Source organism: Chrysemys picta, chromosome 4, assembly GCF_011386835.1.
Source record: "Chrysemys picta bellii isolate R12L10 chromosome 4, ASM1138683v2, whole genome shotgun sequence".
NCBI lineage: Eukaryota > Metazoa > Chordata > Testudines > Emydidae > Chrysemys > Chrysemys picta.
In genome coordinates, this window is record NC_088794.1 from 153,727,952 (window position 1) to 153,872,130 (window position 144,179).

The following is a 144,179-nucleotide window of genomic DNA, read 5'->3' on the forward strand; positions in this document are numbered from 1 at the left end:
CCCCTCCCCGAGGAACCCCCAACCCCCTATCCCCACCTTGCCTCAGTCTTGGGCTACTGCCAGTCGCCATCTAGCCCCTGCTCACTGGGGCAGACTGCAGTCTGTAATGGTCACTCATCATTGGCAAGGAGGGTTTGGACCCGCTGCCTCTGCCTACCCTTGGGCTGCCCCATTGCAACCCCAGGACCTTCTCAGCCTTTCACAAGGCCTGCAGCCTGGGGGTTTTCCAGGCCAGAGCTCCCCAGCTCCTCTGGCCTTTCCCCAGCCCTGCTCCAATCTAGGTACCCTCTCAGCTCCCAGGCAGCCAAGTCCTTCTCTCTCCACCACTAGAGAGAGACTGTCTCTGTTTAGCTTCTGGCCCCAGCCCTCTTATAAGGGCCAGCTGGGCCCTGATTAAGCTGGCCACAGCTGTAGTCAGCGACTCACTTGGCTTCTCACAGCTGTTCTCACTCCCTTTCTCTGCTGCAGCCCTCTCCAGGGCTGCTTTTAACCCCTTCAGGGCCGGAACGGGGTGACTACCCCGCTACACCTCTCTTTCTGGAAGGATCTCCAAAAGTACGGTACTGCAGAACAGTTGATGGCAACTCCTGGTGATTCTTCTGATAGTGGTGTTTTAAGAGGATTGATACCAATTAGCTCCCTCTTGATGTCCATGTGGTCTGTTTCCAATTAGGTTGAAGTTGCTTCAGAGTAGCAGTTTTTTGATCATCAGGATTGGCGGCAGCAGGGGCACCAGCACAGCTACCTAGTGGGGGGCACATCCTGCCCTCCATGGCATGCATATAGCTCTGAGGGTGCAACTGTTGAGTAGCAGGCCATGTGCACACTACAAACTCATGTCCACCTAAGTTACCTTGGCATACCGCGGCCGCAGTTAGTACATCACTCGTCTGCGTGCATGCGTGGCTCCGTGCGTCAGTGGTGCGCATACGCACCAGGAGTGCTTGTATCGATACAGAGTGCGGTGCACCCTGAGTAGTATCCCACTGCACAATTCGCCACCATCCAGTGCACCGCCGTTTGGGAAGTTTTGGGAATGCATGATGGGGCAAAATGAGTCATGCAAGGATGACTGGGTCCATGGGGTCAACTTCCCAGTTTGCAACTGTCTCCATCCCATAATGTTAATTATATATTTTGTTTGCCAGAAGCTGGGAAATGAGTGACGGGGATGGAGCAGTTGATGGTTACCTGTTCTGCTCATTCCCTCTGAAGCGGTATGGCTGTTCTTATGTTCTCATCCCATCATTTTGGTGACATTTTTCAAAATCCCACAAGCCTGTGCAGCCCTCCTCACTGTCTGCCGTTTCTGACCGAAGGCTGTGCACAGCTCTGCACTATTGTCACGAGTGTTGCAAGCACAGGGCGCATGATCCTGGCGTGTTTCCAGAGCCGCAAGAAAAAACGAATGAGTGGGGAACATCCAATGTCTACTGAACCCTGGTGGCCTTAGGAGCTACTAGCACTACAGCCCCAGGCAAAGCTCACCCTCGGGAGCTCTGATGGGAGGGTCATCCGGCTCCACCAATTGGTCCTACTTGGCTATTTAAGCCAGAAGGAGGCACAGGAAATTTTTCTGAGCAACAAGTGTGGTTGCATTGAACCCTGCTTGTGCTGCTTTCTGTACCCAACCTTTACCTGCTCTGCTCCTGGTTCCTGCCTTACCTACACCTTCCTTCCTATTCCCAGTGTGGTCCTGCTCTGGGCTGGACTCTGGTTTGCGAATGACTCTATGGCCTTGTCTACACTACGAGAGTAGTTCGATTTTACTTGCATCGAATTTTTGTAATCGATATTGCAAAGTCGAACGTGTGTGTCCACACTAAGGACAGTAATTCGACTTTGTGCGTCCACACTAACGGTGAAAGCGTCGACATTCGAAGCGGTGCACTGTGGTCAGCTATCCCACAGTTCCCGCAGTCCCCTCTGCCCATTGGAATTCTGGGTGTAGCCGGCAATGCCTTCTGGGTAACAAAATGAGTCGAGGGTGCTTTTGGGAAACTGTCGTCATCCGTCCATCACTCCCGCCCTCCCTCCCTGAAAGCGCCGGCGGGAAAACAGTTCGCGCGCTTTTCCAGTCATTGACAGCGCGGACGCCACTGTACTCCGAGCATGGAGCCCGCTGCGACCATCGCTGCAGTTGTGGCCGCTCTCAACGTCTCGCAGCTTATCATAAAGGTTTCCCTGAGGCAGATGCAGAAAAGTCAGGCGAGGAGGCTACGGCACCGCGGTGATGTCCTGAAGTCTGAGAGTAGCACAGACCTGTCAGAAAGCAGGCGACCCAGCGCCGAGGACATCACAGTGGCAATGGGTCATGTTGATGCCGTGGAACGGCGATTCTGGGCACGGGAAACAAGCACTGAGTGGTGGGACCGCATAGTGCTGCAGGTCTGGGATGAATCCCAGTGGCTGCGAAACTTTCGCATGCGGAAGGGAACTTTCCTGGAACTTTGTGAGTTGCTGTCCCCTGCCCTGAAGCGCAGTGACACCCGGTTGCGAGCTGCACTGAGTGTACAGAAGCGAGTGGCCATAGCCCTCTGGAAGCTTGCAACGCCAGACAGCTACCGGTCAGTCGCGAACCAGTTTGGGGTGGGCAAATCTACCGTGGGGGTTGTTGTGATGCAAGTAGCGAAGGCAATCGTTGATGTACTGCTGCCAAAGGTAGTGACCCTGGGAAACGTGGAGGCGATCATAGATGGTTTCGCAGCGATGGGATTCCCAAACTGCGGTGGGGCCATAGATGGAACTCACATCCCTATCCTGGCACCGGACCACCAGGCCACCCAGTACATTAACCGAAAGGGCTACTTTTCCATGGTGCTGCAAGCACTGGTGGACCACAGGGGACGTTTTACCAACATCTACGTGGGATGGCCAGGCAAGGTTCATGACGCTCGTGTTTTCAGGAACTCTGGTCTGTTTAGACGGCTGCAACAAGGTATTTACTTCCCGGACCACAAAATAACTGTTGGGGATGTGGAGATGCCTATAGTCATCCTCGGGGACCCAGCCTACCCGCTAATGCCCTGGCTCATGAAGCCCTATACTGGCGCCCTGGACACTGAAAAAGAACTCTTCAACTACCGGCTGAGCAAGTGCAGAATGGTGGTGGAGTGTGCTTTTGGCCGTCTCAAGGGGAGATGGAGAAGCTTACTGACTCGCTCTGATCTCAGCGAAACCAATATCCCCATTGTTATTGCAGCTTGCTGTGTGCTCCACAATCTCTGTGAGAGCAAGGGGGAGACCTTTATGGCGGGGTGGGAGGTTGAGGAAAATAGCCTGGCTGGTGATTACTCACAGCCAGACAGCCGGGCGATTAGAAGAGACCAGCGGGAAGCGCTGTGCATCCGGGAGGCTTTGAAAGCAAAGTTCCTGAGTGAGCAGGGTAACCTGTGACTTTATAGTTTGTGTACTGAGAAGCTAAACCTGCCCCCGTTTCTTTACCCAGGTAATGTTGACTATCCTATCCAGTCACATACCCCCTTCACCCCCCCTCCAACACACCTGTCGAAATAAAAATAGTTCTACTTTGTTAAAGCACACCGTTTTCTTTAATACTGTTTTCGCGGGAATTTTTTAAAACTGGGACGCAGACTGTGGTGCGGAGCGGGTGTAGTGTTGTGACGCGAATGCAGCTTCTAAACTCAAGGATTGACAGGCTCCGCTGCGGTGGGATGCTTGTTTCAACGGAGCCTGTCAACCCTCCTGATCGGGACTGTGTGTATGGGGGGTCTATTTGACTTTCTGGCAGGGGGAGGACGGTTACAGATCCCCTGCTGTGTGGCTCTGTGATCCTGCCTAAGGACCGGCGCTTAAGATCTGTAACTGCCCTCCCCCGCCACAAAGTCACAGAGCAACCCACCCCCCCCCAACATTACATCAAAACAACCTCCCAGACTAACCGGGGTAACTAGTCACTGCATCACTGCACTGTGTATGTGCCCTGCTGCTGTGCCTGCCCCCGACTATGTACCCTGCCAAAGGAGACTGTCCTGTCCAATTACCAACCCCCTTTCCCCTCCTCCTCCAAAAGAACATGATTGAAACAGTAGTTAACAGAAACGAATTTTTTATTAACAACTACACATGGCATTGGGAGGTGAAACTTGGACGTGGGCTTCTGTCAGGCGGGAAGGAAAGAACTTTTCAAATTTTGGGAAATGAGAGCCTTCTGCTACTAGAGCTCTCTGCAGGGGTGGAGTGAGACTTAGCAGGGACTCTGCCGCCTCTCCTTCTTTGCACTTTGGGTGAGGTGGGTATGGGACTTGGTGGCGGGGGAGGGCGGTTAGAGATGGACTGCAGCGGGGCTCTGTCCTCCTGCCTCCGTTCCTGCAGAACATCCACAAGGCGCCGGAGCGTGTCCGTTTGCTCCCTCAGTAGTCCAAGCAGCGTTTGAGTCGCCTGCTGGTCTTCCTGCCGCCACCTCTCCTCCCGATCCATGTTGGCTTGGTGCATTCGGGTCAAGTTCTCCCGCCACTGGGTCTGCTGTGCTGCCTGGGCTTGGGAACAGGCCATAAGCTCAGAGAACATGTCCTCCCGTGTCCTCTTCTTCCTACGCCTAATCCGCACTAGCCTCTGGGAGTGTGATTCCAGGCTAGGTTGTGAGACAGTCGCAGACGGGGCTGTGGAAATGGGAAAAAGGGAGTGAATTCCTAAGAAAGATAAATGTAGTTGTGAACAAAGAACATAGTCTTTCTCTGTGAACAAGACCATGCACAGCACCTTTCACATGCGCACTCAGCACAAGGTCGAATTCTCGGCCTTCGCATTCAGTGCCTGGGGTCTTGAACAGCACATTTGAGAAGCGAGGCAGCACAACGGAATTTCTGTTGCAGGCAGACATGGTAAGCCGTACACTTGTGGCAGTTTAAAACTTTTATATTACCACTGGCCTCATTTCACATGTAAATCAATGTCAGTCCCTGCTGCCAGCAATCCGGCAAGCGGGAACTCTGCCCCTGTCCCACCCCCTCGCGGCTGTCCCCGGGAACGATCCCTTTCGGCTGCCCCTCTCCCGCCTCCACCGCGTGGCTGCAAACCAGCGGTTACAGTTCTGTCAAGGAACGGGAAAGCAGTCCCAACACTAACATTCCCCTACCTAATTAAAAGCAGGTCACCATGGCCGACATCACCCTGATGAGGATCTCCGAGAGCGACAAAGAGAGAATGCTCCGGGAAAGCCTCCAAAGACCAGGGCCGTATGCCGCCCTGCTGTGCAGAGCAATGATCCCGGAGTACTTGATAATCTCGTGGCGCGGCAACGTGTCGTACTTCGGAGGACCCAATAAGGCCGCTCTCCCCAAGAACCTCATGCAACGGCTTTCAAGTTACCTCCAGGAGAGCTTCATCGAGATGTCCCAGGAGGATTACTGCTCTATCCCCGGACACATAGACCGCATTTTACTGTAGCTGCAGTAGCAGGGACTAAACAGTAGAGCGGCTTGTGCAGGACAATCACTGAAAACCGGACATTGCTAGATTTCTTTTCAAAACTTGCACTGCCCCTTACTAAACCGTTAAGCGCCTAGGGCACACTAATCATGAACAACCCATTCTTTTAATTGTTAATATTCCTGTTTTGTTAAAAATAAATGTTTAGAAGTTTACAACACTTACTGGCTGATCCTTCACCAGATTCTGTGTCCGGGGTAACGGCTGGGGACGCTTCGTAGGGGATCTCTGTAAGGGTGATGAAGAGATCCTGGCTGTCGGGGAAATCAGCGTTGTGAGAGCTGCCGACTGCCTCGCCCTCCTCATCTCCTTCCTCATCTTCCCCGTCCCCTAACATGTCCGAGGAACCGGCCGTGGACAGTATCCCATCCTCAGAGTCCACGGTCACTGGTGGGGTAGTGGTGGCGGCCGCACCGAGGATGGAATGCAGTGCCTCGTAGAAACGGGATGTCTGGGGATGGGATCCGGAGCGTCCGTTTGCCTCTTTGGTCTTCTGGTAGCCTTGTCTCAGCTCCTTGATTTTCACGCGGCACTGCGTTGCATCCCGGCTGTATCCTCTCTCTGCCATGTCTTTAGAGATCTTCTCGTAGATCTTTGCATTCCTTCTTTTGGATCGCAGCTCGGAAAGCACGGACTCATCGCCCCACACAGCGATGAGATCCAAGACTTCACGATCAGTCCATGCTGGGGCTCTCTTTCTATTCACAGACTGCACGGCCATCACTGCTGGAGAGCTCTGCATCGTTGCCAGTGCTGCTGTGCTCGCCACGATGTCCAGACAGGAAATGAGATTCAAACTGGCCAGACAGGAAAAGGAATTCAAATTCAAATTTTCCCGGGGCTTTTCCTGTGTGGCTGGTCAGAGCATCCGAGCTCGCACTGCTGTCCAGAGCGTCAACAGAGTGGTGCACTGTGGGATAGCTCCCGGAGCTATTAGCGTCGATTTCCATCCACACCTAGCCTAATTCGACATGGCCATGTCGAATTTAGCGCTACTCCCCTCGTCGGGGAGGAGTACAGAAGTCGAATTAAAGAGACCTCTATGTCGAACTAAATAGCATCGCAGTGTGGACGGGTGCAGGGTTAATTCGATGTAACGGCGCTAACTTCGACATAAACGCCTAGTGTAGACCAGGCCTATGACTTGTGCGACACTGTGCAGTAACAAGTAACTGGTTGCTTGCAAAACTGCTGAGCCCTCAGCAGCATATATTGTGAACTAATAGAGACAAGTTATGCTCCAAGTAATTGATTTTGTTACAGAATAAAATTGTGTGGAAAAAAACCCATGCAATTTTAAAACAAATACATTACAAACTTAATACATTAAGAGCACAGAACTTATGAAGTGGAGAGAACATTAATGTCCATTTCAGCTACTCATCCACCAACCGTGGCTTGCACAGGTGAGTGTATGTGAAGCTGCGGTTGTCTTTAATGTTCCCCGGGGGAGAGTGGCAGGGGTAGCGCAGGGACCCTTGATGCCATGTGGAATGTGGTGGGGGAGGGCATAGGGAGAGTCTGATATTCAGTTCTCCAGGGGCTGCTGAGGGAGCCCGGCCCAGAATTGTTGAACCTGCAGGTCCAGCACAGTCTGCGGCATTGCAGCCTGGGAAGCCCCATTATGTCCTGGTGCATCTCTCCCTCCTTTTCCGGCTGGGATCCTGGGCCTGTCTCCTCTCCAGGCTGTCCCCAGTATACATCCCTCAGGCCCAGTGCTGGTTCTCTGATGCCGCACCAGCTTGCAGGATCTCATTGAACCTGTCATCCTGAGTTCTCTTCTTGCTCCTCGTCCTCTGGCTCAGGCGTTCCGCGGGTGTGGAGGGGGAGTCCCCGAGGGCCACAGTGGCAGCAGCTGCAGATAAAACACAGCGGGACCATTGTCAGTGTATTCACTCCAGAAAGTGAAACTTGAGATGCTGAACTCACCCCCCTGGCTCCCCTACAGTTTGAAGCACTGCATTCTCCTTTCTGCTTGTGCTGGCACCAGTCACAGTGCCAGCCCTGGTGAGCATGGCCTGCCCCGTGGGGGCTGGGGAAATGAGGAAGGAATTGGTTGGTTGTGTGATTCTCATAGCATACGGCACTCACATCGTTTTCCACAGGCAGGGGTGATTTTAGCTGATAACTCGTTCCTAAGGGAAACAAAGGCAGAGAGCGCACAGTTGCTGCTGGCGTTCCGAAGCCGCCAGGGCCCATATGCTCCTACGTACTGCAATGGGGCCTGCTGAAGTAATGGCTGAGTGGTCATAGAATCATAGAATATCAGGGTGGAAGGGACCTCAGGAGGTATCTAGTCCAACCCCCTGCTCAAAGCAGGACCAATCCCCAACTAAATCATCCCAGCCAGGGCTTTGTGGTGTGGGAAAGTGTCCTACTGCAGAGGAAGAAATAAGGCAGCCCCTGCAGAAACCTTTGGGAGAGGATTGCAGAGTATCTCCATGGATGTCTCAGCGAGATCTCTCAGGAGGATTCAAGGGACATCCATGTGCACATAAACCAACTGCTCTCTAGAGAAGACTGAAAAGCAGATAACAACTCCACCTCTCTTGCTGGTACCACTGCCTCTTCTAGCATGAGTAAATTAATGAAAAGTCAAAAGCTGCCTCCTGCTACTTTGGGGGCCCATCCCTGTAATTGAAAATTTTTCTATGCACTTACACGAGGCTCCTGCATCGGGCTCACCTATGCTCGACTGGTGGGACTGGATGGTTCCCATTCCCCACAGCCTGCAGAGCGGTGGGATCAAACCATAAAACAACTCCCTAGCCTGGCAGAATTGGGGATTTGGAGGCTCTCTCCTTAGCAAGCTCAACACAACATCAGGATCAGACATTTTTAATTCTTTCTGCCAATGGCTTGTCTATTTCTCCCCTCCTAGGGGAAAGCTGATCCTTGTCCCTGCCTTGTTCATTAAGAGCTGCGTGGGCTGGGCCCATTAGATGTGTCCCAGGCTGTTTGCCAGCCAGCCAGAGGAGCAGTGGGCACTTCTGCCTCTGCTTACCCTGTGCAGTCCTTGTTTGTACGTATTGCTCGGTCGTACCAGGCACCCCAGAGCTCTCATTGTCCCTGTTATGCAGCTGCGCTAAGTCTGTCTGCTTCCACGGAAGTCAATGGAGCTCTGCTGACTTACCCCAGCTCAGGCTTTGACCCATTGCCTTTACCAACCCCGGTGATGGCAATTTGTTTATTGCCTGTTTAGCCGGCTGCTTTGTGTGCGTTAGCTCTGTGGGATGCCGTGCAGGAGCAGCACTGGATGCGCGTTATGTTTTGTTGTATTTTAATTAAGACAACTGGATGATCAAACAACAGGTACATTCTTTCCTCTAAAACGTCCAGTAACTATGGAGTGACTGAATCAGGGAAATTGAGAAAAGATCTAGGAAAAAGTCTGGTTTAATTGTTTCACAAATTAATCTTTGGAACTCCTGGCCACATGAGATAAGAGCGCAGCAGGAGTAAAAAATGAAAGTCAGGCTGTTGAATGGATAACAATATCCAATTGATAATAGTAAATATTTAAATATGAACTAGAGCTCTGGAAGGCATAAAAGCCCTCATGCTTAGAACATAAGCCACTCTCGAATTATTAAAGGTAGGAGCAAACTTTCCCTGGAGGCAGATTTGTTTCCATAAGAGCCTGCGGCAGGATTCCTGCCTCTGAAGCATGCAGGGTTGGTCGCTGCCGGGCTACTGGGCTGAACCACTCCTCTGGTCCACTATTCCCTGGGCTGGGGTGACTCCACGATTCCAAAGCTAGAAGGGGCCTGGTGATCTAGGCTGACCACCTGTGCTGTGGCTTTATTTTATGAAAATGAACAACAGCTGGCTGAAAAGGTTCTAAAAAGAAAGTAAACTTGTTGGGGGTGGGGCAATGCCCCTACCAGAGTGGGAGACAGATCACAGGAGAGAGAGAGAGATCTGGTGAGATCTGGCACCTTAGGCTTCTCTGATGGACATCATGTTTAGGGCTGGTGAGGCAAAAAATGAAAATTCAGATTTTCACCAACATACAAGAACCTTAAATGTGGGGCCAAAGGCCATGATTTTTCCTGGGCCTCTGAGCCAGTTCTAGAGAAATCTCTGGCACAGGGCTGCTGCAGGCTTCCCCATCAGAGAAAGTATCCAGATTGTGACCTGAGTTTCAAAAGTTTGAAAAAGCCTGTCCTAGGAAAACGAACTAACTGAACAAAGCCCTACATGGGCATGGAACTAGGTGAGCTTGCAAAGCCTTGCAGAGCTTTTCCCTGGAGAGAGCTGGCACTGGCAGCCATTAGCAATGGGGGGATGGAAAGCAGTCAAATGTGTCCTCCCTGCTCTGAAGGGGAGGCAGTTCCAGTGAGGCTGGGCTCACCTAAGATGGAGGGAAAGATGTGAGCGACTTCATGGGAGACAAAAGGGAAACGGTTGAGAACAGGCATTTGCCACTTTTTTTTTTTTTTTTGCAAACAATGTCTGTGTGCATCCTTTGGGGGTTTATAATAGCTGACGCCCAGAAGAATCCCCTTTAAAATGCATTCCTCTCTCAGGTAAGGGCACAGTTCTCCTGGGTGCTCAGGTGTGTCATTTGACGATATAAATTAAGTCCCATAAACCCACTAAGCAGGTATGCATATGAGCGAAAGCAGACAGAAAGAATGAATTATATTATATCAAGGGCCATCACTCCTCCGGTTTATTACATTAGAACATTCTCCTGATTGAATTACAGCTCTGCAATCACTCTGTCCATATCGTATATATTTAATGTATGTGGTACATCTGTTCAAGTTAAAATGAGAACCTTTCCCTAATCTATTTCTGTAACCACGGCTTATCATTACTTAGTCACCCCTTTTAGCGCCTATGCTATGGCCAACAAACCCATGCTGTGGAAAGGCACAGCTGGCTTCCTCTCTTCACTGCTAGGCAGGCTGAGCTCAGCAAGCCAGGGCCCTCTTCTAAACAGGAATATTAGTGCCTACAACAATCAGTGTGTGAGCGGCTGTTGGGTACGATTCCCCACCTGTCTCTGCCAAAGAACCGTATGCCTGAGCTGTATCACACACCTCTCCTTGAACTGTGATTTGCTTAAGTATCGAATATGTTGGTGTGGCAGGATTTCTATTGAGGCACTGGATTTAAGCCACCAAATGGAGCAGTGCCCTGCTGGGCTCATTCCCATGTGCAATGGACAGATACCCACATTGCAAAGAGCAGCCAGCTCTAACGAGCTCCCTTGCTGGCCGTCTCAAATGCAAAGCAGAGGCCCGGGCAGGGAGCACGGGGATGGGACTATCTGCTTTTCTCTGGCAGTGGCCACTCAGGATGGGGAGATGGATAAGTAGTCTAGGGGAAATAACTACTGGCAGTTCCCACACGCTGTCTCTTCAATGCCGATCTGCCCTAACAATATAGTACCTTCTGTTAACCAGGAAACATCTCTACTTACATCTTGTCGGTGGTTAACTGGATGTGCCCTGGGTTCTACACCTTAAAGCCCCACCCAGTAGATTCGTTTCCCCAACCCGCATCTGTCATCGGCGAGAAACTACAGACATGCTTAACCATCAAACAGATTGATTTATTTAGCAATGACTTAAACAGTAACTAATAGGATCCCGAAAACAAAACGGTATACAAAGTGTATTCGGGTACAGGTTGGTTTAACAAACTGACATGAAGGTCCCAAACCCACAGGACAAGAGAGTTCACCACAGGTAAGGTACAGACATACTACATCAGGTTCAGAGGAATGGACCCACGACAATGGATTTCATGGACCAGGTACAACAGGATTCTTGAACACAGGTAAGACAGGAACTAATCGGGAACAGGGAACTGGAACAGGAATTTGGATCTTCCTCTGTGATCCTCTGTAGATCCCTTGAAGTCTTGGCTAGGACATGCGCTGCGCTGCCACCAGGAAGGAGAGCCCCTTCTCTCAGGTGGAGTCATCTTTTATGTTCTCTTGTTACTAGGCAGAACATGTATCATGGGATCCTTGCTCGTCTCCCATCTCAGAGGGAAAAAGGTGCCAGTAGTCTCAAGAAGAAGGGCACCAACAGGTGGACAAATGTAAGCCGAGTCAGGATGAGCTCTACCCTGACATGTGGTGGTGAATTGTGGCGAGTTGTGGAAAAGAACTTCAGGGACTGATCTTGTTTGCATGGGCACACCCACCCCGCCTAGCATGAGCCCACAGCAGCCCAAATGGTCACTTTGGCTGCTGTGGGATCCGCAGTTTCTCTGTTATTGGGGCAGGAAGAATAAAGTGTTGTTACCCTGATTATGTGAATCAAGGACAGTGGAACTGTTTTATGACAGAGGGACTCACCATCAACTAAGTAGCACTCGTTAGACAAGGGATATGGGTTCCACAACCCAGTGAATTGAGAGAGGTTGGGGACAGGTATTTGTACCTGGTGGTATGGGCCCCTTTTGAGGGTCTGAAACACCAATTGCACCACCTCCTCTCTCCACTGTGGAATATCAGAGCTACTTTTGATTCCATTAGGAGTTTAGTTACAGGCTGCTGAGCTGAATTCACTTTGAGCCAATGGTTGCACCAGCACTGAGGCTCCCCTACTGCAAGCTGAAATCACTAAAGAGCTAAAATTGCTAAGAGCTGAAACCACTGAGTGCTGTAGGGGGGCCTGAAGATATATTGCTGAGTGGCTGGCAGAGCGGAGCGGTTTGTGGGATGGCTGGAGCGGCTCACGGGATGGCTGGTGGAGCGGAGCAGTTCACGGGACGGTTGGAGCGGCTCGCGGGATGGCTGGTAGAGTGGAGCAGCTGGTGGAGCAGAGCAGTTCACGGAATGGCTGGAGCGGCTCACGGGACGGCTGGTGGAGTGGAGCGGCTGGCGGAGTGGCTCACGGTGAAGACGGCAGCAGAACCCCATGTAGGGGCGAGGCAATCGGCCTCAGACAACGTAAAGTGCCCCTTAACCCCCTGCGCCTGCCTACCCTCCCCCCCCCCCCCCAGGCAGGGAGGTAAAACTCTGCAGATAGACTTTTGAACTCTGGGGCTCAGGGACAGAGACTTTTGGGTTGTTGGACTTTTGGGTGATTTTGGGGTTGCTGGACTCGAGACTTTTGGGGTATTGGACTTTTGGGACTTCGGGTGATTTTTTGCGTTGCTGGACTTAAGACCCTGAGGGGAAAAGGACACTGCCAAACTTACTTGGAGGTGAATCTTTTGCTCATGCTTTGTGTCATGAATCCTATTTGTGGTGTTTCCCCAATATAATGCTGCATTGTTTCCCTCCTTTATTAAAAGGATTTTGCTACACTCAGACTCCGTGCTTGCGAGAGGGGAAGTATTGCATCTTAGAGGCGCCCGGGGGGTGGTGTGTAATTGTCCCAGGTCACTCGGTGGGGGCTCGAGCTGGTTTTGCGTTGCGTTATTGAAACGGAACCCCTAGGTACAGAACCCGGCCCTTGTTGCTGCCAACTCAGACGGGCAGAAGGGTTACACAAACAACAACTATTTAGAAAAAGATGGTGAAGTGCCTAAAGAAAATGAAAGCTGAAAATTTTACTCTACACTTCCTGGTAGCTCAACTTATGGACAAGAGACTCACAAGTCCATTTCATGTCTGATTCCAATTGTGTTTTGAAGACACAGGTTTGCATGCTTGCTGCTTATCTCCAGTTACCTGGAGCTTTTAATGCTAAAGTGACAGTGATTGTTACTCAGCAAAGGAAAACATTATTCTGACGCTGAGGAGTTTGGTGCAGTACCAGACAAGCTGCTCTCTGCTAATACCTGTGTGCTATGGACTCCCATCCTTGTCTGGAGTGTGACACAGTCTGGGGTCTGGTTCAGTTCTGCCATATACTCTGCACAGAGATGGTACCCTGCCATTCCAAAGGGTGGAGGGAGCAATGGTAGCAAAAGAGCCCCCACGTCCTTCAGCCCAACTAAAGGACAGAAGTGACCAAGTCTAGCAGATTCCAAATTCTCTGTGTGACATTCTATACCTTGGGGGAGTGTCCTGTAACCCCCATATTCCGCATTTATATAGAATTGTGACATTGCATATAAAACTGGCCATGTGAGATATCAGGGGAAAGGTTATGATCTGTTGAAAGTCACCGTTCTATGTAAATATGGATATCAGTAATGCATATGAAGTTACGAGAAGCTGTTGTATGGTTTCCACTAAAATATGCTGTGGGTTTGGGAAGTGCCCAGATACTAGCTCTCCAGAGACAATGCCAAGGAAAGTAACCAATGCCCGGGCGGGTGACAAACAATCATTAAGAGCCATTGTCCAGCAAGGGAGCTACAGTGCAATGACTCATGTGCATGAGGCCACTCCAGAGGAATTGCCAGACATGCCTGGACTTGTGTTCGCCAAGCACACGGACTGAGGGTATAAAACAGAACACAGGGGCCCCAGGCTTGGCCTTTCTCCTGCCCCCACCTATGCTGCAAGCAACAAAGACACTCAGACTACTGAAAAAAGAACAGGAGTACTTGTGGCACCTTAGAGACTAACAAATTTATTAGAGCATAAGCTTTGTAGTCCACGAAAGCTTATGCTCTAATAAATTTGTTAGTCTCTAAGGTGCCACAAGTACTCCTGTTCTTTTTGCGGATACAGACTAACACGGCTGCTACTCTGAAATCAGACTACTGAAGACTCCAACAGAAGAAATTGACCCAGGTTTAAGGGACAAACCTGTATATTAAGGACTGCAATATCCAGTGGGGTGAGAAGAACTGTTTAATCTAGATGTTGCCCAGTCTAATGGGGTTGAGAGTTTAGACTGCGTGCTGATATTTTATTTTATTTTGGTAACTAACTCTTCCCTCCCCTGACTGCCTTTGATTAACTTCTGTGCTGCTACCTGGCATGCTGCCTTCCAACTGTACAAGATACAGCGTGGGTGTATGCTGCCCCAGTGAAACACCGAGGCTGTACATTGCCCTGGGGTATTCCTCTCATGCAGGAGTAGCACAGGGCCAGCATAGAGAACCATACGGTATCCTAGTTATTCCCAGTGTAGGGATGTGTCAGGAGTTATATGGGAGCAGCTGTGTGTTTCAGCCCATCTGTTCTGGGCTGTGGAGAAGCCCATAGACAACCATGGGAGAGGCCGGTCTGGCCCCAAAGCAGCCCCAAATCTGGGTGGTGTAGAATCTGCAGAAATGGTCCACTTGTCCCAAAAGAATGTGAACTATTGTGTATAGTGCATACAAGAAATAACTAGTTCTAATGTCTCACTTGTGTCATGCCACCAAATGTGGAGCAAAGAGGATCTGTCTGAAGAGACCATGCTCCCGTGAGCCAATACTATGGAGTATAACAAAACACTGAGGAATGTCTATATAATGTCTGTGTGGGTGCCTGTTAATATGCAAGTAACTTTGGAATCATTTATACTGCACAGGCAGTGGCCTGCTTTCCTTTCAATTTTAAGGCATGTTATGCAAATAAGAATGTTTGTCATTCTAATTTACATGGTCAAAAACACTAGTCATTGCCAGATTGGATCAGACCTCTGGTCCATCTAGTCCGACATATTGTCTCTGACTGGGGCCAAAACCAGATGCTGCAGGAGAAGGTGCAAGAACTTGGCAACATGCAGTGATGGGATAATCTGTCCCTGGGGGAAGATTCCTCCTCATGCCCTCAGTTTTAGTTGACAGGCTGATAATCATTTTAATCTATGACATTCATCCACAACAGATTAAAAGATGATAAAGTTTTTTAACTAGCACTGAATGAAAATTGGTGTTCTCGGGAACACCACAGGTGTCCACAGGAAGTTCTCATGCTTGGGCCTTTATTTTCATCCTGAATTGGGAGCAAACGTCGAAATACTGAGACGTGTTACAGAACAAAACATTCTGAAAAACTTGGCTTTAGAAATGTGGAAAAGTTTTGGGTTGCTTTACCTGAATCTGTATCCACCTGAAGTGTCTCATATTAGTGATTGGGTTCCTCGTGCCCATGTTCTTCAGAATTGGCTCGGTTTACCAGATAGTCACGGGGTCTCTGATGATGCACCAGGGCAGATCTGCCAGAGGGGACATTGTGGTGCATCATGGGAGATGTAGTGTGACCAGGAAGCCCAGCCCATAGGGACTAGTGGGGGCAAGAGGCATCTGAACTCCAACTCTCTGGGGTACCGTGCAGCTCAGTTGGTGGAATATTACAGTTCAACCACTTGGAAATGCAATGTTGCAATTCTGTCTGACCATCCGAAATATTTCAATTTGATTTTCCTGATGGAAGATTGAAAACTTTAGCAAAATCAACACTTTCCTGTGGAAAATCTTGATTTTATGCAAACCACATTTTCTGTCAAATAAACATTTTAATAGAGCATTCCCAACCAGCTCTGCTTACCCCAGTGGGGCATTAATATTCCTGTTCTTGGTCTGATAGCGCCTTTTGATTAGATTTCAGAATGATTTACAAGCATTGATTATCGTCAACCCTCCTGTGATGTGGGTGAATGTTTATAAATGGTGAAACTGAGAAATGATGGAATTTTCCCAGTGTCTCAGAGGAAGGCTACATCAGAGCTGGATCTAGGTTTTTCCATTTTCCAGTCCCTCAGCTTTATCCATAAGATGATCCATTTGTCCAACTCTAAAACATTGTTTTTCTTTAAAGTCTCAGTGCTATTTAAATAGTAGCTTAAGGAATGAAGGCAGCTTAGCCTGGAATATTTGTGTGGATAACAAAAATAGACATCAGTCCATAATCGGGAAAACAATTGATAGTGCATTAAGGAAGCTGTGATGAGAAAACATTCCCAGTTCATTCTGTCTTCCTCTCATAGAATATGTTGTTATGTTTTGCCATCAGCAGATTACACTAAATCATCCTGAAGATGCTAATTGTATTGGGGGAGCCCAAAGTATTGACCGAGAAAAGACTCTGCTCACCAATGATGAGCCCACAGCACAAGCAGCTGTTAGAGCAGGCTATAAATCTGTGACTAATTGGTGAATGTAATAGTACTGTAACTTTAATCTAACAAGAAATCTCAGCGGGAAGATTTTAATGAAACAATTATTCTCTCCAATAAAACAACAAGACGTGAGTTTTGGTATTGAACTAATTGTTCTTAACCTAGAGCACTGAAAACACTAAAACTGCCATATCATACTTCTTCAGAAGGTTGTCTCTTTCCAGCATAGCACATAATACTTGATACATGGTGCTTCCCTTGCTAATTACTATTGCTTTGGGAAGCTCAGTAAATAGTTATGGAGTATCTCATTGTGTCTCTTCCATTTTGACAGTGTTTTCTCTGACTTTACAATCTGCCCAGGCGGCAGGCTTGAAGTACATTTCCCCTCTTTATCAGTTATTTTTTAAGAATTGCTCACCCCAGATAGCCACCTGCTGGGCTGAGTGAAGCACAAGGGAAAAGGCCACTTTTCAAAAAATAACGTATTACAGAAAATGTAAATTTCCCACTGCCCCATATAGGTCATTTCTGTGGTCTGTGGCAGGGATTACACACCTTACTGGCCTGCAAAACCTTCTGTTATATTCTGTATGTATTTATGTGTGTTATAGTGGTGCCTAGGATCCCACTGTGCTAGGTTCTGTGCAGACACAGAACAAAGAGGCAAGCCCTACCCCCAAAGCATTTACAGTTGAAGTATATGCTTGGATTGGATTCACCCCCTTCCATGTTTGCTTTCAGTGAATGTTCCTCTGAAGAAAGTTTACTCTCCTGAACACCTGTGTGACACAGTGAACTAGGTCCAGAGGCCCACTGCTGGAGGCCTTGCGGCCCTGCAGCTGTCCCAGAAAGGAGCAGAGGAGAAGTCCTCCAGGCTGCTTAGAGTGGCTGCAGGAGAAGCAGCCAATCAGAGGGGCTGCTGGAGTGGCCAATCAGGGGCCAGGAGGGCCATATATAAAGAAGCAGCAGAAACAGAGTTGTCAGTTGCTGCCTGGAACTGGAAGAGACAACATTGGGTCCCTGCTGGTTGGAAGTGCAGCAGGACCATGGAGAGCTCAGTGTTGGTCAGGCTGAGCCCAGGGAAGGCTGCCGAAGTCAGGGGAACTAAGAAGGAGCCCCTGGTTGGCTGCTGGGATTGAGCAAGGACTGAGCCCAGAACCTAGCCAGGTCAAGAGAGGTACCATGATGGGCCCTGCTGGGCTGTTAGAGACTAAGTCCAGGGAGGGCTGCCAAAAAGGACACACAACTGAGGGTACACTGACAGGTTTCTGTTGGACTGTTATGGAAGGCAGCATCTCTGGGAAGGAAGTATTGGTAGTTCGGCCCCATACTAGGGCTGTGAAAAAGAAGGGAGAGACTGTATTGTTTGTTTGTTCCACCTACAGCCAGTGTGTGTGACTTGGCTGGAGGGATGAGTCACTGAAGACCTGCTGAAGAAACCACTGGGCAGCAGGGCATTTGCAAGAGGTGGGTGCCGACCCCGTTACAACCTGCAACCCCTAATATTAACTTATAATGTCCAGCCATTGCTCTGGAATGTTTTAAGGAACAATCATTACTAGACAGAGCAGGAGTTACCATTCTCTTGCACAGAGTATTAGAGTCATGACTTCTTTTAGTATTGGTCTGGGATGGAGACAACTCCTACCTCCTCTGTTAGGAGATTCCTGGGCTCTTGGGAACCCAGGGGAAAGTCCTGGGAACTTTGAAAATACAGGGGGATTTTCCCCTCTAGTTGCAGAGAAGGGTGGAGCCCTGTGCTGGAAGAAGATGGAGGAGGAAATCCTGGTGGAGGAGGCAAATTGCACATAGGGAGATGGTGATGGTTCATCAGCAGGTTGTTGGTTTATCGTTGGCTTTTGTCAGTATCACCTGGTTTATTTTGGTATATCCGTGTTCACCTGTGTGTCCTCCAAACCCTCCATGTGGCTGCTGGGAGAATAAATATGCCAGGCCGGGCATGGTTCTCCGTGTGAGAATAGCAGTGACGCGTCTCACTGGCTGTCCCAGACAGTGCTGAGGGCGATATCTTGGTGACATGCTAGTCAGCATCAGTCAGGTTAAAGAATTACTAAGAACTTCATTTCCGAATTGGGAAGCTTGAACACCCAAATTACATAAATTCAGCTCTAGATATTGGCTACATACACTGATCACATGTTCTAGAGTCAGGTCAGGTTATTTCTATTGATTTATTTTGAAGACAGATGAAGATGGAGTCAGACTGATAGCTGCTGCCCCCTTGCATTCAGTGAGTCACAAGCCAATTCACAGATCTGCCCAGGCATCTCCACGTGGGATAACTGAGCCATAAGAGTGAAAAAGAATTTTCTCAAAGCGTTTTCTGTATCAGGAAACAGCTTGCAAGAGGTGAACTGTCCCATGCCGTCCGCAATGTAACTTGGGTTAATCTTCATGATGTGGCACATAAGGAATTATTAAAATTGCTTCTGTGTGTGGAACTCTGCAGTAATAAGTGTCCAAATAACATATTGACTCAGGAATGTTTGTGGCACTGAGTGATTTCCTCTAGACATGCCTTTTTAGAGCCAAAGCCCATGACGTCCCCAGAGAATTCATTGTGCCAAGACTGATTTTGTTGTTAAATGCGATAGCTTTTAATAAAGAACATTATACCTCTTATCTCCCACTTCCTCCCTGCCCCAACTCATTGCTCATTTTGAAGAGATTGATTAGCACTCCTGCTGTATCTGGCATACTCAGTGAAATACTGCATGGCACAAATGAAGTATCGAGATAATTTACTTCACGCCTTCAGATGACGTGTGACCACATTTCAATCCTAAACCGTGTCTAATTGACAAAGGTCACAGGGATTACCAGCATTTGACAGCAAATAGGATAAGGATGAACCCTAGACTGTATGATACTGGACTGGCCTATTTTAAATGTCTTGTTATTTAACTCCTTGGCTCCACTGGCTTAAAGCTTCCCCTCTAAGCTGGGCTCAGGATTCATTTCTTGGAGATTCATAAGGAAAAAAGATCGGAAACAACATGGAGGAAGACCAAAGACAGGGTAGGCCCACTGCTCAGTGAAGAGGGAGAAACAGTAACAGGAAACTTGGAAATGGCAGAGATGCTTAATGACTTCTTTGTTTCGGTCTTCACTGAGAAGTCTGAAGGAATGCCTAACATAGTGAATGCTAATGGGAAGCGGGTAGGTTTAGAAGAGAAAATAAAAAAAGAACAAGTTAAAAATCACTTAGAAAAGTTAGATGCCTGCAAGTCACTCGGGCCTGATGAAATGCATCCTAGAATACTCAAGGAGCTAATAGAGGAGGTATCTGAGCCTCTAGCTATTATCTTTGGAAAATCATGGGGGACGGGAGAGATTCCAGAAGACTGGAAAAGGGCAAATATAGTGCCCATCTATAAAAAGGGAAATAAAAACAACCCAGGAAACTACAGACCAGTTAGTTTAACTTCTGTGCCAGGGAAGATAATGGAGCAAGTAATTAAGGAAATCATCTGCAAACACTTGGAAGGTGGTAAGGTGATAGGGAATAGCCAGCATTGATTTGTAAAGAACAAATTGTGTCAAACCAATCTGATAGCTTTCTTTGATAGGATAATGAGTCTTGTGGATAAGGGAGAAGCTGTGGATGGTATACCTAGACTTTAGTAAGGCATTTGATACGGTCTCGCATGATATTCTTATCGATAAACTAGGCAAATACAATTTAGATGGGGCTACTCTAAGGTGGGTGCGTAACTGGCTGGATAACCATACTCAGAGAGTTGTTATTAATGGTTCCCAATCCTGCTGGAAAGGCATAACAAATGGGGTTCCGTAGGGGTCTGTTTTGGGACCGGCTCTGTTCAATATCTTCATTAACGACTTAGATATTGGCATGGAAAGTACGCTTATTAAGTTTGCGGATGATACCAAACTGGGAGGGATTGCAACTGCTTTGGAGGACAGGGTCATAATTCAAAATGATCTGGACAAATTGGAGAAATGGTCTGAGGTAAACAAGATGAAGTTTAACAAATGCAAAGTGCTCCACTTAGGAAGGAAAAATCAGTTTCACGCATACAGAATGGGAAGAGACTGTCTAGGAAGGAGTACGGCAGAAAGGGATCTAGGGGTTATAGTGGACCACAAGCTAAATATGAGTCAAGAGTGTGATGCTGTTGCAAAAAAAGCAAACATGATTCTGGGATGTATTAACAGGTGTGTTGTGAGCAAGACACGAGAAGTCATTCTTCCGCTCTACTCTGCGCTGGTTAGGCCTCAGCTGGAGTATTGTGTCCAGTTCTGGGCACCACATTTCAAGAAAGATGTGGAGAAATTGGAGAGGGTCCAGAGAAGAGCAACAAGAATGATTAAAGGTCTTGAGAACATGACCTATGAAGGAAGGCTGAAATACTTGAGCAGTAGCCTGAGGGACTTCCTTGTACTGCATGTGCCACAGCAACTGAAAAGCTTCATGTTCCCCAAAGACAATGAAAATAGAAGTTTCCATCCAACACATTACTGGCGTGCAATCCCCAACGGTGACAAAGTGGAGAGGCCATGGCTTATGTACTCAAAAACTCAGAATGCTGCATACTGTTTTTGTTGCAAATTCTTCCAGTCTAATGTTCCAGCCACATTGGGTTCTACAGGAACAAAGGACCTGAAAAATCTGGCTAGAAATCTGGCATGCTATGAGAAGGCAGCAAATCACCAGAGAGCATTCCATAGGTGGAAAGAGCTTGAGATGAGACTAAAGTTAAATATCAGAGGGGTAGCCGTGTTAGTCTGAATCTGTAAAAAGCAACAGAGGGTCCTGTGGCACCTTTGAGACTAACAGAAGTACTGGGAGCATAAGCTTTCGTGGGTAAGAACCTCACTTCTTCAGATGCAAGGAAACTTCTATTTACTTGCATCTGAAGAAGTGAGGTTCTTACCCACGAAAGCTTATGCTCCCAATACTTCTGTTAGTCTCAAAGGTGCCACAGGACCCTCTGTTGCTTTTTACTAAAGTTAAAGGCCACCATAGATGATCAGCATCAAGAGAAGATTGCATCAGAGTCTCTTTACTAGCAAAATGTTCTGAAAAGGCACATTGCCATTGTGAGAATGTCTGCTACCCAAAACTGCATGACACTTCAGATCAGCTGTATGTGCCAAACAGTGGAAACTTCCTTAAAATTGTGGAGCTGATGGCTGAGTTTGATGCTGTACTCCAGGAGCATCTAAGAAGAGTCACCACCCAAGAAATGTACACACACCACTACCTTGGAAAAACAATTCAAAATGAGATCATACAGTTACTGGCAACAAAAGTCAAACAGAAGATTGTGCAGATCTGAAGTCAGCAAGATATTACTCTGTTATTCTGGACTGCACACCTGACATCAGCCATACAGAACAAATGACTTTAATGGTGCATTTTGTAACAACAACAGAACCTAGTGAAAATGTCCCTGCAGTGGTGACTGTCAGAGAGCATTTTCTAGAATTTATTGACATTGATGGTACTACAGGAGCTGGTATGACAAATGTGCTTCTTAAAAAGCTGGAAGATACGGGAATTGCAATAGCTGACATGAGAGATCAGGGCTATGATAATGCTGCAAACATGAGAGGAAAGAACAGAGGAGTGCAGACAAAGATCCGAGAGCTAAACCCTCGAGCTTTTTTTGTCCCATGCAGTTCTCATTCATTGAACTTGGTGGTCAGTGATGCAGCATCAGCTTCTAGTGAGGCTGCTGAATTTTTTAATGTCATTCAAAGCATCTATGTATTTCTCTCTGCATCAACTCATCACTGGCAAATTTTGAAGCAACATCTGGGAACATCCTCTGACACTGAAACCACTGAGTCTCACACGATGGGAACGTCGAGTGGAGGCGATAAAGCCGATCAAACACCAAATTGGGAAGATAGATGATGCCATAGTTGCCACTCTGGAGGATAATGCTATGACAGGAACTGTTCGTTCGAGAACAGTGGCAGAGGGAAATGGAATCACCAGAAACATACATAACTTCAAATTTCTGTGTGTCTCAGTGTTGTGGCATGACCTACTGTTTGAAATAAATATTGTAAGCAACAAACTCCAAGCTGTTGACCTTGATATATCTGGAGCAATGGAACAACTGGAAAAAGCAAAGTCCTACCTACAGTCTTACCGGTCAGATGAGGGATTTCAAAACGTTCTGAAGAGTGCACAGAATTTGGCAGAGGAACTTCACTCTGAAGCTATTTTCCCACCCATTCCAGAATACAAGAGTCACCGAAGAAGAAGACATTTTGATTACGAGGCATGGGATAATCCCATAAGAGACCCCAAACAACAATTCAAAGTTGAATTCTTTAACCAGATGCTAGATTGTGCAATACAGTCAGTTGAAGAACGTTTCATGCAGCTCAAGGAACACAGCAGTATATTTGGGATGTTGTAGGATATTCCAAAACCCCTCACTATACCTGAAGACCTATACCAGCAATGCAGGGCACTAGAGACAGTGTTGACACATGATGGCATGCGCCATATTGATGCGAGTGATTTTGGTGATGAACTGAAAGCCCTTTCAAGATACATTTCAGCAGGATTAACTCCAAAGGCTGGTCCAGAATATATGTGCCCAGATAAGATGACCACCCTTTTTCCAAATGCTTTTGTTGCTCTGCACATACTTCTAACGCTTCCTGTAACAGTTGCCAGTGGAGAGCGCAGCTTCTCCAAGCTGAAGTTCATAAAAACACATCTACGCTCCACAATGACACAGGAGAGGCTAGTCGGCCTTGCAACCATCTCAATAGAGCATGAGCTGGCCCAGACTGTGGACCTTCAGCAGGAAGCAGTTCAAATCTTTGCAACCAGGAAGGCACGGAAAGCACCACTTTGATTATTCAAACAGATAAAAATGCCAGTGTTTACTATGCAGACAAGAAAAGTTACATTTGCTGTTCAGGTGTTTCAAAGTTAAGTGTTACTTAAAATTTTTGAACAAGGCATTTTAAGTTGTTAGTTCTCCTTTATTGGGGTAGGTAGCAGAGCAGTACCATGAGAGGAGTAGAACAGGAAAAAGGCAGAATTGAGACCTTTCAAAGTTTTGGCCCAAGCGTGGGGGCATGGGGGTGTCATTTGAGCTCCCTGCCTCAGGTGCCAAAATGTTGTGGGCCAGCCCTGACCCTGGAATATGTTGCTGGGACCTGGGTTGGGTTTCCTATTGGCTTAGCTTTCTTCACCACGGGGCTAGATTTGTCGGCATTAGTGGGAACAGTATTGGCTGGTCCCAGTGCTGATCCATGGTGGGGATCTTTTCTCTAACTGAGCTTCCACAGCACCCTCTTTAGAAATAAGTAGGGTGGGGCAGTCTGTCCTCTGAGGCCTGCAGAGAAGAGGAAGTCTCTTGTCGTGGGAATGGCATCTTTACCTGCTTGCTCTGAATGAATAGAAGGGAAGCTAGAGGATCTTTACGTGTCACCTGTCTATCAGAGGCCAGGTCAGCCCCTCTCCAGCCGCCCCCTCCCCTCCCCAGAGAAGAAGGTGCCATGCCAGAGATTTGTCAATTAGTTTGAAAAGCTCACAAGGCCCTGAGTCCAAGAGCTTTGCCCTCCCCCTATCCTCCAGTTCAATTTCCTTTAGGTCAAATTCTTCCCTCTCGGCTTATTAACTTCGGTCACCCGGTCAGAACATGAAGAGTGTTTCCAAAGGAACCATCTAGCTAAGTGAAAAAGAATGTTTGGGTGGGGTGATCACGGGGAATTGGGGAGACAATGGCCTCTTGGAGCACCGAGAAAGTGCCAGCCTTCTCTGTCTTCATTTTAGCATCTTGCATTTTTTAAATGTCCCACGGTTCTATCTTACACACACACACAGAACGGGGGGACCCATAGATCACACACAGTCTGAGAGAGAGACTGATAACAGACCTGTGAGGGAAGAATGTGTCTGACGTGCCTATCCGATCTTCTGTGAACCTCTAGCTACCTCTTTGTGTCAGTCTTTGCCACATTCATTAAGAGATTCTAGGAGAGAGGACAACAGAAGGAAAGAAATGCTTGGAGACCATTTTCCTCCCAATTGCAAACATTCAACTACGGTTAAAAAATGCTTCTCGGGCACTCTCCCCATGGAAAGTAAGTGATATCCAAAGGGTGCAAAACTCAACTGATTTCGTGCCAGAGCTTGCTAATCAGCCAGAATCTGGTGAGGTCCATGACCTCAAGGAACAGTCACCATTACTGCAGGAAGTGGTGCTAGTTAGTGTGACAAATTGCTAGGTATGAAACCCTAAGTCAGCAGATTGGAGCTGACAAAGCAGACCTGTGCCTAATTTGTGGGTGGGATAGGGCAGAAAGGCTAATTAAACCATTAGCCAGAACCCACAAATAGGCACAGAAAGAAAGTAAAAAGGAGGAAAGCGGAGAGGGAGAGAGAGAGACCGGCACAAGGGTCTCTGCATGTTTGTAGACCGAGACAGAAGCAGGACCGAGGAGGCCCTGTTACAGTGAGTCCGTAGGTAGTGTGGATCCCTCTGACTTGAATCAGTGCCTCAGTGTGGTACCAAGGGGGCGGTGCCATTGGATGGGTGTTCTCTTGGATGAGCTCTAAACTCTGAAATCCTGCATACCTCAAAATGAATGCTCCAAAGGCACTTCTCACAATCTAGATACACAATACAGATCCCTCCTTCAGCCTCCGCCTGTTACATTTGAGTAGCTATATAATCACTGCTGTGATGTCATCTGGCTATGTATTTGTGACAGGATCCCTGGGGTGCAGCCTGGGACTGTGGGGCGCTGTACCCCTTTAACTCTCCACTGTGGGTTGTCTCTCACAATGCTTCGCTAGTAACAAGCAGCAAACCCCTCCAGGCGCTGTGATCACTCAGCACAAGAGCATGTGGAGCCCCACACAGCTAGATTGCATGAATGCTCCCAGAGCCACTCATGAATCACAAGGAGAAAGGCACCGACGGATTCCTCCCAGCTCCCAGCCTTGTACCTTAGGAATATACCATCTTGCACTGCTCAAGATGAACAGTGCAAATTTATTAATTGGTTCCCCACTTCATCAATGGAAAGTGGATATACATCAGCCTTTGCAAACCTGAGCAGATTCACCAGATGCTTCAGGCAAACTCACTGGTAAAGATAAAACAGTTAAACAAATGTATTGATTACAGACGATAGATTTTACGTGATTATAAGTGATAAGCAAAAAGTCAGAGTTAGTTACCAAACTAAAATAAAATATAAGCACACAGTGTAAACTCTCAACCCTATTAGATTGGGCAACATCTAGATTAAGCAGTTTTTCTCACCCCACTGGATATTGCAGTTCATAGTTCACAGATTTCACCCTTGAAACCTGGGCCAGTCTCCTCTGTTGGAGTCTTCAGTCTTCTCAGTGCCCTTGTTACTGGCAGTATAGGTGGGGGCAGGAGAAAGGCCAGGCATGGCCCCCTGTGTTCTGTTTTATACCCTTAGTCCATGTTCTTGGAGAACACAAGTCCAGGCATGTCTGGGGGCATTGCTGAGTCTCTCCAAGCAAGGGTGAGTAATTCCCCAGGTGTGGTCTCATGCAGCTGAGACATTGCATTGTAGCTCCCTTGGTGGACAATGGCTGTTGATGGTTGTCTGACACCTACCTGGGCGTTGGTTACTTTCCTTGCTGTTATCTCTGGGGAGCTAATATCTGGCTGATTGCCCAATTTATAGCATGTTCTGGTAACAACCATGCAACATAATCTTATAACTTCTTATGCACTAAAGATATACATATATTTAGATAGAATTGTTATTTGGTGAAAAAAAGTGAAAAATCAGTATCGGTCTGTCACGGAGCTCTACCTCAGTAGAACTGGAGTCCTGACCGAGGATTCCAGGGGAACATCACTGCTCTCCTCCCAGCCCCTTGTTATTTTCAGCCGATCATAACCTTTTCCCTGGTATCTCACATGGCATGCTTTTACGCAATATCACAATTATATAGAGATGAGTAATGTGGGGGTTACAGGATGCTCCCTCAAGGTATATGTCACTGTATTCACTTCCTGTCCTAAACTGTTGGGTAAAGTTGATGCAAGCTGTCAGAGCTGTGGTGTCTCACTCCATAAGTGGCAATAGTGGATAAGTAATTCCTGTGTGTGTGTGTGTGTTTTCTCTCTCTCAGACACATACTCAGCAGGTCTCCTTCCCTCCAGCAGGGATGCCCCCACCTCTCTCCATCCTCCCCCCCCCCACACACACATGTAGTAGTGTTCCAGTTCCCAAAGTACCTAGGGGCACTTTCCATGGGAAGATATCTGTAACATGCTACTCTGAACACAGAGGAAGAGAGAGCTGTCATTTACTGTACTCTAACAGGGAGGAAGAGGAGGTACCAAGGAGGGGAGATGGATGGCCCCAATTAAAGAGGAAGAAATGGGTTGGATGTAAATGGAGGGAGAAACACTGGGAGGAAGATAGAGGGGAGAAGAGCTAATTGGAGAGATGTCAGAACATTTAGTCCTGGTGTGAAGCCTGGTTCTGTATGTCCCCCCTTGATCCTGTCAGTGAGGGCTGATGATCTCATTTTAATGCGGTTGCATGGGAATGGAGAATTCAGTTCCTAATGTTCATTAGTCATACACTATATAGAGAGGCTTGTCTAAATCACACAGAGCTCCCCTTGGTGAATTCTGTGACACGGGGACCTTATATTGCCTAGGTTGTTCCAAACGCCTAGTTTTTCTCATGCAGTGAGGACTGTTGGTTCCTTCCAGCACACCTGTCTGCTCTCCTCAGAGCGAACCATCTAGCCATGCAATCTCCCCCTGTTGTGAGGGAAATGCTTTGTAATCGTGCCAGTCAGCTCCTGGGATGTGTGGGGCCATTGTGAGAGCGCATGACTTCACCAAGCCCAGGAGGAACCTAGCAGGCAAAACGAGAGACTAGTCCAGTTTGTTCAGTGGCTTGAGAAGTTCCGTGGATACCCTGGTCACCATTCGAACTGGCTGCACCATTTGCTGCATCTCTTCAGAGTGCAGAGCCCTTGCAAAGCAAGCTGGAAATAGGCACTTAAATTACTGCTGTCACGTTTTCCCAACATCAAAGCCATCATCACACCAACCAGTCACATCTTAACAGAGGCAACGGTCTGGAGCTGGTTCAATCCTCTCTAGTTTTCCCTTCCCAGGCAGCGCTTTTGAAACACAGCTTGCATACTGTAGCTTAGCGATGTTGTTTATCACGGTCAATGCTTTTGATCCTTCAAAAATGCAGTGCCCTAGGATACACCACCTAATCCTGGACTGCAGACACATTACCCTCCTGCATTTAAACCATATCCAATTTCACAGGGATTCGGAGGGTCCTTTGATCACCTGAAAGTTTTGTTTGTATACTTATTTCATTCCAAAGATGTATTACATGCTCACATTGTGACATGGACAATTTGCCATTATCCAAGGCAATGAGATGTGATTTAATCTACGGTGCCTCTATTTCCTTGAATAGCCACATCTGTAAATGTATGAAATGGGGTGTAGTCATAGACTTGTAAATCCTTCTTCCTGGCAGCCAAATTCTTCTCTGCTCATCCAGAAGGGTTGTAGCTCTGCCCACTTCTTTTTTCAAATGTCCTCTCTTCTTGATAGCCAATAGATTACTTGTAACGTGTCGTGTCTGACAGTGGGAGAGTATGCAAAACAGTTAATTGGATGCTGCACAAATTTTAAATATCAAAATGGGTTCATAAAATTCTATTTTTAAAAGGAAAAAATGTGAAAGGGCAGTCATTCATTAGCAAAAGCCAGCTGAGCTGAGCTCTGAATATAGATCTCTCATTAGGATAGTTTCTGTGGGTTCTGTCAAGTGGAAAAGAATTTGATCACTTACCTAGAAACCCAGGCTGAAACAAAGGATATCGAACTAGATCTGTGAGCCTTGCTAATTAACCATCACTTTCATGTACTGATGCGAGCTGATTAGTAAGAACCTTCTGGTTTCAGAAAGCAGGAGTTAAAGAATGGCAGGTAGGCTGTTTCCTGTTTTGGGGGTTATGGGGAAGCAACTAAATAAACTCTATGACCATAGGCTGAGGTATTTATAGCAAACACATACCTGTGTAGCTAGCGGCCAAGCGGGGATCCGCAGCCAATGAGAATGGCAGAAGTGTCAGGTGAGGATACGGGATGGAGGAACCCTGTGCACCTGCCCTTCAGCATCAAGCCGGCATGTCTGAGACAACTGCATTTCCGTTAACAGTGGGAGGTACATGTGTGTGATGTTTACATTCAAACAAGGATGCTGTTTTGTCTTCCATGTAACAAACTAAGCCCCAGATCCTACAGACTTCGTGTTATACTACTAATGCATATGGCAGGGTCCCATGGTGCTAGGCCCTGTAAAAACACACAGAACAGAGACCCGACAGGCCTGTGGTTTAAGGCCTGGTCCACACTGACCCCCCACTTCGAACTAAGATACACAACTTCAGCTACGTGAATAATGTAGCTGAAGTCAAAGTACCTTAGTTCGAACTTACCGCAGGTCCAGATGCGGCAGGCAGGCTCCCCCGTTGACTCCGCGTACTCCTCTCGCGGAGCAGGAGTACCGGCGTTGACGGCGAGCACTTCCGGGATCGATTTATCGCATCTAGACAAGACACGATAAATCGATCCCAGAAGATCGATTGCTTACCGCCGGACCCGGAGGTAAGTATAGACCTACCCTAAATATAAGAAGAGAAACAATAAGTGGCCGCAACAACAAGTGTGAGCACAAAGAAACAGTGCTTAAGATTATGAAGCCAGAGGGCCCAATTCTCACTTACATCCAGGCCTTTTTGCACAGCCAGAGTGGTGTACAGGAGCCATACTCTAACTGAGAATCAAGCCCAACGGTCCATTAGGTTAAACCAAAGCATAAGCCTAAGGCCCTGATCCTGCGATGAACAATACTTGGTCAGAGCCCATCACTACATGGAGCACCGCTGACTGCCACGGGGCTCTGCATTGATACAGGGTCTGCTCACTGCAAGACCAGCCTTCCCGTAGCAGAACTGAGGACAAACAACCTAACTAGCTTCAATACGAAGCTTGATAAATAGATGAACGGGATTGTGATGCAGTTGCCTATTATAGCAGGGACTGGGCTGATGCCCCAGAAGGCCCCTTTCCAGTCCTCTGTCCTATGTTCCTATGATAAGGTCCCTAGTGTGGTAATGAGCGGAGTGACAAATCCTTGTTATGCAAATATCTCAGCTGCTGACTTTCTCCTTTGGAGAGGGCTCAGAGAAGAGCCACAAGAATGAAAAAAGGATCAGAAAACCTGCCTCCTAGTGATAGGCTCAATGAGATCAATCTATTTAGCTTAACCAAGAGAAGGTTAAGGGGTGACTTGATGAGTCTGTAAGTACCTCCACGAGGAACAAATGTTTGGCAACGGCTCTTCAGTCTAGCAGACATAGGTAGTAACACGATCCAGTGGCTGGAAGTTGAAGCTGGAGAAATTCAGACTGGAAATAAGGTGTACATTTTTAACTACGAGAGTAATTAACCATTGGAACAATTGACAAGGGACCGTAGTGGATTCTCCATGCCTGGCAACTTTGAAATCAAGACTGTATTTTTTTTTTAAAAAGATAAACTCTAGAAATGATTTTAGGGAAGTTCTATAGCCTGTGCTATACAGGAGGTCAGACAAGATGATCACAATGTTCCTTTCTGGCCTTGGAATCAATGAATCATTTCCCGTAGAGGTAGTTTAAATAGAAACTATCCACTTTCCACAGTCCTCGATGGCAATCCATGACACCATTACTCAGAGAGTCTAAGATCTGTTCAGTTGGGTTTTCACACCCTCCAGCTCTCTTGTCACATTTGCTCTATTTCTCTCTTCAAATTTTTATCTTTATACCATTAAAATTTAACGCGTTCAAAGAAAAATATTGAGGCCACAATTGAGTTTTGCTTAATTAAGTTTTTGTGATACAGGAAAGTTTAAATACTTTATGTAGCGAGGGATGGATTCATGCATTAACAAATGCAGCACCAATTGTCTAGGCCTTCGAACAAACGACTAGGGGTCTTAAATCCCAATGTGCCTGTGCTACCGTTGTTCTAGTGGGAATGTTCCCAGCAGAACTCTGAGTGGTCTGACAAGGGTGCATCCGAAGAAGTGGGATGTAGCCCATGAAAGCTTATGCTCAAATAAATTTGTTAGTCTCTAAGGTGCCACAAGTACTCCTGTTCATTTTGTGGATACAGGCTAACACGGCTGCTACTCTGAAATGTGTGTGTTGGGTTTTTTATTTTTGATGTTGCAAAATGTTTTTGTTGAAGTCAGTTTCTCAGAAATGAGAAACATTGAGTTTAAAGACTTCACTGGGTGATGATTTAGACAGGCTTTATTCTCTTAGAAAAGTGACGAGCATATTAGATGTTAGATATTAGACCATTCCTTTCTTTAAGGGGCTTGTTTTTATTTTCAGGTCATAGTGAAATATTCTTTCTTAGCCTTTTTGGTAACTCTGGTATTGGTCCTTAGAGACCTGAGTGTAAGATTACCTGAGGCTTTAATGCATCAAAGTTTCAATGCTATTTTTCCATTGCTTCCTCTGAATTACTTTGGGCTCTATTGATATGGAAGGGAAAGGTAGGATTTAAAAACAATCTGGGAAATACAGATTCCTATTTCTATCCATCTTTTAAAGAAGTTTGTTTACATCTCAAGATGTATGTCAGTGCTAATGGGACATTCTGAATATGACCCTTAACGTCCAAATTAAATAAACCCACATCATTAGCTCTCTTGATTCATCGATTCGTCACTCTGATAGGCCAAGCCATGGCATCATATCTGCCACGTAAGGATGGATAAGATCCTTGCAATAAGTCAACATACCCAGGTGAGGTGAAAACCAAGTGGTAACTTTTCTTCTGCTTTCATTTTGCTTTTGTTGGCCTAAATCTGATCCTTGGCATTCAATACAAAATTGCCTGTTTTGTATTTAATATTGTAGCCGTGTGCTGTAATGCCCCTAGCCCCATGGGGCACCAACTGGGTGCCAGTGTGACTCAAACTGAGCTGTAGGGTTTTCACAGCACAGCTAATGCCACCATTAGTGTTAAATATGTTCACTCAGAGCACCCACGTCATGCTGCAACCCAAAGGGTGAAATCCTGGCCTCACTGTACTCACTGGCAAAAATCTCATTGGCCTTAATAAACTCAGGATTTCAGCAATGAAGTCAAATGCCAGCAACTCTAGAGCATCGCTTTCCCTAGCCAGTGCGCAGCACCTTGCTCCATTACTTCTATATGGGCCAAACCTTGAAGTATCTAGCACCCCTAAATTCACTGCACTCTGTGCCTCCCACCACTTGGCTATCTCTCTGTTCCAATGACATGAACTGCATCGTGACGTGCATGAAAGCTGCAATAGGTTATAGAAAGTTTCCTGATCTAACTGATGATAAAGCAAGACAGGATATAGCTGTTCTCAATGACATTTCAGTGACATTACACAAATCAGGGTGTCTAATTTTCCTTGATGACGCTACCTACTAGACTAACTCCCCCAGCCCAAATTTAGTTGTTTGCAGATTAGGCATTTCTCATCCCCTCTGTCTACATGGAAGCTGTGACCAGATGGCTCCTTGATGGGGCTGGGCAGAACGCCATAGGGATGGATTGTTTTATCAGGATGTGACCAGACAGCTCTGTGACTTTCTTCGATTAGTGGGGTATTTTGAATTTTGTAGCAACCAACCCTGCCTAGAAAAGAACAGTGAGTGTGGCCCTTGGTGTCAACAACGATAAATGTAAATAACCTCATTTCATTCTTTCATCTTGAGCTCTCCTACAAAAATACTGTGATAATATAATTCAAACTTCCCCCCATCCTCCAACAGAAAGATGCTGCACGAAGTATATGCCTTTAGCAATCTCCAATAGCAATAAGTCAAAAAACTACTCTCATTGTCTGACCCTGCATTCTCCTTTCACTGGCCTTGTTCAGAATCTGTAATTAAAGCCTGCAACTCTGTATTCGGGTGGAATGCCAGGGAAGGGTTTCTAGTCTGCGTTATGTCTTGCAATGTTTCACTCCCTGCTCTCGCCTTAACTCTCGAGTGGTGGCTTGGTGATAACTCTTGATGCTAACTCTAGCTGGCTGAGGAAGAAGAACTAAAATGCCCTTCAAGAGCTCATCAGAGCTGATCCTTGTTCTGCAGGAGGCTTTGCTGTGCAGCAGGGCAAGGCCTTCCCTCCCCCACTCAGAGGCTGAGCGGGATGTTGCCACCACGACACTTCTAGTCTTGGGAGTGAAAGGCCAAGGCCTGGAGTTGCCCACGTTGCAGTGGGAGCACAGCTCGCAGGCGGGTAGTCCTGGAGGGGGCAATCGACGTACATGACGGGTGTGTATTGAATTACACGACCTCCTTTTGAGCTGTCATGCTGCCTTGGAAGGTCGGCGCCGCTCCACTGGGATTCTACTGCCTTGTACTTTCCCCTCAGTATGCTGCTCCCTGAGCTCGTAGCAAAGTCCGCTGGAACTCACGGCAGCTTTCCCCTCTCCAGGGCCCACCCCACAGGCTACGGGAGGTGGAGGAGAGCAGCCTATGGGGTGGGCTTTGTAGAGCTGAAATACGCTGCAGACCTTCTCCAGCTCTGCCGTGCCAGGGCAGCCACCGCCCCCCAAACACCACCTGCCTCCTGCTCCCCAGCCAGCTCTCAGCCCATTTGCTCAGCGTCTTTCAGCTGCCTCCCCGTCTGCTCTTGTAAGTCTATTCCCCTCATGCTGGCTGTGACTGCGGCATCGCAGCTGGCAGTCTCTCCCTTTGGCGCTTCGGCCTCCTTACTCTGCACTAGTGTCAGGTGTCCCTGCTCCTAAATCCCACCCCCCCCACACACTTCCTTGGCCTCCCCTGACATTCCTTGCGCAAGCACTGGATTTCCTTTTCTCCCACTGGAGGTGCAACATTGCCCATTGCCTCCACCACCCATAAGCACTCGTCGGACCCGGCACAAGCCGATGGCTGCAGGGAGGGATTGAAGATAAACATGGACCAAAGGGATAGCCAGAGCTAATCACCATAAACCAGCCAGACCACTGCAGATTCTCTTAGAGACTCACTGTCCACTTCATTGGAAGGACCCCGCACCTGTGAATCTGGAGAGACTGGCATAGGGTTCCCAAAGGGCAACAGACTTTGGACGGGAAAGATACTGAAAATGCCCAGGCAGGAGCCAGAAAAGGCTCTCGGCCCATCACACTCCCACTTTAGTGGCATGTGTGGCAAACCTTTGGTAATGGATGGCATGTCAGACAGCACCCACCCATTGTTCCTAGTGTCACCCCTGATGCCATGAATGGTGCGTCCAGACACCTTTGGTTATTGGGATATTCACACAACTACACAACCACCGTGGGAATGATAAACAAGAATAAAACAACTGAGTCCCAAAGAGGCATATGTGGGGCAAATGGACTGCAGTTGGGCTGCTAAAGAGATTGCCTCATTATCTTTAATTAAGTGACGTGGTGGTGGGGTGATGGGTGAGATCTTTTAAAATGTCCCCTTGGTTCTGTGATATTGAAAATAAACAAGTTGCTGGGGCTTCTCCTCCCCCAGGCCCTTGCAGGAAAGGAGCAAGCGCTGGAGGCTAGGGACATGTCAGAGTAATTATCACTGAAATGCTGTCTGGGCTGCCATCTGGGTTTTGCTTTAGGGGCTCTGCAAAACATATGACTATACACAGACCGCCGTGGGGAGCACGAGTTAAGAGGAGGCAGTACTGATGTGTGTAATGAGCAGTGGTCCCAGCACACCAGCTGCCTAGATCTTCTCGTGTTTTGTAGGCATCGTGCCAGAGATGAGCTCTGAGGAGAGAGACTGGGGGACATTGTAAGGATGGGGAGGGTGGGCTATGGGACACTCCTCCCGTGCATATGAGGCAGCTATTGAGAAAGCACAAAGGTTCTCATTTTCAAACTTGACAGACTGAGCCTGGCATTGTTAGCAGAGGCCATGTCTCCTTGGGGAACGAGAAGAGAGGTTGGCCAGGGATAGATCATGGAGGCTTTAAACGTAAGAGCAAGTGTTTGTGTTTGATGTGGTGGAGAAGGATCTACTGTAGGGTTACCATACGTCCGGATTTTCCCGGACATGTCCGGCTTTTGGGGGCTCAAATCCCCGTCCAGGGGGAAATCCCCAAAAGCCGGGCATGTCCGGGAAAATCGGGAGGGCTCGGCCGGGGCCTCTTTGTCTGGGGTCAGCGGTGCGGGACGGGGCCGGTGTGGGGCCGGGGTCGCGGGGCCGGGGGCATGGTGCCGGGCTGGGCGTTGGGCCGGGCGCGCGGTGCCGGGCCGGGGGCCAGGCCGGGCCAGGGTCACAGTGCCGGGCCGGGCTGGGCGCGGTGCTGGGCGGGGAGCCGGGGATGCGGTGCCGGGCCGGGGTCCAGGCCGGGAGCTGGGGGGCCGAGCCCGCGGGGTCGGGAGCCAGGGCCGGTCCCGCGGGGTCGGGAGCCGGGGGGTGCGCCGGGCCGCCGGGGGTGGTTGGCCGGGGCCGGCACCCCAGGGCCCGAGCCGACCCAGGCTGGCGCCGCCGGGGGCCAGCCTGGGCCGCGCCTCCTCCCCCCACACTCCCCCTTACCTGCTACAGGCTTCCCGCAACTCAAATGTTCGCGGGAAGCAGGGGAGGGGGCGGAGACTTTGGGAGGGGGCGGAGTTGGGGTGTGGGGGCGTGGGCGGGGCTGGGGGCGTGGGCGGGGCCCCGGGGAGTGTCCTCCATTAGGAGGCACAAAATATGGTAACCGTAATCTACTGGAGAGTTGCAAAGAGAGGGGGGCACGTATCCCTGTCTGTCTCCGTAAGTCAGAGAAGCTGACTTCTGCTGATCACTTCCTCCTCCCCCGTAACCCATTTTCAATGTGCTTCATGCATCCTACCCTGTGCCTGATCCACAGAGGATATGAATCAGGTTTCAGAGTGGTAACCGTGTTAGTCTATATCAGCAAAAAGAACAGGAGTACTTGTGGCACCTTAGAGACTAACAAATGTATTTGAGCATAAGCTTTTGTGGGCTAAAACCCACTTCATCGGATGCATGGAGTGGAAAATACATTAGTAATATATATATATACACAGAGAACATGAAAAAATGGGTGTTGCCATATTAACTATAATGAGACTAATCAATTAAGGTGGGCTATTATCAGCAGGAGGAAAAAAAACTTTTGTAGTGATAATCAGGATGGCCCATTTCCAACAGTTGACAAGAAGGTACGAGTAACAGTAGGGGAAAAATTAGCAGGGGGAAATAGTTTTTTACTTTGTGTAATGACCCATCCGCTCCCAGTTTTTATTAAAGCCTAATTTAATAGTGTCCAGTTTGCAAATTAATTCCAGTTCAGCAGTCTCTCGTTGGAGTCTGTTTTTGAAGTTTTTTTGTTGGAGTATTGTGACTTTGAGGTCTGTAATTGAGTGGCCAGGGAGGTTGAAGTGTTCTCCGACTGGTTTTTGAATGTTATCATTCTTGCTGTCTGATTTGTGTCCATTTATTCTTTTGCGTAGAGACTGTCCGGTTTGGCCAATGTACAGGGCAGAGGGGCATTGCTGGCACATGATGGCATAGATCACATTGGTAGATGTGCAGGTGAACGAGCCCCTGATGGTGTTTGTTTGTTAGTGAATGTTTCAGCCCCCAGCTGCTGAGCTGGGCCCTTTAGCTCAAGCTGTAGAAACTCATACTTTCAGCTCTAGAGCTTCTTAGTTCAGTCCCTACTGTGTTAGCTGATGCTGACTGTCACACAGTACTTCTTTCTCATAACAAATGTCCAATACATTCAGTACATGGAACATGACCCAGTCAGCAACTGATTTGGCTTTGTTTACAAATCAAGCTGTGGACCGTTGAAAACTTGAGTGAGGCTGTTTCTCCTCAGGGAGCTCAGAACCGCGAGCCACAGTGCTGTCTCCGCCTCAGCAAGAGAGAGCTTTCCTGGAGCTTAAACCGTGTGAAAGCTCCCTGCTGTAGTAGGAAGAGAGCCTGAGACATAAACCTTTGTTTCAGGGCCCTGGGGCCTAGTATGAGGCCTGAGGCCTAGGCCAAAGTAGTGGTCAAAGCTTTGCTGATATAAAGCAAAGTCAGGTGGTGAGCAAGAGGAAGGCCCTGCGCACAGAATCCGGCAAGAACAGGGCTAATAGTGCAAAAACACACACATCCCTGGGGAGCGCTAGGCACAGGACACTCATGCAGACACGTTCCAGAAAGGTGGTAGCAGAACACCCCGATACCAAGTCTGGTACAAACCCCCCCTTCCCCCAAGGTAACAGAAACACAATGACCCATCTTAAAGGTAAGGTCAGAATGACAATGTGATAGATAGAGATGTTTTGACTGAACCAACATGTACAAGGTGATGGATGGTAGCACTAGCCATATCAGAGGGTGGCACTAGCCACATCAGACAATGGTAGCTAGCCATGTCAGAGGAGTAATACGTAACTTGTATGTATCGGTGTCTAAAGGGTATCTCAGAGGGAGTGTCTTTGGCTGGCCTAGGGGATAGTGGAAGGTCCCACCACTAACTGAGCTAGTCCATTGCAACAGGCGTACGTGTGTTAGTGTACCTGTAACCGTAGAGCCAGGGCATTTGGACAGTGCTTTATTGACAATAAACCTGACCATGTGCCTTCGCTATGAACTGAGTCTGTGGTCATTGGGCGGTTCGCTCAAGGTCTGCTGTGCCAGCTGTCTGCGCAGAGCTGGGACGGCGCACAGAGAGAGAACACACACGCAGCCCAACATCTAATGACACCAGCCATGCCAGCCTGTCCACTCACCAACAAACTCCTTGAGACTCTGCCAGTCTAAGCCTTGCCTTGCGGGTAACAATCAGTGAACTTCTGCCAGGCCCAGTTTACGGTTCAGCAATGGTGGCAGGAGATCCACTCCAACCAGCAGGAATGGATACAGAGGTGGTTGGGTCACACCACACCTCAGAACCCAGTTGGTCGGTTGGCTCCAGGTCTGGCAAAGCTTGGACCAGAAGATGACCCCGAGGCCTTCCTCCAGACCTTTGACTTGGTGGCAAAGGCAGCAGACTGGAAAGAGTCGACTTGGGCAGACCCCATAGCACCATTCCTGCTGGGTGAGGCACACGGCGGTAAGTGACGAGCGGGCAAGTTCCTACCCAGAGGTGAAGGCAGCCATTTTGGATCGGCTGTGGCTAACGTTGGAGGCATACAGGCACAAGTTCAGATGGAATCATTCCCGTGAGGGGCACAGCCATGTGTAGTGGCGCAGACATTATGGGATCTGGCAACGCGCTGGCTTTGTCCAGAGACCAGCTCGGTGGAGAAGCTCCTGGATCAGATGGTCCTGGAACAATTTCTGAAGGTCCTGCCTGTAGGAACGCACAGCTGGGTAAGGTGTTTCCAGCTGGCCTCAGTAGAGGGAAATGGTTGAACAAGCTGATATTCACAACCAGCATGTCTCCAGTTTTAATACCTTACGAGATGATGTTTGTCCAAATATTCTGGCAAGTGTGTTGGGAGTGTTCTTTGCCAGCTGGCAGAAAAGGTTCTTAGGGCCACCCTGTACGTACCGATACTGCAGCCAAGCACTTATTTCCCACCTCAGCCCTGGAGTTTTGTAGGATTTTCTCTTCTGTTTAAAAATCACTGAGCGCTTCTTTCATGGGGAGTTAAAATTTCACTAGGTGGTAGAAACCTGGCAAACTTGATATGTGCAGATAAAGGAAACTTCAATTATAGTGAAGTGGAGCTAGTTCTGTAGTGAGCTTAAAATGATCCTTGCCAGTTCTAAAGGGCTTGCAAACGGGGACTGGACTTTAGTTGCTCATTTACTCTCCGATCCCACTGTAATGTGGGAAGACTGACACAGCTCCTACCCTAGAGCAAAATGAAGGCAGGTTGATCAGACAGTAAGTCCTGAGCCTAAAGTCACTGGAGAGGAAAGGAGTCGCATGCTTATATCAGCATAATAAAATCCGTAGTTTAGGGCCTGATCCAGAGCCCACAGAAGTCAAGGGAAAGGCTCTTGTGAGTTCAGCGGGCTTTGGATGAGCCCCATGAGAACGTGGCTTCCTCGTTTATTCAACTGACCTGTCAGATTCTGTGCTGGGAAAGGTAGCACACGCTGTTGTCTGGGTGCCCAACGAGCCTTTTCCTCTAGTTTGTTTGCGGAACAGGGGGAACCGAGAGTGAGTAACAACTGCCTCTGGGTTTCACCAAGCAGCAATTGGCCTTTCCCCAGGTGGCTGGCCTCTCATGCTGCCCTCATCGGCAGTGGCAAAATAACACTGTGCTTGGTTTATTTTCAATATTACTTGGTTCAGTTCCCGTCTTTTTTCTCCCCCTCTGCAAATGTGGCCTCGATTTCACACTCCGCTCTCTCTTCTCTACTTGCAGAGAGACGCCTTAGATGGCCTCTGTGCCTGCAGAAGGAGCTGCTGCAGTTAACAGCTAGGCAGACTTGCTGAGCAGAGTCTGTGTTTTCACCCTGAGGGAGGGGTGGTCGGGACTCACTGATATGTGAAAAGAGTGGTAGGTTAAAGTCCCTGTTTCATCCGGTCTTTGTCACAGAATCTTTACAGCCTGAATCAGGACAACCACGCAGAGAGGCTGAGCTAAGCGTTCCCTGCCACTCTGTTCCCTGGCAGAGACTTGAGCCCTGTAATCACCTCTTCCTTCAGTTCAAGTGACGCTCTTCAGGGGGCAGGGCACAAAGCACCCATGTATGGCAGCAGCCCACTAAATCGTTGGCCCACAGCAAGTGTCTCATTTCCAGGGATGACCAAAGGGAGACCATTGTGCTAAAAATCTAACCTCTCCATGCAATCTGACCTCTGCCTTTGCTCTGCCAAGGAAACCGTTTTCTTCAACCACTAGTCTCCTTCTCCCCAAGCACCTTCCTGCTCCCCCCCCTCCCCTCGTGTCTGCGCATGGGGCAGGCCCCACCTCAACTTATTTGAAATCCCTTTTGCAAAACCTACTTCTGCAGCGATATCAGACAGCAGGATCAGTGGACATTGGTTACTCTGGTACATATAAGAACAGCCGCACTGGGTCAGACCAAAGGTCCATCTAGCCCAGTATCCTGTCTTCTGACAGTGGCCAATGCCAGGTGCCCCAGAGGGAAGGAACAGAACAGGGAATCATCAAGTGATCCATCCCCTGTCACCCATTCCCAGCTTCTGGCAAACAGAGGCTAGGGACACCATCCCTGCCCATCCTGCTAATAGCCATTGATGGACCTAATCTCCAGGAACTTATCTAGTTCTTTTTTGAATGATGTTATAGTCTTGGCCTTCACAACATCCTCTGGCAAAGAGTTCCACAGGTTGACTAATGATATCCATCAGCTAGATACACATGTCTGGACCTACTGTTTCCTCATGCTCCTGACCTGTCCCCAATTTCTCTGATTATTCCCTTGTTGCATATTGACTAAATCCTCGCTGGTAAGATCTCTGGGGCAGGAGTTGTCTCCATTTGTACTTGTAGCACCTAAAACAAAGGGACTGTGACTGGGGCCTTTAGATAGCACCACAACAGCAGTGGTAAAATATTTGTGAAGCTTTTGTGGGGTGCATAAGTGATGCAATCACAAGCTTCTCGTGGGATGGAAGAAATAGAAATATCTTTCTGGCCGTTCTGGCAAAACTTCAAGTATGTGTTGAAGTTTTTTCTTAACGGCTGCTAAACTCTGCACAAAAATGAGCAGAAGCTATTAAAATGAATGTGCCTTTGTTTGAAAGACTGCTATAATTGTGCCTATCTTCTCTGAAAACTCCCTTTTTAAAATTGGATGGCGAACAAAGGCACATAAGAGAGAATCGAGATAAAAGGAAGCAATTAAAAATAGGTGACTAAGAACTAAAAGGTATTTTGCTATAGGCTGTGGTGAAAGATAGAGTTCTTGTTTTTGGTATCCTGTATTCACATCCCTTCTTATTTTATAAGTCCCAGGGTAGCAGCATGTCTAATAACTCAGTAAACATAATTCCACTGTGAGCACTTACCATGTAAGTGTACAGCAATTATCATGTAACCAAATGTTAATTACCTATTTCATTGGTCTTCTGTATTTGAACCTCTCTTTATTTTTTTAATCAAGCTAAAGAGGCTGAATATTTGTCTTACACTAACATTTTGCACTACTGGCTAATTATAAAGTAGTTTCCAGGATTTATAATTATTCTGTTATCCTTATGTGGTTAGGCCAGTTACACGATGATATATGTACCTGGAAAACTCTGCGATGTCCTCATTCTTTTTTATTGCCTAAGTTCCTCATTCAAAATCAAATGCAAATCACTCACCTTATTTCAATGATATTTTCCTGTTAGTTTCTAAAAATAACAAGTACAATAAATAGTAAATTTGCAGCAACATCTATCTCTAGCCATCAGAATCCCCCAAACAAGTATTAATTGTTATGAGCATAGGATACTTTCAATGTCCTTTAATAATTACACCTAATAATTACCACCCTTGCTTATCCAATGGTCTGTACTTGATCCCATGATATAATAATCTTAAGAATCCAGTGCATACTGTAGAGTGCTTCTTTGTTTTTCCCCTCTAATCACATCCAGTATCGTCAACTAGTGTAGCTTGAAATAAGTTGACCTTGCTGAAAGACTTTGGAGCACTGTGATTTGAGTGACTGAGTCTTTTGTTTTCGTCGTTCACTGCATTCGTTTTGCTTCATTAGGCTGGCACTGCAGAGAGAGGTTAATAAAAGGTAAGAGTTAGATCACTCACTAACCAACAGTGCAGAAAAACAAAAATCAATCGCTAGCCATTCAAATAATTCCTATCCACAAATGTTCTATGGCTCTGGGGCAGAGTGTTTGCTGTGTTGCTAATTGCCCTCAACTTAGATGCATGTTTGCTAACCTATGAACAAAACTGTGCCTCGCGTAGTATTTATTTCTCTGCCTCCCAGTTTATTTCCTTAAATGGACGATTTGGTTTCGGAAATCCTCACCCATGGTTAATAACCATAATGTTGTTTAAGACAAGCTCTTGTTCTCAAAACCCACATCTGGGCACGTCTAGAGCTGAGGTTCTAGTCTCAAGGAAGGAACTGACTCTCAGTCTTATACCAGTTACTTCATGTGAATATTGCCTCAGTTACATATCGGCATCTGCCTAATTTGGTTTGTATTAATAGTATCCAAATAAAAAACAATTTTACGCTTTAGCCCTCCCCGATGGGCTACATTCTCTGCTCCACCCTTGGTGAGATGCTCGTTCCGTAGTGTGGGATATCTGCTGGAATAAGATACCTCAGTGGTCATATCACTGCTGCCTCAGGGGTGGAACCATCATTGCAAACATTCGCCTCTTACACTGTGTGTGGTGTATGGAAAGAACTGTATTAAAATTGTAGAGCGATCACTTTAAATGCACAGGGGTTGTTGCAGACTAGGGCGCTCCACAGCAGCGGTGGGCAACCTGTGGCCCGTAGGTTGCATGCAGCCCATCAGGTTAATCTGATTGCGGGCCATGAGACATTTTGCTGACTTTGACCATCTGCAGGCACGGCCCCCCGCAGCTCCCAGTGGCCATGTTTCACCGTTCCCGGCCAATGGGAGCTGCGGAAAGCGGCGGCCAGCATGTCCCTGCGGCCTGCGCCACTTTGTCTCTCTGCTTTTGGGGTTTGGGTGTGTTGTGAATTCTAAGACATAAAGTAGAGTTATGGTGCAACCTCCCAGCAAGAGTACTGTGTGTTTTTATTTAACTCCTCTGCCTGAATGCTATGAGATACAACACAAAGGAGGGGAAATGTGCGTCTCCTGAGCTTCTGGGGCAGGGATCCAGAGTTGGGCATCCCTCTCACCTCGCCAACACCTTGCTCCAAGTGTGGTGAGCTTTGTTCTGGACAAACTGCTGCATGCAGCATTCCGAGGGTGGTCTGTGGGTCGACGTGCCCTGGCTCACTGGAAGCTCTGTATATGAGAACCAAGGCCTAGAAATGAATGGACAGGTGGTGAATGGACAGGTGGCATAGAGAGCACATTATTTATTACTGAGATTGCAGCTGTGTTGAAATATGCTCAGCGCTCTCCACCCACCAGGAAACCCGCAGCCCTTGTTCTTCATTAGACATTTCTGTCTACCTGTTCGGCAGAGAAGGGCCACAGCTTCCACTGCTAGCCCCAGGTATAAGGCACTGCAGTACTCAACCCCCAGGTACAACACACCGTCACTGTCTAGGTCATCATCTGTCAATCTGTCTAGGTGGTGGCACAAGTTTGTCATTTGCTGAAATCGAGAATCCCGGCATTGTGGCAGTTCCCACAGCATTGCACAAGTCCCCATGTGATGTAAAATAGACTTGGAACAGGAGAGGGGAAAGAGGACGCTCACTGGGACGCTGCATGTGATGGATCCTGCCGAGGAAGGGCTGCTGGCCTCTGCCACTGTCTGAGAAGAGGGTACGACTGATGGGAAGGATTTCAGTATTGCCCACCAAACCCAACACTGCAGACTCTGCTGTCTGTGGCTGGATACCACGCTGTAAAATGTAACATTGTAATTAGTCAACCAAGTATCTATGGCTAGCAGGCCCCGCATCTTATATTTCACACACAGCCATTTTTTAAAGAGTAGAAATGTATACATTCCTGGATCCCACTTGTGCTGGATGCATTAGGTAATCTGAGAAGCAATGCAGAAGACCCAGTCTATTAAAAATTGTGCATGAGGATGCACAAAATACGTTAATTTAGACTTTATAATCTTATTTCACAAATCTAGTTCAGTTGTAGCACATACAGAGTATAATTTAGCCAACATTTTTGGGAGAATTGTATCATTCTCTTGCACAAATTCACCCACTGACATGGAAATCCGAACTTTCTATGGTAAATGAATGTCTGCTTCTGTTTATTCTTTCTCTCCAAATATGTGCAGACACTACTTGAAGCAACACTTATGCCATTTGCTACACTTGGTGTTCTATTTCGTATTGCAGGTAGATGTTATCAGCCTTGTATCTGAGAACACTAATAACGATCTTTAGGTGTTCTAGATGTTTATACTTTAAAAGGTTTAAGACTACAATACCAGCAATGTTTGACCTGAGGGCATCCTCCACCTATCTACAATGAAAATAAAGATCACCTTAACATGAACCACGTCATGCCTGCAAGTACAACCAACAGCTATCTCTTTATTTTTATGATAATATATATTCATATTGATATAACTTGATATACAAGAAGTCTGCTTTTCTCAAATATGGAGCACAATCACTTTTCTTTTGAGGACTATATGACTGTATTTGTTTTTGCTGTAGTGCTTCTGTCAGTTAGGTTTTCATTTAAATAGTTAGGGTGTGAATGTGTGTATAAGAGCAAAACCAGCTCTATTGTGTGTCCTGACTTTCCATTATAAAAAAAAAAAGTGAGGAGGTTTTAGTGAAGGATTTATTTGCTGTTCAGAAAACTGTTTTAAAAACCCATAAAGTCAGGCACATACTTAATAGGCAATTTTAAGGCAACTGGGTAACTGAAGTGTGAAAGGCTGAAATGCTCAAAAGGTCAGATGCCTCATGAGATTTGATTTTTTTCTATCCAGTAAAAGTCTTCATGACGGGTGTAATTGTGACATATTACTGTACATTGGCTTGATGAATCAAAAGCCCAAGGGTTGGAAATTGTTGTTTTGCTGCCACGTTCATTTGCAAATAACTCAAATTACTAAAATAGCTATTAACTACTTTGAAAGGTTTACGCGGCAGCCCTGGTAGTCCAATGAAACTAAATCATGGGCCAAGAGAAAGCTCACTGAACTAGGACCACTTGATGAGATTATGGCTTTTATACTTTGATAATAGGACTGTGATGGATATAAATAAACATGGCTTTAGAATCTGGCTCATTGCAGAAGTTTATTCAACACATTTAGCCTCTTCTCTTTGTCATGAGTTATTCAGACTATTTTTGCAACTGTATGTGTAATTATTGCTCAAACCTGAGTCGACCCTTGGGTTAATGGACTGTATTTGCCTGGTGTATTTGCTCTTCATTACTGGTTTACCACCCTCTGGGCATCTTAGTCACATGGCATAATTTCTACTCTCAGAACTGGTTGAGTCTGACGGCCATAGAGAAGGAAAGTTCATGATCTATTCAGTGGTCCTTGGAGTCCTTCAGGATGAAGTAAGAAGCAGTTTTGTGAAGTTAGGCTGGACAGATTAGGAGATCTTCAGGACACTTTTTCAGCCACTTTCTTTCTGGGCCTATGGAGTCAGTCTTTGGTCAAGATGCCATTGCTAGCAAAATTAGCCCATTGTAAGCCTGGGTTCAGATTGAAAACAAAATCTTTCATTATGTCCCTGCACCGTCATTGAGTGATGACGTAAATCTGAGAATTGACAAGGGAAGTATGGGTGTTGTGTCCAAACGGGTGAACAGGAAAAGGCCAGTGAAAGAGGTCTGTAGACTTTTTGCATCAACTCCCCAGGTCATTCCGGCCAGTTGCCTTTAGTTTGTTGTGAATATTTTTGGGGGTATTGGTGGCTTGTGAGGCTTTTGGTGTAACATCACACCAAGATATATCTTACTTGCTGGCCACAGAACTCCATGTGCAGTTCTGCCGTGGAGCCTTTTGATTGTTCAGATGAAATTCTGACACAACAGTCTTAGTGGGGTTTGGTTTTAGCTGCCAATATAAGACATTGTTCCATGATTAAGTTCCTTAGTTAGAATTTGTTGTACGGGAGGTAAATTCTGTGCCTGTGTGGTCAAAGCAATGTCATCAGCAGCAAAAACATATTTCCGTGATATGTGTGAAGGTCAGTGGTATAGATATAACCAGGACTGATGCTAGGGCCTCTGCGGTAGGCCATTGTTGAGAGTGCATGGCCTGCTGACCAAAGGAAACATGAAACCTATGGTTGGTCAGAAGTTCTTGGAAGAATTTTATCACTGCATAACATGGGATAATTTTACTGGTTTTCAGGAGGAGGCCGTTCCGCCAAACGATATCCTAGGCAGCAGATACGTGTAATAGAGCTGTCCCAGAACGGAGGGATTCCAGCGAAAACAGCACAGTGTTTTGTCAAGGCTAATACTTGGTGCAGCTGCAGCCGGGTTGGGAATCGGCTTGTCCATTCGGTGACGTTGCTTCCAGTAATGTTCTCTTAGTGGCTTTGTACAACATGCAGAAGAATGATAGAGGCTGGTACAGTGAGGGATTACTGGGCAATCCATAACCAGAGCCTCGCGCCAGATCCTCTGGCTCCATTCTTCAGGACTCCTACTGGAGAACTGTGTATCCAACCACTTTCATCCCTGGACTCTGTGGGTTTGAGGAAATCCTGTAAAGACCCCGTCACGTCCTGCAGTTTCCCCAGCTTCAGCTTTTGTGAGGGAGGGGCCCAAACTTCCTTCCTCAGCCGTGAAGGACAATGACAGCCCTTAATGGACAATGACAGTCTTTAGCGACTTGCCCCAGGTCACACAGGAAATTTGTGGCAAAGCAGGCACTGAACTGAGGCTGGCATTATCTTCTAGATGTTTGCAAAATGATTGCTTAATTATTTGCTCCATTCTCTTTCTGGGAACTGAAGTTAAGCTGACTGGTCTATAACTCCCCAGGTTGTCCTTATTTCTCTTTTTATAGATGGACACTAGATTTGCCCTTTTCCAGTCCTCTGGAATCTCTCCTGTCTTCCATGATTTTTCAAAGATAATTGCTAATGGCTCAGATACCTCCTCAGTCAGCTCCTTGAGTATTCTAGGATGCATTTCATCAGGCCCTGGTGACTTGAAGACATCTAACTTGTCTAAGTGATTTTTAACTTGTTATTTCCCTATTTTAGCCTCTGATCCTACCCCATGTTTACTGGTATTCACTCTGTTAGATGTCAATTTGGTGAAAACAAACAAAAAAGTCATTTAACACTTTTGTCATTTCCACATTTTCTCTTATTGCCCCTCCGCCCCCCAATTGAGTAAGAGGTTCAACCCTGTCCTTGGTCTTCCTCTTGCTTCTAATGTATCTGTAGAAGGTTTTCTGTTACCCTTTAGATCTCTAGCTAGTTTAATCTCATTTTGTGCCTTGGCCTTTCTAATTTTGTCCCTACATACTTGTGTTATGTGTTTATAGCCATTCTTTGTCATCTGACCTTGTATCCTTGAGTCTATCTATTTAGATTTATAAGGAGAAAGTAAAGGGGTGATTTGATAACAGATTAAGTACCTACATGGGAAACAAGTACCTACATGGGAAACAAATGTAATAAGGAGCTCTTCAGTCTAGCATAGAAATTTAGAACAAGATCCAACGGCTGGAAGGTGAAGCTAGACAAATTCAGGCTGGAAAAAGGCATTTTAAAAATAAAAACAATGAGGATAGTGAAGTATGTCATGATCAATGTACCAAGGAGTTTGGTGGATTCTCCATCTGCTCTAGTTCAAACAGGAATTAACTCAGGGAAATCTCTGCCCTGTGCTATCCAGGAGGTCAGACTTGATTAGAGTGGTCCCTTCTGGCCTTATAATCTATATTTTATTTTTCACCCTCTGCCCTATGTGGAATTCTCTGCCCAATGAAGGTTCCAAAGCAGATTCCTAAGGCATCTCCATTGTTTGTAGCATCCATGTTTCTATGGTTTTTGGAAAACTTTTGCGATAGGTTATTTCCATTAGCCCAGGTTTAGGTGAACGAACAATATAAGTCATTGTCCATGGAGGAAGGGGATACCAAACCACACCAGAGCAGCCCTTCAATCAACAAAGTGCAGTTCAAGGAGTAAGTAGTAATTACTTGGGGGGTGGGGTGGGAAGAGCAAGTATTTTTCATGGCAGTTTAGAAAAATGTTCATTTATTAGTGATTTCCTTGAAATTTGTCTGTCCAATGAAAGCCCCCAAACTATTTTTCTTTCCTCCTCATCCTCCCACCCGCCCTTTTCATGATTCCAGTTGGCTCTGGAAGGGTTGGGGGAAGGGGAAAAAAATAAAGTGGTGATACAAAACTGGAAAAAAAAAAGCATTTGGAAATTAAAAGCAAACAAAACAAGAATTTGCTTTGTCAAAAACTAAAGAATTCTACAAAAGGCTTTCACTGGATATAATTCCAAATGAAAAATTTGAACCAGCTTTAGTCAAATGGTTCAAACTGAACGCTTTCAGCACATCTTTCCCTTAGCCTGACAAACAATTCTGGTAGTGAATAACAGCAAGTGGTAAAAAAGCCACCTCAGTCTTTTATCAGCCAAGAATGCCCGTAACGCCAAGCCTGGAGAGAGTGCACCATGTAGGGATTGACGGATCGATAGAGCTCAGCTTTTAACTTACCTGCCCCCATGCTCTCTAATGAACAAAAGCATCCACTGAGCTCTCTGGAGAGATGCCCAGGTCTCCCCTCTGACCTTCTCTCCAAGCTATTACAGTTAGTTTAGAATCCATAAGTCTGAGACTTGGCTGAGTTATTCTAACCCACGGGCACTGCATTTCTCAACATTTCCTTTCATCCTTTCTCTGTTGCCCAACCACCTACCTTTGTTAGAACCCACTAGAGAAGACTTGGAAGAATTCCAGTCTTGGCTGATCTAAGTAGTTTTATCTGCAAATTTACCACATCACTCTTCATTCCCATCACTATATCATTAATTGGTTTGTTAAACAATAACAGTCCTGATGTAGACTGTCAGGTGCCCCCCCTGTTAGCCTTTTGCTGCAGTGCAAATTGACCATTTATTCCGATGTGTGTGTTCTGGGATTTTGTGGAAGGCTTTTTTTAAAAAGCCCAAATAAATGATGACAGCTGGCTGTCCAAGTGCAAACTGGATTGACATTTCTGTGCAGCAGAACAATGTGCTCTGCTTCTAAAATTGTCAGCTCTAAAGTTGTGCTAAAAGTAGGCTGGAACCGTCCTGTAGCTTCAAGTAGCCTAACAGGTCTTTTCGACAGATTCTTTTCTCCTTCCACTAGTCCCTGAGTAAAGACAGTTTAACTTAATAAACATGTTTAAACCAGTCGCACAAACTTGTTTAAGTACTTCCCAGATCCCTGTCCATAGTCTTGACACAATACACTTATGGGGATCCTACCACACCCTTTCCAGCTAGGACTCTGGTATGTTCACTCAGGCTGTCATGGTGAGAATTTGACAATGACTGCAGTCCACTGTGCAATTTAAAACAAATACAATACAGACTTCTAAGATAAATGAACTTTAAAATTAGAAAGGTAGAAAACATTCCTATCCATTTCAATCCATTGTGGCCACTCGGACACCCGCCGTGGCTCTCCCAGGTTGGTATCTGTGAAGCTGGAGTTGCCCTTGCTGTCCCGTGGTGTGGAGTGGGAGGCTAGGGATGCAGCCCCAGATGCCCCGTGGAATGGGGGGAGTGGGGGGCAGGCAGCTGCTGCAGTCAAATTCTCCATTGACTGCAAAGGGGGGTGAGCCTGTGACTGTTGGGCCTATAGATCAACAAGAGCCTTCAGCATTTCTGTTTGCTGCCTCGGAAGCCCCATTTTGCCCTGGTATATCTCCCTCTCCTTTTCCTGCTGGGACTCCCGGGCTTTTCTCCTGTCCGCTCTTCCCTTCTCCAGGCTGTCTGCCGCATGCATGCTCCAGGCTCTCTCTTCATGGCCCGGTGCAGCACTGGCTTGCAGTGTCTCACTGAAGATGTCCCCCCTAGTCCGCTTCTGAAATAAATTGCCTGGGGAGTTGTTAGGAGTGTTAGTAATGACAATGTAGGATTCAGGCCTGTATATTCGCCTGAGATAGAATTTGGGGTCTTGTTTGCCCCGTTGATTTTTGATACACTTATATCCTTACTAATACGTGTGAACAAAGACATTGTGTGTTGCTTCTGCCCATTCAGATAGGGCTTAGAGTACAATGGGAACAGATAAGAGCAGTTAAAGTGCTACTGGGCATGGTGGGAGTATAACATATGAGCGTACACTTGAAGACTGCCTCAGCTCCTATCTCAAGGCAAGGTCAAGCAACCGGTCGGAAGGGGCAAGAGGGTTGTGGGGGAAGGAGGAGGTATAATAAACACTAAGGCCAAAGAAATGCCTGTCCCTGACCGACATACAACCTCACTCCATACCCCTCCCATGGGGTACAAAAGAGATGGGACCAAAGGCGTGTACTACAGGTATATTTATGCCTGTTAAGGGGGTGCGGGGTACCGGACGCAGGGAAACAAGGCTCTGCGGCATCAGAGCTACAGAGATGCTTCCTTGAAACTAACCCCAATACACATCGCATTGCCAGCACCTCGGACTTCCGGTCTTCTGCTTGAAGTGAGGTTTTTTACCCACGAAAGCTTATGCCCAAATAAATCTGTTAGTCTTTAAGGTGCCACTGGACTCCTTGTTGTTTTTGTGGATACAGACTAACACGGCTACCCCCTGATACTTAACTGATTTTAGTCACCCCACACAGAGAACCAGGGCTTACATCGTATATAATTCTACAAGCTTCGGGGGAGAACCTCAGCCAGGGTCAATGGGTAAATGTCCATGGGTTCTGACGGAGGTTTGCTGATCGACACCAGCTACGGAGCTGGTTTGGTTTTACACCGAGGGCAGAGCTTTCACGTGTGTGGGCTGAGATGCATTGCAATTCTGTGCAGCATCCGAGCTATAGTTTACCTCTGCGTACTGGGGGAGATGCATCTGGAAATATTATTATGCAAAATAGCTTTTGTTTTGGGGTCTTTTTTTGCCTTAAGCATGGTTACAGTTCCCATCATTGTTAATGAGACTAATGCCTCTGTCGTGGGGGCGAATGATAAATGCCACATTGAGAATTAGAAGATTTAATATGACTGACTTTTATATTGCACGGTATTTGTGGCTAATTTACAGGTGATCAGATTGTAGGTACAACATGCCACATATTGGGTTTTTTTAAATGACACGTAGGTTGTTTTCTACTCCTAGTGTCAAGTAAACAAAACCTGAACTACAAATTTAAGCAGCATAAATGCCACATTTAATAAATAGCTGGATTCTACCCTGCAGTTTAATTATGGATGGTAATTTAATTTGAGCTGCTAAAGGCTAAAATCATGAATATTTTAGTGGCAGTTCAGTACTGCACCAAGCCTGGAAATTGTGTCCCATGGTCCAGTGCCTACCTTTATTCTGTAAACACTGCTTCCCTTTGTGACTGGAAGCAACGGCTAATAAACAATGTTGCAATAATACAGTACCACACACTTTCAGCTTCTCTATATTACAAATTAGCCATCCTAGTTATTTAGTATTACAATGTTATCAGAATGGATCACATGATGTGATTATAATACATGTAAAGCTGAGCAAGGAAACACTATATAAATTTTTAATATTCACTGCTCATATTTTTTCCAGTGCATGAAGGCAATTTTTTTTACCTAGTTTATGCCAGGGTGCATAGTAGCGGTTTGAATTACTTTATTTTCCTCAGCTGAAATTCAGTGTGCTGTGAAATACTCGATAATTTTGTGTTTATTGTGCTGTGTACATCCCACATACAGACTCTCTCTAATATGTAATTGTCTATTTTTCTATCTGAATTTATTATTTCATCCAGTTGGCTGTGAGGGAAGCAAAGAACTTAATAGAAATTCCGTCTCTGTTTGTTGTCAATTTCCTCCACTAGGAAAGTAAAACATTTGCTTTGGCCCCAGTGTGATATCTGCTGGCTCCTATGAAGGTCAGAGAAGTTTTTCAATGGCAATTAGCCAAAACTGCAGCAACCCTCTCAACAGGATTTATTTAGGTAAAACTTGGCACAATTTTCTCTCTTCTTTTTTTACATATTTTGCTTGCATTTTGTAGTTCTCTTACAGAATTGGAGACCCTTAATCCTAAGGAAAGTGAGAGCAAAAACTAGAACCATGGTCATATGCTTTGTAACAGGGTGGCTTGCGATTTAGGACTTGGGGCTAGCCAAAGGAGTGAGGCATGCCTGGGTTGAATGCGGTAATTTCCAGTAAAGGGCAGCAGTGAAAGGGGGACATGTTCAGGGAAATGAGGAACTGCTAGCAGCGAGTGACTCCTGGACTGAGACTCCAGCCTGGTAGGGCCAGGGAGTGGCCTTTTAAAGTGGGAAAAGCCCCACTCACAAAGGACCGACCGGGGGTAGGGTGATCCGAGACTCCTAGGGTGGAGCAGTTTCCACCAGAGCATCCCGGCATGTGGGATTGATACTCCAGGCAGGAAAAGCTTCGGAGTCACCTGACAAAAGGGTAAAATAAATGGATTTGATTTTCTTGGAATAAACCCAGACCCCCAAGGAGGGGTGCTGGGAGTGGGCAAAAAGGGAGTGTGGTGTTTAAGAAGCATTTTGAGGGAGGAATTGGTAGAAGGGCACTGCAGACACCCCACCTTGCCAGGAGGGCTTGGAGGGAGAGGCGGCTGACTTCCCACCCAACACTACCCCACACATCTCTGTACCCGTGCTCAGCTGAGTGGTCACCAGTCTCTGTGGTGGTTTAGCCAGCCTGCTGAGATGATCTTGAAAGCAAAGGGAACAGTGACTAGGCAAATCAATCTGCAGCATGTTGTACCTGCAATCTGATCACCTGTCAATTACTCACAAATAGCGTACAATATAAACTTTATACAACACACGGCTTTATACAGGGCACGGCATGATGGAAGTGAGGATGAGCACGTACAGGGACTGAGCAGTAGACAATGTGTCTGGCCTTCAAAAATACCTTTTTTGTCTTTATGTAACAGTTCTTTGTAAAAAAAAAAAAATGACGTGCCATATATGACTATTGCACAAAGGAAGGATTGGGTCAGTACTTCGTGTCAGACTGTAGTGACAACTAGATACATGTCGGGTACAACAGAGTTGTGATGGATCAACTATTGTCCTGCCAATGTTGCCCCCTCACTGTCTTTTTTTCCACCTAAGAAAAGAAATAAAGAATTTGCCCTCATCCACTAGAAGTTTTCTCGAATGGCACAGTTCAACACAGAGACAAGCTTAGGTACCCAACCAAGGGGTCCCAGAGCCAGCAATGGCACAGAGGAAATTTGTTTCAAATGCTCGTGGATTATAGGTGTGAAGTTTAACCTGGGGAAATGTAAAGTATCAGGCCCTGGGAGAAAATGACTCAAGGGATTGTGGTCTCAGTGACAGCTGAGATCAGAAAGTGAGAGTGGAACAAAAGAATTCAGTCAGAGTGGAGTTAGGCAGACAGTCCTGTAGAAAAATTAACAAGAACAACAAGTTCTAGCCTGAATGCACAGAAAGAGCTCGGGGTGTGACTGAACGCTTAACTTTTCCATGCCTAGGAAAGCGCTGGGGTTCATGCAGCCTGAGTTGGGTGCCTGACTGGGGAGAGTCGGGCACCTGAGACTAAGATTCACAGAAGCCAGCGTGCTAGGCAGAAAGCCGCCTAAGCCAACCCATGGGAGATGCTGACCAGAGGTGTGTGTGTTCAGCCCAGCCCCCTCTCAGACATAGGTGCCTTCCAGGCTGCGGGGAGGTGATGCTCTGCTGGCGATCAGCAGCCGGGAGCTCCACAGAGTTAGGTACTTTATGTGGTTTGTGATACAGGTGGGCCAGGGAGCAGTGGGAGGTGGTAGAAGGGAAATATACAAACCCTAGGTTAATTAAGGCGTGGTTCCCAGTAGACTAGGGAGGGTTGCTACAGGTTAATTGGAGCACCTGTAATCAATTAAGGCCCTGTTAGAACCTAATAAAACCCCCTGCTTCAGGCAGTCAGGGGGAAGGAGAGAGGACTGGAGCCTGGAGGTGTGCTGTTAGATGTGGAGGAGCAGAAAACTGGAGTAAGGGAGACCCTGCCCCAGCAGGGGAGGGACATTCCCTCCCCCAGTGTTTAAGGACTGAAGGTACCCCACCCAAGGGAGAAGAGGGTAAGAACCTGCAGGGGTTGAGAGGGGCTGGGACTCAGAGTGAGGAGCAAACCCAGACCCCTCCCCTGCTTCCCTCCTTTACCACTTTCCTGGGCCCCTAGTGCGGCCCTCGGTGCCTCAAGAGCAGGGGTAAGGGGTGGTATTTTAGCCCCCCTCCCACCACCAAGAAAAGCACAGGATCCACCATACTATATCAACCATCTTGTCACAGGTTTTAGCGAGAAGATGGGGGTGGTGGGGAGAAGGCCCATTTCCCTCATAACTCTTAGCCCAGCGGTTGGGTCACTCACCTGGGATGTGGGAGACCCCCAGTTCAAATCCCCCCTCCACCTGAGGGGGAGAAAGGATGGTGAGCAGGGATGTGCCTGCTCTCATGCAAGTGCTCTAACCACTGCGCTCTGGGGCTCCCTCAGCCTCCCCTGGGGAAGCCGTTCCTCTGAGGCTAAATAATGCAAGAGTCACTGGGGCAGGACACTGGATCCTGGGTCTCCCACACCCTGGGGGATGCTCTAACCACCAGGCTACATAGTCCTCCACTCTAGGACATGTTCTCTCCCCTCCCCCTGGCAGCGCAGGTACCTAACCCCAACAGAGGGTTTGCAACGCAGCATCCCAGACAGAGGATGGTGCCTCCCAGCAGCCAGGATTTAGACACATCTAATCAGAGAGGGGCTTAGCACAACCCCCCTCTCATTGGCTTAGGCATGAGGTAGATGTCCAGGAGCTGCGACTTCCATGCTCAGAGGCAGAGACGCAGGCACCAAGGGAACTTTGACAGCAAAAACTGAGGGCCCAAATGAGTTTAGTGACACCATTGTGGCTCTGGAGTTGTGCATTCTATCCTATTGAGCAATCGGTATTGGTTTTGCTTTCACTGAGCCCTTCGGCCATAATATCCCTGCAGTATGATAGAAAAATGAGAACGTTCATATCTGTGCAATGCATCTGCCTTGAGTATTCATTAGTTGATATTTGCACCATCCCTGCTTATGCAAATTTAGAGGCATCAAAACATTTAGAGGAGGTTTTGTAAAATGAGGTTCATGGCATTCTCCAGGGGGGAGAGAAGACGGATGTCACAAAACAGTCGGAGAATGTAAAAAGCTCAAGAACAAAGGGGTGCAAATTGAAGCTAAGGAAAGGTCAGGCCCTCGGGGAGTTTGAGCTCTTCCTTACACAGATGGTGACAGTCCATTCCAGACAATTATAGGAAGTGGCAGAAGCTTCAAAGGACAAATATATTTGCAAAAAGTGAGGAGAAAAAGATCATTACAGGATAATGGTTCCAGGTAGGTAGGTAAATTGACATTGATGGGCCACATGTTCTCCTTCTGTTGCAGACTGTTGTCCCATTTATGGTATAGTGAGCCATAATTATATCATTCAACTGCAGCGTTTATTATGCTAAGGTAAATGACAGAGAAGTTTTAAAAAAAACAAATGTTCAGAAAACACGATCAAGCTCTTTATTTCAGTACCAGGATTGTCGTCCTGCTTGTGCTATTGTTCTAACCAAACCAGTTTGTGTGCCATGGCTGGTAAGCCACAAGTGTGACTCAAACAATACCTGTTTTTAATAGTAGGTGTTTAGGTTAGCAAATAGAGCTGAGGGAAAAAATTGATGAACGTGGCCTCTTTTTCTTTGCAAATTGTCCACATTTTTGAATAAAAAAAAATCTTAATTTTGAACACAAAATAAGTGCAAACACTTACTCGTGTGCTTAACTTTGCTTCTAGCCCTGTTGAAATCAAGGGAGGTGCTCACAGTAGTACAGTTAAGCAAGTGGATAGATGAGTGAATGATTCTTGGACTGGAAAGTGTCAGCAACTTGTGACATGCCATATGTGATGATGGAGCTGTTTGGCTTTGGTTGCACATGCATGACATATGCCATGTTCACTATCTCTGACTGGAGGAGGGTAGTTCTTAGAATCAGGTTTCTCATGTGAATTGCTTCACAATATTCTTTCCCGCAATAGCCACGGATATTGTTTAAAGTTAGCTGCATCTGCAAACATTCCTGCCTGCAAACACATTCGTAGAATTCCCATTGAAAAACAGAAAACCCTTTGACAAACACAAAGTGATACTCTTAAAAAAAAAAAATCAACCAAATCTTCACAACCATTTGGCAGAGTTAGCCCAGGGAGGTTTTGCATGTTATATCTATTCCATAGAGGAAGTCCAGACAGCAAATGTGAAAAATCGGGACGGGGATGGGGGGGTAATAGGAGCCTATATAAGAAAAATACCCCGAAATCGGGACTGTCCCTATAAAATCAGGACATCTGGTCACCCTAATTCCATACAAAAGTCACCTTGAATGCACTGGTAAAGTGGCAAAGTGAAGTTCACAGATGCAGAGTTAAGCTTATCTGCCCTCTTTTGCCAAACCGTTGAGCCCACTTCTCCCTGTCATTTTCAGGGCTGTTTCTTTCAGGCAATAACATGCTCAAGAGGCAAAATGTCTGTAATAGGGACCAGCAAGGTTTGAATTCCAGTGCATACTAGCATGTTGCACATGAACTGGTCTGTGCAGCCCCACTGATGGGCACTACAAGTTCCCAAGTGCGTGTTAACGTGGTACCATTTCAAACTGTACAACATTAACACGCACTAGGGAACTTTGCAAGTGCACCAGCAAGGGGGACACAGACCAGCTAGAGTGTAACATGCTAGGATCACTAGACTGTACAATCCTCTCGTGTGGCCTACTGCTCCATGTAGACCAGTCCCTATAGTGCTCGACTTGACATGGTTTATTTCTAATAAACGTCTGAATAAACCAAATAAAAAATAGCATGATGTAGACGGCAGGAATGTAACATTTAACTCCCCACAGTGAAACCTAACTATAGTCACACTGAATTTTCTCGGGTAATGCCTGTTCTTGGAGTGAGAATACCTCCAGTTTCAAACATTTCCTCTGATTTTTAAGATGAAACACCCCGTGGAGGGACACAAAGTAGTGGCTGTGTTCTGCAAATTAATCTATGTAGGTGTAGGGCCCTTAAACAGTTGTACTTACAATTCAGGAAAATGTATTAGTTTGGGAACATTTTGGATTTTTCTTTAATTTTCATTTTCAGAAAAAGCATGTCTGGTGAATAAATCATTGTAGTAAGTCTAATATTCACAGCTTGTACTTCTGATATTTTAAGAATTCACATGTTTGGGGGATTTTATAACACTTTAAAAAAATTTACTCAGTCAAACATGCATGTTGTTGTTCACAATAGCAAGTCCCAAATCCCTGGCATTAAGTAATTTGCATTTCCAAGGCAGGCAGCCAAATGCCTGCTTCTGAGGGTGAATATTGATGGAGCTGTCAGTTTGGGGGTAACTGTACCTCTGACTCCTTGCTGGTCTGCTCAAGGATGCCCCCTTAGGACTCAGGCCTCCAGGCATCACCTTTATAGGCAGAGACCTGTGACTCTCTCCTGCCAGACCCTGGGATTAGGTGGGGAGTCACCGCCTATCCTAGATGGCCTGACCATAGTCCAGTTTAGTCTCTCTCAGGGGCTAGGATAACATTATCAGTGACCTGCCAGCTTTCACACAGAACAGCACATTTATTTTAGGACAAAAGCATTACAGAGGACACACACAAGGAAACCTATAAAAGGTCTAAATACATATTAAGCTCACCAGAGGCTGCCCATCTTCTGCATGGGGGTTTGGCTGGAGTCTGTCTTTCAAACCCTTCCAGAAGGGTTTGTCCCCTTGGTGAAAGGCTTTTGTCCGCTTTCAGGGAGCTTCCGAGTTTAAGCTGATGCTTCAGACAGTTTGGGGGCTTTTCACCAGCTCGCGTGAGCAAGGGAGTGGCTCACAAAGTGAGCTCATCTAGTTTTCAATCACTGCAATACTGCGAACAACTAGTGTTCAATGGTCCACCTGATGGCTCACTCTCGGAAAGTAAAGCAAAAAAGTATTTCCAAGTGTGGTCAGCAATAGAACTTTGGCTTAGTCTGGCTTCATGGATGGTGGGTGGGTGTGGGAATCAATCCATCCATCCTCCCTCCCACCCCCAGCTTCACCCAGGAACTGTCCTTTGATAGAAGCAGCCAGCTCATCTTATTTGGTCTACTGGGCCCCGATTGGCTGCTACGTGCTTCCAGCCATTCTAGCCACTGGAGGTCCAAGTCTTGCTGTTTGTATCAGCAAGGCCACCCTGAAGGTCCAAACTGACTGCCCTTCTCTTCTTAAATGGGTGCTACATGGAGTGGGGAGCACTACAGTAGCGGGGTGTCCTGGCAGGAGGCAGCGAATGTGTGGCACACCCCATCACAGGCTTTTGTTTTCCCAAGGCTTCCTGACAGATTCAACAAGGACAAGTGCAGAGTCCTGCACTTAGGACAGAAGAATCCCATACACTGCTACAGACTAGGGACTGACAGGCTAAGCAGCAGTTCTGCAGAAAAGGACCTGAGGATTACAGTGGTTAAGAAGCTGGATGATGAGTCAACAGTGTGTCCTTGTTGCCAAGAAGGCTGACGGCATATTGGGCTGTATTAGTAGGAGCATTGCCAGCAGATCGAGGGACGTGATCATTCCCCTCTATTCGGCACTGGTGAGGCCAAGTCTGGAGTATTGCATCCAGTTTTGGTCCCCCCACTACAGAAGGGATGTGGACAAATTGGAGAGAGTCCAGCGGAGGACAACCAAAATGATTAGAGGGCTCGGGCACATGACTTATGAGAAGAGGCTGAGGGAACTGGGGTTATTTAGTCTGCAGAAGAGAAGAGTGAAGGGGGATTTGATAGCAGCCTTCAACTACCTGAGGGGGGGTTCCAAAGAGGATGGAGCTCGGCTGTTCTCAGTGGTGGCAGATAACAGAACAAGGAACTATGGTCTCAAGTTGCAGTGGGGGAGGTTTAGGTTGGATATTAGGAAACACTATTTCAGTAGGAAGGTGGTGAAACACTGGAATGGGTTCCCTAGGGAGGTGGTGGAATCTCCATCCTTATAGGTTTTTAAGGTCAGGCTTGACAAAGCCCTGGCTGGGAAGATTTAGTAGGGGATTAGTCCTGCTTTGAGCAGGAGGTTGGACTAGATGACCTCCTGAGGTCCCTTCCAACCCTGATATTCTATGGTTCTATGACACAAGTAAAACTAGTCAGTGATGTAGATATGGGCGTGATTCTGACAGGTGACAAACAAAGTAGTTTTAATAGGTAGGTTAGGTAGATAAAGGCAGGGTAGATAGATAAATAGTAGTTATAGAGTAGGGAGGGATCCCATATACTCTCTGAGGGGAGTACTGGTATGATCATCCCTTCTTAGTATCCATGGCCTGTGGGTCTCCCTCCCCCTGGGGAAGCACAGATGGGAGGAGATGCATGTCCCATGAGATGGTGTCATTTTAGTGATAGCTGGTTGTACAGTATCTGCCATTTGAATTGAAGAGAGCCATTATTAATCTGCTAAATTACTCGATCAGCTGGCTGAATACTGTTCACTGATTATATTGCTTGATGTGTAACTTCAGTGGACGTTGGGGATAAAACGCTCAACTAATATTTTCTTTTCAGGATTATGATCTGCACTTTTGACCTCCTGCGCAGAGCAAGACTTGTGCTGCCTTACAATGCAGAGCCGCCTGTGGGAGCGCAGCAATTCGATGGGAAAGGAGTCCATGCCAGGTAGGAGACTGACTATGAACACCAGCTGCTGCTTCCTGACACGGCCCTTGACGTGAGGAGTCGTTATCTTGGAGGCTGACGTATGCTGTGGCTAGAGGCACTCCCTTCGTTCTCATTGTCTTTTTTTTTATTGTGTGGGATATTACTTTTCTTTAGCTATTCTTTTCTTGAGCTGTTTAGCACTGACACGTTTACTTCCAGGCTCCCTTTATAACTGGACCACTCTATAAGCTATTCCCCTTCAAGCTAACAGAAACAGCTGAGAACTTACGGAACTGGGGATGGCCCTGAACCAAAGTTCCAGACAAGTTCCTGTGACTATCTGGGTGGATGTTTCTCATAATCCAAACCTAGGTCTGGATTTCATCGCTGGCCCTTCTCTCTGTGGCGGGTTAAATCACAACCTCCAGTCGAAAAGCCCCAGAAATTTTGAAGTGCTTGAAACGAGACCGGTGATAAAAAGCTTTAAATATATGTGTGAAAGTGCTTTGGGTGATTAGTAGGTTACATCACATGTATTCTTGCATTCTCTCTAGGACAGGCTCGTGACAGAATAATTTGGAGTTGCTTTAGGCAGCTTTACCATAACTTTGGATTGCTTGTGTTTTAACCTTACTTAGTTTAAGTTAAATAGGAACTCGTGAGCTTCACTAAAAGAGCATCAGCGGGGTAGCCGTGATGAAGTGGGTATTCACCCACGAAAGCTTATGCTCCAATACTTCTGTTAGTCTTAAAGGTGCCACAGGACCCTCTGTTGCTTTTGACTAAAAGCGCAGGAAACGTGATGTTTCAAAGGGTCGCGTTCTGTGGTACAAAAATCACTGAACAAAGTTTATGAAGGAAAAGAGAAACAGTTCAAGGTGCTCAATAGCTCAGAGCTGACATTTCATGGTTGAGCAAGAAAGAATCAAAGGGTATAAACATTGTTCAGTTATCTCGTTCCATTCTGATAAATGTGACATTTATATTTACTTCCCGGAAAATCAGAAGCATGGAAGAAATTGTTGAGGTGTCTAACAACCAAATGTCTTGTGTGTGTGACGAAATGAAATAATTAAATATTGCTTACTCATTTTTAATTAGATTGCATCAGGGCTCCCCGTTCCATCTCTCCAGTTCAGTCATCTGTGTTCTCAGATGGGAAGCACTCAAACGTAGCATTCTTTCCCAATTTTCAATTAATTTTCTTCAAAAACTATTTTCATGAAACAGTACATTGTACCTTCAAGAAATGATTTTTGATATGCAGATTACTTGGAAATAAAGCAATTGAAATCAGTTATCATAGGTAAGGTTTGGAATGGCTATCTCTATTATGGCTCAAGCCCCAAGGTTAGAATTATTTTTAATTGCATGTAATAAAAAAATTGTCATTAGAGATGATCTGGTAAGGAAAAGGGGGTGCCCTTTTTCGCTGCTTTATGATGTATAAAAAAGCCTGAAATTAAATTACTGTTTTGGGGGAAGGTACTTAAATCTGCCCATTATTTTAGCTTTGTGTTTCAAATATATAATATCAGGACTATAAAATCTTCCCTGCTTGTCTTCCCTGCCTTTTACTACAGAACTGGAAGTAGGAGTTTTTTAAGTCTTTAGTTGAAAGTGTGTGTGTGTGTGTGTGTGTGTGTGTGTGTGTGTGTGTGTGAATATTTCACATGTAGAGTTTTTCTCCAAAGTGTATATTAGTAGTTTGAGTTAAATCAGTGTTAACCAAAACCAGACTTTCAAAAGTCAGAATAAAAATCTCTCTTGCCACAAATTTCAGTTTTTTGTGATGTCACCCCATTAATTTCCACTTCACAAAGGAGTCCTCTAGGTAAAGAACTGACTCAAGACTTGAGAGGAGGGTTCGGGATTTCATTATACATTATTGAGAAGCAAGGAAGTAAAGAGGCAAAACTCCTTATGCCCCCTTCATGTCAGTCTTAAAGTTATAAGTAAAAAAGTAACTTTACTGGATTTTGAATATCTCCATAGTAGTGATACTTTCTAGATATATAAGAACAGTTAGTTTGACCTATTCATGGTTTTAAACACATTTTAATCTTATTATATAGTCGACACACTTTCCTTTGATTCATTTCTTTGGGAAATGTCTAGTCACTCATTAGACTTTGTGCTTTGTTCTAATTCTCCCTCTCACTAACAAATCCTCTCCCATTCACACTCCTGTAACATCCCTCTGGCAACCACAGCCATTGCTTATGTGGAATAGTAATGTTAGGAAAAATGTATATATCTTTCACAGCTCTCTCTAAACTGCTAGCAAGTGCTCCACGGGCCTCAGTGAACGCCTGTCCTATACACATCTTCAACTACTCCAGATTACTGTCTGCAAAAGGAAAAGTGATACAGCAGAACATCACACTATGGAGATTCCTTTCATCCTAAAGACCGCAAGCAATGCATTTTCCAACATAACATGCAGTCCTGGACTTTAGTATGACCATTTCACACACACAAAACTTTCTTTTACCTCCCAGAGTCCCACAAATAAACATAAATTAATCTATTATAAGATCTAGGTATAAGAAACTAAAACCTGATAGGTAATAGGTTAAAAATAACTTAAGGTTTAAAGCTGAAATGCAAGAAACCTACAGGCTTAGCCCTGTAAAATATTTAGTTTAGCCAAATTAGGCCTTAGGATTTAGGATAATTTAGCCATATTATAAAGAAAAGTTAGTGTAAGTCAGTTAATAATAAATCTGATGAGCTTGTGTCTGTTTGTATGCTGATGATTTGAAAAAATAACTGCTGAGTTTGGATAATAATGCCTATAAGAGCTCAGTAGACACCACAAGATAAACGTTGGTAGCCAGAGTGAAATGTTAAAGACTTCCTTAAGGTAACCACATGTTACTATGATGATAAGGTGACATAAATGTTCACAAGTTAAAAGATCTATTTGGTCAATCACGTGAACGTCTCCCTCCCTCCCCAATAACACTGGGATGAAACTCCCAAAGATGGACATGAGGAGGTTCAACCCTCATGCATATTAATGAGCTTTAGTGGGCCTATGCATACATTATAAATAGAAGAAGGCTGGAGGCCGTTGCTTCCTGGAGTTATCTTTTCCTGACCCTCAGCGGGAGCCAGCCCCTCCACTCCAATTCAGGATTCCGTGTGGAGATGCGAGAGTGAAAGAACTGGAAATACTGGGGCTGGACACTTTGGATTTTGTAACCATTGCAATCTATGTGGCAGTTATATTAATGGGGTTTTTCTATATGATGAGACTTTTAATCAAGGTACATCTGGTGAGATGGGACTGTTTCTCGCATGCTCTTTTAGTCTCCAACTACAATGCTAGCGCACATGGTGGAGTCAGCCCAAATGTTTTAAATACTGGAGTAGCCATGGAGAACAGACCTTTGCTAATCCTATGGTTTAAAGGGGTTATCAATATTATTCAATACCAAAAAGGCTTACGAAGGAGAATAGTGCAAGTGAACATCCATGTGGACCCACAGATGAGACTAATCTGATTTTTTTCAGGCACTTTCATGTTCTGTCAAATCCAGAAGTCTCATCAGTGAAATCTCCTTCATTTCCCAATTACAAGGGACTTGATTTAACTTTAAATCTACTTCTTCCCCAGGATCAGAGGTTCCCCTCTCACCAATGTCTTCATGCTCTGGGCTTTGGGACACCCTCCGTGGAATATGCTGGACCCATACTGCTCTGAATCTAGCAGTAGAATACATTCCCCAGTGGTGGCTAAACCAATACATGAGAACCGTGGAGGATTTTAACTCTAATAAACTGTCTTTCCTTCCATGAGAGCTATAGCCCAGGGCTAATGTTCTACTCTCGATTGCTTTAACAGGAATTTATCTCCCTCTTCTCTCTGTTACTGAACTCTGTCACCGCTCACTGGGTAAAGGAAAATTCCATTTTCTTTTTCTCTCCCTCCCACCACTTAGCAGCTTCCCTTAAGCATAACCCAAACTTTTCTCTCTAAGCTTGCAACAATGTTGTGAATGTTGCTTTCCAGGTTTCCATTCCCTTTGAGCCTTTGCATCTCTCCTATTGATTCCCACTCGACGTTCAAAGGGCTTTGTCATAGAACCTCGTAAAGTCAATGGGCGTTTTAACATAGACTTCAATGGCAGCACGATTAGATCCTAACTGACTGGGAAACGTCCCCTTCTACACCATGTCTAACTGGCTATGGATGGCTTACTTCCTTCTGAGCGTCAGCCAGACAGTAAATCGAGTCTTTCCCAGCCTGGGAAGCCCACTACATTTCAGAACAAGCCCAGTGGCACATTCCTTCCTGACCGTGTTGGAGGTCAGCCTGGCACCAAGGGTGAAACCACATTGGCTGCACTGGAATTGCTCCTTAGGTACACCCGTGAGAGCAGAATCGGGACGTGACTGAAAGTCAGGAAGACATGACACCTCTATTCTGCCACCCAAGCCCACCCCAACTCAGGCTTAGCATGTATCACTACTTAAAGGAACAGAGACCCCTAATGCAGGCAGGTCGAGAACACATATCATTGGAATGTCATGGTTACCTGGTATCTTCAGACATACTGGATCTCTCGTTAATAATAACTATAAAAATAACTTCCTATCACTGTGCATGATGATGCCTGTTACAATAGGGAACACATTCAGAAATGGGTCTGTTTTTTTCCACACTTATGCAAAGTGTTCTATTTATGTTTCCCCAGTTACATTGGATGGTAATTCAGGAAGAAAGCATTCTGGAGAATTTACATAATGAGAGAATATTTATTAGGGACATTTATTTCACTCTCGGCCTTTCTGATTTGGAGAAGGGGGGGTCAAAGAGTATAGCATAAAATCAAACAAGGGATGTCTTAGGCCAAATTTCTGATCAAGACAAACTATCTTTGTTGTTAATCTACAGTGGGAAGCAAACATCAAACAACTGAAATAAGAAATTGGGTTAGAAAAGTAAGTGCAATGTGTACCTGAAGGGACTTCTTTAAAAGAGTTTTTGGCTTCTTTTGTGAGAAATATATTGCAATTATTTAAATGAAACTGAATTTAGCATCAAAGACTTCTCTCTACAACTTCAGTTTATAAATCTGTTAAAAATCACATGGGGCTACAGTTTAAAACACTTACTACTGAGGATATTGCCATGACTGGAACTTGCTTTCCCCTTGGTCTGAAATAGCTTGAATTTGGTAACTTTGAAAAGACCTGTGTGGTAGGATCTCTGGGGAAGGTTCGGGGTATACTTCCTAGATGATACAGGCCATAGGTGGCTGGCTGATCAACTTCCTGTACAACTAATTTCAGTGCTGCTAAGGTTTAATTTAATTGCATTTATTGTATGATTAATAGTGAAGCTGGGGAGGTCAGACTATTTGTTGATTACAGAAGTGCCTAGAGGTCACCGCCAAGCCTAGGGCCCCATTGTGCCATGACTTACAGAAATGCACATCCAGGAACAGGCCTGCCCCAAAGAGCTTATAGTGCAAATAGAGAAGACAGACAAAAGATGAGAGCAAAGGAGAGGCACAAAGAGCCTGGCTCAAGGCCACATACAGCAAGTCAGAGTTAGGAATAGAACCCAGGTGCTCTGAATTGCAGCCCAGTGCCCTTCTGCTATACACTCTCCCAAAGCAAACCCATAGGTCAGACAGTTGAAATGCAGAGGTGCATGCAGCATATCGGAGCAATGGTTTTCGTCTTACCATTGCTACCAGCCAATCACCCAAACCTCAGCAAAGACTATCAACTGAAATAGAGAATTCATAGATTCCATGGCCAGAAGGGACCATTGTGATCACCTAGACCAGAGAACTTTCCCCACATAATTCCTAGAAAAAGCGTCCAATATTGATTTAAAAATTGCTAGGGACGGAGAATCCACCACCACCCTTGGTAAATTGTTCTCACTGTTAAAAATTTACACCTTATTTCCACTCTGCGTTTGTCTAACTTCAATTTCCAGCCACTGGATCATGTTACATCTTTCTCTGCTGGATTGAAGAGCCCATTATCAGATATTTGTTCCCCCATGTAGGTACCTATAGAATGTGATCAAGTCACCCCTTCACCTGGGATCGATGTCAGACTGACAGGCCTATAAATAACCTGATTATCCCATTTACCCGTCTAAAATATTGGTACAACTTTCTTCCAGTCTTCTCGCTTTCTTCCAGTCTTCTCGCATTTCCTCGGTGTTCCAAGACTTCTTGAAAATCAGCATCAGTGATCCACTGAGCATCTTATCCTTTCTTTTAAAAATTCTTTTAAAACTCTAACTTATAGCAGCTTCAGTTTAACATTCTCTTGAGATACTAGTGGAATGGAAAAAGTATTATCCTCATCATATGATTTGACTACTGTTAGGGGGATTTTCCTTCACCCCCTCCCCTGGTTCTTGTCATGCAGACAGAAAGCAGAAGACCGGAAGTCCGAAGTGCCGGCAATCCAATGTTTATTGGGGTTAGTTTCAAGCAAGCAGCTCTATAACTCTGATGCCGCAGAGCCTTTTTCCAGTGTTCCCATTCCCCCTCCTCTTTCTTAGCAGGCATAATTATACCTGAAGTGCATGTCCTTAGTCCAACCCCTTACAATGTGTGGTCATGTTCTGCTTTGGGGGTCATGAGTCTGGGGTTTTTATACCACCTCTTTTGTATCCCATGGGAGGGGTAAGGAGTGAGGTTATGTTCTCGCCAAGGCCAGGCTTTTCTTTAGCTTTCAGTGTGTCTTATGCTCCCGCCCCCCATTCCTCTTTCCCTCCTGACTGGTTGCTTGACCTTGGCTTAGAGAGGAGCCAGGGAGACTTATATTGTGCGCTCATATATTACACTCCCACCATACCCAGCAACACTTTAGCTGTATCCCTTATCTTTTTGAATTATACTAACAAACCCATTTGGCTGGGCAGAAGCAACACACGGGGTCTTTGTTCACACATATTAGTAAGGATATAAGAGTATCAAAAATCAAATCCCAAATTCTATTCCAGGCTAGCAAATAGACCTATATACTAACAACTACATCATCTGTTTTTGTAGGACTGGGTTTTGGATATCGGTAGCCGAGAATCAAACGTGGCTCTAAGTAGTATTGTTTTTTATGTAGTGGATAGTCTCTTTGACTCCCAACACATCTACTGTGTCAGTCAGCATGATATTTATCTATATATCTGTTGTTGTAGCTTGAAGGGGATAAAGAAGGTTTGAGTCATGAGACCTCATGGGGAAATTAAATAAAATATGCGTTTTGCTTTCAGTGCCAGTTTCATGGCATTAGAATCAATGCTGTAATTTCAGCAAGGGGAATGCAGGGTGAAAGTTTGTGGATGTTCCACTTGTTCAAAATAAAAAGGAAAATGAAAAATAAGAAACCTGTGACTAGAAAAACAATTTGCCCTTCTCACCAATGGTGTTGAGCACTTCCCAATAACACAAGTTGTCTTTGGCATTTGCGTTGAATAAGACCATCTTGGCTCCAGGTATCTTTGTGCTAGCAAACCTAAAATCCACTTTTATTACATTTTAGGAAGAAAATATCTTAAGAAAGCACTGGTGACCTCTGGCTCAGAAGGACCTTTAACTTCCAGCATTCAGCAGTGATAACAGTGATAGTCTGTCTCCTGGGAAATTGAGGCTGTGCTCTTGGACATACAGTTATGTGTCACTTTCAGAAATGTATTTCATCTGCTTACCCAGGGCGCTGTCATAAGATCTATGTCTAATGTTCTTTACAAATTGATCTAATCTACCTTTCTCAGAGGTAAGTTTAGGAGAGCTGCTGGTGTGCTGGTGTATGTCAAAGCCATTTTACATCTAATCAATTTGACAAGTCTTAGAAAAATACTCACCTTCAGCTACTTCCCAATCTCATATGGGTGGTGCTAGTAGCACCACTTATTATCAAGGTTCCCTGACATTTCCCATTATAAGACCCTGCTTTCATTTACTTATAATTTTGAGAAACTTCAGCCATTTGGGTTGAAATTTTACATGCTGGGTGTTGGGCTCAGGCTGAATTGTTTTGGAAATTTTCATTTCTGAGAACAACGTTAGGGGAAAATACATTGTTTTGCCCATGTTCAAAAAAATCTGGTGACCTTTTTTTGAACAGCACTAGCAACTCCATGCTTTGGAGCAGGGACTTGAAACTTGTCAGCCAGGTAGCCTTTGTGTTGGGGATCGACTCTGTGAAATCCATCCAGATCTGGCCTAATTATAAAGCCTCTGAAAAATTGCAGCTTCCACATGCTCAGTTGAGTCTTCTTAGATTTTAGCTAGAATCCTCTAACATTCTGTCCACACAGAGCATGCTCCAGACTCGGGTAAGCAGTACTATCCTTGCCATGTACCAGGTCCAGGGCCTGGAACTGAGAGCAGGGAGCCTTTCTCTCCTGCACTCTCAATCCCCCCCCCACTGCGCTCAAACAGGGAGACGGAGGACGCTGCCTGATTTGAATGCAGAAGGGACAAGAGTTGGAGCTGTGGCGGTCTGGATTGTGTCAAGGAGCCTCGTGGGGACTAGACTGGGACTATAGGGTGGCGGCAGGGCAGGCGGAGGTTGGGGGTTGACTGGGACTGGCAGGGCAAGGAGAGCAGGACTGAGAACCAGTAAGGGAGAGGGGGAAAAGATCTGATGGGGAACCTGTGCAACCTTAAGGCAGCCCCTTTGTGTTACATGATCACCTACTGTTTTAATTCTGGCATTGTCTGGTTTTCGCGTTTGCACTCTTAATGTGCTCTGTGTGTAATAAAATCTATAGGGTGAGATCCAGGCCCCATTGAAGCCGATGGGAGTTTTTCCATTGAGTGTGGCGGGGCCCAGATCTCATTCCTAGAACTTGGGGAGGCGGGGTGGCTCAGATAACAAACAGTCAGAGGAACTCCTTTTTCTCTGACCCCATTACTACAGGTAATCACCCACTCTGTTTTGCTGGGCATGCAGTTGTAAGCCCTGGGCCTGATTCTAATCTCAGGTATAACGGTTTTGAAAATAAGTCTCTCTGGTGATTGGAGGGAGTTTTCTCTGGATTTGCTGTGTGGCTGCCGAGATCCGAAGGTGGCCTTTTAGGGTTCTTTTCAGGAAAGATCCGGTTGACCCCATTGTGGTGGTTTCTCCAATTTCACCTCCTTGAGCTAAGGTAAACGTCAAGATTTTGTTCCCCTTTATAGAAGATTCCTTTTGCCTTGCCAAACATAATCAGCAATATAAACCTGCTACCATTCTGGGTTTGTGGTTCCTGGGTTCTTGGTGTGTTTTCGTGTGTGTGTGTGTGTGTGTGTGTGTGTGTCTTCTTTTTGCTGGCCATTTGTGTTAATTTGCTAAGGTTGACCATCAAAATTTGCATTTGCTTTGACACTGAAGCTCACATCTGAACTTTCCTCTATAGGTGGGAACTGAGGCTCTGAACACCTGTGCCAGTGCTTTGCTCTAGCTTTCTGTTGCAATGCCAGTAAGCTTTGGTTCCCTCGTTTCCTGAAATTCTTGTGTGCTGGGGAGTGTCTGCCCCAACCATGTGTGTCCCAGAGAAGGGATAAACCCTGCCGTAGACTGAGAGGAGACTGCCAGCTCTGAAGGACTGGCTGAGCTGCCAGGCCTGGAGACAGGGCCGGCTCCAGGCACCAGCTTAACAAGCAGGTGCTCGGGGCGGCCCAGGAAGAGGGGCGGCACCTGCGGCAATTCGGGGGCGTCAGGTCCCTCACTCCCTCTAGGAGAGGAGGACCTGCCACTGAACTGCCGCTGCCGATCGCGGCTTTTTTTTTTTCCAATTACTTTTTTTTTTTTCTTGGGGCGGCAGAAATGCTGGAGCCGGCCCTGCCTGGAGGGAAGAGCTTTAACTGTGAGGCTGCTGGGAGGTAGTGCTGACAGTGGTGCCTCCTGAGTGGAGGGAGCCATAAGATGGAAGCTTCTGGAAGGGGACAGAAGGGTTCGCAGAAAGCAAGGGGAGCTTGTCTCTAACCTCCTCGTGTGCTGAGAGACTCCTGGATCAAGCACCAGCTACACGACAAGAGTAACGGGGGATATAACCCCTGCCTGCAGCATGTTGATGCCACACACTGGAACTGCAGGGGGTCTTGTTCCTTTCTTGTCTGCCTCCAATGAGGCCCTTGACTGAATGAAGCTGCCCAGTGTTCATTTTGTGCCACTTGACCAGGGGCGGCTCCAGGCCCCAGCGCACCAAGCGCGTGCCTGGGATGGAAAGCTGCGGGGGGTGGCACGCCAGTCGCCATGAGGGCAGCAGTCAGGCTGCCTTTGGCGGCATGCCTGCAGGAGGTCCGCCAGTTCCGCGGTTTCTGAGGCAATTCGGCGGCGGGTACGACAAAGGCGTGGGACCGGTGGACCTCCCGCAGGCGCGCCGCCGAAGGCTGCCTCACTGCCGTGCTTGAGGTGGCAAAATACAGAGCCACTTGACAGAGAGCTTTTCAGTCTAGCAGACGGAAGTTATAACAAGATCCAATCGTTGGAAGTTGAAGCTGGACAAATTGAGACTCAAACTAAGAAGCACATTTTTATCTGTGAGGGTAATTAACCACCAGAATAGATTGCCGAGATTTATGGTGAATTCTCGATCTCTGGCAATTTTATAGTCAAGATTGGATGTTTTTCTAAAAGATATTATCTAATTCAAATATTAATTAAGTCTATGGTCTGTGTTATGTAGTAAATCAGACTAAATGATCGTAGTGGTTTCTTCTGACCTTATAATCTATGAAATGAGTATCAACTCTCCTTTGTAAAAACAATTTATATGCTCTTTTATGTCACATTTTGTAGTCAGCTAAATAGAAAAAGGAGCTGTACAAGGGTATTATGAGAAAAAGATAATGATCTCTCAAGACCTTAACAAAGACATTTGAGGAGCACTTTTATAGTCAGAATAAAAAGAAAAAGGCTAGACATAGGCCAAAATATTTTATTAAGCAGAGCTTAAAATTAAAGGTAGAGACCTACTGCACAGCTTCGGTGATCTGAATCTGACCGTTGTGGATCAATGTGCCTCCAAATAGACAGCGATATCAAGACATTGGGGAAAAATACATGTGTATTGATCAAGAAGGTCATTTCTGCATAGCAACCAATATGATAATACAGTGTTTCCCAAACTTGGGACGCCGCTTGTGTAGGGAAAGCCCCTGGCGGGCCGGGCCGGTTTGTTTACCTGCCGCGTCCGCAGGTCTGGCCGATCGCGGCTCCTACTGGCCGCGGTTCGCCGCTCCAGGCCAATGGGAGCTGCTGGAAGTGGCGGCCAATACGTCCCTCGGCCCGCGCTGCTTCCAGCAGCTCCCATTGGCCTGGAGCGGCGAACCACGGCCAGTGGGAGCCGCGATCGGCCAGACCTGCGGACGCGGCAGGTAAACAAACCGGCCCGGCCCGCCAGGGGCTTTCCCTACACAAGCGGCATCCCAAGTTTGGGAAACACTGTGATAACAGATAGGGACATGTATTGACCACAGATTTTTCAATATTTTTTTTAAAGTATTCAAAATCTAATGAAAGTTCCAATATGTCTGTTTTTACTGACATAGTTAAAATTTACCCAATTGATATACCTCTTCTTCTTTCCCCATCAACTTCTCTCCCACCCCCAAATCCTGCTCATGAAATATCAATGAAATGATTATGATTAAATCATATATATTCGTATTCAGCAAATCTTCACTTCTTCTTATTCTAGAGCAGGTTCATTTATATTTGAAATTCAAGTGACTGCTTAGTTGCCATGTGGTATAGGATAGCCCAAACCTATAAAGGCCGCCAAGGACTTTTCCATTCACCCTAAAATCAATGGTTTCCTTACAGGTAGAGCCTATTGCAGGATTGCCTGGTATTCAGGGCAGGGGCTGTGGGTGGGAATCACAAAGGTATTTAGGCAACAAATGCCCCTTGATTTCAATAGGAGTTAGGCACATGAGTAATTTTGTGATTCCTGCCCTCGGTCTTTGCCTGTTTCTGCTACGTGCAGTGCTGCTGGATAAGTAGGAAATAGCTGTGGTTTCTGGCTCCTGTTTGAAAGGTGTTTCAGTGCCAACTCTCGGGTCATGTCTTGTTAGACTTGCCTCAATTATTTTTTAAGAAATTATGAAGATGAAAATACTGGATGAAAGAATTGATTTCCAGACTCCTAGTAAAAAAGATGGGCTCAGACAGCAAGAATGTTTCTGTGGTAAAACCTCCATCATCTCAGAGATGGTCTTTCCCGTGACAGTCAAGGCAGCCTCTTGGCTTTTGACTAGCAGCCTGTGAGGAGGTGAATGCTTTCCAGTGTCCCCCATTTTTCTTCTACCTCTGACTCAAATTAAAAATATATAATTTGCCTCTGTATATTTCGAGCCCTTCTTCTAAGGCTGTGAGTGTAGGCCAGAAACTAGCCCAACGTGGCAAAAAAGACTCTCCTTTGCTGTGATACCTGCAAAAAACATGACAACGGTCGGGCTGCTGGTGTGCAGAGACCAAACAGTATTGTGCTGATTAATACGGTCTCGTTGTTGACTTCCACTGCCCTGTCTGTCTGTATCAGCCTATGGTCTCTTGTCTCAGACATGGATAGCGAGCTCTTTGAGGGAGAGGCCTCTGCTTGATCTGTTTGTACAGCACCTGGCACAATGGGGTCCTGGTGCATGACGAGGACTCTTAGGCACTATGCGAATACAAACAATAACATACTGTGTAAGAGCCCACAGTGAACTGGCACCAATATGTAGGTTCTTGCTAGGTTGGGCCTGCTGTTCTGTATGCTGCTATGTGCATTCCTGCTCCAAGTGCATCCCTAATATCTTCTCCATGTACCCAAACTTCCTCCAATGACTTTTCCAAGCCAGCAAGGTTCTCTTCAGACTTATCCAGCAGCCAGATCACCCCCCTCCAAGCCACAGGTTCTATTCTTGCACATGTTCCTCTCTGGATCAGGAAATCAGCTTCCAGGGGTTATTCTGGATCCATTTATCTCCCTCTGAATGTGCAGTTATTTCGATTTGGAGTGTCTGTCTGGGCGATGTTTTTAAAAATAAATTAATTTGATTTCCTCTACCCTCTTCAGGGTTCTAGTCAAGTACATAACGATGAGTTCCAATATTAACATAATAACTATGGACACATGTACTTCAAGAACCAACTTTAGATCTGCAAAATAAACAGAGGAAACCATTCTACCCTCGTCTCCAGTCGGAATCAATACTAAACTCTAACCTCTCTCAAGAGAGTATGGCCCTTTCTTCTTAATGCACAAATCTCTAATCAGTAATGGAACAAAATCTACTGACATCAAAAAAAGCCACAATGAATCTAATACAGCAAGAAATCGTCTTTTATATATGCAAGAATGGCCACAGCTGGCAGCCAAAACATCTAAAACACTGGAGCTATAAAAAAAATGCCAACGAGCTAGATCTGGGCACAAACTTTCCAATGGAATATTTTTGTCAGAAAATGCAGATTTGTTGAATCTGAAACTTTTTGCAGTAATGTGTCTGTTAAATGAAACTTTTCTTGGGAAGGTTTCTTAAGTCCAGGAAGTTTGGGCAGGAGGGAAGGGGGAGAGAGAACCAACCATCCAATGCAACTAGATGGAGCTAATATCAGGTGGGTGCAAAACAGGTTGTAAAACCGTTCTCAGAGAGTAGTTATCAGTTGTTCACAGTCATGCTGGAAGGGCATAACGAGTGGGGGCCCGTAGGGATCAGTTCTTGGTCCGGTTCTATTCAATATCTCCATCAATGATTTAGATAATGGTATAGAGTACACTTATAAAGTTTGCGGATGATACCAAGCTGGGAGGGGCTGCAAGTGCTTTGGAGGATAGGATTAAAATTCAAAATGATCTGGGCAAACTGGAGAAATGGGCTGAAGGAAATAGGATGAAATTCAATAAGGAAAAATGCAAAGTACTCCACTTAGGAAGAAGCAATCAGTTGCACACATAAAAAGTGGGAAATGACTGCCTAGGAAGGAGTACTGCAGAAAGGGATCTGGGGGTTAGTGGACCACAAGCTAAATATGAGTCAACAGTGTAATGCTGTAGCAAAAAAAAGTGAACATCCTTCTGGGATGTATTAGCAAGAGTGTTGTAAGCAAGACATGAGAAGTAATTCTTCCACTCTACTCTTCACTGATTAGGCCTCAACTGGAGTATTGTGCCCAGTTCTGGGTGCCACATTTCAGAAAGGATGTGGACAAATTGGAGATAGTCTAAGAAGAGCAACAAAAATGATTAAAGGTCTATGATGAAACATGACCTATGAGGGAATGTTGAAAAAATTGGTCTTGTTTAGTCTGGAAAAGAGAAGACTGAGAGGAGACATGATAACCATTTTCAATTACATAAAAGGTTGTTACAATGAGGAGGGAGAAAATTTGTTTTTCTTAACCTCTGAGAATAGGACAAGAAGCAATGGGTTAAACTGCAGCAAGGGAGGATTAGGTTGGACATTAGGAAAAACTTCCTAACTGTCAGGGTGGTTAAGCACTGGAATAAATTGCCTAGGGAGGTTGTGGAATCTCCATGATTGGAGATTTTTAAGAGCAGGTTGGACAAACACCTGTCAGGGATGGTCTAGATAATACTTAGTCCTGCCATGAGGCAGGGGACTGGACTGGATGACTTCTTGAGGTCCCTTCCAGTCCTATGATTTTATGATTCTATCTGCCCCGGTCCAGCCGTTACCTGGGTAGTTGGAGCACTTACCTCTGATGTAGAAGATCCAGGTTCAGGTCCCTGGTGTGAAGGTGGCAGCACCTCCCACGTTCCAGGTAAATGTCTTAACCATGGGGCTATTGGCTATTCTGGGCTGGGTTTCTCCCTCTGTGTTTTTTGTGAAATTTTTTGAAAGGTGTTGGTATCATTGCACATTGTAAAAGAAACAAATGTTGAAACCTCAATTTTTTTTGTGACATAGAAATCTTGTTTTCCAGACAGTGCTACTACTAGCTTGTTACATATCAGCTGTGGATTTGAAGAAAAAAAAAAAAAAGAGAGAGAGGCAATTTGTCCAGGAGCAAATAAATACGATGGTTGGGGTTATAATGACTGGCGCTACTCTATTGCCCTACATAGATCTAGAAAACTTAGTAAATTGTGTAACGTTGGAGCTATAACAAATGCAATGCCACACTACTAAGAATGCTTCTGATTTCCAAATATCCAACTTGGTCATTTTCACTTAATCAGGTTATTGTTTAACATGATCTGTCATTTAATTTGACCCAAACCTCAGGAACCAAATCCATTACATTAAAAACCCCAAACCTTTTCATAGAATCATAGAAGATTAGGGTTGGAAGAGACCTCAGGAGGTCATCTAGTCCAACCCCCTGCTCAAAGCAAAGCCAACCCCAACTAAATCATCCCAGCCAGGGCTTTGTCAAGCCGGGCCTTAAAAACCTCTAAGGATGGAGATTTCACCACCTCCCTAGGTAACCCATTCCAGTGCTTCACCACCCTCCTAGTGAAATAGTGTTTCCTAATATCCAACCTAGACCTCCCCCACTGCAACTTGAGACCATTGCTCCTTGTTCTGTCATCTGCCACCACTGAGAACAGCCAAGCTCCATCCTCTTTGGAACCCTTCAGGTGGTTGAAGGCTGCTATCAAATCCCCCCTCACTTTTCTCTTCTGCAGACTAAATAACCCCAGTACCGTCAACTTCTCTCCTCATAAGTCATGTATCCCAGCCCCCTAATCATTTTTGTTGACCTCCACTGGACTATCTCCAATTTGTCCACATCCCTTCTGTAGTGTGTGTGTGTGGGGGAAACTGGATATAGTACCCTAGATGTGGCCTCACCAGTGCCGAATAGAGGGGAATAATCACTTCCCTCGATCTGCTGGCAATGCTCCTACTAATACAGCCCAATATGGTGTTAGTCTTCTTGGCAACAAGGACACACTGTTGACACATATCCAGCTTCTCATCCACAGTAATCCCCAGGTCCTTTTCTGCAGAACTGCCCCATAGCCAGTCCGTTCCCAGCCAAAAAACATGCTCAGCTTCGGTAATTATCGAGGGTTGGGGGTGTTTTACTAACCTGATGTGGACGTGTGTAATTGTGTGAGACTAAGGGGGGGATGGATAGCTCAGTGGTTTGAGCATTGGCCTGCTAAATCCAGGGCTGTGAGCTCAATCCTTGAGGGGGCCACTTAGGGATCTGGGAGAAAATCAGTCCTTGGTCCTGCTAGTGAAGGCAGGGGGCTTGACTCAGTGACGTCTCAGGGTCCCTTCCAGTTCTGTGAGATAGGTATATCTCCATATATTAAGTAAAGTTTAGCTTTAAGTGAAAGAACTCTTGTGTTGTCCTGTTTGTGCCAGCCATCTATCAGTCAGATGGCCGTGTCTCCCCTGATTTATTTCCTGACACCACCTCACACAAAGTAAAAGTTACCAAGAGCTTTGGGTTGAAAGAAACCCAGGTAACATGCAGTTGGAGGGTTTTTTGCTGCATTGAATCAGGTTTTCCCAGGGTGTTTAGGTGGCCCATTAAATGATGCAATCTATTTCTCTGGTGGAGTGTCCTTGTTTGATGAAGGCCATTTTAATTGTGTTCAGGCGAGTATCCCAGCCTTTCTCCTCAGAGCATGTTCTTAGATATCTGAGTGCCTGGCTGTAGATAACAGATTTCTTGGTGTGTTTGTGGAGGTTACATCATCTGTGAAGGTAAGTGTAGCGATCCACGGGTTTCTTGTATATATTTGCCTGTAGCGTTCCATTGTTGAAGCTGATGGTGATGTTCAGGAATTTGATTCTGGTGTGGGAGTGTTCTAGAGAGAGTTTAATGTCGTTAAAGTTGTGGTGGAAATCAAAGAGGGAATTTAGGTCATCTGTCCAGAGGATGAAAATATTATCAATATATCTCAGGTGTATCATTGGTTTCATGGTGCATTTTTTCAAAAAATCTTCCTTGAGGTGGCCCATGAAGAGGTTGGCATGTTGGGGAGCCATCCTAGGAGCCATGGATGTGCCCAGGGTTTGGATAAAATGTTTGTTGTTAAATGTAAAGTTGTTGTGGGTGAGGATGAAATGGATGAGTTTGGTGATGGGTTTGTGGTGGATTTCCACATGTTCTTTATCTTTTACGTATTTGATGCCATCGTGGTGAGGGATGTTGGTGTATAGGGAGATGACATCCAGGGTGGCAAGGACAGAGTTATGTGGGACGTTGTTAATGTTGTGGAATTTCTGAAGGATGTTGATAGTGTTTTAGAGCAGCGGTTCCCAGTTTGTGGCTTGTGACCCCAAATAAGGTCGCTCCATCAGCAGATGGGGGTTGCGGCAATCCCTGGTGTGTGGAGGATGCCATTTTGCTCTGCGCAGCATGACATCACATGTACAGTGTGTACGAGGTCACGATGCATGAAGGACAACATTTTGCTCTACAAAATTGCATCCCCCATGTGGCGTGACCTCACGTGTATGATGCTTGCGAGGTCACGCTATGTGGAGGACACCATTTTGCTCTACAAAATGGTGTCCTCTTCACTGTCTGGGGTTCCAGGAGGGAATATACATTTTTAATGGGGTCATAGCAGCAAAACATTTGGGAGTCCCTGTCTTAGAGGCAAGCCCCTTGTGTAGTGAGTGGCTGCCTGTCCTTAAAGGGGAACAAAGACTGTCTTTCCTCGGGTGTCTGGAGAGCACCTAGAGTATAGTGGTTGTTAAGGTAAACAAATAATATCTAGTGGTTATCTTCAGTACCAGAAGGATTTTTTTTAACCTTATCCATTGTAGGTGGACTGAGTTTGGTTCTGTGTTTTCCGTACTGGGGTACATGACATTGGGAATGGAAATGACTGTATAGTTAATACTGCATAAGAAGTTTTTATTTATATCTGCTCCCCACTTACCACTGTTTGAAATTCTCAGGTTGAAATTTTCAAAGAATGCCTTGTACTCTAACAGGACAGCTGTCTTTGGATGTGTTCCTGTTATGCTAGCTTATAACGGTTCTCCATTTATTCGCTAGTGCTCTGATTTAATGCAAATTATTTCCTGTATGTAATACATTGAAAACATCTTTTCTATGTTTTCATACTGGCACATAATCTCATTTCTTTAAAGTCTCTCTTCTTTTTGTGTTATGTTGTCCACAAATCTGTACAGGGGAATGAGGACACTCTTCTTCTATTATTTTGTGCCCAGAGGTGAAGGGGTTGGGGCACAGAGGTTGAACGAATCTAACCACAGGGAAAGATTTCTGAATAATATCTTTTCACGGTTGGTGAGAGTGAGATTCCAGGCATGGTTATTATACATAATGATGTAACTATAATTGGTTCTTTGTAGAATGGGATTAAATTAAATTCACAAAATGTCAGGATCCTTTGCATTTAAGTACTATTCAGCAATGGTTTGAATGGCTAATACTTTCAACATCTAAAAAAATCCTTTTAAATGGGCTGATGTCAATTGTTTGTCCAGCTCCTATTATGAAATACTGAAACAACAAAACCCCCTCACAAAAGTACTTGCAGGAATGGATGGATCACTCAGTAATTGCCCTGTTCTATTTATTCCCTCTGAAGCTTTTGGGGTTTGTATTGTCTCCGTTTGTAGGTAGCCACCAGTTTAGGGAAAAAATGTCACTGTGAAATGAAATGTTGTTTTGTTTATGCAAGAATGAAAAGCAGCCTATGCTGGTGGAAGAAGAGTAATTTTCATGTGCAAACACTCACGAAGGTGGCTACATGCAGCTGTCGTTAGTGGGCAGGGAGGTGTGGCTGGTGAGGTTCATACGTGTCTTTTTCACATCCTGTATTAATTTTGTCATTCTGCCAGCTCTCTCCAGACAAGATTTATATAAAGAAGATATACTATGTGCAAGGAATAAAACAGTGCTTGCCAATGGCCTTGCGTCCTATTTGTCATTACTTGTTGTGGAGTAGAACCTAGAAGCCCCATTCTCCTAAGTGTTGTACATCCCCACAATAGACACTGTCTCAACGAGCTTACAGCTTAAATAGGCAGGACAGACAAAGGGTGAGTGAAAAGGAGGGATCTCCATTTTACATGTGGAAATAAGAATCATGGAGTGTAAGTGTTTTGCCCAGGGTTCTACAACAAAACCCTAGTCCCACAAACACTTTGGTGGACGGAGACAGAGAAGAAGGATGTGATGGATAGGAATCGGGTAGTATTCTTTTAAATAGTGGCCCTCATGGTCTTCTATGTTCTAGAAACTTCCCGAAGCCTGCTGGAGCTGCAGTGTATCCATATAGCTAGGCCTTGCATGTGTAAGGGGACTGTTGGCCCCTCACTAAAACTCGGTGGGGGTGTTTTGGTGGCTAGCTCACAGTCCAAAAAGAAAGGGGGAGGGTCGATGGGAAATCAGGACCCTGAGACTGACAGTTCCCAGGAACAATGGGGAGAGGCCAATGCTCCAGGTCAGCCTGATTGACAGGGGGTGAGGGGGGTCCCACCCTCCATGGGAGCTAGAATTGCCTGGGTCAGACAGAGTGGGGCCGAGCTAAGGAGAGAGCAGGGGCCCGAGCTGAGCTGCTGGGAGCAGAGCCGGGCCAGAGCCAGAGAGGCCAGAGAAGCCGCCCAGGGAGCTGGAGGCTGAGTAGCAGCCGTGCTGCGGCCGAGAGGTGGGCTGGAGCTGGGGCTGGAGCCGTCCGGAGCCGGGTGCGGGGAGCAGCTGGGGAGAGTGAGGGAGACCCTGGGCAGTGGCCCAGCCCAGGAAGACGCCCCAGCCAAGAATCCCTGCAGGCCAGACTTGGAGGGGGATCGTAACCCTGATGGGGCGGGGACAACGCTGGGAAGAAGGGTCCTGCCACCTACAGCCTGAGAGCGTGGGGTCACCGCCAGAGCAAGTGTCCAACCCACAGCGTCTCTGCAGCGCAGCCAGGGCCTGGGCAGGGGCCTGGGAAGTGTGAGAAACCGACTGAACTTCCCTGGCATCCCGGAGATGCTGGTTGTGACGTCCCCGGGCCACAGAGCGGGGTGACGGGTTTTCCTTTCACCTTTCCCAGTTTTCCTTATTTTTTTAAACTGATTGCGGTTTAATAAATTGTATTTGCTTTGAACTGTATGTGATGATCAGTGGGTCAGGGAAGTGCTCAGTGCAGAGAGAGCATCCCGGAATGGAAACACCCTAGCCCCTGCCCTAAGTGACCACGGCAAGGTTGGGGGTCGAGCCCCCCAGGAATCCAGGGCCCAGCCTTGTCAGGGTTACGAGGACTCTGCCACACACGACAGTGGAAGGGGAGCCCTCGAGGTCAGGCCTCTGGGTACAGGAAGTGGGAGCGAGGACTCAGATCCCTTCGCTAGCCCACTTCACCGGGGTACTGTATAAGCCAGGAAAGTTCCGCACAATAGCGGGACCATTCCCCCGCTTACATGTGGCATATCATCTGTAAACACAGTTATCTGGATCCCCCTGTTTCCTTCGGGTGCCTTCATATTATGAATGCTGCGTAAGGAGCTAAAGGAGTATGTGTCATCGTGCTGCCCCATGCTTTACAGGCCCAGACGTTTGAATTCAGATCTATATTGGCCTAGGCTCTGATGCAGCACAGCACTTAGGCATGTGATTCATTTCCTTAGCCTTAAAGTTAATCATGCTTTCGTGCTTTCCGGAGCTGGAGCCATAACTTCTAGAATGGGGGATTCTGTGATTTACAAGTCACCCTCTTTACAAAGTCTCTTCCTGGGTAAATAGTTCAATATATTTCCTCTGAGCAGAGCAGTCCCCATACCGTTTCACTTACGGTGCTTTATTACTGAAGAATGACCGTTTCCAATAAGATCTGATAAAAGTGGTGAGATGGATCGAACAAGAGTCAATGTTGGATGACCGTTTGGCTGTCCGGTAGCTGACTGAACGGTAGCTGCTTTGTATGTGATGATATAGGCACACCACAGTAAATTAACTTCACCGGCCTCTTCTCCCACTGCCTGCCCACCTTTGTCCCTAAGTCAGTCTTTATGTGTAAAGTAATCCAAGGTGAGGGAACAAAGTGCCATGAAAGTACCTTTTCTATTAAATGCCTTGTTATAAATGAAAGGGAAGGTGGTTAATTCAAAGCAAAGGTGAAGGAGATAAGTTTACTGTAAATCCTCCCTGAACTGCCCCTTTGCGTAAGTTTGTAGCTTGCACCAGCATGTTTTATACCCTGCAGACAAAGGCTTTTTGTTCAATACTCTTTTCACTTTGAGTTGCTACTGCTATGAATCCTTTCATTTCTGCAATGGAAACTGACACATTCATATGGCACAAACCTCCTAGAAACACGCCTGCCACTGATTCTAATTTAGGAATGAAGCAGTTGATTAAATTAGCAGTTATGGATGCTTCGTAGGGAGCAGAGGGAAACGCCGGTTTGACTATTAGTGTTTTAGATATTCTAAATGATCAAAATAGTTTTATTGTGTAACTTACGAGTTATTGAACTGTGGAATTGAGAGTTATGGCTGCGGTGGCTGAAGCCAGAGGATTCTGAAAACCTCCAATGGCAGCAAGAACTTAACTAGGAATGTCTGGTTCGCTGCCAGAATTTTAACAGGCAGGTCCCTCAAAAAGCAATGTCCAGCCCCATTTGGTGATGTTCCCTAGGTCAAATACTCTTCTCCATACCTCCCCCTCCTCTAAAAATAACCATCCATCAATTTCTACTCTTCCCTTCACTGAACATATCCAACCCTTCCATATGTTCCTGTACATACCAGTCCACCCTGCTCCTGCTCCCCAGCATGTCACTCACATCTCTCCCGGGGCTCCCATACTCTTCCTCACAGCAGGCAGATGAGTGGCCTCTGGCTGTGGGTTGGTTGCATGGGGAGATGGTCATTGTGGGTGATCAGTTGGCAGATGGGTCCCCTCTGTTGTTGAGGTGGCCGGTCTCCTTGGCCCGCTGGAGGCTTCTCCTAGCTAGTGTGGTATGTAGCTCTTCCACACACACCCGGTTCTGTTACTTTCATTCCTTTATCAGAGGGGTAGCCGTGTTAGTCTGAATCTGTAAAAAGCAACAGAGGGTCCTGTGGCACCTTTAAGACTAACAGAAGTATTGGGAGCATAAGCTTTCGTGGGTAAGAACCTCACTTCTTCAGATGCAAGCCTGTCTTGCATCTGAAAAAGTGAGGTTCTTACCCACGAAAGCTTATGCTCCCAGTACTTCTGTTAGTCTTAAAGGTGCCACAGGACCCTCCGTTGCTTTCATGCCTTTATAGCTCCAGAAATGTTACTCATCTGTTTGCCACTTCGCATTCATCAACGAGCTTCTTCATGAAATTTCCTTTCTCCCAGTTCCATAGATTATTCCTTTCCTGCTATTGATTGCAAATTATTTGTATGCGATACAGTGGAATGAAATAAGCAGTTTCTCTTCAATAAGTAATGCCATGTTTCATGCATAATTTTGCACAATCCATTTGCAGCACGTAAGGTTTCCAAGCATGCAGGATATTTATTAATTGGCTCTTAATTTGTGTTTCCCCAGCTCTGCTGCTTTGGTTTGGGTGTGGGACCTGTTCAATAAGGGAGAAAGTTTCCTGTGGTGCAGAAGCCATTCTTCCCAAAGAAGCCTTCAGATTACTCCGGCATGAAGCACGGCCAGGGATGGGTCAGTGAGGGGGCACAGTAGTTGTTTGCCAACTGCCTGGCATAGCAAAAGTGGGTGGAGAATTACACATAACCTGTGCTCATTGGCCCTGGGAAGTAGTTTTGCCTCACCAAGCCCTCTGCACAGCAACAGCTCAGATCCCAATTCCTGTTGTAGCTGGTATGGGAGGGAAACTGACTTCACATCAGTGTGTCCTGAAACATTCCTAACCCCACAGATCATTGTTTTAATCAGGGCAGAAGCCAGGGTGACCGTTTGTGCTCAGAATATCCAATGTGGACACTACTAGACTGCTGTCCTTTACAATAAAAGGGACAGAAAAGAGAGCACAGATGAGATGTGTATTTGTCACATAATATATTTTTGCCGGGATGGGAGGAGGGATTAGTGTGAGGAAGGGCATAAGTACGTTCTGTCTGTTTGGCTGATATGTGGGATGCTGAGGTTGGGGACACGTAAAAATCATCTCACTCTTCCAGTTTCAGTGTTAAATAGACAAACGATCATTGGTGGTTATTAAGAAAAGAGAGAGAGGCTCTGGAGTGGGACTCAGGAATTCTGGTCTCAATTTCTAGCTCTGCCACGGCCTCCCTCTGTGACCTTAAGTAAATTGTTTCACCTCTCTGCGCCTATGTTCCCCCTCTGTAAAATGGGGCAGCAGTGCAATGAAATAGGGGAGGCCATTTTGCTTCCCTCGCTAACAGGGATATTGTGAGCCGAAATGAATAAATAATGGCTTGGAGACCAATCTCGCGTAAGGACAAACCGGCTGCCCTGTTACCCAGCATTGCGTAGTGAGGTGAGCTTCTCCTTTCCCCCTAGGGTTTAAGTCGTGGAACCCTTCTTCAGGCTGGTGAGGACATATGGGGTCAGAGGGCCATCGAGGTGAATAGGAATACTTGCCTGCGTGACATTCCCACAATTAAACTCCTGCTGATCTGGACACACAGGTGAATGACAGACACAGAGACAGAGGTAAGCAACTGGCCACAACTTAACACTGGGGAAGAATGCCATGTGCCCACCCCCCTCACACACCAGCCATTTAACTGGGCCCCGTGCGGGGTTACAGGCTCATAGACTTTAAGGTCAGAAGGGACCATTATGATCATCTGGTCTGACCCCCTGCCGCTGCAGGCCATAAAACCGTCCCCGCCCTTTCCCTGGACTCTGCTGCTGAAGTCCCCAATCCTGTTATTAGTGACCTCAATCGGCAGAGACCCTCCTGCTAGAGATCCCTGCCCCATGCTGCGGAGGAAGGCGAAAAACCTCCAGAGGCTCAGCCAATCTGCCCTGGAGGAAAATTCCTTCCCGACCCCAAATATGGCGATCAGTAAGACCCCGAGCATATAGGCAAGAGTCTCCATCCTGACCCCTTTTAGCCATTATGCTATTTACCTACCATTGCTTGGTTTTCCTTGACAACTATGTTTTACCATTAAACCATTCCCTCCATAAACTTATCTAACTTAATCTTAAAGCCAGACAAGTCCCTCGCCATGTAACCGATACCTCGGCTAGACCCTCCTCAGCCTGAGCCCAGCTCACTGCTGACTCCTCTCGCCCTGTCCCTGCCAGGCACCAGGGGACCTCAGTCTGCCAAGGTCCAGGTCTCCCTTTCCCCTTATGGCCAAGGCCCCCCAGCCAGATCCCAGGCCCCATTCCCCTCTGGGAGCTGGCCTTGGGAGCCTCTATCCGCATGGGACACCAGCCAGAAGTGGTGATGAACTCAACGTTCCCTTGTTACTCCTAATGTTCGTGTTCCTATTCTTCCCCCTCCGGACCGGAGCTGGGCCTCCACCATGCTGCCAGGAAGGCGAAAACCCTCCAGTCCCTGCCAGTTTATCCCAGCAGAAAAGTCCCTTCCTGATCCCCAACCCGGCACAGAGTCAGCCACCCTGAATCCTGCAAGCACAGCTCGGTACCCCCCAGCCGCGGGGCGGGGGAGAGGGCAGCAACATGGCAAGATGGCCCCCAGATGCCTGGGGAGGCTTTACATTGAGAGGGGAGCCAATCAGTTCCCCTCATCCTCCTGGCTGGCCAATTGGAAGCAAAGTTGACCCTCCCGCAGGCATAGTTCCTCGTGCACTTCGCGGCACAAGGAGGGGATTGGCTATGGCATGTCTGGCTTCTATCTGAGACCTGTGCTAAGTTTTCACCGCGCTCTCATTGTTACTATTTCACTAGCTAACGACTCTGAGGATGCGGCTACCAGTCAGATGGGCAAAGCTGTGAGTGAATCCCGTGTTCAGTTACATTCAGAAATATAAGTAGCTGGAGATTCCTTTTCCTCACTTTTCAAAAAGATTTCACTCCCATTAATTTCCCCAGAAATCATAATACTTGGCAAAATACAGGAGTCTGTCTGAGGTTGATAATTAACGTCCAAATTTCTTATGATTTTTGGTAGTAGCCCAAGTTTGAAGAAACTGAAATCTCCTGTCAAAGTTGTACTGAAGATGTCTGCTTCACCCAGGGTCGTTGTTTTACTAGTGTCCAATCTCTGTTAGCATTTCCAAATCATAAATTGGAAAGGTAGCTCCTCTGGTTCATTGCGAGCTTTATAGGATGTTCCAGACTAGATTTTAATAAGGCCATATTACAGAGGCTGCCTTGAATGGCATTACTAATGTTCTTATTCATTTTTATTGAGGTTGTTTGCCTTAGACCTGTTACGTATTTCATCAACCTTGGACGTCGTTGCATGGGCAATGCAGTTTCACTGGAATGTTTAAGGACAGAGGTTGGCCTGTCCTCAGGGGACTATACTTACTGTTCTCTTTAGGATCACACCCTCCTATCTCGAAAGTTCAGATTTGTTTTGCTTTGTGCTTTGGTATGTAGAGCAAGGTAGGTGTTTCTTCGGTTGACTGAAATGATATTTGGTATCCCTTAGATTTCTGGTCTGGTGCTTTTAACTGTATAGGCCTATTAGTTAGTATCATTAGGAGTATTATTCCATTTGAAGGTTATACCTAAGTGTATTGGTGTGTCTGTCTTTTTCATCTAATTACCTAATTTAAGATTTGGTCTTAGAAGTCAAGAAATACAAAAGTTAAGCTTTATAAAATAAATACCTGTCAATATCGACATTATGGGCCCGATCCAAAGCTCACTGGCTAAAGTGGGAGCTTCCCCCTTATCTTCATTGTGGTTTGTATTGGGGGGGGGGAATAAAAAATGCTACATATGAGCAATGCAGCTGAGTTAATGTTGTTTTTGGAGCTTTGTCTTTTATTTTATTTTATTTATTTAGCTTGACCGCAACAATCTATTGGTCAGTACAGCAACACAGTCCTAGGCACGTCATTGTTGTTGTTCAAAGTTACAATCTGATCCTGGCATGCTTCAGAAACTCAGCCACCTAACATTGCTGGGTGGGCTGTTAAAAAGGAGGAGAATATCTACAATATTTTGGGCCTTAAAAAGAAAATTTGGAAGTTTGACTCTCGATCATTATATGAGAATCAAAGAGTGGAAGAAAACAACCTTGCTAAAAATGAGACCCCTAGCTATGACATTTCCACTCGGAAGGCTTTTCCCTCTGTGTGGAAAATAAAAATACATTTAGATGTATAGAGAAGGGAACTCAAAAGCAAATTAGAACAAGAGCTAGAAAAGGCAAGAGAGCAAAGGTCAGCAATGTTGTGAAAAACAGAAGATCAAGCTGTCTGCAGAAAAAGCAGATGGATTCCATTATGTAAACTCCCAATCCGAGTCACCGAGAGGAACAAAATATCTTCTGGGATAACTAGGTACATGTTTCTTTTTTGGCAAGAGAAAGGGTTTCTTTTTTTAGCTTGTTAGAGAAAAAGCTTAAATATCCCTGTAATTGGAGAATACAGTGGAGGTAATTGTGTGTTAAAGACGTGAAAAAAAGATGTGACTAGTAAATGAACAGAAGGATGCAAATAGCAAAATAGGCAGCAAGTGGAGAGATAATGATATCCTTTAAATAAGGGAGAGTAAGAAAAGTTCAAACTAGTAGTATAAGGGGTGATTTTAGACTATCCTCATCCTCTAATGGCTTGAAGGAGACAAGGTGGTCCAGTGAGGGGGAGCAGCGTAATAGAAATTCTTTGGGAGACCTGGGCTTTATTCCTAGATCTGCGTATGGCTTGCTCTGTGACCTTGGGTAAATTGTTTAACCTCTTTGTGGCTCTTTTCCCCATCTGCAAAATGGAATTAATTACCCACCTTTTGAAAGCACTTTGAGAGCTATACCTGTATTGTATTAGCTAGTGACAGGGATTATCAAACTCATGAATTTGTTAAATTCGGATTCTGTGTGTGTCACGTAACCTGTATCCTGGGAGAAAGGGAACTGAGTCAGGAGACTATAAAGTCAAGGCTCACCTCTGGTTAATATTTCCACGCACTTCACATCCCTTATTCCCAAGCAAGGCCTTGTATCCCAACCCTAGAAGGCAGTCAGTGATTAGCCCACCCCATTTTACAAATGCATGAATAGAGACCGCACAAGATCATTTTGTGCAGAGCCGGGAATAGAACCCACATCTAATGTGGCAAACACAAGTTTCGCCACACAGCTTTTCTCACTGACTGACTACTTTGTGTGTGTTGGTTGGCCTAGCTGGGATTGCTTCCCCACACTCCCATCCTACGGCCAGAAATAATACCCCAGGTCCCTGATAGCCAATATTCTCCTGCTGTCTAGCAGAGTTATAAAAACCTCTCTCAAAGAATGTGTCAAATCCCCATCTCGGGGCTGGTCCCCCTAGAGGATAACAGTTTCTTTTGTAGCGTTCTGAGCTGACTTGTGTGTCCAGGGACCCATGTGGTGGGGAGAGTTTGTGGCTGCATGTGATGGAATTTCCTTGTCAGTATTTTTAATTATTTTAGTTAATTCACACAGTGAGATTTATGTTTTAAAGCCATTAATGATAAATGAAGGTCTGACATGCAACAAAACACACCTTTTCCACATCTTGACTGGCCATGTGTGACAGTAGTAAACTTTATGGTTGAGGTATGGTTAAGAGAAGTGGGGAAACATTTATGTGGAGCAATAGACCAGCTATTTTGTTGGCAAATCCAATTTCCCTTCATCGATAGGCACCTCTCAGCGCTTTTTGATAAAAGTGCTCAAAATAACAGCGTTGTGACAGTTAGAGCAGGAATAAATGACATGCAAAGAACTGCGGACTGGATGCACAAAGGGACTTGGGCGTTGCTATACTCAGCACTGCAACACCCAACTTTTATGTGCCTACTGAAATCCCCAGGCCCGAGTTAGCTAAACTATTGGGGAGACGTGGCCCCCACCCTCACTGCCCACTGCTCGGCTGTCTTCAGTGTGGCTAGGCGTGCTCCGAGACTGCCTACCAGCTCAGGGCCTGCAGGCAAGAGAGGTAGGGAACCCCTACTTTGAGAACCCTGCTGATGCTTAGGTGTGAGCGAGGGGCTGAGCAGTTTGGTGGTGTTGGGACTTAGTTGGCTGCAGAGATTTAGGTACAGAGGGGACTTTAGGTGCTTGCAGGGGAGGTGGAGGCTGAGCGGGGGGGGATTTGTGATCTCAGTGGCACCTAAATGTTGGCCTCAGCCAATGTTGGTCTGTCACATTAGACTCCTAAATCCCTTTGTGAATCTAGCCCTAAGGACACTAAGAAATTGGGAACTGTGACAGCCCACAATCTTAATTTTCCCGCTGGGCATTTGCATTATGCTACGGCGCTACACTCACTAATTCAGTAATTGCAGGCTTGCTCAGATAGCACAAAACACTTATTTTCTATAGAATTAGATGCAAGCATGTATCTGAGAACTTCACATGAATAGAGGCTGCATTACACGGCCCAAGGGAAGAAGTAAGACCTTGGCAAAGGGGTGGTTTGACATCGCAACGGAGCAGAAAGGGCAATAAGGATGTTGACCTGCCTAGCAGACTGCAAAGTACGGTTGTGAAGGGGCAAAGGGGTTGCTGGGAGAGGTTTAGTTTGGGGATTGATCTCGGTGAGTGAATCCTGCAGGTTTCCATGCAACTAATGAGAACAAACCCGGTCTGGATTTGTTGACCCTGTACGCTTGAGAGGCCAATGACTTCACCTTGAACAAGCAAGGCCTGGGGGAGCTGAATGTTAATGCTCTGGGTAACTGGGAATACTTAAATCTGACATTGAGGGTCTGCTTGCGACCTTGCATCACCTCTGTGCTGGCATAACTCCCCTCAGTTCCAGATTCACACTCAGAACTGGGTCCTACGACACCATAGTGTGGAGCATACCATGGCATTGACTACACCCCTGGAGAGCCGCCCAGCATGTACTGGGCTCATTTTAAATGCAATGCTGCATTCTGTAGTAAATGGCATGATCACCTATGTCTCAGGTTGTCAGAGTGAGGAGGAGCCCTGTATTACATGGTCAGCCTTAATTTTCTCCCTTTCTGACTCCTTTGTGCTTCACGGGTCTAATTTAACAGTGCATTGAATGTAAATTAGTTTTTGCATTTAGTAAGTAGATTGTGTGCAGAACGTACTAAAGCTCCTCTGAACACTCTGTGAAGTCACACATACTTTGTGTGAACTGTCAACGTGCAGCTTCTTGGTGAAAATTATGACTACAGTAAACCAGTTGTTTATCCTTGCAGAACTGTGTAGAAGGAACTTATTATCCCTGTAGCAGACAGTGCGTGGAATAGGGTGTAGAATACTTAAATAATTTCATCTCTGTGTTAGACATCTGAGGGATGTGGAGGGTCTAGTGTTGTTGGGGAATCATAATTGTATATCTGAGATGATCGACTGGGAATTACTGCTGGTGTGAAGGATGTGTTGAGGGTCAAAGTCAGACTCCCAAGTAGAAAGATCAATCTAACGGAGGCTCATTCACTGTAGCCAGAACTCTTTCTTCACATCACCACAGATGAACAAACAAAGATGCTCAAAGTATCTCCCTCGTGGCCCTGCCTGGTGATGAGATCTTAGAACATATGTATGATTACCGTTTGATTAGTGTATTGTGCAAAATGTAATCAATATTGAATGCCATACCTCAGTGCACCCAGGATTGCTCAGAAACCTGCTTTTATGACCTGGGCTAGACCAGCCATGAATACTTATGCAAAACTCCAGCAAGACCAGGCAGAGTCTTATCTGAGAGAGATGCTGGATTTGGCTTTATCACTGAAGAAACACTCTTCCTGGCTATGGTTTGTTGCATATGGTGTGTGCTTCCATGGCATTTTGGTGCTCTGATTGCAAAAACTGTCCCAAATACCATGACTACAAATTCCCCCGTCTTAAAGAATGAATAACTTAATAGATTTCAGAGTAGCAGCCGTGTTAGTCTGTATCCTCAAAAAGAACAGGAGTACTTGTGGCACCTTAGAGACTAACAAATTTATTAGAGCATAAGCTTTCGTGGACTACAGCCCACTTCTTCGGATGCATATAGAGTATCTGACATCAGGAATCATAATACTCAAAAACCAGTGGGAGAACACTTTAACCTGTCTGGTCATTCTATGACAGACCTGCGGGTGGCTATTTTACAACAGAAAAACTTCAAAAACAGACTCCAACGAGAGACTGCTGAGCTGGAATTGATATGCAAACTAGATACAATCAACTCAGGATTGAATAAGGACTGGGAATGGCTGAGCCATTCCCCTATCTATCTCCCCTTGTAAGTATTCTCACACTTCTTATCAAACTGTCTGTACTGGGCTAGCTTGATTATCACTTCAGAAGTTTTTTTTCTCTTACTTAATTGGCCTCTCAGAGTTGGTAAGACAACTCCCACCTGTTCATGCTCTCTGTATGTGTGTATATATATCTCCTCAATATATGTTTCACTCTATATGCATCCGAAGAAGTGGGCTGTAGTCCACGAAAGCTTATGCTCTAATAAATTTGTTAGTCTCTAAGGTGCCACAAGTACTCCTGTTCTTTTAACTTAATAGAGCTCTCTGAAAGCAGCACTTTGGAATGTGACTGATCTCTCTTTGCAAAGATGCATATACACTGAAATCAGAAGGCTGAAATTATTAGAGAGTTGGTGTTTCTTAATTAAGCAGGTAATGGGGGGAAAAGCTAAGCTGCCTTCTGAATGAAATGTTGAGAAACCAGTGCTTCTGGAGTGGCCTCTCTGATCTTACTAACATTTGCATGCTCGTTATTGCATGTTTGATATTCCTCTCAGGATTTACTGTTCCAGTTTCATTTACAGGGGAAAGTTTTCAGTGAGGTGGGCAATAAAGCCCAGAACCACAAAAGGATTTAGGCACAACTACAATCCACACAACTCTGTAGGCACCTAAACTCACTCGGCATCTAAACTTTTGCTGTAAAGTTCCCTTCGCTCCTGCATCTGTCTCTGTGCTCATGCACAGGGTGCCTGACACTGGGGATACAAAGCCCTGGCTCATGCCAAAGCCCCAGGGTGATCCTCAGGCTGGGATGAGAGAGGTGTTTCTGCCTACCAGATTGGGGCCCATTCAAAATCCAGGGGAAGGTGGTGCTGGTGTGTCCCTGGGATGACTTTTAGCCCCGTGGTTAGAGCACTCAGCTGAGATGTGGGAGATCTGGGTTCCATTTTGCCTGATGGGGTAAGAGTATGAACCAGGGTCTGCCACCATTCAGGAGAGTGCCCTAACCATGGGGCTATGGGATACACTGGTCTGGGGTGCTCTCAGGCGCTCCGGTTGTAGCTGTTCTACTTTTGTCTAAATACTCAAATAGTCATTGGATGCACAAGAGAGAATGAGAATAACCCCATGGTTAGGGGACTCCTCATGTGGGGATACCTGGGTGTCCGCTGCCTGACTCCAGGAGATCGGTTCTTGGCCATGGATCACAAGTAGATCTAGGTGCGGTCCTGAGAGAGGCAGGACTTAGGACATGCCTCTGTCCTTAGCTACCTGACACTGCTCCTCACGTACTGTGCTAGATTTTGTGGATCACATTCTTAGGTGCCTACCTCTCCTCATGAATTGAGTAGGGAGCCTACCTGTGTAACTCAGACTTTGGGGATCCAGCAATTTTCAAGGCATCAAAAAGTTAGGTGTTGCAACACAGCAAGTCCTTTTATGGATCTGAGCCTAAGTTCTATGCCCCATTTTTATTATTATTAATTATGATTACTTTCAAGGGTTAGTACATGCAAGGCATTCAGATCACCAGTTGGGATCTGAAAAGCGAATCTGTAATATTAATACAAGCTACTGTTTAAAAGTCGTAGTGCCTTACAAAATAACAATGGATAGGCTAGTCCAGCTATTATGGTCCATATTCATGTAAATATAAACAGCACTTCCAGTTCCCCTGGAGGAGGTTCATGAAATGATGGTTCTGCAGCATTGGATTAGCTTGCAAGCCGTGGGGAGAAGAGGCAGACACTCATGATTTAGCTACTTAACATCCTTAGCTGTTCTAAGTCTTATTAAAGTGGGAGTGGGTGGTAGACATGGCTGAAGGAGCCAGAAACTGGTTTGGATTTAAGAGAAGGACAAGATGACACAGAAGTTGTTTTGTCTCGGAAGGCCTTTTTTATTTTGATCAGACCTACTGTCTTGCAATGTATGAAAACACACATATAACTGTTTGGCATGCCTTTAACAGGCAAGGTGGGCTTGATCCCACGCCCACCAACATTATGGGAGCATTTTTACTGATGTCAGTGGGCTTTACATCAGGAACTGTATATATTTCTTAGGGTAGTGAAAGCATTCAATTTTGCCTTATGTCAAATATACCTGATATATGTGTCTGTCACATATCAAATGCAAGTCCTTGGTTAGTCTCTTTTGCATATGTAGGTTCCATAACAGTTGCACTTCATTTTACTGAAGGTTTCACAACTAAAAGCTACTTTCTGGAGGCAAAATACTCAAAAAATACTCTATACGAATTGTATTAAGAGTTAACTGTTTTTAGATGGACTTCAAGCATACCAGATCTCACTGGCAAAATTGCTCTGCAAGTAGGTTGCCCGTATAAACATGTACCTACCACTTTAATGTTGGAAACAATGCTTTGAGTGCTTTGTTTTGTGTGTCCAAACCATTACCATGGTAAGCCCAGAGAATTCTTTGACAGGAAGATTATCTGCAAGGTTCCATGCAGCTGTTAGTACAACTGGTTCCAAGGAGTTTATCAGAAGTTGGTTGTGCTAGTGCCTGTTTCTGTCTGCCCAGCAATAGATATCACAATCATCACTGTGATATCTGAGAATACTACATAACTGTCAGATCCAGAATGGATCTAATTGCTGTCTCTCCCCATCATATCCTGAATAGGTAGTTTGTATGGTTTGATTGGTGGGAAAGCTAAGTTAACTTAGTGGATTGTGCAGTTGTCTTGAAGGCTCTGGCAGGAGTCATGCTGCACTGAACTCTGCAGGGGTGGTTTCCATGGCTATGAGTTCTGCATTTGGGAAGCTGACAGTTCTTAGCTATTGACTGTGTCTTAGGTAGGAGGCCATGATCCACAAGAGAAGTGTCCTCTTAGGAGCAGTCCCACAGGAAATGCCTGCCTGAATCAATGGAAAGGGATATTAATCTCTGTTTTGGAACAGATATGATTTAAATTTATGGGGAAACTTTATCTCCTCTCCTCCCCAAATCCTAGGCACATCTACATTTTAAAGAGGCCTAGGACATATTGCATCCATCTTCTTATGGTCTATTTTAGCTATCTTCCAAATATCATTTCCTATGGTGATTCCTATGTCTGGCAGTCATACCATGCTGCAGTGTCTGGGCACTGCAGAACAAAGCGGGTGGGAGAGGTAGCTCTGTATGTTGGAGGTGATCTGGTGATGTTTTGGGTTAGCAACGAACATTATACATTGACACAGTGGTTTTAAGTTTATACATTTGAGTGAAATGTAGTCTGGCTCTGAGCAGAGAGCAAAAGCTGCCTGTGTTGGTGCATAGGGGAACTTTTAGAAACAATGACATGACCAGCTGTTTTGTAAGTGGGACAACACTCCATGGTATCATAACCGAAATCTGAACAGGTTCTGCTTCATCATTTTTGCTTGAGATGAAAGCATTGGGCCAAGGCAGCTTACATTAAAAATAAAGTCTTCAAAACACTGAATCTGTGAAGACCGAAGTGAAAGCACATCTGAAAAACAAACTGAGCAGCTGATCCATCAGCTCAAGGACACGGGAAGAGAGACGTTTACACACCCTTTTAACAAGGAGTTGATATTTATATATCATGTTTTTGTTAAAATCTCAGTTTGCTTAAGACCTTGGAGACAGAAATAAATTACGGTAATATTTTCAATCTCCTCTAGACTCAGTATAATCTGTCTTACATGGCTAGGAGTAGAAGGCTAACATTTTAAAACTACAAAGTTATTTTTCTCTCCCTGCCACAATCTGCTTCTTCACTAGTTCATCCATTATGATCACCGTTCTTGGTTTATATTCCTAATAGCAATATTGTTCTTATAGTATTTTGAATTTAAAAAGTCTCCTTCCAGTGCAAAGTGTATAAGAACTTGAACATCATGTTTTTTGAGAATTCTGATGTTTCAGTGCTACAATGTTCTTTTTTTTTAAGACCCTTCCCACTTTCTCAATCACTGAACAACCCCAACCTTACTGTCATCCCAGACATTCAAGCCCTTTATCTGGGCATCAACCCTGACTTGGCCATTTTTTTAGATCCATTTATCCGGTCCAGGTCCAGTTCTTGCCTCTTACAACTACATAATCTGTCTAAGATTTGGCCTTTGCTGTCTGTCCATGCTGCCAAGGCTTTTGTTCAGGTCTCATCTCAAGCTTAACTACCATAATTTCCTCCTCTCAGGTCTTGATGTTAGCCATATTGCCCCACTCAGGTCCATTCTAACCACTAGTGATTGAATCATCTTCCTGGCTCATCGTTCTGACCATATCATTCACCTCTTCATCCCGCTGTTGTCTCCCCTCCTCCATCACACCAGCACAAGCACCTTGTCTTGATGCCTGCAAACCACTCCCAGCTAGTACTGGTGAGGCTAGCAGGAAATAATAATAATTAGTATTGTTTGTTATTGCATTTGTAGTGCTGTTCATACACTACAGCTCCCTCAAACTATCTTATTAAAATAACTGGATTGTTCCTGTGTCAGCCAAGATGTCACCAGAAGGGTTCCCCCTCACTTTGCCATGGCTATCAATAATCATCTTCTAACTGAAGACCAGTAGTTCATTTGAATTACTGTAACTCCCTTATAGCCATTTTATCAGTGACAAAGTTTTGGTTGGGCTGCAGAAAGGCCTAGACTGCTTAGGAGACTTGTTTCAAGCTGATAGCGTTAGTGTGTTGAGATCTGTGGGCTGGTTATGCTTAAGTCTTCTCATGCGTGCCGTCAACACGACCAACTAGGGGCAGAACCAAGGACCCATGTCAAGCCTTCATCTCTGACATTACTGTCCCTCTGCTTCCGGAACCGTTCATCTGGCAAGGCAATTATAACTACCGTTTGCAAGTTGAAATGAAGTTTTGCTGAATTATGACTTTCAAATGCAGTTTTCTCCAGGGCATTTATTGTGGATTATGATGCTCTCAAATGGCATTTGGACTTGAGCGTAGAGCGACAGGAAGGCAGTGACAGATGCAAAGCCTTGCTTTTGGCAGCTGGAAGCTGAGCAGCTGAAAGAATGGCATTTTGCAGCTGAGCTCGATCGCTTGGCAATAGCAGAGCCTTTCAAAGCTCACGCGTCGGATGTGCTGGGTAGATGGTTTATAGCTTTCACCAACCACCAGGCCCCGTAATGGGGAGTGACTTGAGCTTGGGAGAGAAGCGTTAACTCGCTGAATTCTTAGTCAACATCTGTCGGAAAGAGACTGCAACAGGTGAAGCCGTCAGTGGAACGAGAACTCTGAGTACCAGAGTCGGGCAGAGGGAAAACTCCAAATCACTTGTCTCCTCAAATATCACCGCAGCCCAAGTAATACAAATACTTAGTCAGTGGCTGACTGGAGCAGACGTCCAGATCGTTTGCTAGTTATGGAAAGTTATTAATAAGTTAATAAAAATGCTTCTTAAGTCGTTTTATCCATGGCATCAATCAGCAATGTACCAGGCACTGGCTGAGTGCTTAAAAAGAGTCCTAGCTGGAAAAGCATTATTTGGATTAGAGTAGCAGCTAGAGGCTAAGATCAGGGCCCCTTTCTGTCAGCGGCTGTCTTCCCTGCTATGAAGACCTTACAGTCAACGCAAACGAAGCTCAGGACAGAGAGAGTATGGTTTATTCTCATTTACAGATAGGGAAATAAGGCAGACAGGGATCAAGTGACTTGCCCAAAGCTGTTTGTGGCAAAGATGGGAAGTGGACAGAGATTGCCTGGCCCCCAGGCTAATGCCTTCCCAGCAATGTGTAGGACTCGTTCGTCTATGGGAAAGGCTTTTGAAATTTGAGGCATAAAGCTTTGGCAAGTCACTTATTTTAAATCCTCTCCCTTCCTAGTATCAAGCCAGGCACAACTTTACCTCTTCTGTAGTTGGTTATTCTCCAAAAACACATTATTCTGATTGATTTAGCAGACAGAGGGCTAAGGCAGCCATTTAAACTGTTCCCTATTAATTGTTTGGAGGAAGAAGGTGTCCACTGGTATCAGTGTGTGGAAATCAGGGTACAAAGAGATGGCGTTAAAGTTCATAGGAGACACAAAGAGCAGTGATGTTATACAAGCAGAATTGTTTAAAAAGGGCCGTTAACCTAGTTAATGGCAGAGTGTATGAGTAAATAGATCTCATGGTCCTTTGTTATAAGAACATATTCCTAAATATCCAAAAGATTGGGCTCTCAAAGCACCATACATTGAAATTATAATTGAATCAGACACACACTGTTCCCAGCTTTTGATATTATGAAACAGTGTTTTACTTTCCAAATCCTGATCCCTATGTTGCCAATTACTTAACTCGTGGTCCAAAAATGCACTACTTTTGTCAGTCAGTGTTTCAGACCACTTCATGTACTTATGATGATAGTTTTCAACAGGTGAATAAATCAGTTTATCCAGTTATGTACTAAGTAGATTTTTTCTTTATTGCTGTGTGTCAGGAGTCAGGTTCCAGCTGGAGAAAGAACTGTTCCCTCTGTATGGCAAATGAGGGATTTTTGCAAACTAATGAAACTATTTTGGCCAAAATATGTAGGCCCTAACAACAACTTATCTGGAGAACAGGCTGGTAGAAATGGATGAAACTCAAGAGGGTGATGGAACACAATCAGAGTAACTCAGGGACTAGAGAGAATTGTGTGACTATTAGCTGAGACAGCTGTATAAAAGCGGTAACATCAAAATCATGGCATTTGGAAAATCAGCAAGATTAGCATAACTTTGTGGCCTAACTGTCCTACTCAAACTAGTAGAGACATATTTTGAAGTGGTTATGTTCAAAGTACTGTAAGTTGGAAAAGAGAAAAGCAAAACAAATAAACATCCTCTCATTAGTCTCAGAGAATCCAATTCTGAGTCCCTGTCAAAATGCCATTATCAGCAGTGAATTGTAATAACCTGAATATGGATTTGTTAACAAAAGGAGACAATTGCAGAAATACACATACAGAACTAGCCCCTCTCTCCAAATACACCTGGATTCATCCATCCATAAGTAATTTGTGACATGGCCACGTGCCAGCTCCTGCACTCGGGTGTATAAACAGAAGAGTGGTGAGGAGCAGTGAGGGAGGTTTTCACCTGTGTACACTGGAATACTGTGTCCAGTTCTGGTATCTATATTTTAGGAAGGATGTTGAAATACTGGAGAGGATGCAGAGAACAGGCACAACAATTATTTGAAGGCTGGAGAAAATTCCTCACGGTGAGAGACTTAAAGAGCTCCATCTGCTTAGCTTATCAAAAAGGAAGATTGATCAGTGACTCCATTACAGTAAATAAATTCCTTCACTGGAAAAAACACTGGGTATGAAAGGACTCTTTAATCCAGTGGAGAAAGGCAGAACAAGAACCTGTTGCTGGATGTTAAACCCAGAAAAATTCAAATTTGAAATTAGGCACACGTTTTTAACAGCGAGGCCGGTTAGCCATTGGAACGATCTTCCAAGGAAAGCATCTCTTGTCTTCAGATCAAGACTGGAAGATGATGAATGGTCCCTTCTGGTTTTCCTTCTGTGAATTCATACAATACCTCGCACATTCTCAGTACTACCAGAAACAACTAGGTGGTGATATATATAACATCCAAGCAGTCCTGGAAAATGGCATCTTTCAGCTCAGTTGGGGAAGCTACCTGTAAGTCTTTCGCAGAAGCCCAGCTTTTGGAGAAATACCCCTGGCAAATGAGGAGGCTAGCGCCATACTGTCCTCAGAGGGGTATCCTAATCCTAGTAGTGGGTTACTCTGAAACTGTTTGCAGATTTGGTGCAGGCCAGCCCCACCAATGCACATATTTGGATATACACATTCAGACATAGAGCAAACCTCTCTGGCCTCTCACTAACTTAGGGATGATAAACACTGAAAGATTATTTCACTTCATAAGAAGAAAATGCCTGTACTTGCTCTGATGGACATGCACTCTGTAAGAGAAGGAAAGAGAGTTACTTTCCTCAACACTGAGACCTGAATACTGTTTGTAAGGCAGCTGCTGTCGTGTTACTTGTTGCCAAATTAATGCCTTTCTCAACAGCTCCCAACCAAGACATTGAAACCAATATGTGTGGGAACAATGACTGTGAGTGCATGCAGAATCTGGGTTAATGTGCACAGAAATTACTGCTTGGTAGAACTGGCCAAAAATCAAATTGACCTTTTTAGTGAAAAAAATAAACCAAGTTTTAACACTTTTTAAGGTATTTTTCCTTCACTTCCTTCCTTCCCATAGGGAGGGGGGAGTAAAAAGGTAGGAGTAAGGGAAAAATCAAAAACCTTAGACACAATTTTTCATACTTATTTTTATTTCTAAGAGAAAGATTTGGCAACACAAAAAATGACAAACACAAATTTGCCACAATGTTTAGTCAATGCCTTTTTTGACCAGCTCAACTACTACTGCACCTAACTCACCATTTTGCATACACATTTGTCTGGTTTGCACATGTTGTTTGGCCATTGCAAATGTGGCTGCACCATGGTTCTTCAAACCCATCTCAATCCACCTTCACGCAATGTGCCCTGCTGCTCCTGCCGGGTACACACAACTCCACCTCTCCCACTAGCAAAATGTAGAGTTGGGCACATTCTCCACAGCGCTGGCATTGGCAACACGGCAGTGGCTGGGAGGCAGCAGAGAGAAAAAAGAGCAAACTACTGAGGCAGAAAACAATGGAGTCTGTCCTGCTAGTTTCTTGAAGCAGGATGCCCTACACAGCCAGTGGCATTTCAGGAGGGAGGGATCGCTCTGTGGTTTGAGTATTGGCCTACTAAACTCAGGGTTGTGAGCTCAATCCTTGAGGGGGGCATTTATAGATCTGGAGCAAAAATCTGTCTGGGGATTGGTCCTACTTTAAGCAGGGGGTTGGACTAGATGACTTCCTGAGGTTCCTTCCAACCTTGATATTCTATGTGAACAAAAGGTATTTGTATAAGCTATCCAAACCATTAAAAGGGATGAGATTTGAGAAAGGTGAAGATTAGTCCTGGTTCTAATCTTATAAGATAACCAGACCTATCTGGCTATGTTAGCACTATCCCCCTAGCCCTTCACTACAGTTATTAGCTACAATTTCTGAAGTAGGTGTCTTTTTTTTGTTTGTGTTTAAGAAAAAGAAATAAGAAGCTATATCTATTTGATTGTTCATTGCACTATTACTGGAAAAATACTAGGATGCTGGGAAGGTGTATCAACCAAGATCATTTTCTGCTTGTTATGTATTAAATTAGAGCAAAGCTTCTTGAGGTGAAAAGAATCTCTCTCTATTACCACACTCTTGGCTGTAAAATGTGTAGGTTACATCTCATTATCAGTTAAGAAATTAGAAGCTCAAGGTCACAAATAACAAAGTATCTAGTGTGACCCTCTGCAGAATTGGCTTATTAAGTCAGCTAAGTGTATTTGTAATTTTCTGTCATTTTTGATGACCTTCATAGATGAAGGTCATCATAATAATGTATATCAACAGAGCACATTTCTTCAAGGGGCTGAGGCTTGGCATAATAAGGGAGTAAAATATTTAGAGGCATTTCACATTGCTAATGATTCTGCAAGCTCTGAAAATGTCATTGCAAATCTGACCCTAGGCCCTTATGGGTGTGGTGGTTTCCGAGGGACAGTGGAGCTGAGCGACAGCTGCCCAGGGCTGGAGCAGGGGCTAGGGCTGCAGTGTGGGAGGAGTGCACTTCTTGCATGATACGAAGCACAGGTGATGGGTGGAGGAAACTGGGCAGAGGAGGGTTAGGGATGGGCAAGATGGCGTGGGTTGGGGTCGCCCTGCTAAGGCTGTGTAGCATATAGGAACGGGGCAGAGCAAAAGGCCTAACAGAGTGGGGTGGGGAGAAGGGCACAGCAAGCCGGAGGCGCATGAGGAGAGAATTTCAGAGGACCCTGCTGGCTGCCCACGGCTGGTGTGCAGGGTGTTACTTCGGAAATTCTAAGGTGAAGAGAATAATTTAAAACCAGTTTTAACTGTAGGGCTTGAATAGGAGAGAAAATGGCCTTAGAGAATCAAGTCGTGGCAGATGGGCAAGGGGACCTGGGGTTATCTGCATCCAAAGTGTGTCTGAGGGAGACTGCGACAGGAACAAACTGGCCAAGGAAATTCCCCTGGTCCTTGCCCCCTCCCTGGAGAGGGCACAGCAGAGTTTGCAATAACACACTCGGGAGTTCCAGAGTGTTCTGGGAAGCCTCTCAGGAGACCTTGCAATGTGGAAGTAGAAGAAGTCGACGTGCCAAAGGGGAGCTCTGGCACTACCAACACAGAAACACCTTTCTTCACCTGTGCTCAGAGCATGACACCATTGGACAGACTACATGTGGCCAGGGGTGGTGCAACAGAACCAGCTAAACCGCAACACCCACCAAAGCCCATCATTATCTTAGTGTCATTTCCAGAAGAGAGTCTTGTTATCGCCTCTGTCCTCCAAAGGCCACACACAGTCACGACGAGGGCACTGACCCCTCATCTCACCACTGTACGCTGGGGTCAGACCCTCTTCCGCTGAAGCTGTTCCACTGTGTATAAACACTTGTGCCTTGGAGCGGGTGAGTGCACCGAGCCCTGGGCTGCAGCGTCATTCTTGCTCAGTGAATGCTGGAAGTGGAACAGCTTCGACAGAAGAGACTGAGAGCCCCTGACTCCAGAACACCCTATACCCCTTGCTTGGGACACTCACTGGGATCCACGAGGACTGCTCTGAATCAGGCCATGTGGGATTGGAACCCTGGTCTCCCACCATCAGGGTGAGTGCGCTAACTATGGCATGATTGGGTATAAAGGGACCACCACGGCTGCTCTGGGCTCACTTCTGTGCACCCCACCGGCTCAGGTCCCCCAGGTGAGATAGGCAGGGGATAGCCTAGTCTGTGAATCCCACCAGGGCTTAGGTGTGAGTTAGGCACTGAGCGGCGTGGCAGTATCAGGATTTAGATAGCTGCATGCCCGGCAGCACAAACGTAGGGGCTAGTGGACTTTACCAGGGTAACCTAGTTGCCTAGGAACTTTACAAGGTGTTTACAAGGCCCGGCAGTGGCTGAGCCGGGGTTTTGTGAATGCCAGTGGACTTAGTTGCCTAGAGTGGCAGTTAGGTACCTAAGTCCCCTTTGTAAATCTAGTTCCTTAGTGACCCGATTTTCAGAGCTGCTGAGAGCTCTGAAGCCTCCAGCGATTTAGCAGGAGCTGGTGGGTGCTAACACGTCAGTTCACTGATTTAGAAGCCTAATTAGACACCTAGGTCAAGGGTTAAAATAAATATATAGTTGTCTGCGATGCCGTGAGTTCAAGATGATGCTATTGTTTATATTTTGCAATTGATTCCTTGGGTCACTTCCATTGGGTTTTAAATGTTTTGAGTAAATGAATCTTGTGCTATTCAGTGTGGACAAATGACATTCAGAGTTAGGAACAAGGCAGGTGAGGGAATATCTTTTACTGGACCAGATTCTGTTGGTGAGAGAGACAAGCTTTCGAGCCACGCCGAGCTCTTCTTCAGGTCTGGCTGGAAAGCTCGTCTCTCTCACCAACAGAAGTTGGTCCAATAAAAGATATTCCCTCCCCCACCTTGTCTCTGACATCCTGGGACTGACATGGCTACAGCTACGCTGCATATTCACAGTTGTCAGCTTTGATTTGTTTTTTCCTCCTGCCTGTAACTCCGTGGGTCAATGCACATTCAGCTTTGTGATCAGTAGCTACCTAAGCAGTAAGATGCTTGCATTGCAATGAAAGCCTCCGCATTCCTTTTCGATGCCAAATATTTTTTGTTTCTTTACATATTTTTAACGTATCTTTTTAGTGCCTGTGGCTCACTTGCCCATGGTTTGGAGGGCAATGTTGCTTAAATGCTATAAATAATTTAACAACAAGTTAAATGTTCCAATGTTCATACCCCGGCAATGGTACAATCCACTCGAGCAGCAGTATAATGAAGCAGTGCTTTAGAGCCCGGAATGATCTGAAAACTCTTTCATACTTTGCAACTGCAGTTCACACGTTTGCTGTAGGCTTAGTGAGTGATGCGTATTGTATAAAGGATGATGTAAGGCTTAATGAATTATACCCATATGTTTGTGGTACCCTTCTCACCGGGGCCTCGTTCAGCCATGTTCACAGTGGCAGAATCGGGCTCTTCAAATATGACGATTTATTCAGATATTGTAAATGTTACCTCCAAAATTTGCATAAAGTGCCTCCCTCCCATTGAAAAATCAATGTGTTTGTAGAGTCCTGGTCCATGACTAGCGCTCCTCGGTGCTACAACAATACAAAAAAATAAACACTAATAATAATGGGACTTCTTGGAAAAGTTGCTTTTGAAGATTTTACCCCATGTCTCTTTTTATACTAAAGAAAACACATGTACCATAAAATGTCCTTTATAAACTATTCAAGTAGAGAATTTACATGTCTTGCACAGCAGGCTAACGTTCTACAAATCCCATTTTTATGACAATTAGCCTTATATTTCTTAACTGATTTTGAACATTTTAATTTTCAAATAGGTTCACCACAAGATTATTTCTGAAAGAAAGTGTAACAATTGGGAAAGTTCAAAGTCCTTGTTGGTTTGCATATCATTGCCTTTATGATCTGGTGGCATGAAGTCAGTACCCGTGGCTGTAATAGATAAAGCATGCACCTCCAGGTGTAACTCAGCGCCTGCCACTTGGTGGTGCTGTGATCCTGCTGTTTGTTAGCTGTGTCTGCTCCAAAGTTGAATAAACTTTTGTGTGTGTGTGGTTGTGTAGATTTTGACAATCAAATCGGTTCGGGAATAAGAAGATAAAGTGAATCTGAATAGATTCTTTATATCTTTTTACAGCTTTATCTGTGAGTAAATACACATTATTTTTTGTAAATATCAAAGTGCTTCACGGTTTGATCAACTCTACCAAAAACATCTTATTGACAGCCAGTATGGGAATATCATTCATCTTGCCACCTTGAGTCCTCTTTGAATTGTCTGCACCAACCTTGCAATGCTGAAAAACAGCATCTTAAATCAAATGAAAAGGCTGGTTGATTGGACTTCATGAATCTCAAGGCTCATGCAAATAAAAGGACTGTTCAAAAACAGGGCTTAGATTTTAAATGGTTTAACACGTCCCTCCTTCTGAAAAGCTTTACAGCTACTTTATTCCATTTTACAAAACTCAAGAGTGCTGGTATTTGTGGTGGGAGCGTAAAGAGCGGATAAGTGAGGTGGTGGAGGATTAGCTCCAGTCGTATAGTTTTGATACATATTAAACTATTGTTAGCTGACTCAACATGTGAGTACACTGGAGCTGGAGTTTACACTGGATAATGGATTTTTCAATTTGCAGCCAATTCCAGAAAATAAAATAAAATAAAAATTAATTTGGGGACAAACAAAATGTTTCCATTTACGGCATTTTGTAAACAATGTTGTGTTCTTTGTTATAAAACTGAAGGACATTTCAAAACAAAACGTCATTTTGAAATTTAAAAAATGAAATGTTTCATTTTGAAAATATTAAAATGAAACATTTTGAATTTTTTTTGTAACTGAATCCATATTTCTTGACTGAAAAAATTCAACCACCTATTTTGCCCATCTTTCTGCCTTTACTTCTCCATGTTTAAACATAAGAACATAAGAACATAAGAACGGCCGTACCGGGTCAGACCAAAGGTCCATCCCGCCCAGTATCCTGTCTTCCGACAGTGGCCAATGCCAGGTACCCCAGAGGGAGTGAACCTAACAGGCAATGCTCAAGTGATCTCTCTCCTGCCGTCCATCTCCACCCCCTGGCAGACAGAGGTTAGGGACACCATTCCTTACCCATCCTGGCTAATAGTCATTAATGGACTTAACCACCATTTGTGTATGCAGTGATGATTCTACAGTTGTGAGTTTTTTTACTCACATATGTTGCCAACATGTAAATAGTACATATCATAGAATCATAGAATATCAGGGTTGAAAGGGACCATAGGAGGTCATCTAGTCCAACCCCCTGCTCAAAACAGGACCAATCCCCAACTAAATCATCCCAACCAGGGCTTTGTCAAGCCGGGCCTTAAAAACCTCTAAGGAAGGAGAAAGAAGAACAGGAGGACTTGTGGCACCTTAGAGACTAACAAATTTATTAGAGCATAAGCTTTCGTGGACTACAGCCCACTTCTTCGGATGCATATAGAATGGAACATATATTGAGGAGATATATATACACACACAGACAGAGAGCATAAACAGGTGGGAGTTGTCTTACCACCTCTGAGAGGCCAATTAATTAAGAGAAAACAAACTTTTGAAGTGATAATCAAGCTAGCTCAGTACAGACAGTTAGATAACAAGTGTGAGAATACTTACAAGGCGAGATAGATTCAATGTTTGTAATGGCTCAGCCATTCCCAGTCTTTATTCAAACCGGAGTTGATTGTGTCTAGTTTGCATATCAATTCTAGCTCAGCAGTTTCTCGTTGGAGTCTGTTTTTGAAGTTTTTCTGTTGTAATATAGCCACCCGCAGGTCTGTCACTGAATGACCAGACAGGTTAAAGTGTTCTCCCACTGGTTTTTGAGTATTTTGATTCCTGATGTCAGAGGAAGGAAGGAAGGAGACTCCACCACCTCCCTAGGTAACCCATTCTAGTGCTTCATCACACTTCTAGTGAAATAGTGTTTCCTAATATCCAACCTAGACCTCCCCCACGGCAACTTGAGACCATTGCTCCTTGTTCTGTCATCTGGTACCAGATGGCAAGAGCAGGTGCTAAAGGCATGACTGCAATAGCATAAGTACACATGTCGTCATTCCCACTGATTACATGACGGAGTATTCAGAGGCCTCAGCTGAGGTGAAGTCCCTTTGTGGGAAGCACTATGCAGACTCTAGTAAGAAAGCGTCCCCGCCCCAGAGAGCTTACCATGTAAACACTCCAGACTGGAAAAGGGTGGGTGGGGAACTATGAAGCACAGCGGGGTGGTCTGTCATGCCCAAGCTCTTGCACAGCAGGCTGGTGAACAGCTAGGAATAGAACCCAGGTCTTCTGGCGCCCTAGATACCACTGCCTCTCTGAGTCCGAGAGCTTTGTGAGAGCAGATGAGCTCATCGTTACAAAGTGGAAGAGCATGATGTGGGGCCAAGCGGTGACAGTAAAGGTATGATCAGGATTGAGTTCCATGAGTAATGTTAATCGGAACAGGATTGAGACCCCAAGTCAAGTCCAATGGCAAAATTTCCATTGACGTTGATGGCCCAAGCTGTTAATAAAGAAGTGGTGGGAATTTAACCACAAGCTTAGGCCTGTGTGTGGCCCCATGAATTGCAGGTGAGTGGTGCATGTCTTGTTGATAGATTGGGGCCTTCTACAGCTGGATGGAAAGAGACTTTAAGACAAACTTTATAGAATTGGTCATTTTCATTTTAGATTACCTATTCTGTAGAGGCCAAAAACATCCCACATTCTTTTATGCACTTTAATGAGTGACAACCCATCTCTTCTTGCAATAGCCTGTGAATGCAGCTATTACCCAGTGTTTCAGAACAAGGTATGAAACCATTTGTACCGCGGGCAATTTTGCAATAACAGGACACTGGGCGCAACTTCTTCCTGTCCTCCGGCCAATCAGTGATTCTTTTGTGCCCTGAAGCAGGATGCTTGCTGCTCCATATAAACGTGCTAACTCCTGTAACTGTACATGATCTCCTTATTACTCATGCAAATGGCTATTCCTGCTTTGAATCCTCCAAAAATATTTTCTCAGTAATATCTTATGCCAATTAATCCAGCAAACTCATCATATAGTGTATTAAAAATGTATTCTCTTTGAGCTCTCTTTGGATGTGTTGGCTTATCATTTAATTAGATGGTCCAGGGTGGTGGTGGTTGGTTTTGCCAGAGAGGGCAAGTAGGGAATGCTCTATGCTGTTTGTTATTTAAATCTCTCTTTTGTGTCTCCTCCCTAAACTGAGCACTCTCCGCTTCTCTGGAATTCCCTTAAGGCCTCCTAGTTCCTGTTACCTCTTCCTAGGGGAGTGAGCAAAACGGAGTGTAAAGGCCATGCTGATTGTGTGCCACCAGTTTATATCATGGTATTTAGCCTAACACCGTTCTCTGTCCCTTTCTGAATAGTCTGCACACCCTGTCTGAGTTTCTGACCACAGGTCAGCACGGGGCAGATGCCTTCACTGAGTGTGTCTCAATTCCTGGGCCTCTTGCCTGAAATGTCAGTCTATGTGCTGCTGCTAAATAAAAATTATTGTCATTGTGGCACAAATGCTGCCCCCAGCCTGTGCTTCAAGCAGGGCCTGGCATGACGTGGACCAGTGGTGGACCGCCAGATCGTTTGTTTACATTTGCACGGCCGCTCGCAGCTCCCAGTGGCCGCGGTTCTGCAACATAATATGCAACGAAATATTGGAGGGATTTTTCTGGCCTATCCTTTTATTTCTTCTTCCAATCCTCAAACATCAAAAAGCATTCTTAAATTTCCAAAACATTACCTTGATTTTGATGAGCATAATACAAAATGAAAGTAATTTGCTCCATAGGAAAAGTATCAGGCGTTCTGTCAACAACAATACCCTAGTAGACTGCCTTTCATACTTCCTGGGTAACAGCCTTCAGGACTAGTTTTCCACACTCTTCTAGGAACTCATTGTGAGACCTCCAAGAAAGATAATGTGCTTGCATGCAAGTCTGCTGATTCGGATACATTTTTACTTCATTTAGTTCTAAGACTCTGTTGTGCCAACTGAGCAATTCTAAAATCCCTAGGAAAAGGTCATTCCTGTGGTTCCCTGTTTCCCTGTGGACTGGATCCACAAAATGAAAGATTCCGTTCAGCTAAAAACAATGTGATAGTTAAGATGGATTTCAAAATTTTGCACCATTTTGCTGTTTCTGCCTCAATTTGTTTTTGAAGAGCATCACCAATCCCAGTAGGATTCTTCAAACCTTTTTCCAAATTTTTCCAGTCAAAGTAAAGAGAGACGTGGCTTTTTACCTGATCATACAGCTTCTTCCAGTTATTTTTGAGTCCAGCATCAGAACGGCCAAGCATTGATACTTTTTACTCGTGTTCATTGCATCATCAAAAAGACAACAACAAAAACTGAACAGTCCTTGAGCCGATTGACTCTATACACTCCAGTCTCTGGACACCTTTCCTCCATTGGGCCAGGTCTTGAAAAGTTTCAGAGTAGCAGCTGTGTTAGTCTGTATCCGCAAAAAGAACAGGAGTACTTGTGGCACCTTAGAGACTAACACATTTATTAGAGCATAAGCTTTCATGGGCTACAGCCCACTTCTTCGGATGCAGTGTTTATCTCTGTTTGCTGTAACTTTGAACCTAAGGCTAGAGGGGGGTCCTCTGGGCTCTTTAAGTTTCATTACCCTGTAAAGTTAGTTTCCATCCTGATTTTACAGAGATGATTTTTACCTTTTTCTTTAATTAAAAGCCTTCTTTTTAAGAACCTGATTGATTTTTCCTTGTTTTTAGATCCAAGGGGGTTGGATCTGGATCCACCAGGAGTTGGTGGGAGAAAGGAGGGGGAATGGTTAATTTCTCCTTGTTTTAAGATCCAAGGGGTTTTGATCTGTATTCACCAGGGAGTTGGTGGAAGAGTCTCTCAAGGTTACCCAGGGAAGGGAGTTAGCCCATTGGGATGGTGGCAGTGGACCAGATCTAAGCTGGTAGTTAAGCTTAGAAGTTTTCATGCAGGCCCCCACATCTGTGCCCTAAAGTTCAGAGTGGGGAAGCAGCCTTGACATGCTACAGAGATAAACACTGTAGCAAAAAGGTACATTTACAAGTTGAGAAAACAAAGATAAAAACTAACACGCCTTGCCTGGCTGTTCACTTACAAGTTGGAAATATGAGAGACTTGTTCAGAAAGATTTGGAGAGCCTGGATTGACGTCTGGTCCCTCTCAGTCCCAAGAGCAAAAAGTGTGTTTACTGGAAAAGCACAGGCACAGGAATCTCATGGAAAATGGCTAACTTCTTAGAAACCCGATTCAATATAATCAAATCTCTATCTGCGCTTGTTAGCTGTCTTCATGGTGCCAGGTCACGGCTAGGCAGTTGTTGATCACTAGTTTCACTCTACAATTTCATATCCAACATTAATCTAGGACCAATATCTTTGTTCTCATTATTTCAAACAAGAATTTCTTTCTTGTGAGATCCTCCTGAATCTCCTGAATTGTGACAAGCGTCTTTTGGTGCCTTCTTCACTTCCCAGTCTGGGGCCTCTAAGTTCGCTTGCTTTTCAAGTTGTATTTCCTTTTGCTTTCATTTAGCTAATACTGACACATATCGATGTGCTCAGGCATTTCTTTACTAGCCTCGGGTCCTGCTCAAAAAGTAAAACAGTTTTGTTACTTCATCTGTCTTTTCATCTCAGATTTTATTCAATACAGAACATAAATGCAATAGAATTTATATTTCTTCTAGGTAAAATGCAATGCAGAGGAAGTGTGTTCCATGCTAGTCATTAAAGGATTAGGACTTCAAAAAGCTCAGTAACCTAGGAGGGAAATGCTGTCCATTACCAAAACTTACATCTTTAAAACAGAATATGATAGCGATTTATGAGCCATTTATAAGGTTACATTTAATAAGATGGGTGTAGAGCACTTAACACAAGGAAGTCCTGATCAGCCGCAACACAAATCAATCATAACACTTGATATTCTATTGGGTGAAGAGCTCCACTTGAGAAGACAGGACAAAGGCGAGAGGAAGTGGTTTGCTGATCTACAATATACACGACGAACCATTCCCCAAGTGGCAGATCCCAGTTTTTCTCAAAGCAGATGAGGCAAGTCTGTACGAGCATTAAACCAAGCTATAGCTTTCCACAAGAGACTCTGACTGAACACCAAAGATGCCACTATGGGGCTATTCCAATGACCTCATGGTTTTTCCAAGAGAGGAAGGGTTCTGTGTGGAGGATTTTCCTTAGGGCATGCACCAAGTCTGATTTAAAAAGCTCTCCCCAGCTGTGTTGCTTAAACACAGTTCAAAATACTTCCACGAAGACTCTCCCTTTCAACGAGTTGAAGATTTGACGTTTGGAAGTGACTACATGTCAGGCAGCACAAAGCTACAGCTGTCAGGAGAGAGACAAGCGGAGATATATTTTCAGCACAGTATTCCAAGGATCTTCCTGTCAGACAGGTAATAATGAGGTTTATGGAGAGTCCCGCAGAGGAGTTAAATGACAGGAAAAAGCTTTTAGCAAACTTGAGGTAAGAACACAGAGCAAACTTCGACCTGAGGAATACTTAGTTGCCACTGACCCTCACTCCTCTTTTCACCAAGTTCAAGAACACAACCCTAAGCATTCTGGTTAATTACTGTACAGGAGACTAATTATGCCACATTCTCAGTAGACATTTTCTAATGTCTAACTGCTCCCCGCCATCTATGCCCCATATCCAGCCCTGCTCCCCTCTCTCTCCACCCATCCCCGCCATGGGTGTCCCTGGGAGGGAGTTTCCCGTGCAACACAGAGTAGTGAGGCGTGCAGGGACTGGGCACCCCAACTCCTCCAGCCCAATCAGCATGGGTTTATGGAAAATAGATCTTGTCCCTGCACTGCATCTCCCTCCCAGGTCAGACAAGAACAACTGGACTTGTCTCCCCTGCCCTACCTAAACACCTACTCCTCCCTGCTGGCTCGAGGCTTCCTGCCGGTCCCCTGCATCCAGAGGAACTGCCCCGGGTTCCGGCAGGAGGACCTGGCTGGCAGAGTGGGACCCGGGTGCCAGCTGGGCTCCCTCTGAATAGAAGCATCTCCTGCGCCACGCCAGTGCACTCCTTTCTCCTCTGTGCTGACTTGAGTCTTCCCGCGGTGCCGAGAGGAGGTGCTCTGGGTTCCGGCAAATGGAATAGGCTTAGAGTGCTGGCTTCTAGCAGGAGCGCTCCCTGCCCGCTACCCCTCTCCTTACTGGATCAAGGCTTCCAACCAGTCCTCGGCGCTGGGAGGAGCAGCTGCTGGTTCCCACCAGGCCTAGCCGAACCCAGGTGCTTCTCCCAGGCACATGAGATTCATGGTACTTGCTGCATTGCTGCACATGTGTGCAGCTTAAAGGGAACCCATTTCACAGTGTTGGCTGCAATGCCTCTGAATCAAATTTAGCCCAGACTCTCTCTGTCATTCTGGGGGCCCTCTCAAAGTGGGGGTCTGGGGTAAATTGCCCCTTTTGCAAAACCTCTGGGAAGTTCTGTGGATCAGTGGGGAGGAAAAATTTAAACTGAAAAATGTTCATAATAATTACGAACTGTGTAAGACTATTTTACTAGGTCCCCCAAACCAATCATGGACTGAATGCTATACTGGTTACCAATCTGGCTTAAAGGGGAAGTGAAAGCAGCTATGAAAAATCAAATGAAATAAAATAAAATAATTGGAAGAAAAGGGTAGGTGATAATACTGAATTTAAAGTAAAGCTAAGAAGTGTAGAAAACTGATAAGGGAAGCAAATGCACTGAAGGAGACTCTATGGCCAGCAGAGATAAGGACAATAAAGGGTTTTTCAAGTATGTTAGGAACAAAAATAATCCTAATAATGATACTGATCTATTACTGGATGGAAATGGTAGAATTAGAAATAATTATGCAAAAAAGGCAAAAGTATTCAATAAATATTTGTGTTTTGTATTTGAGGAATAAGTCAGTTAATGTAGTCATCAGATGATAACATTCTTTCCATTCCAATAGTAACTAAAGAGGATGTTCAACAGCGGCTACTAAAGATGGACATTTTAAAATTAATAGGTCTGAATAATTTGCATCCAGGAGTTTTAAAACAGCTGACCAAAGATCTATCTGGACTATTAATGTTGATTAGTCAATATTTTTGGCACACTAGTTCCAGAGGACTGGAAGAAAGCTAATGTTGTGTCAATACTTAAAAAGGGTAAATGTATGACCTGGAAAATTTATTGATCTGTCAGCCTGATGTTAATCTTGGGCAAAACAATGGAACAACTGATACAGACTCGATTTCACAGAGAATTAAAGGAAAGTAATATCATTAATGCCAATCAGCATGGGTTTATGGAAAATAGATCTTGTCCAACTAATTTGATATCATCTGGTTTTTAAGGCCCGGCTTGACAAAGCCCTGGCTGGGATGATTTAGTGGGGGGTTGGTCCTGCTTTGAGCAGGGGGTTGGACTAGATACCTCCTGAGGTCCCTTCCAACCCTGATATTCTAAGATCTACTTGTGACTGGTTGTTTACAATAAACTTACTGCATAACTCGGAATCTTTCTAGTTTTTTTTTTTTAATTGCTAGGATTCCTTTCCAAAGTGTGACGTGGCCAGATATTGCTGCTGTTCCTTCTGAGCTAACCCAAGTCCTGATCCTTTTAGGCTGTTATTTCCCAAGTTCCCACTTTTGGAACTCCATGTCCATCTCCCCGTGCTGGCAGTGATTTTACAGTGCCTGTCTGCTCCGTGCCTTCTGTTCACGTTCAAAGGGCTCCTTAGATCTGTTCTGTCTCGACTGCCGAACTCTGCCTTTGCCTTGCCCCCTGGACGCTGTCTCTTCAATTTGGGGCACTGTTGTTAGGCCAGCAAACCCATTCATGTTTATGGCTCTTGGGGTAACTGCTGTAAGTGAAATCCTCTGATGGGTGTTAATGTGCTCTGGGAGGATATTCCAACCGGTGCATTTTTATTCTTTATTTGCTTTCGCTTGCCAACATAATTTTTGAAATAAAGGAACTCTCTGCTTCTGTCTTTGACAGGAGATCAATTTTTTCCTGCAAATTCTGACCTTTGGTCTTCTGCTTTAGCTGTAGCACAAAAATCAAAGTACGCCTAGGGCTGCTGCAGTCCTGGAAGAGCGCTGGGGCCTCGTGGTGCTAAAGGAGACTCCTTGATAGGCTTTGCAAGTTCTCTGGCATGTTCTTCAGTTAATGTTGCCAGGGGCTGACAATGCTTTTGCTTCTCCCACAAGGTCCACAACATGGCCCGTGATCACGTGGGCGCCAGAAGCTTTGGTCGCACAATCAGATAGTGATGGACATAAACTGAATTTACAATCAGACCGGCTTAAGCACCTTGCCAGAGATCGATCCGGGCAGCAATGGATTTGCAAGGCCCTTTGGGATTTGCGAAGATGATGATGACGTTGTGCAGAGGAGTCTGGAGCCAGTCAGGAGGGTGGATCTACCCTTTGTCTTCAATACCCATCCGTAAAACAGCAATAATAGGAAAACGGACACGAAGGGCAGGCACCAGGGCCAGTGCTGAAAAGGAAAAGGAAAAAATCCACATTTAACAAGAAGCAAAACATAATGGAATATATTAACAATGCACTAAAACATTAAAAATATAAAGCAAACAACCAATTTTTTCATAACCAAACAAATCATCTCCTGCTTTACCCAAACAAAGCCATTCTAACAATATACATTCTTCTCTTTTGTTTTTCAGAATTAGAAGCACACTGAGTTCAGCTGTAAACAAGTCATAATGCAATCAAAACCCTTCATTTAACACCCTTTGCATATGCATACCAGTGACCCAGGAAATGTAGGGAACCCTACAACTCTGGGCAGACGGCTCCACTATAGGGCACCGGGTTTAGTCTCCTTAATGCTTCTTGTTTGGGAGGTTTCTTTATCCCAGTCCTACAGTGGAATCTGCTAGTGCTAAAGCTTGTGCTGAAGACCTGAGTCTGGGGCTCAGGAGATGAAGGCTTAGTTCCCTGTTCAGCCCAGACTTCCTGGGTGACCTTTGGGAAGCCATTAAGAGCTAAATTCACAAAGGAGCTTAGGCACTGAAGTGCCCAGGTGCCTGGCCACCCAGTGGAACCAGGTGTCCAGGCTCCCTAAGCTAATCAAGGGGAGAGAGAAGTGCCTTGCAATGGGATTCACAAAAGCCAGCCAGCAAGCGAAGCGGGGAGCTGCCTAAGCTAGCGGAGAGGAGAGGGGTGGTTCGTTAGCGCTTTCCTCTCGGGGTGGTCAGCTCCTAGCCTCGTTTGGGATTCACAGCCAGGGACCCTCTCCTTGAGTCAGGTGCTTAAGTTATTTCTTGCAAGAAAGGTGGGAGTGCACACGCCAAGCCACACAAAACAGTGAGCCGCAGGAGGACAGGGGCCTCAGCTTGCCCCTTATAGTATTTAGCCCCCTGGCTAAGGATGCTCAGCCAGGCTCTAGGAGACCCCAGTTTGAGTCCCCCTCTACTTGATGTGGAGGAGGGATTTGAACATGGATGTCCCACCTTACAGGAGAGTGTCCTAACCGTGGGCCTATGGGGTATTTATGTGAGAGGGGCTGCTCTCCATCTCTCCTTTTGTAGCTGTTCCACTGGGTATGAAATAATTAGTTACTAGGCATTGGCCGGAGCCAGTGAAAACGACTCTGTAGTGCAGTGGTTTGCGCATTCACCTGAGAGACAGTAGATTTGTGGTCACATGCCAGACCTGAATCAGAGAGGGGAGAGAAGTGAACTGGCATCTCCCCCGTGAGTAGCCTAACCACAGGGAAAATAGTCATGGGGGAGGGGTTAATCTCACCCCTCAGCTATTTTTGTGAGGAGTGGGGCATGCTTTGAGAAAGCCCCATGACCAGAAGAGGCAGGACAACACCTATCTCGAGCATCATGCTGGGACTTGGACGCCAAGCTGCAGCGCAGGGTCAGCACTGAGGTAGTTGTGTGCATCCTCAACTACTGACATTTAGGGGCCAGCAGAAACAAGGGCCTATGGACTTTAGGCAGCATTTGAGCAGAAGTTTTGTGAAGACCAGTGGTGCCTAAATGTTGGACTTAGGTGCAAGAAAGTCCCTTTGTGAATGTAGCTCTTCATCTTTGTGTATTTTAGAGCTTCCAATCCGTATAAAGAGGTAATAACGCTTCCCTTCCTCACATGGGCGTTGTCCCATTCTAGAACCCAGCCTGCTCTAGGATAACAGCTGGAGACCCATGCTGGGGCATCATAAAACTTGTGCCCATACATGGATGTTAACTCTGGTAAACCTCAGATTCTTGGGATATTTCTTTTAATAAGATGTATGTAACACACTTATGAAATGTATGTCATGTTCCTCCGTATTGGATGGCCCTCATGATAACAGCCTACTACTGCTACCTGTTTACAGACTTGCTACTTTAGCTCAAATGGTAGAGGACTTTATTAGGGATGGGATGATCCGAAGTTCAAAGTCTGCAGCTGACTCCTGATAGGAATTGTTCCAAAGTAGATGCTGCACTGGGATGAGCTTCCTCTATAGACATTTATCACGTGCACACTTCTAGTGTATATGCTGAAAGTCACCAATTTTGTCAAAGCCTCTTCAGGAAAATCTCCAAGGTGACACATGCACAGAATCCTTCAGAGACCTGCCCATGAGTTTAACTTCGTGGACTTGGAATAGCTTCACTGACTGATGGGACTGCTCACAGTATGTGAAGTGAAGTGTATGCGTGTGTTTCTAAAAGCCCAGATTCTTAGGTCTTAATCCTACAGGTATCTACTATGAAGCATAAAGATGATTGGTTTGAGTAATCATCAGTAAACACCATAGTCAGTAATAAGCGTTTTCAGTATCACAGAGCCACTTTTGACAATATATGATCTACATAAGATTTGATATTTCTTGCCAAAACAACATGTGCAAGTACACACTTTTAGAGACATTAAACCAAAACATTTTTGATTGGGGACATTATGCAAATATTGCCATTTGTCAATAAGTTTGCCTCTGCTCCAAGGACAGATAGAAAGTCATGGTGGACAGACATTTATAAATTACTCCTTCAGTATTCACTGGTTTGACTTAAAGTTTCAGTTCATTTATTAGCCTAAGCAAATATTATTTTCAATGAAATTTTGCAAGATCAAAGTATTGGCAAAACAACATCAGATGTCTGATGAACAAGTTCAAGAAATAACTTCTCCCGTGTTATTAAACCGGCGGTGCTGGTTTACGGCTGCCTCCATCAGTAACGGAGAGAAAGCAGGATAGAACTTATAGCCATTTCCGACATTGGGCTGCTTATTTTTTAGGTCACTAATTCCCTCTTCATCAAGATGGCTGCTGCCTGCAGGAGGGTTAGAAATGCTCATTTTGTCTCAAAAAATATTCTCAACTGAGCTGAAAGACACCCCAGGGCATGATTTTATGGGGACATTAATCCTTGCCTCAGATGTGCGGTGTTCTGCTTTAGTCCCATGAAACATGCCCTGAAGTGTCTGATTGCGATTAAAATATGGCCCTTTGTTTTTAATTTAATTTTTCTAATTATTCTCCTTAAAAAACAATTTCCTGAAGAGCCCTTATGCTAGAAAAATGTCTGGGCACTTGCTATAAGTGCTTCCTCAAGTCTGTATTAGGACTTGGCATCTCTGTGGGTTTGTACTTCACTTGCAGGGTAAGCCGTCACAGCTGCAAAAAAAGTCATTGTGACCTATAGGCCCGTCACAAAGTGGCTTAATCCCAGCTGTGGCTAATTAGCTGCATTCCAGGTAATGGGGAGTGGTGCAAGGCCAGGGATCAGGTGAAAACCATCAGGTCACCTGGTCCTTTAAATTTAAGGCCAGCAAGCACCTTAACAGAGAGATAGACAGAGCTGTAAGGGAGTAGGTAGGTGGTTGGTTGGTTATAGAAGGCTGTGAGGCAAGGGACAGGAGTGGTTTTATTTAATTTATCCTGGGCTTTTAGGGTTTTGAGAAATAGACCTATCCCTATAGAAGGGACTGAAATTTTGTCTCTGTGGGGAGTTGTATATGATGCCCTGGCTGGTAAGTTGGCCTACTAGTTTATAAGGCCCCTGTTCAGATAACATATAAGCATATGCTTATGGGCCCTCTACATTGGTGGGCTTGAGAATGTGATTAAATGCTGTTCTGAATCAGGGACACAGCATGGCTGACTTTCCCATGTTTGCGCATCCAGACATTTTCAGAAGTATGGGTTGTTAATAATATGCAATTAAAGTAGACCCCAGAATGTGATTTGACCTAACTTATTTTGTAGATTTTATGGAGTAAAGGCTGAAACTTTATACATAGCCCCTTTGTGCTCCCTGTACTCCTGCTTCAAGCATGTTTCATTGGTCTTCCAACAATGTGACCCCACTTGGTGTGCCTGTTACAACCTAAACAGAGAACTTTCAGCCTTAACAGATTTTTTTCCATTTTAAATCAGATGTTCAGCCATATTTAAACATATGGGAAACTAGCAGAACACATGCCAGCTACAACTAGTCAAAATTGTTTATGCAGAAAGTTTTCTCACTGGGAAACTGATTCTTTTTCCCCCTTCTTGAGGAGAACTGAAAAAAAAATAGGATTCAGTGTCATTGATAAAAAGCAACAGAGGGTCCTTTGGCACCTTTAAGACTAACAGAAGTATTGAAGTGGGCATTCACCCACGAAAGCTTATGCTCCAATACTTCTGTTAGTCTTAAAGGTGCCACAGGACCCTCTGTTGCTTTTTACAGATTCAGACTAACATGGCTACCCCTCTGATAAGTGTCATTGATATATATCTGCCCTAGCTCCTGTGGTACCTCCTGGGAGTTGTAGTCTTGCTGGGGAACCTGGCCCATAGAGGACAATGCTGGTAGGAGATGCCCAAACTACAAATCCCATGATGCTTGTGGTCTCCCTTCTGGTTGAATTGCTGCAGTGCATTATGGCAGTCCCATGACCCTGGGAGACCGCCTCACTGGGGAGCCCCACCCAAAGGAAAAAGCGGGAGGAAGCACTGAACTACAGTCCCCACCCCCACCCCCTGGAGCCCCACAATAGCTCAGGTAGATTGGGGTCAGTGTTGCACAACAAAGTGTTTTGATCTGGAAGGGTCTAAACATTTTTAATTTCAATAATTCAGAATTTTCCATTCCATGAAAAATTTTGATATCTCAACTTTTGGCTGGAACAATGATGGAAACAAATGTTGAAATAGTGGAATTTCTCACAGGATGGAAATTCTGATTTGTTTCAAACCAGCGTTACTAAATATATTTATCCTATCACAGCAGTACATCTGCTGCAGTGAATTAGCTTAGCTAGTCTAGCCTTCTAAAAGTAATGTGTGTGTGTGTGTGTGTGTGTGTGTGTGTGTGAGTGACAGAGTGTCAGTTCTTCTTTGAGTGATTGCTCATATGCATGCCAATAAGTGTGTGCACGCACCGCGTGCACAATCGTAGGAAGGTTTTTCCCCTGGCGGTACCCGTCGGGTCGGCTGTGGAGACCCCTGGAGTGGCACCTTCATGGCGGTGTATATAGGTCCCTGCCAACCCGCCGCCCGCTCAGTTCCTTCTTACCATCAGTGACGGTCATTGGAGCAGCTCAATCTCTTGCATTTGCAAGTGGCTACCTAGTGGTTCCCTTTTCTTATTTGTAAATAGTTTATTGAGTTGTAGTAACAGTAGTTGTATAGTAGTTTGTAGTTAGTTAAGCTTACTGTGGGGGGCTCCCCCCCGTTTTCCCCAGGCACCAGGGCATGCCTCAGTCACAGGGGTTTAAGGTGTGCGAGATTATTGTATTTAAAGGCTCTGCAACATAATCTAGCTAAGGTTTCAATTGTGTCATCAGAAGTCCCATCGTTGGAGATGGACAAGGTCAAAGATTAGCAATGAGAACAGCAATAGTGCTTACACTTTCTACCACAAGAAGTTCTGAGCTCTAATTATATACTCTTAACAGGGGTGTCTCTCATCTCCAATCAATACCAGCTGAGTTTAGGGGTTTTGGAAGTCCGGGAACCAGAGAGAGCTGAGGTAAGCAGTTTCTGTGATACAATCAATACTACAAAACCTTGGTTTTTTTGTCATTAGGACACATAATCAATCAAAAGACTGATTCTGTCTCCTGATCTATCCTGTTTTGTGACAGGTGGTTCTGCTCATGCAGCTGCTTTTCATGAATATATATTTCTCCTTTGGATTGTAAAATATATTGATCATTCTCTCTAGAGAGCTTCTTCCTATACAGATAGGGTGATATGTGCCTCCTAGGCTATGCTAATGGAATGGTGTTATGTGAGACAGGCCAGATGGTATGTTACCTTTAAACTGTTTGAACAATTCTACAGTTTCTCAATTAAAACAAGTGAACAGTCTGGAAATATACATATTGCCAAATAAGAGAGTTTATTTTAAATTTGAATTCTTTTTCATACTTCAGACATTGTTTTGAATTTGGGAAGAGCTTAAATTTCATTGATTTTTCCTTTTAAATGACTAGATGTATACAGTGCAGGGGCAAATTTGAAAATATATCTCAGGTTTCTAAATGTGATGGTCATTGGTGTTATACTGAATATGTGGTTCCCTGAAATGTGTGATGAAGTTTTATATCAGATTGAAATTTCTTATGGTAAGAATGCAGGTAAAATTCACAGCTTTTCACATAGTGGAATTCTCTTGGGTGCCTGCATCGGGGAAGCATGTTTAATGACTTCCTTTTCATTGTCACACAGTTGGGTTTAGAATGGCTGTTGCTCTTGAAGGTTCCTGTTGTTTGTCTTTAGTTTCTTTTTGATGCTTTTGCTTATTTATTAAATGGTCTGAAAGTCTGCCTAAACTGAATGGCATATTCTGCCCTAGTTTGATCTCCAGATAACTGATCTCCAGTATATAAAGTATAAGCCAAAGTCCTGCTTAATTACTACTGACATGTTGATCTACATTCTAGGGACGTATTTACACAGGATAGAGGATGTTCATGGTGAAAGTATGGAAGCTTTTAGATTTGCTATGTATGCAAATGATATTTTTCTGTTTATTTAAAAACCGGAGAGCTCAGTTCTTGCCACTGTTACTGCTATTGACTGGCTTGGCTCTTTTTAAGTAGTGAAAATCAATTCTAAGTCAAAGGCAAGGCTTATTTTTGCTTCCTCTGCAGATGGGATTTCCTTTCAGAAGGTAAGTGACTTACTTATATGGCAGTGTCTTTCCCCTCCAAAGTTGCATAATCTTTATTCTGATGATATTGATCCACTTTTAATAAGGCTAAAAATGATTCAGAGCAAAGATAAGTGCCACTGCGTTTATTCTTAAAGGCTGCATTGACTCAGAATTGCCATCCTCCTGAGTCGTTTATAGATTTATTTTTTTCCTTACGGCCACTCTTGATTCCTGTGAAGAGCTATATTTGAAATATAGGGAGCTTATGGAATTTATGAAAGTTTTAAAAAATGCTGCTTAAAAAGGCAGCTACAAAAAGCAAGATTAAGTAAACTCCAGATTTTACAATGTCCTTTCTGCTGTGCTGTATGTTGCCTTGCAGTCTTCTCGTATCTCTTAGCTGTAGCAAAACAGAATAACTTCATAATCTGTCACTCAGGGTTTTATGTCCTCCTAGTAAAATTCCTAGGACAAGAGTAACCCATCGTTGTGTTCTCCCCCTTGGATTCACGTTTGCAGATGCCCCGTTTTGTTTAATAAGAAAAAAAAATGTTCTCTGTTGGCAAAAAACAGAATTTTTCCTCTGAGACATTTCAAATGAAACATTTTTATTGAAAAATTTTACATTTGAAAAATTTCCTGTGGAAAGTTCTGAACCGATTCCAAGCACGATGTTTCGCCGTTAGTACCGCTAACAAAACTAAAGCGTACATGTGTGGTCACAGGGAGACTCTGCTGTGGAGGCGGCATGTTGCTGTGAATGAACTTTTTCAAAATTTGGGGCCCACTCCTCCGTCTGAAGCAATAGGAATGTTCTGAGAGTGCTAGCTCTCATTAGTACTACAGACAGAAAACAACCCAGCCGGAGGCTGAAAATGGCCAGCGGCAGAAGGTACTCTGTGGTCTTGATTCCTGTCTCACATTTTTCTCAAGTTGGCATTCAGCAGAAAAACGGCTTTTCTTTTCCTTGACTAAATACAGCTGCATCAGAGAGAGCCTCATTGTCTCTGGTGTCTGTAGCTACTCAGGGTTGATGTTCCAGAACCTATAGAGCCTGTGAGAGTCGGATCCATTTTAAAGACTGCGACCATTAAGTTTTTCATTTGCAATTTCTCATTTTTTATTATTTTTAGTCCATGGCTGTACTTTAGTGCAGACTGGTAGCCCGCCACAATACATCAGGGAAATTAAACTGCACTGAAAGATAGGACACATAAAAATAAAATGTGTAAAAAATTGCAATGACATGGTTATGTTGGTACAGGAGTTTGTGATGTAGTGAAATTAAATATCTTTCCAATGTACCAATTGTATGTAGGCAATCCAGATATTAACGGGATGCTGTGTTGGACCTGTCCTTAGTGAAACTTAGCCTTTAGTTGGAATATCACATCAACAAATTACTACCTACTTTATGCACCCAACTTCTCAAGCATTAAGTTTCCAAGGATGTTAAAAACCTCTTCACTGTCATTATCACTGACAATACGTGGGTGTATGAGAAGACTCCTGAAGTTGCTATTTAAGTAGCTGAATTGCCTAAGAGACGAGAAATCTGTGCTAGAGAGCGTGTGCCTGCACAGGTCACTGCTTGCTGGCCACTGTCGGGCTGCAGCAAAGCACTGAAACAGTTCTCTGTTTTGTGCAGGCTGGTCAATGAGTCTGGCTCATCCTGGCTGGTCCTGGATTTATGAAAATAAAGCTCACCAGAGAAGCAGTTAAAACCTGAAGGAAACGGTAGTGGCTCAGGGATTGGAATCACAGTCTATTTCCGTTTCCTCTTACTAGTAGTTGATATGAACATTGAAGGGAAATTTCCAAACTGACTTTGAGTACCCAACTTGAGACACGTTAGAAAGGCCTGATTTTTATTCAGAGGGCAAGAAGCCACTTTTTGTTGTGTCAAGTTGAGCGTCCAAAAATCGAGGCGCACAGAATCACTAGTCACTTTGGAAAATCTTCTCCAAAGCAGTTTAAAGTGCACCATGAGTTATCCTCTTTCCCCTTGCAGCTGTTCTTTAGGGGGGAGGGATAGCTCAGTGGTTTGAGCATTGGCCTGCTAAACCCAGGGTTCTGAGTTCAGTCCTTGAGGGGACCATTTAGGGATCTGGGGCAAAATCAGTACTTGGTCCTACTAGTGAAGGCAGGGGGCTGGACTTGATGACCTTTCAAGATCCTTCCTGTTCTAGGAGATAGGAGATCTCTGTTAAAAAAAACCTCAATACAGTATGTGCTAATTTCACTGTTTTCCCCTGGATCTCAATTGCTTCGGGTCATAAACACTAATGAATCTATGATCAGAATGCTCTCAAGGCAAAGGATATCGTCCTGGTTCTTGGTGCATCATCTCTGATCTGGGAAGGTCTGAAGCATTCCCCTGTGAGTGTGATGGGTCCTGGGTGTTGTGATATGCTAAAGTTGCAGGTTTTGTTCAGAATTCTCAGCTCTGGTTAGTACGTGGTAGTTGCTGTTCAAAGCACCAATCATAGCATCAAAAACAGTAATTCTGGCTCCACAATTTGCTCGTTGTCATTTTGATTAGTCACCAGTATGGATCTTGTATTGTGACAGTGATACACAGCTGGTCCATATTTTAGCTCAATATTACTTTGTGGCAGTTATTCCGACCTAATGGCCAGTGTAGACAGTGCTCTGTTGATGGGAAGGCTTCTCCTGTTGACATAGCTACCGCCTCTTGGCGAGATGGGGCACCTATGTCATCGGGAGAAGCTCTCCCAATGGCATAGGTAGCGTTTCCACCAAACACCACAGTGTATCGGTGCAGCACTGTAAGTGTCGACAAGCCCTGTGTGTTATAGTCTAAATGCGAACGACATATATTTATGAAATAAAACTTAAAATCTGCTGGTAACCATTTTGTCCTATAGTTACAGGGGTAAAAAGCTACCATTTAGTTAAACATTCAGCACAAACATCACCAATCGTATCTTCATGCCAAGTCTTCCTGTGTGACATGTGTTTGCAGTCTTGCTCCTACGGATGAGACTATACAGCCACATGAGCACACACGTGGTGCTGTGCCATTGTTGTCGGATCTGACGGACTGCCACATCAACACAAACTGTTAAAGCAAATGCTAGACCCCCTAGGCCAGCAAGCATGGAGTGAAGCCTTCTCGTGACGTGCTTGAGAAGGATGGATCATCTTGTGGGTGGTTGCAGCACTTCACTAGGTAACAAGGGATCTGAGTTCAAGTCCCTGCTCTGCCACTGAGCTTTGTGTGGGCCTGGGCAAGTCACTGAACATCTGTGTGCTTCAGTTTCTCCATTTGTAAAACGGGGATGGTATTTCCTTTGTCTTGTTGGCTTTAGACTGTAAATTCTTTGGGGCAGAGACTGCTTCTTACTCTAGGCATATATCGTGCCTAGTGCAACTTGGCCCTGATCTTGTTGGAAACTGAAGGCTCTACTGTTATAATTAGACGAAGGTTTCTGACCGTCAGAGGGGTGAAATATTGGAACGGCCTACCGAGGGAAATGGTGGGGGCGACGGACCTGTCTGGTTTTAAGATAAAGTTAGATAAGTTTATGGAGGGAATGGTTTAATGGTAAAACATAGTAGTCAAGGAAAGCCAAGCAATGGTGGGTAAATAGTATAATGGCTAACGGCGTCGGGCTGGAGACTCTTGCCTATATGCTCGGGGTCTTACTGATCGCCACATTTGGGGTCGGGAAGGAATTTTCCTCCAGGGCAGATTGGCTGAGCCTCTGGAGGTTTTTCGCCTTCCTCCGCAGCATGGGGCAGGGATCTCTAGCAGGAGGGTCTCTGCCGATTGCAGTCACTAAAAACAGGATTGGGGACTTCAACAGCAGAGTCCAGGGAAGGGGTAGGGACGGTTTTATGGCCTGCAGCATGCAGGGGGTCAGACCAGATGATCAGAATGGTCCCTTCTGACCTTAAAGTCTATGAGTCTATGAGTTATACAAATAATAAGCCTTAACCTTGGCCTTTGTGCTTAATAACTGTCCCACTCTCGGATCTCCAGTGGCTAGCCACTGTGCAGTGGAAGGAGGTCTGAAACGCTTGGCTTCCGTGCTGTGCAGCTAGAGCTCAGTGTTTTAATGTGGTGGCTTTTTGTTTTTCAAATGGTGGGAGAAGAAGGAAGGAGGCTGCACTGGGTTGTATGATTTCACTGGCAACGTTGCAGCTGTTACTGAAATCCAGACAGCGCGTTCTCGCTGGAAATGTCTGAGATCCAGTTTGAGCTCCAGTCAAAGATCCCTCAAAGCTCATTGGATTAAAAGGCACAATTCAGTAATCTGTGACCCATTATCTTCCGATCACTGCCACAATCAACCAGAACAGCTGTTTCGTACGTAAGGGAGTAAAAAGCCCCTAGAAATTCTCATCGTACGCTCTCTGCTCTTTCCATATTCCCTCTTATTCTTTCAGATGCTGGGGAAGGGAAGACGCATCTAGCATAGTTCCATTTAGTTGCCAATCCACATCCTTTGTGTCAGTCAGACCACTGCTGGCCCTTCTCTCATGTTGAGTGGCACCATTACATCAGACGCTTACTCTGACACTCAGTTATCCTCTATGAAAAGTAGAGACAGCTGCTCCTCCGCAGGCTAGCGCATCTTTGGGGAGCGTCAATGCAGAAATGACTGAAATGAGTCATTAGGGGGTTATAGGTCTTAATATCTGTATAATATATAGTGGGTCCAATCAGGTAATATTACTAACATGTGTAAGGATCCTGACACCAATCTCTCAGTAGACAAGTGGTTGCTGTAGGTTTTCTAAAACTTTGTGTTTTGTAATAAACCAAAATCAATGCTGGCCCACCCATAAAAGGACAGCAAGCTTTGAACTAGAGGAACCAAGATATTTTTAAACTTAAAAACAAACCCCAACCAAACTACCGGAGCGGTCAAAAACTTCAAAACTCAACATTTTGTTCCACTGAAAAGGGACAAAATTTCATGAAAATTCACAGAAGCAAACCTCTTCACCCTCTTGACAATGACAACTTAAAACGAAAACCAATGAATCAAGTTAACTCAAATTTGGTTTTAAAAAACAATACTCACTGAAATTGTATATTTCAGCATCATAAATTTTTTTTTTTTGGTGGGGGGACTATGGGCATATTTCACTGCAGTGTTAGCCAAGTGATCAGCACCTGGGTTAGCCTAGCTCAGGTGTACACATCCTCACTGCAAAGATGTACCCCATTGCTGGGTCCTCAGTGTTGTGCGCTTGTCTGGGGGCATATCCCATGGCTCTTTGTGCGGAGATGATCTAGAATTCTCTCCCAGTTGTGGGAGAACCTCGCTGTCCAGTGTGGGGAATTGTGGGAAGGCACTGGAGGACTACCAGTGCTCGAGTGATTTACCCTGCATCCTCACTGCAAATTTGGCAGATTCCAGCCCAGGTTAAAGCAGAGCCTGGCTTCTAAACCACACATGCAGCCAGATGAAGCTAGCTTGGGTTTAAAGCACCTACATAAAAGGTGCATTTGTGTGGACTACTGGGGTAGGCTAAGACCTGGGACAGAGCCTGGGTTAACTCTGCAGTGAAGACGTACCCGAAGTTATAAACCTAGGATAACTGGGGCTTGTCATCAAAATATTAACAAACCCCTTGTTCCAGAAATGCCAGAGGGTGCTACTGTAATCTGCAATCTCCTCAGTCGTGCAATGCTAAAAGTCGGTATGGAAACAGCCATTAAGTGCCCTAGTAAAATCGCACAGAAACACAAATGAACTAATCTCCCAGCTGAAATATAATAGCTGTGTAATACTAAGGAGATGTAACTCAGCATGTGGTTAGAGATTAAGAAAGAGAATGAAAAGCTGTTATGAATAAAACAAGCCAGAGATGCCTGTTTTCCTTTGCAGTTAAAATACACTGGGTGAAAAGTACAACTGGAAATTGCTTCCCTTAGCGAATCTGTGGATTTGATGAGGAAGCCAGAGAGACAGGAGGAGAACACGGACGAGGGATGGATGACTGAGGGAAGAGAGCGGGTGTAACTCAAAATGCTTGTGCCCTATGACAGTGTGTGTAAAAACATGTTACCAGAAACCCGTCAGGTCAGCAGAGAGCAAATTCCATATTGGATCAGCTCTGCACATATCTGGGCTGGCCTTAGGATTTCTTGCCAGTTCCTCCTCTCCCCTCCCCCACTGCCCTTCCCCGTATATCCACCCTCCCCTGCCCTGCCCTACCTTCCCTTACCTCTCCTCCAATCATCCCCCCAGGATCTCTCCCCCAAACCCCTACATTCATGGGGGTGAGCCTCACAGCCTCTGCTTTCAGTAGTACACAGGCTAGCCCTGTAAATAAAGAACGTCCCTCTTCTCTAAGGCCAGTCGCTGAGGGGAGCCGCTGGTGGCGCCGACAGGCTGGGTGAGCATGTACGTACCTTGCGAAGCAGCACCAGCTCTATCAGACACAAGTGCCGCCCCTCTGCAATCTGTGAAGCCCCCAGTCAGTAACCCCTGGAGCCAGATGTCCCTCTCCCCTCACGCAGGGTCTGAGAGTGGCAAGCCCCCAGCCGGCTTGGCTGTGCTTGTGCCAGAAGCCAGGGGTCCAGCACCGTCACTGCTGCTCATCATCTGTGCATTTAGAGAATGTCTGAAAAGGACAACGGGCCTGATAAAGGGGGTGTGTGGGCAGGGTGGCTAGAAGCCAGTGTGCGCACATTCTGGTGAGTTCCTGACACTACTGGAGCATGCTGTGGACATTAATGACACACTTGTCACAGCCCCCCTGGGAAACAGAACGGTCCTGATTTCTACCCCAACGGCAGATTGGTATGTCAGGTCAGATTAAGTAACTCAATTAAATAAAAGTGTGTATGTTAATGTTCTGAACATGAAGTGGAGGCACCCACTGGGTAAGGCTGGTATTTTTATACAGGGGTGTGTTAAAATGAAGCACCTACCAGCAAACCTCTGTGTTTAGCTAACTAACTTCAAACACCCAAGTGTGTCAGGACACATCAGCCAGAATGCTCCCAGGAGGACACAGAAGGAGTTGGTGTCTGCAGTGGGATTAGTCCGTTGTGCTCAGGCCCTGGTTTAGTCCATTAGATCATTGACCTCTTTGTAGAGGTCATTTCAGCGGCTCAGCAGAGGAGCTGGCTCTGCAGCGTGCTGACAGCTGGTCCCTACTACCAGGGCAGCTTCAGTGCAAATGCCTGTGTATTTTTGAGGTAGACCCTGAAAATCAGCTGAATCATGCTGTGGATGTTCCAGACCCCGAGGTCAAGCCGAGAGGCCTGTGCAAAGTTAGTGATTAGTGTCCAACCCACCAATCCGCTGTAGCATCAAACCACATGCAAGGAAAAGAGCTGAGATCCTCTGTCTGGTGTGAGAAGAACGAGGAGTATTTGTTCCTTTGCCTAGAGACTGTCCGGTTTGACCAATGTACATGGCAGAGGGGCATTGCTGGCATGTGATGGCATAGATCACATTGGTAGATGTGCAGGTGAATGAGCCCCGGATGGTATGGCTGATGTGATTAGGTCCTATGATGGTGTCCCTTGAATAAACATGTGGACAGAGTTGGCATCAGGCTTTGTTGCAAGGATAGGTTCCTGGGTTAGTGCTTTTGCTGTGTGGTTGCTGGTGAGTATTTGCTTTAGGTTGGGGGGTTGTCTGTAAGTGAGGACTGGCCTGTCTCCCAAGATCTGTGTGAGTGAGGGATCATCCTTCAGGATAGGTTGTAGATCCTTGATGATGTGCTGGAGAGGTTTTAGTTGGGGGCTGAAGGTGACGGCCAGTGGCGTTCTGTTACTTTCTTTGTTCGGTCTGTCCTGGAGTAGGTGACTACTGGGTATTCTTCTGGCTCTGTCAAACTGTTTCTTCACTTCAGCAGGTGGGTATTGTAGTCTTAAGAATGCTTGATAGAGATCTTGTAGGTGTTTGTCTCTGTCTGAGGGATTGGAGCAAATGCGGTTGTATCTTATCACTACAAAAGTTTTTTTTTTCTCCTGCTGATAATAGCCCACTTTAATTGATTAGTCTCATTATAGTTGGCATGGCAGCACCCATTTTTTCATGGTGTGTATATATATGTGTGTGTGTGTGTGTGTGTGTGTATATGTGTGTGTGTGTGTGTGTGTGTATATATATATGTGTGTATATATATATATATATCGTCCTACAGTACTTTCCACTGCACGCATCCGATGAAGTGGATTTTAGCCCACACAAGCTTATGCCCAAATAAATGCCTTAGTCTCTAAGGCGCTACAAGGACTCCGCATTCTTTTAGCTGATACAGACTAACCCGGCTCCCACTCTGAAACCTGTCTGGTGTGAATCTCAGCTGTAGTGCTGGCTGCTGCAAACACGGAGACCAGCCAAGGCATTGGGAGCCTATCCACCTGGGGAAGGCTGTTCTAGCATCTGGATCGCCACAGGCAGCCAATATAGCATGGCAAAATGCTGCAAAATAAATATTATTTCCATGTATGTGGCACAGCAAGATTTCTCTCTCCGGCTTTCAGACTAAAACCCTTCCTTGCTCTGTCTCCTATGCATGTCTCTGCTCTAATGCTCCACCGTCGTGTTAAACTTAACCAGTTGGCTTTTTCCAGTTCCAGAGGAGGAGCTCCAATTTAGAAAGGAACTCTTAATCTGCTTTGAGCCTAATTATCTGCCCTCCCTGTGTGCTTTTCAAAAGACAGGTTTCTCTCTAGTACTCTTCTGCCCTGATCTTCCTCTACATTCATCCTGTGCATTTTACAGTCAAATGTCTGCCCTCTCTTGTATCTCCCTCCTTAACAGTAATCTTCAGCACACAGCTCAGAAGGCATGTCTGCTCATAAGGAAATACCCTGAGATACACATGGTGTAACACCTGCTTAGCACCGCTCTAGTGGCATAGTCAAAAGGCGCCTTCCTCTTGCCATAATGGGAGAGCTGAAGCTGGTAGACTAGGGAGGGCTGGGATAACAATTGGAATGAATTATTCCAGGAAGATCTTATTTCACAGTTTGCTCAGCTTGTAGAGCTGGGGAAATGGTTTGTGAATATAGGAATCAAACTTCCTGGCACTTTTTAAATAAAATATTTGTCCTTTTCTTCCCCGTTAGCTCAGTTCTTTCTGCAGAGGATGAGGTCTGCCGCAGGTTTGCTCTGTGCTATGGCACCAGAGGCCAATTCTGCACCCTTACCGCCGTGCAAATGTGAAAGAACTCCGCTTAATTCAGTAGGATTAGTCGGGTTTGACACAATGGGAATCCAACCCCTCAGACTGGCATTTGGCAAAGTAGATAATTGCTCACTCTGCCCATTGGGAAGCATTCTGCAAGTAGCCGCCCAGTGTTTGTGTGTGTGCAGTGTACAGAGTATTCAAAACTCAAGCATCATCCTCTCTTTGGGGAATATTTTGAGGGTACGCTCAGTAATGATGTCTGGAGAAATCGATGTGCTTATCACCATTTAAAACAGTTTTTACTTACCACTAGGACAGAATGGCATTCAAGATATTCATAGATGCCAAGGCTGGAAGGGACCCATTTGACATCTTGTATATGGCAGGCCATAGATCTTCCCCACAATAATTCCTAGAGCCGATCTTTCAGAAAAAAACCATCCAATCTTGATTTAAAATTTGCCAGTAATGGGGAATACAGCATGACTCTTAATAAACTATTCCAATGGTTAATTACTCTCATCAGTACACATTTGCACATTATTTCCAGTTGAATTTGTCTAGCTTCAACTTCAACTATTTGTTCCCCACACAGATACTTGGTCTGTGATCAAGTCACCCCTTAACCTTCTTTTTATTAAGCTAAATGTAGCTCCTTGACTCTCTCACTATAAAAGATGTTTTCATCATTCCTGTGGGTCTTTTCTGACCCCTCTCCAATTTATCAACATCCTTCTTGAATTGTGGGCACCAGAACAGGACACAGTATTTCAGCTGCAGTCACAACCAGTGCCAAATACGGAGGTAAAATAACCTTTCTGCTCCTACAGACGCTCCCCTACTTACCCAAGTGTTCTGTTCCTTGCATAAATTGAATTTTGCGTAAGTCAGGAACGTATACCCAACAATTACGCCCCCCTCCCCCCCCAAAAAAGCTTATGGAACTTTTTCCGTAAATCCGGATTTGTGTAAGTCGGGTTTGCGTAACCCGGGGATCGTCCGTACTTGAGATTCCCCTGTTTAATCCTCCCAGGATCACATTTGCTATTTTGGCCACAGTGTGTCACTGGGAGCTCATGTTCAGATGATTATGCAAATCTCTTTTCAGTGTCACGGCTTCCAGGATAGAGTCCCTGTAGACGGGCGGGACTCACCCCTGCGGCGCCTCCTGCTGGTCATCTCAGGGAATTAGCTCTGCCAGCCTCCAGAGCACTCTCTGCAGGCCGGTGTCCCACTGCCGCTTGGCCCCCGTGTCCCTCCCAGGACTCAAGTGCCCTGTTATCTGGGATGCTGCCCCCTGGCAGTGCACCCCTCCATCTCAGGGTCTCCCCTCCCCTTCACTCTATGCATCCGAAGAAGTGAGGTTTTTACCCACGAAAGCTTATGCCCAAATAAATCTGTTAGTCTTTAAGGTGCCACCAGACTCCTTGTTGTTTTTGTAGATACAGACTAACACGGCTACCCCCGATACTATTAATTTTTAAATACTATCATCCAATATTGTTTGTACCGAGATCATGTACAGACTCATATGCACTCTATTACATAGCAGCAATGTTACTGAATATAGTGATATCAATACACCCCACTCCTCCCTGACCCAGCTTACTTTAATTCCCTCTTGTTTTCTAGCTCACATTAGTTTTACAAGAGCTGACGCCAACATTCGGGCACCATTCTGTATCGAACAGACCTATAAACATTGGAACACGCTCAACAAAAATGACAACCACAATCACAGAACATCCCTCTCGGGTTCAACCTCAACATTCAAACGCGGGACCTTCTGTTCCCAAGGCACTGGCACCTACCCACAGTGTTACCCAGAGGATTAAAGACACCTGCTACAGAGGAATGTCCATGCAGAAGCCCGTATCTCACATTACAGTAGGGAGCAGTGCTACACCTACCTCCAGGTCACAGCTTCACTTCTGCCATGAAGAATCAGCTTCGCCTACCCACTTGATTTAAAAAATCCCTTTCTGGCAGCTGCTTGAGGGCATTTCTATACTTCTGTGTTTGTTTATTGTCTCTTTGAGAACTTATCAGATTAATATGTTTGATGGCTGCATGGTGAGCCTGATACGTTTTATTAGTATAAAGTGCCTCTTCTCATCATACTTAGCTATATACATTTTTTGGAATATTAAAAACTACATCCTACTGCATTCATAGTACTATCAGTCATCTATTTAACAGGAGCACGGGCTTCCATTGTAAGTCAGACTTATTAAAGAACATCATTCAAAGGCTAGAAATCGCCAGTTCCTCTTTGGGGTGGGAAAAGAGGGAAAGAAGAATCTCAATTGAACCATGAAATCTGTAACTGCTTAGCAGTGAAAATTATCGGTGAACATCTGTATGCAGTATCCCTTTTCTCAAGGGGGCAGTCTGTGAATGCGTTCATACGCCCGTTAGCATGATATCTTACCTCTGTGTTCAGGATTCCGGGAAATACGTTACCACCAGTCCCAGTTGTGATCAGTATTATTATAACGCCTGCCCTATGCAGGAACAATCAGCCAATTCCTCTGTCGGTGGTTATTGCTGAACCGTTTCTCAGCCCTGAGGGCTCACAAGCCTAGGAGAACATGCTTGGCAATCATGTAAGAATCGCTCCAAAATTAACATGGATTTGTGTGTGCGCATTTTCGGACCATTGGACCAAAATTAGTATCGCCTGTGCTGTTAATACATATGAGGTTTATAGAAGTCTTTAAAACATCTGAGAGAGACAAGGTGGGTGCGGTGATATCTTTTATTGGACCAACTTCTGTTGGTGAGACAGACACGCTTTCGAGCCACGTGGAGCTTGTCTTCAGGTCTGGGAAAGGTCGTCCCAGTTAAATCCAAGGTGGAACCGATTGTTTAGCATCAGTAGTTAGCACAGGTTTTCAGGGGCCATTCAAGGTGAAGTGGCCGTTACACCTCTACAGTAAAAGGACAAAAGGAAGAGGTTAGTGGGTTACAAATTGTTATAATAAGCCATAAATTCAGCATCTCTGGTGTGTGGAAGGCTGTTTCAACTGGCCTCTGGAGGATTCTCCCAATGTAACAGACTCCTTGTGTGATTCAGAGATGCTGTAGCCACTTTTGCCCCCTTCTCCTTCCCTTTCCTGAGCTGTGCTGGCTGCAGCACAGGGTCTGAGGTGAAGATGTAGAATCGTATTTAAGGGACAGAGAGGAAGAGTTTGCCGGAACTGAATTACTTTGATGGTCCTATTGGGTTTGTGTAGCACTATAGCCAAATCCAGGTTAACCCCTGGAAGGCTTCTGTTGTTCAGATGCCTATTAGCATGCAGCTATTGTTTCAAGAAGAATGTCTTGGATATAGAAATTAAATCCTGTTACGGTGAGTTCCTGGTCTGTGCGTCAGAGAATTAACTCAACAAAAGCCCAGAAGTGAGTCATGCTGCGCTCCTCGCTCCCTTTCCCCCTAATTTGAACGCTTCATCCTCTATTGGCAGGTTTTAGAAAATAGCAAATAAAAAACAAAAGCAGAAGAGATGCTGTTGGGAACTCACTGACTTGTTACAAGATTTTCCTAGAGACCCGTGATACTGGTGCTCATACACATGGAGTTAAAAGCAGAACGTTCTCTCTTACTGCTTATGTGCTTGATTCTTAAAATATTTTGAGTCTTGAAGCTTAGACATCTATGGAACATGGTAGTGTGTGTTACATTTACAAAGTCTGTTGCATTTGCCATACATGAGAGAGAGAGGGGAGATATTTTGTTTTCATACCTATAAAATAAATAAATCATAACAATATGGATCTGTTTTAACTGAGTAACCAGGTAATCTCATTCACCCTCATCTATTCCTTGCTGTTATGTCATAGGTGAAATACTGAAGCCTACTGAAGTCACTGGGAGTATTCCAATGACTTCAACGGGGCCAGGGTTTCACCCATTGTCTGTAATTGGATTTTAAGTTCTTTGGGCAGAGACCTTTCTCTGTACTGGAAGACACTTAAATGGGCAATGGAATCAACCACACAAGTTGGAAGAGTTCAGTGAATTGCAAGAATGCACATATCACATAGAGAAGGCAGATTGGTTCAGCTATTCTAGTTTCTGTAGAGAAGGTAAAATCAGAGGAAATGTTCCTGAACACGCCTCTGACTTGGCTCCGCAAAGCAGCGGGGTCGCTGCCTTTAGCATGTACCTCTTGCCGTGTGAATGAGAGAACAGGTTGCCATATCCAAGTTACTGAGAATCCCTACTGGGCAAAAGTTTCATACCTGACACAGCTAGGGTCAATCCTGTAGACACTTGAGCATGTGCATAATTTGAGGAGTTACAATGAGGAGTGTCGTTGATATCACTTGGACTATCCACATGAATAAGCTACACGTGCTTAAGAATTTTGAGTATCAGGGTCTTGGGCTCCTGCAGGAAGTGGCTTGACTTTCTGAAGTAGCGGGAGTGAGCCAATCAGGCATCCACAGGGGCTGACTTTCCAGAATTGGTGAGATGCTTCTCTGCCCATCTCCTTTGGTGGTGACAAGGGAGTGTCCGAGATCCATTGTGCCCTAGAACAGCGTTCTAGACCCACACCCTTGGATCTTTACACACATGCACCCCCATCCTTCAGGCATGCTTCTTTCCGGGGTGGCACTGAACCCAGCTTGTTGGGCTGAGCCTGGGGAAACTTTTTCACTAGGTCAGGGGCCTGGACATGGGTGGATTGTTTCTTGGGACCAAAAACAGTGAGGAGTCCTTGTGGCACCTTAGAGACTAAGGCCTGGTCTACACTAGGCGTTTATGTCGAAGTTAGCGCCGTTAAATCGAATTAACCCTGCACCCGTCCACACTGCGATGCTATTTAGTTCGACATAGAGGTCTCTTTAATTCGACTTCTGTACTCCTCCCCGACGAGGGGAGTAGCGCTAAATTCAACATGGCCATGTCGAATTAGGCTAGGTGTGGATGGAAATCGACGCTAATAGCTCCGGGAGCTATCCCACAGTGCACCACTCTGTTGACGCTCTGGACAGCAGTGCGAGCTCGGATGCTCTGACCAGCCACACAGGAAAAGCCCCGGGAAAATTTGAATTTGAATTCCTTTTCCTGTCTGGCCAGTTTGAATCTCATTTCCTGTCTGGACATCGTGGCGAGCACAGCAGCACTGGCAACGATGCAGAGCTCTCCAGCAGTGATGGCCGTGCAGTCTGGGAATAGAAAGAGAGCCCCAGCATGGACTGATCGTGAAGTCTTGGATCTCATCGCTGTGTGGGGCGATGAGTCCGTGCTTTCCGAGCTGCGATCCAAAAGAAGGAATGCAAAGATCTACGAGAAGATCTCTAAAGACATGGCAGAGAGAGGATACAGCCGGGATGCAACGCAGTGCCGCGTGAAAATCAAGGAGCTGAGACAAGGCTACCAGAAGACCAAAGAGGCAAACGGACGCTCCGGATCCCATCCCCAGACATCCCGTTTCTACGAGGCACTGCATTCCATCCTCGGTGCTGCCGCCACCACTACCCCACCAGTGACCGTGGACTCTGAGGATGGGATACTGTCCACGGCCGGTTCCTCAGACATGTTAGGGGACGGGGAAGATGAGGAAGGAGATGAGGAGGGCGAGGCAGTTGGCAGCTCTCACAACGCTGATTTCCCCGACAGCCAGGATCTCTTCATCACCCTTACAGAGATCCCCTACGAAGCGTCCCCAGCCATTACCCCGGACACAGAATCTGGTGAAGGATCAGCCAGTAAGTGTTGTAAACATCTAAACATTTATTTTTAACAAAACAGGAATATTAACAATTAAAAGAATGGGTTGTTCATGATTAGTGTGCCCTAGGCGCTTAACGGTTTAGTAAGGGGCAGTGCAAGTTTTGAAAAGAAATCTAGCAATGTCCGGTTTTCAGTGATTGTCCTGCACAAGCCGCTCTACTGTGTATTCCCTGCTACTGCAGCTACAGTAAAATGCGGTCTATATGTGCGGGGATAGAGCAGTAATCCTCCTGGGACATCTCGATGAAGCTCTCCTGGAGGTAACTTGAAAGCCGTTGCATGAGGTTCTTGGGGAGAGCGGCCTTATTGGGTCCTCCGAAGTACGACACGTTGCCGCGCCACGAGATTATCAGGTACTCGGGGATCATTGCTCTGCACAGCAGGGCGGCATACGGCCCTGGTCTTTGGAGGCTTTCCCGGAGCATTCTCTCTTTGTCGCTCTTGGAGATCCTCATCAGGGTGATGTCGGCCATGGTGACCTGCTTTTAATTAGGTAGGGGAATGTTAGTGTTGGGACTGCTTTCCCGTTCCTTTACAGAACTGTCACCGCTGGTTTGCAGCCACGCGGTGGAGGCGGGAGAGGGGCAGCCGAAAGGGATCATTCCCGGGGACAGCCGCGAGGGGGTGGGACAGGGGCAGAGTTCCCGCTTGCCGGATTGCTGGCAGCAGGGACTGACATTGATTTAAATGTGAAATGAGGCCAGTGGTAATATAAAAGTTTTAAACTGCCACAAGTGTACGGCTTACCATGTCTGCCTGCAACAGAAATTCCGTTGTGCTGCCTCGCTTCTCAAATGTGCTGTTCAAGACCCCAGGCACAGAATGCGAAGGCCGAGAATTCGACCTTGTGCTGAGTGCGCATGTGAAAGGTGCTGTGCATGGTCTTGTTCACAGAGAAAGACTATGTTCTTTGTTCACAACTACATTTATCTTTCAGAGGAATTCACTCCCTTTTTCCCATTTCCACAGCCCCGTCTGCGACTGTCTCACAACCTAGCCTGGAATCACACTCCCAGAGGCTAGCGCGGATTAGGCGTAGGAAGAAGAGGACACGGGAGGACATGTTCTCTGAGCTTATGGCCTCTTCCCAAGCCCAGGCAGCACAGCAGACCCAGTGGCGGGAGAACTTGACCCGAATGCACCAAGCCAACATGGATCGGGAGGAGAGGTGGCGGCAGGAAGACCAGCAGGCGACTCAAACGCTGCTTGGACTACTGAGGGAGCAAACGGACACGCTCCGGCGCCTTGTGGATGTTCTGCAGGAACGGAGGCAGGAGGACAGAGCCCCGCTGCAGTCCATCTCTAACCGCCCTCCCCCGCCACCAAGTCCCATACCCACCTCACCCAAAGTGCAAAGAAGGAGAGGCGGCAGAGTCCCTGCTAACTCTCACTCCACCCCTGCAGAGAGCTCTAGTAGCAGAAGGCTCTCATTTCCCAAAATTTGAAAAGTTCTTTCCTTCCCGCCTGACACAAGCCCACGTCCAAGTTTCACCTCCCAATGCCATGTGTAGTTGATAATAAAAAATTCGTTTCTGTTAACTACTGTTTCAATCATGTTCTTTTGGAGGAGGAGGGGAAAGGGGGTTGGAAATTGGACAGGACAGTCTCCTTTGGCAGGGTACATAGTCGGGGGCAGGCACAGCAGCAGGGCACATACACAGTGCAGTGATGCAGTGACTAGTTGCCCCGGTTAGTCTGGGAGGTTGTTTTGATGTAATGTTGGGGGGGGTGGGTTGCTCTGTGACTTTGTGGCGGGGGAGGGCAGTTACAGATCTTAAGCGCCGGTCCTTAGACAGGATCACAGAGCCACACAGCATGGGATCTGTAACCGTCCTCCCCCTGCCACAAAGTCAAATAGACCTCCCATACACACAGTCCCGATCAGGAGGGGTGACAGGCTCCGTTGAAACAAGCATCCCACCGCAGCGGAGCCTGTCAATCCTTGAGTTTAGAAGCTGCATTCGCATCACAACACTAGACCCGCCCCGCACCACAGTCTGCGTCCCAGTTTTAAAAAATTCCCGCTAAAACAGTATTAAAGAAAACGGTGTGCTTTAACAAAGTAGAACTATTTTTATTTCGACACGTGTGTTGGAGGGGGGGTGAAGGGGGTATGTAACTGGATAGGATAGTCAACATTACCTGGGTAAAGAAACGGGGGCAGGTTTAGCTTCTCAGTACACAAACTATAAAATCACAGGTTACCCTGCTCACTCAGGAACTTTGCTTTCAAAGCCTCCCGGATGCACAGCGCTTCCCGCTGGTCTCTTCTAATCGCCCGGCTGTCTGGCTGTGAGTAATCACCAGCCAGGCTATTTTCCTCAACCTCCCACCCCGCCATAAAGGTCTCCCCCTTGCTCTCACAGAGATTGTGGAGCACACAGCAAGCTGCTATAACAATGGGGATATTGGTTTCGCTGAGATCACAGCGAGTCAGTAAGCTTCTCCATCTCCCCTTGAGACGGCCAAAAGCACACTCCACCACCATTCTGCACTTGCTCAGCCGGTAGTTGAAGAGTTCTTTTTCAGTGTCCAGGGCGCCAGTATAGGGCTTCATGAGCCAGGGCATTAGCGGGTAGGCTGGGTCCCCGAGGATGACTATAGGCATCTCCACATCCCCAACAGTTATTTTGTGGTCCGGGAAGTAAATACCTTGTTGCAGCCGTCTAAACAGACCAGAGTTCCTGAAAACACGAGCGTCATGAACCTTGCCCGGCCATCCCACGTAGATGTTGGTAAAACGTCCCCTGTGGTCCACCAGTGCTTGCAGCACCATGGAAAAGTATCCCTTTCGGTTAATGTACTGGGTGGCCTGGTGGTCCGGTGCCAGGATAGGGATGTGAGTTCCATCTATGGCCCCACCGCAGTTTGGGAATCCCATCGCTGCGAAGCCATCTATGATCGCCTCCACGTTTCCCAGGGTCACTACCTTTGGCAGCAGTACATCAACGATTGCCTTCGCTACTTGCATCACAACAACCCCCACGGTAGATTTGCCCACCCCAAACTGGTTCGCGACTGACCGGTAGCTGTCTGGCGTTGCAAGCTTCCACAGGGCTATGGCCACTCGCTTCTGTACACTCAGTGCAGCTCGCAACCGGGTGTCACTGCGCTTCAGGGCAGGGGACAGCAACTCACAAAGTTCCAGGAAAGTTCCCTTCCGCATGCGAAAGTTTCGCAGCCACTGGGATTCATCCCAGACCTGCAGCACTATGCGGTCCCACCACTCAGTGCTTGTCTCCCGTGCCCAGAATCGCCGTTCCACGGCATCAACATGACCCATTGCCACTGTGATGTCCTCGGCGCTGGGTCGCCTGCTTTCTGACAGGTCTGTGCTACTCTCAGACTTCAGGACATCACCGCGGTGCCGTAGCCTCCTTGCCTGACTTTTCTGCATCTGCCTCAGGGAAACCTTTATGATAAGCTGCGAGACGTTGAGAGCGGCCACAACTGCAGCGATGGTCGCAGCGGGCTCCATGCTCGGAGTACAGTGGCGTCCGCGCTGTCAATGACTGGAAAAGCGCGCGAACTGTTTTCCCGCCGGCGCTTTCAGGGAGGGAGGGCGGGAGTGATGGACGGATGACGACAGTTTCCCAAAAGCACCCTCGACTCATTTTGTTACCCAGAAGGCATTGCCGGCTACACCCAGAATTCCAATGGGCAGAGGGGACTGCGGGAACTGTGGGATAGCTGACCACAGTGCACCGCTTCGAATGTCGACGCTATCACCGTTAGTGTGGACGCACAAAGTCGAATTACTGTCCTTAGTGTGGACACACACGTTCGACTTTGCAATATCGATTACAAAAATTCGATGCAAGTAAAATCGAACTACTCTCGTAGTGTAGACAAGGCCTAACAAATTTATTTGGGCATAAGCTTTCATAGGCTAAACCCACTTCATCAGATGCACGGAGTGGAACATACAGAAGCAGGAATAAATACACAGCACATGAAAAGATGGGAGTTGCTTTACCAAGTGGAGGGTCAGTGTTAACAAGCCGATTCAATTAAGGCAGAAGTGGGCTATTCTCAACAGTTGACAAGAAGGGGTGAATACCAAGGGAGGGAAAATCATTTTTTTAGTGCTAATGAGGCCAATGTAATCAAGGTGGCCCATTTCAAACAGTTGACAAGAAGGTGTGAATATCAGCAGGGGGATATTAGTTTTTGTAGTGACCCATTCTTGTCAACTGTTGAGACTAGCCCACTTCCACCTTAAGGTGCCACAAGGACTCCTTGTTGTTTTTGGTGATACAGACTAACACGGCTACCACTCTGAAACCTTTCTTGGGACTGTAACCCTCCCAGTCCCTGAGGTACTGGAGGCAACCTCACAGCAATCAGGAGTCAAGGATCTCATGCACTGTATAGATTCTTCTTGTCCCTGAATCTCAACTGGTGGAGAAGTTTGTTGAGACTGATCTGAAAGATTTTCTATGTAGGGCTTGAGGAGTGATGCATGAAATACTGGGTGGATGTTGTGGAAGAAACGAAACTCCACTCAGGTCGGAAATAACAAAATCAGAGACAGCTTTATTCAAGCAATTGCAAGGGAAGAATACAGCTGGCAGAGAACATCTCTGCCTCAGTTTCTCCAAAGTACAAGCAAAATCACACAAGCATTTATACCTCTTTGTGACGTGCATTCATTAAAAACATCTGCATTTTATTTAGGCTAGTTGCTATCTATTCCAGTATTTTCTCACTTTCTCTTCTCAAAACATTTTTACCTCAAGGTTAGGTCAACTGACTATTCTGCTGTTTTCCACTTGCTTCTGACGTGAGCCCTGCTTCTACAGGTCTCGGGATATTAGGCTAAGACTTAGCTCAACAGTTTCTCTGACTCTGACACTTAAATGACTGCATTTCTCTCTTTCTTTCCCTGCTTCCACAATGTGAAGGGACTGGAGAAGTTGCAACTTAAATGTGTTTTCACACCATAAGCGAGAGACAAACTGTGGCCCTCAGAGGTAATTTGGTCTGGGAGCCCATAGAGGAGGACGATGAGGGTCACCGACAGCTGAGCCGTTGCTTCAGCCAAAAGTAGATCGTCTCAGGGGATGAAATGAATCATCTTTGTTCGTCTATGACCTTGAGGACTATGACGTGGCCCTTGGAGCTTGGGAGCTCCACAATGACATCCAGGGTTTGGCCAGTCTTTAGGGGTATCCGGGCACCCAGGGTCTTCGCATGAGGTGTCTTAGTACGAGCACATACAGTACAGGATCTACACAGGCCCAGCAGCCCACTAGGAAAAAAGGCAATAGTACGAAAAATCTTGAAATGACCAAATGGCCTGTGAGTGGAGCATCATGGCATAAACATAGTATTTCTAACTGGGCTTGCCCCTGTGGAATTCATATGCACCCGTTGACATATGTTACCCGTCCTGCATAGACTGTTGCATCTTAGCCAGTCCCTTTTCAGGTGGAGTCTCCCGTGGAGGTACCTTCCCGAATGGCTGTCTGAAAGAGGATCATAACATCTAGGCAGGTTCCGGTGTAGATGACATTCTGAGGATTCAGGACATGGGGTAGTTCCAGATTGAGGTCCTCGTTTCCTTGGTGATAATCCCTATTACATGACAAGCCGTCTGCCTTCCCATTTCTGATCCTCAGATGGTATGAACTACTGAAGCCAAAGTGGAAGAAGAAAAGTGCCCACCTGACCTTGTCTTGAGATTAGGACCTGAGCCCTCTGAAGGTATTCAAAATTTTTTATGGTCAGTGAAGACACGTACTGAGTTTCGGGCCCCCTCCAAATAGTGTTGTCACTCTTCAAAAGCGGATTTAATAAAAAGTAGCCTCTTTGTCCAGTATTTTGTCATTCCTTTCAGCAGTTTGTGCTTGTGTGAATAATACATGCAAGTGTGTAATAGAGTGGGACCAAACTGTGGGACAGAGCCGGAGCAAGAGGCAGGCTAGAAGCATCTACCTCCACCACAAATGGGTGACTGGGGTCCATGTGTGCCAAAACGGGGGCTGTCATGAAGGTGATCTTGACCTGATCAAAGGCTTGCTGTGCTTCAGGTGACCAAGCAAACATGATGGACCTGTGGAGAAGGGAGGGCAGGGGGGAGATTTGCCCTAAGAAATTCAAAGTGAATCTTCGGTAAAAGTTTTCAAATCCCAGAAAGTGCTACTGCTCTTGGGATACCTGGGGTTCCGCCAGTTGTGAATTGCTTCAGACTTGTGAGGGTCCAATTGGATACCCTGAGGGGAGATGTTATGCCCTGAGAACTCAATGGATAGCTGGTCAAATGTGCACTTTTCAAGCTTGTCATATAGCCCACACTTCGGTAATCTTTCAAGGACAAACCAGACAAGAGGGTCGCCCCCCTCTCGAATCCACACCAGATAACATGCCCTGCAAAGATCTAATTTAGTAATGTTATTGGAGGATTGTACTCTGTCCAACAGCTCCGAGGTTATGGGCAGGGGATGCTGGTTTCAGACTGTGACCTTGTTCAAAGTTTGTTAATCTACATTGAGGCATAGTGTTCCATCTTTCCTTATATAAAAAGGACCAGGGCCCATGCTGGGTAGGTGGATCACCAGATAAAGCCTTTCGCCCGGTTGTCTTGGATATAGGCCCAAAACGCCTCGGCTTTGGTTCTGACATAGTCTGGGCCAGATTAAGGCATAAACTAACTAAGATACAGCTTGGGGCCTTGCAATGTGAGGGGCCTCTAAAAAAGAAAAAACTGACTCCATTTCAAATTTTATCAAAATCGGTTGATAAAGGAGAAATGGGAAAAAGAAGATTCTCTCTCTAAATACAGACATTTCCATTCAAACATGACAAAAAATATACACATTTGGCTACACACACACACACCCTTACCCTTTACTAATTGTTCATTATCGAAGGGTGGGAGGCCAGGGCTGAGAGAAAAATAATTGCATTTGTAAAATTAGTATTTCTTCAAGTAAGTCTGCTATCGGTCTCATAAGGCAGCATTTTGTTGGCCAGCTGCTACTGGTAAAATTCTGACCATGCCTTCATAACTTATTTAAATAAATAATCTCATTGCTGATAAAATGTAGTGTAATTGGGCTGCCTCGTTCCATTCCGTATCTGCTGCCAGTTGCCAAAAGTGAGCGACATATACGATGGCAGGGCCCTGTCCTTGCCGAAGCTTCCACAGCACCACTTCAGTGATAGACTTGATACGGGTTGTCGAATATACTAGAGAAGACTTGTCAGAAAGCACCCCAGTCTGCCTTGCTCCAAGAGGGCAAAAGCCCAATCCAATGCTTCCCACCTTTGCTTGGTTCCTGAGGTATATACGAGGATGGAGTAAGACAAGCAAATTGCACTGGTTCAAAATTCCCCATAACTGCTGGTGATCACTTGGATAGAATCATAGAAGATTAGGGTTGGAAGAGACCTCAGGAGGTCATCTAGTCCAATCCCCTGCTCAAAGCAGGACCAATTCCCAACTAAATCATCCCAGCCAGGGCTTTGTCAAGCCGGGCCTTAAAAACCTCTAAGGAAGGAGATTCTACCACCTCCTTAGGTAACCCATTCCAGTGCTTCACCACCCTCCTAGTGAAATAGTTTTTCCTAATATCCAACCTAACCCTCCCCCGCTGCAACTTGAGACCATTACTCCTTGTTCTATCATCTGCCACCACTGAGAACAGCCTAGTTCCATCCTCTTTGAAACCCCCTTTCAGGTAGTTGAAAGCTGCTATCAAATCCCCCCTCATTCTTCTCTTCTGCAGACTAAATAACCCCAGTTCCCTCAGCCTCTCCTCATAAGTCATGTGCCCCAGATAGGACAAGGAATATCTCTGTGATCCGGAAGCGTGGCTACTTCTGCTGGGAGTGAGCAAGTTGTTCATGGAGGGATACATCTGTGCTACCAGCTGAGCCACTCAGGTCCGCAATGCTAGATTATTGGTCTGGAGTTGGTTACCTTGTTTTTGTGGTTCTAGTGCCGAAGGGGGGACCACGGTTTAGTGACAAGCCCACCTCCTCCATTCGGGCGTCCAAGCCACTTGTTAGGAACTGGGATATAAGTGGTCTGACCCAGTGGACAGAGCACGAGTCAGGTCTAGTGGGTGGAGTGTGTGTCCAGGTCAGGGAACGGAAATGGGTGTCAGAACCAGAAGAATTGCCAAATACTAGAACTGGGTAGACTCAGAGTCAGAACCAGGAATCAAAAACTGAGGACCAGAGCAGGAGTCGCATACCAAATGCCAGAGCCAAGAGTTGAGCCAGAGTTGGAGCTGGGGATCAGAGCTCCTTAATCTACCCTGTGCCTCATTTTCCACCTGTAAAGTGAAGAGAGCAATACCCCCTTCCTCTCATCCTTGATCTGTCTTACCTGTTTAGATCCGAAAACCTTTAGGACAGGGACTGTCTGACTGCATGTAGCTACAGCCCGTAACATAATGTGATCTATGGTGCATCTGGTACCACTGTAGGACATATTAATAGATTTGGCAACTGCCCCTTCCCTGTTTGTGATTTTATTGAAGACAGGTGGAGAGTGGGCAAATTGGAGAAAAGCAGAGAATTTGGGGAGAAAAAAACGCAGTAATCAGGAATCAGTTGTGGACAGTATTAGAAGTTCCAGGGGTTACTTGCAGTTGTAATGTTACATTGCAACAGCAGGTAACCCTGTAATTTCTCATGATGCGTCACCACAACATTGTAATTTACTAATGCAGAATCCTTTAAAAGCCTTTGCTGAGAGAATACAATGCAGCAATCCCAAATCAAAAAGCCCTGTACCCTGCTACCAGCAGCCCTGTGAGGAATGCCAATGCTAGGAATTAAGTCCCATATTCCCAAAGCTGCAGCTACAGGACTTTGAATACACACTTTCAGACAGTAATGAAAAATGAACATTCTCCTCCTGACCTTCCCACATGGTCGTCTGTCTGGATGGTTGGATTCAGCTGTAGGAGCTGCGAGTATGATGAGGCTGGAGATCCGTACTTGTCTGGTCATCCCATTGCCAGCTCTGTGGCCCCCAAGGTGGAGCATTGTAGAAGGATGCATTCCATTTTTAGGGTTCTTTCTAAATATTTAGGAGATAAAATACCTGAAAGCAAATCTTGTGTATAGTCACCTCAATTCTGTTGACTGGGATGGTTGATTTGAATGGAATTAGTCCTGGGATAAAGTGCTACCCTGCATGAGTAAGAACAGCAGAATCTAGTCCACTAGTGATTGACTAGGAGTAAAGATGTTATTTTACCGCTGCATTTGGCGCTGGTGGAACTGCTGCTGGAATACTGTGTCGCATGTCTGGTGCCGCATTTCAAGAAGGATATTGTAAATGGAGAGCATTCAGAGAAGATCCGTGGGAACAATTAAAAAAGTTAGAAAATATGCCTTATAGTGAGACTCAAGAAGCTCTATTTATGTATTTATTAAAGAGAAGGTTAAGGGGTGACTTTATCACCATCTAAGTGTCTGCATGGGGATCAAATATTTAATAATGGACTCTTCAATCTAGCAGACAAAGATATAAAACAATCCAATGGCTGGAAGTTGAAGCTAGAGAAATTCAGACTGGAAATAAGGTGTACATTTGTAACAGTGAGTGTAATTAACCATTGACACAATGTACCAAGGGTTGTGGCAGATTCTCCACCGTTACCAATTTTAAATCAAGATTGGGATTTTTTTAAAGATATTCTCTAGTTAGAAAGGAATGATTTTGGGGAAGTCCTATGGCCGGTGCGATACAGGAGCTCAGAGTGAATGATGACAATGGTCCCGTCTGGCCTTGGAATCTATTTAATCAGTTTCTTAGTGCTTGAGAATGGAGCTGGGCTGGAAAATGTTTTCACGTCCCCGGAAAAATAGATTTTTGAAAAGTGTCCCCATCCCAAATCGGAATGAGAAATCAATCTTCAAAAGGTTCATCATTCGATTATTCTACTTGTCACGGAGGAACAGGTGGGGTGGGAAGGAGAGGAAGATGTAGACAAGATTAAAATATTAGCAGAATCGTTTAAGTCTGTATCGGAATAGATACGTCCCATTTCCCCACCCTTAATAATGAGATATGAGGCTAGAGCAGTGGTTCTCAACCCCCGACATCCTCAGGGCCATACAGGTAGTATATATATAGTGTGAGGATGCGGCCCACAACACAGAGAGCTGCATATGTGGCCCACGATGGTAATGAGAACTACTGACCTAGAGGCAGGTGCAGAAATGATGGAGTCTTAAGGGTTCAGGGTTCTTAACCCTCTCTGTCATGCTGATACCACTCTGAGGACCAGAGACAATTCTTGCCTTTTCTCTAGGCCAAAGAGAGATGAGAGCTCTCTCACTTTTCATACCAAGGTGCTGCATTAACCAAAGTTATGACAATCTGCCTGAGCTCTTCACATAGAGATTATCTCCCACAAATGTGTTGCATAGATCAGTTTAGTAGCCAGGGATCTTCACTGCTGTTCACTGACCCAGCCTTTCTGTGTCTAATACCACCCCGTGGAGGTTTGACTACGATTTGTGTTATGGCATGTCTGGGGCACCCCAGACATTGTGTAAGGTGCTGTGCAGGTGCATGACGAGAAGACAACCTCTGCCCTGCTAGCTGCAATTTCTGTCCCAAGCGGTTTATCAGTCTTAGGGTTGCTTTGGAAGGAAGCGTAGGGAAGTAAGAGCCTCTCTCCCCTTCTCCAGTGGTTACATGGAAAAGGACTACCCCATCCTGCTTGGTCATTTCCTTCCAGGGTGTCAACATAAGAGTGCTCACTGTTCTCCGGCTGCTGCTTTCTGGGGATAGAAAACGTGCTTTATAAGGACTGTTGTAGATGAATGCCAGAAAACAGTTGGTCCCAAGTCAGAGGCGGAAGAGCCATAAGGGAGTGACCTTTTTCCAGGCTGTGAGTTGGGGAGGGTCAGTTGGTCATTACCTGCTCTTCCCACTCTGCATACTCTATGGAGAGGCAGCACAGTCCTCTCCAGAGAATTCACCAAGCCATTCTCTGGGGACCACTCCGATCAGTTAAATAGCAGGATTGATCTGCTCCACCAGGGGGACTGTATCTTCTGTTGTCCTCTGGGGGTATTGAGGCTGTGAGGGGCTTTGCGGTGGTGAATTGAAGCAGAATAAAATGGAGATCTCATATGAGCTTTATCAGGGCCCAGATGGATGGCAGAGAGGTTTAATTTCACATTTGGGGCGACATGCACCTTTTATCACTGCCCAGCTGTCTGCAATCAGTTGCACACATACAAAATGGGAAATGACTATCTAGGAAGGAGTACTGCAGAAAGGGATCTGGGGGTCATAGTGGACCACAAGCTAAATATGAGTCAACAGTGTAACGCTGTTGCAAAAAAAGCAAACATTATTCTGGGATGTATTAGCCAGGACTGTAGTAAACTAGACACGAGAAGTAATTCTTCCACTCTACTCTGCGCTGATTAGGCCTCAATTGGAGTATAGTGTCCAGTTCTGGGCACCACATTTCAGGAAGGATGTGGACAAATTGGAGAGAGTCCAGAGAAGAGCAACACAAATGATTAAAGATCTA

The 144,179-nt window shown here is 45.5% G+C and overlaps 1 protein-coding gene and 2 long non-coding RNA genes across 3 annotated transcripts; all 3 read left to right on the forward strand.

The window, feature by feature from the left end:
* Positions 1-53,066: 53,066 nt before the first annotated feature.
* On the forward strand, positions 53,067-67,925 carry LOC135982765 (uncharacterized). The gene is made up of 3 exons (XR_010600317.1): positions 53,067-53,201; positions 58,734-58,844; positions 66,345-67,925. It is a non-coding gene; the product is annotated as an uncharacterized LOC135982765 (long non-coding RNA).
* A 13,313-nt stretch (positions 67,926-81,238) lies between these two features.
* LOC135982766 (uncharacterized) lies at positions 81,239-112,299 on the forward strand. Its single transcript, XR_010600318.1, has 3 exons — positions 81,239-81,363; positions 82,186-82,338; positions 110,890-112,299. It is a non-coding gene; the product is annotated as an uncharacterized LOC135982766 (long non-coding RNA).
* A 19,622-nt stretch (positions 112,300-131,921) lies between these two features.
* Positions 131,922-134,205, forward strand: LOC135983245 (uncharacterized). The gene is made up of 2 exons (XM_065594045.1): positions 131,922-132,641; positions 133,636-134,205. Exons 1-2 carry the CDS (start codon positions 132,065-132,067, stop codon positions 134,109-134,111), a joined length of 1,053 nt encoding a protein of 350 aa, XP_065450117.1. The 5' UTR covers positions 131,922-132,064; the 3' UTR covers positions 134,112-134,205.
* The last annotated feature ends 9,974 nt before the right edge of the window (positions 134,206-144,179 follow it).

Coding starts and splice junctions, on each gene's coding strand:
- LOC135983245 (XM_065594045.1), top strand. CDS start 132,065: ATGCAGAGCTCTCCAGCAGTGATGGCCGTGCAGTCTGGGAATAGAAAG. Junction 132,642..133,635: donor ATCTGGTGAAGGATCAGCCA/GTAAGTGTTGTA, acceptor CCATTTCCACAG/CCCCGTCTGCGACTGTCTCA.